The following is a 144,179-nucleotide window of genomic DNA, read 5'->3' on the forward strand; positions in this document are numbered from 1 at the left end:
GGCAACGGCTAAACCGCTAAGTATCAAAGGACGCAGGGTGGGGGGGATGGACTTCCAGCGGGGACACAGGGCGGGGGTGGACTTCCAGCGGGGATTCCGGCCCCAAGGAGATAAGGACCAGGCCACATTTACAGAGAGAAGCGTCTCCCACTGTAAAGGACAGCTCCCAGAGGACTGGCCGACTCTCCACAGCTAGTTACCAAACAAAAAGGGTGGCATCTCAGCGCACTCTGCCTGACCTCACTACGTCCTGCTGCCTGCCAACCCGAAGTGGCAGAAAGAAAACTGCCTTTAACACACCAGAACCTGAGGGCAGACACCGCGGGGAGGTCAGAGTCAAGTCGGGACACCACGGCCGTCCCCGGGGGCGGCCTGCGGGCGCTGTCCTCAGCCAGCGCGCGGGCTCTGCTGCGTCTGGGCGAGAGAGTGCGGGCACAGGGGTGGCAGTCGCCCTGCCTCGGGCTGAGCTGGAATCCTGCTGGTGGTACCCATCCCATCCACCCTTCTACCTAGGCTGGCAAGACTCACGCCAGTTTTTGTTTGTTTAAAGGGGAAAGCAAATTGCAGTGCTCAATGAGCTCATCCTTTAACTTTTGTCCAAACCGTGATCTAAAAAATGGTAAGAACATACTGACTTTACACCTTCGCTGCAGCGTGGCACGTGTTAGACGGCGGCAACAGCAGGCCCGGAGGCTGAGAGCTTCCGTCCTTTCATCTTAAACATTCATTTCCTTTGTACACAACAACGATAGCTTCAGACCACGCCGAGCTTGTCAACCCCTCCTGCCCGCTGGCCGGCCCGGCATGCCTCCCTACCCTGACCCAGGTGGCCCTCGCCTCACCCCCAGTCCTCGCCATGGCCTGGCCTTCCGGTCACTCGCTGGACTGTAAAGGCCTGACTTAGTGATCTGTCCTGAGGGTTTAGTGCGGGTTTCCAAGGCCTTCTGCCTCTGGCTCTGGGGCGGGGTCCGGGCTCACCCCGAGGACTCTTCCTTTTTCGGCAGAACCTCTTCTCCTTGGATTTGCTGCTGCGCTCTTCTGTGAGGTCACCTTTCCTGAGCGTCAAGAGATGAACACAGGCAGGAGGAGTCAACGGTCCCTCTGATGTCAAGAGGGCAGGTGGCATGCTGGCTGCTCAGCGTTCAGTGGAGGGCAGCCCTGGTGCCCAGGAGCACCCCTGGGTCCGACGCTGGCTCTGCCCCTGTCGGTTCCTGTCCAGGGCAGGCACCCCAGCAGGTCCAGTCACCAAGCTGACCATCCAGCAAGGGCGCCTGTCCAGGGAAGGCACCCCAGCAGGTCCAGTCACCAAGCTGACCGTCCAGTGAGAGGTTCCTGTCCAGGGCAGGCTCCCCAGCAGGTCCAGTCACCAAGCTGACCGTCCAGCAAGGGCGCCTGTCCAGGGCAGGAACCCCAGCAGGTCCAGTCACCAAGCTGACCGTCCAGCGAGAGGCGCCTGTCCAGGGCAGGCACCCCAGCAGGTCCAGTCACCAAGCTGACCGTCCAGTGAGAGGTTCCAGTCTAGGGCAGGCACCCCAGCAGGTCCAGTCACTCATTCTCCCGGAGAGGAAAGCACTGGTGGTGACATCTTGGCCAGCGAGGGTCAGATGATGAGAGCAGATGTTGCCAGAGGAGTCAGCGTAGGTCCGTTCTGTTTGCTGGACTGCACACCTCCATCACCTGGAGCCACCCCATCCACCTGCTGCCCAGAGGCTTCTGCAGGGTGTGAGCCTCAGGGCGGGCTGGGTGCACAGAGCCTAGCTCCCCTGAAGCAGCTCACACGTGGGGGCTTCTCACGAAGAACGAGAGGACGCAGGGGCTGGTGGGTGGTCGGCGACTGGAAGTCGTGGGGAAGACGGCCCTGCGCAGAGGAGAAGGCAGAGACCAGGTGACCCGGGTTGGGAGCTGCCCCTGTGGCCGACCCCCGTGAACCAGCATCCCCTTCTCCTCCCCGGCGTTCCCCCCTCTGCAGAATGGGGACGGTCCTGCAGGGACACAGGTGGACACCGTTTCCTGCATAGCGGCACGCCCCGAAGGCCACTACTGCACTCACTCTCCTAGGCACAAATCCGTGAAGAACTTACCTGTTACTGATCGTGGAACAATTCTGGCATCTTTCTATGATGGGGTTTTTATTTCAGAGGTGAACAAAGCACATCACAATTTATGGGTCACTTGCAACCTGCGGTGGCTTCTTTCTTTAACTGGCACACACGTTAAATAGAGCCAAACTTTTTCTGTGAGTTTAAAAACTAAGATGATAACATTGAAGCCGTAGAAACAAATCCCAGCAGCATCTGGGCAGAATTTCAAGATGAGAAGACCAGCTTTGGCTCGGATGGCACTTAGATGGCTCAGAGCTCCGCACAGGGTGACTCGCCCAGGCAGCAAGCAGGTGTCCAATGTCCAGCACCAGGGAGTGCCAGCAGGCCTACCGGTTGACTGATGATCCTTCCGGTTTTGTGGGTTGTTCCACCTGGAAGTTAGGTGCTGGGTCAGTGCTCGTCACACTCACTCTGTAGATTGATGGCTACCAGATATCTGGGGTCGTGGGGGTCGTAGGGGTCTTAGGGTCTGCAGCAACTCTCTGACCTTTCCATTGTAGCACAGACTCTATACAAACAAATAGTACGATTCTACTCCAATAACATTTTATTTGGGGATAATGAACTTGAATTTCATATAGTTTTCCAATGTTAGAGTAGTAAGCTGTCATTGACAGAAAAAAGGCCTGTACGTGTCCATGTGACGCCAGGATTCGCTGAATAAGAAACTCACAGGTCACACCACTTTCCATGGTGGTGACCAGGTCACCTGGTGGTCAAAGCCAGGCAAATGCAAGTCCTTTTATCCCATCCCAATCTTAATTTCTAGTATCTGTAGCACTCAAGTCACACGTCACCCTTCACATGTCACGCTTACCTAGGGGACAGACTAAGGAGGGCTACGTGTGAGCCGAGAGCACAGCACAGAGAGATGCAGGCAGAGGCCAAGAGCCACTCTGGGTGGTCCGAGAGGGGTTTAATGGACAGTTGGGCCAAGCTGTGGGGCAGAGGTCCAGGCGGTCAGTCTTGGCTTCAGTTAGAGTGTCAGCTTGGAGTGGCCTTGAGTCCTGATAGTCAGGTGAACCTGCTGTGCTGAGCCCCCAGGGACAAGAAATTGGAGGTCAGTCATTATGGTGACTTCCTGGGCAACAGCTATGACTTCCTGGTGACGTGGTCAGGGTGCTGCCATCTACAGTCTTGGGGGCTCCTCATTTTAGGGTCTTAGCTCCCGTGTCTGGTGTTCCGACGTGGTTCAGGTGTGCCTGAGTCCAGGTGCTCCTGGGTTTGTTTTGTAACTTGGTGTGCTAAGAGCCACAGCCAAGTATATGATGCATGGCATTTTTGGTTGAAAGGTGACGCCAGCTAGCCATGGAGATGATATGATTATGTTAAGATGTGCATTCATATGGATATTGGACTCCTGCTGTCCACCTCGGCCTGCTAGGGGACTCCTGGAGAGTTCCCATTGGTTGGGGAAGTACAGTAGGTAGGAGGGAATCCCGGAGGAGGAACTTGCTCTTGGGATCCGGGAGAATGCTGCGTGCGTTGATCGGCAATCTTCCCGGGAGCTTACGGGGCATTGGCGGCAGTTTCAAAAAACAAAGTTCGTTCCTGCTTGAGTGGCTCGTGATTTTGGGCCCAGCCAGACTGCGGCATTGGTGCATATAAGTCATTTGTCACTGGTGCCTTCTGGGGGTGTGGGCAGATGGTGTCACGTACTTGCACAAATGAGGGGCAGTGTTGCACTGTCTTAGCATTTGGACTCAAAATGGAGCCAACAGTTGCTCACACACCGGCGTGGCTCAGGGCTGGGCAGGATCTTCTCTTCTATTCAACATGGAGTGACTCAGATCAGCACACCGTGTGCTCTGCACAATCTTTTGGTTTGTTTTTCTACCATTTGAAAATATTAAGAATATCCTTAGCTAATGAGCTATAAGGAGACAACCTGTGGGCCTGAGTGGGTACCAGAGGCCATAGCTGCTAGATTGTAGCTAGAAGAGCCAGCAGTGGAATGTTCAGGGGCCACTTATATGTTACCTTACATTATAGAAATGGAAATAGCACAGTTTCCTTCCTCAAGTCAGTGTTTTTCTTGCTCTCTCTAAACTTAGACGTACGGACTGCCTCCTTTACTTAGTTAGGTGGCGGCTGACCTAATTTAAGTCGGTCTTTCATGTGTGAAGTAGATATGAATTTCAGATCACGAATGTGTGCAAAAGTTTCAGTTTCAGAAAAAGTATATTTTTTATGACTGAATTTTCTTCATATCTTATGTGTCTGGGTGCTCCTTTCTGCAGGACTTGAATGTTCAATCTTGAGCAGAATTTCCCCTTTCCCCTCTCCGAGACTGTGGCTAAATTCTGGAAGATACATAGTGTGGCAGTTACCCTGGCTGTCAGGTGACAGGACTGGAAGACCGTAGGATAGGTCCTAGAAGACGGGCCCATCCAGGTGACTGTGCCTGCCAATGTGCTTCAGAAATCTTTGGAAGTGGTTTGTGGGAGGAAATTGGGAAAGTTTGGATGAGCGGCCTGGAGGAAGCCTACGATGCCATCAGCAGAGCTGAGTGGGCAGGGTGGGCACCCAGAGCCCAGGTGCTGGCAGAGGGTAAGAGAGAAGGCATGCTCCCGAGGCCTCAGTCGGAAGCAAGAACTCAGGGAGCTGTACTCGGGCCCAGGGTGACACTGTGGCAAAGACCTTGTCTACATTTTGTTCATGCCCTGAAACTGGGTGAGGCTGAGTAATCTGGCAGAGGGAATTTCAAGGCAACATGATCTTCAGGCTCTGGCATAAATGTTTCTGGCTGTTTTTAGCCAGATTTACAGTAAGGTTTGGAGCAAGAAGTACAGCATAAAGATCTGAGAAACGTTCACTTTCTCCAGAAGAGGAACATTTGAAGCTGTGGTCAAGGAGGTGTGACTGCTAACAAGATCAGCACCCAAGAAAGAAGCTGAGGTCTTTGCCCTGAAATAAAGGAAATGTGTCTAAGGGCCTCTCAGCCCATTCATCATGGGCTCAAGGGCACAAAGGCTTTGTAGGACACCGCCATTTGGTAAGAGATCCCTGGGGACTCTGGGCTGCCTAGGGAATTGTCCTCATGTCCAGCTTTCAAGGCACTCAGAGCTGACACAGCCTGGGGCCAAGTGAGTCCTGATACAGCTCCAGTGGGCAGCGGACAGCAGAACTTGGGGTGTCCGTGTGATACTGGTTTTGAAGGCATGAAGAATGAAGAGTTATGGGGTCATGAGGGCTTCCACTCAGACTTCAAAGGAAAGCTGAGGGGGACAGGGAGTGTGGGTCGGGTCAGAGTCCCTGTAAACAACCCCGAGACGTGACATCTAGATTGTTAGAGTGAGGCCACAGTCGGGTGTGGTCCTTCCTTGGCACCCAGCAGAACTGGAAGCCCAGGAAGCATCTGGTCAAGGTAAGCGCCTGCTGGATGCTTATGGGTAAACCAACTGCAGGTGAAGACTGCTTCCTCGGCTGGTTGGGAGGTGGGCACACTCGAGCCTTGTCCCCGAGTCCCCAGGGTGACTGCTGAGCTGCCGCAGTCAGCCCCACCTCGGGGTCAGCTCCAGGTAGGCTCACCTTCCCTGGGTGCTGGGCGGAGCTCTCTGGACCTCCCTGATTCGTGAGTCACTTCTGCTCAGATAGGTTCTGCCAAACTAGTTTTCAACACCCGTGTGTTTACCGCTAAAGTGGTCTACCCTGAACTTGAAAGAAGGCCGTGGCGGAAAGTCAAATGCTCCTCAGTTTCCCCAGCTGTAGGCACCAGGCGATGGAAGCGACATTAACTTTAACAAAAGGTCTTTCCCATAACCTGTTGCAGTTCAAGTTTTAAGAAGTTAAGTAGAATTCCTTTGGGGGAAATAGCATGATGTCGTTTTTAATGATAGAAACAGATCTTTTGTTCTGCCGCTCACTTAAGTAAGAGAAAATCAGTCTCAGTGCTTTGATGTCCTGGTTTGTGGATTTGACTTCCACTGCATGTTGAGATCCGAGATACTGGACGAGTGGGACGTCATTCTTCAGTCCAGTGCAGGCCAGCGGGGCTTCTTTTCAACCCTTTGAAGGGAGAGGATCGTCAGTAACAATATCCCTGCACTGCAAAAAATAACAGCGAAATGACGCACTGAGGGAAAGACACACGGATCTCAGGAAATGCTTATTTTAAAAATGCTTCAGTGAGACTCGCCTTTGCCCATGAACACGGGTCCCCTGGGTGGTGGCTCCAGTGTGACCTGTGTGGGACTCTCCCACTGGCTGGGCGTTCCTCAAGGCAGGTGGCCTGGGTGGGGCCAGGGGCCTGCCTTCCACACAGATCTGGGGACTCTCACCCAGAGGCCTGTGGTCTAAGAAGCCGAGACCCAGGCACACACCTTGTTCCAGTTCGGTGGGTCCGGCCTCCATGCTTCCTGTGAAGGACTGTGGTCTATGGGATTGTTTAGGGCATCCCCTGGGCATATGCCACGTGCTACTGACGTCAAGAAAGCTGACCCCCTCCGGACGCCCTCGTCCCTCCTCTCCCTCCCCTTCGCTCCCCCACCGGGCGAGTCGATTGGGCACCTAGTCACTTCTTAGCAGTGGTGTGGGTTCTCCAGCCCTGCTGTAAGCTGTGACAGATGCTGATTTCAGAATTGCCGCAGGGGAAAGGATCTGGATAGACGGAGGTGTCGGGAATAAAACTGTCAAACATGCGTGTGCGGTTAGAGTGACTGATTCACAACAGACAGTGGAACCCTGGGGTCTTTGCTGCTCACTTGAAGAAAGCAGGAAGCACAACAGAGATCAGAAATCAAAAAGAATCGTGAGCAGTGCGCCCAGGCTGGTCGCAGCCTTGCCATCTCCTGACTCCCCGGTGCCCGTCCCCATCTGAGACCTGAGCACCACCCGGGCTTTGGGACCTCAGTTTAAAAGCAAGGACAGGGGCCCAAGTCCATAAATATCGACAAGGTGCTCAGAAGTACATTTTTTAACAGAAAGAACAATTTATACAGGACCCCCATCAAGAGTAATTGCAATTAGACGCCATTATGACAGGTGAGAGAGAAACATTCCCTATGAATATAGCAACGCCCCCAGGCCTGGACTTGGACTATGCTGTCAGAGGTGACCTTCTTCCAGTTGCCTACGGTGCTCCCTACCTGAGGTGCTGCCTACCTGAGGTGCTCCCTACCTGAGGTGCTGCCTACCTGATGTGCTCCCTACCTGAGGTGCTCCCTACCTGTGGTGCTGCCTGCCTGAGGTGCTGTCTACCTGAGGTGCTGTCTACCTGAGATGCTCCCTACCTGAGATGCTCCCTACCTGAGGTGCTGCCTACCTGAGGTGCTCCCTACCTGAGGTGCTGCCTACCTGAGGTGCTGTCTACCTGAGGTGCTCCCTACCTGAGGTGCTGTCTACCTGTGGTGCTGCCTACCTGAGGTGCTCCCTACCTGTGGTGCTGCCTACCTGAGGTGTGCCTACCTGAGGTGCTCCCTACCTGAGGTGCTCCCTACCTGAGCTGCTCTCTACCTGAGGTGCTCCCTACCTGAGGTGCTCCCTACCTGTGGTGCTGCCTACCTGTGGTGCTGCCTGCCTGCGGTGGGTCCGCTGCAGCACCTGCGGACATCGCTTGCCCTGTGGGGGTGCATGTGGGGGTCAGTTCTTAATGCGCTACTGCATCTTCACAATGCTTTCCCAGAAACTTCATTTAGAATGTCTTTTCTAAATTTCAAAATGTGAACCAATTTTACATTCCAGGAACATCCCAGAATCTGTCAGATAGAGAGCTGGAGGAACTGCCCTGCCTTGCAACTCTTCATCCCGGGAGCGTTTCCTGAGCAGCTGTCTATCTTATTTCTGGAGTTCTGGGCTTGCTCTGCTCATCTAGGAGGAACGGACCCCCGTGCTGCAGCTTGCGGATTTTGTCACCAAGAGCCAAGAAGGCCATTCTGTGCGTTCGACATAAGTGGGCGCAGTAGAAGCAGCCTCGTGGGGCCTTTACACGCCTGTTGCCCTTTGGGGTACCCCTGTGTCTGCACGAGCCATACCAGGGACCCAAGGACACCTGGAAAGTGGAGCTCCACTGCGGCCACCAGGAGTTCCCACGGAGGCCACGTCTTATGAGCACAGGATTGCCAGAGTGCGAAAGTGAACTTTGCCTGGTTCATTTAGTGTTTCCTTTTTCTTGGGAATTTTTTTTCATATCTCGCTCTCTTCATCATAAGATTATTGAATTACTTATTTTTACTTTTTTGTTTCTTCTTGATGGATCGAAAGTAGTTTTTGGTTAAAATTCTCCTAGAAAAGTTAAGACAAGATTTCTAATTGAAAAAGCTAACGTCAAACAGAAGTTTCCCATTTTACCTCTGAATAGTATTATCTTAATACTGTTGATTTTGTTCAACATGATATTATACGGTGATTGTTTTTGAAATCACACGTCTGATGTGATCACTCTCAGTCAGCTCAGAGCAGCAAGTACCAGCGGTTTCGGATGTTCGACCTGTCCACAGCCTGAGCTTCAGCCTGCTCCGGTCTCCCCTGGGTGGTTTGAGGATGGGCGGAAGTCTTTGATTTCTTTGGCTCACACGCTGCTTTCTATGCACAGTGTTTTATAAATTTAGATTAATGTGTGGCCAAGACCTTTTATCCACTCTGTGGCTTGAGGATACCCCGTGGGGGTCTGCACCGAATCATTAATTATCGCTGTGATATTGTGGTTTTTCCTGAATTTCCTCAAAGGGAATGTTTACTGAAAGGGAAAAAGGAAGAAAAAATGACCTGAAATTTAGAGAAATCTCAGAAAAGAAGAGAAGAAATAAAAGTCTCAGTGATGGTGCAGCGAGGTGTGCGTTTGTGGATCCACGAGTTCCACACAGCAGCTCTTCCTAGGGCAGGCCGGACCGTGGCTTTCCAGGGCAGCTTTTCTGCTTTAAACCACACTTAGAATCAATCACAGGCGCCCAGGAATGGGAGGCAGATGTGGGGGTCAGCCAGTCTCGCTTGACCTGTGCCCACCTAATCTGCCTCTCCCGTTCCCACAGTCTCCAGGGACGCATATCTCAGAGCTGCTCAGTGAACGTGATGAAGAGCCGCAAGCACGGGCAGTTCCTCCAGCTGTCTATCTTATTTTCCTATGAACATGAAGGTAATAAATGCTCACTGGGCGTTTTGAAAGGTCCGGGAATCAGCAGAGGGGAGCGCCCCGCCTGGGCCCTCCTGGTGACTTCTGTGCAGCTGAGAGGCCGTCCCATCACACCTCGACCTCCTCCCGCACCCAGAAGTGCCCGGCCGTGCTCCCCCGAGTGATCGCCTTTCCCTGCATTTCCTGTCTTCATTTAGTGTTTTATTTTTGTGCCTTTTGCTATCTGACCCTCTGTGTGACTCTCCAAGTTCTTCAGTCTCTAAGTCCAAAGCCCCCTGGATAACATGGCTTTTGGTGTCTCGGTGCTGGTTGGATTCCCTCTGGGGCTTGGAGGGAATTGACTCATTTGAGCATCAGAACATCAATCGGTGCCCGTTGACTAGGCTTCGAGACTTACTGACGTTCTTTGACCACATAATGAAGAGAACAGTGAGCCTAGACCTGTCTCTACTCGGATCCGTAGCTGTCAAAGCGCGGTTGCTGCGTGAGATGAGGACCCCTCAGGGCTGCTCCAGCTGGGCTGGGTGGAGACAGGGAGGTGGACCGTCCGCACTGAGATGTTTTGAAAAAGCAAACGTGCAGAGCCTGCAGAAGCTCGAGGAAAGGCCCACGCTTCCTGTGTGTCAGTTTGCCCCAGAGGAGGCTGGGCGGCCTGACCCTTGCTCACAGCCCAGAGGAGGTGGTGGAGAGCCAGAGAGCTCTCTCCACCAGGCTTCCCGGCCGGGTTCTCAGCCCGGGTTTCCTATTCCAGACAATATGAGCGTTTCGTTTTCCCAGCCCAGAGTACCCCGAGTGTTGGACGGTGTCTCCAGGAAGACGTCGCACCAAATACCAGGCTGATCAGAAGCAGCCGGCCGTTCTTTCTCGATGTTCTGGAGTGGACGCTGGAGGAACTGTGGATTGGGGAATGGACATGGAAATGGCTTGGCTTACCCTCCAACTCCAGGGTGATCTTCCAGCCCCTAATAGGGGAGCGCCTAGCCCAGGGAGGGAGACTCCTAGGGAGAGAGCATGTTCAGGTGAGCACGGCCTGGGCACAGACCCGCCGCGGACCCGGGGAGCGGCGCCCGCCTTGTGGGCTGATCCTAATGAAAACTGTGGGTTCTATTATTTAAATGCTCCACAGGGAAAGGCTGGTCACCTTTTACAAATGTTTGTGCAGAGCAGAGGGCCTCCGTGTCATGACACCGGGACCCGGCAGGAAAAGACCAATGGCTCGGGCATGTTTGCCACATGGGAAGAGGAGAGGCTATAAATCAGGAAGACCGGGGCCTTGAAAGGAAGCATTGTCCTGCCCAGAGTGCTTCTGACAGAAGGGGCCCCTCAGATCCGCCTACCTGCCCCACCTCTGCACCCAAGGCCGGGGAGCAGAGGGGCTGAGCCCCGTAGGGCAAGCGCATTCCGACCCCTCCAAGCCAGATGTGTCTGTGCAGAAACACCAGACCCCGCCCCTTCAGACTCGGAGAGGACAGAAACGGTCCAAACCTGGCCCAAGGCCCACGGACACCGAGAACTCGCGTGTGACAGGAAGCGGCCACTCAAACCCCAGACCCCCACTGAAGGAAGTCCCTCAAGGTGCTTTTATTATTTCAATAAACCAAAAAGTTACAATGATTTACTGACTTGTACAAACAAGCACATCTTCCAGATTCGGCTCATTTTAAGTCCTGAGCTACTGAGGAGTTAAGATGCTTATTCTCAAGTTTAATGGAAGCATTGTTTGTGAATTTAAATAACAGTCGATATAGTATGTTTAATATATGACTGTTTCCTTCTGCATCTGTTTTCCACTTAAATTTTCTACTTAAATGTGTGAAATCTAAATTATTTTTTATCAAAAGTCACTCTTCCTAAATCGTCCTGAATGTTATCAGAATCCTCTTATTTCCTTCACCTCTGAGTATTAGAACATGATTCTGCGTGGCCCTCTTCACATGCAGGGTGTCAGATGGCCTGACAGTAAGGATGCACTGTCCTCCTCATGAAGAGCAGCACCTGGTCTGTCTCCCCTTCTGTTCTGTCCCTTGCTCAGGAGGTTCCTGTCCACACCAGAGCCTGGCTCTGCAGGGCGTCTGTGCTGGCGCGGTCCAGCCGTCTTTAGGTCCCCTCTCAGGACAGGTGGATACCGTGCCAGCCACTCCTGGTTCCGCAGGTTCCTCTGGGGTGATGGCTGGACTCGGTCAGCTCCTTCCGTTGTTCCTGGCAGGTGCTGACAACCTCCAGGAGTGAGCCCCACGAGGGCACGTTGGCCCGGGACGGTCACCTGCCCTGCCTGTGGGTCACGTGGCCCAGCAGCAACACCAAGGTGGACAGCAGCACGGAGGGCGCCCTCCCTGGGCCCCTCAACGTGCTCCCTACCCTGTGGCCCTCAGAGTGGAAGAGCGTCACAGGGAAGGAGGGGACCAGGGTCCCGCACCCCTTCCGCATGCGTCTGTGGGTCTTGGTCCTTGTGGTGCTGCACAAGAGAATCCAGAGACGGGGCCTCTGTGACAGGCAGGACGTCTGGAGGTGGAGAGCCACCCGGCGAGGACCTCCTCAGGGCAGAGGGCGTCACAGTGCAGAGGGGCAGGATGGAGGGGGCGGGGCTGGAGTCCTCCTGTGAGGAGCCCATGCCCTTGACAGTGGACGCCAGGTTGTGAGCCAGCCGTGGCTGTGTGTGAGCTGTGAGCATCTGAGCGCACAGGGGACTGGACTGAGGAGCTGCTCTGGCTGGGCCGGGGACCTAGTGTCCTTTTCACTCCCTCTGCCTTGACCGGACACAGCCCCTGAGACGGGTGTGGCCTTCCCAGATGTCCATCAATCTGCTGACCTCAAGACATCACCAAGCCACCCCTGAAACCCAATCCCTTGCCTTACTTGGGTGGAACTTTCTTGAATGTCTTTCTCCTCAATAAATAGGGTTTCCGGCGTGCGCTCTTTTCCACCAGACCCTTAAGGTCAGAACTGTCCCAGGTCTCTACAAGGAAAAGGAATCTCTGTGTGTTGTGTGCTTCTTTTACCGTTTCCTTCGTTGTTGATGTAGCCAGCTCCTGTGAACCCAGCTCAGGTCGCCAGCCTGGCTAGCTGGCGATGACACGATGACACGCCAGGTCCCGAGGGGCACTCCAGGTCTCCCCTCTGAGTGCCCAGTCGCAGGCGGACTCTGGTGGGGGCTTAGGTGAGACCAGCACGGAGCAGTGTTGATAGGGACCTCCAGATGAAGGCCAAGTGCCAGCTCCTGGAGCGCACTCTGCAGAGGGTGCATGTGCAGGAGGGGGTCAGTGGGTAGTCACAGTGTGGACACCCCGCAGCCCCTCCCTCGTCCCCAGCGGGCCTCAGGGCAGCACCTGCACAGTGAGACTCGCCCTGTGACCACGGTCTCCCTGGTTTTCCTCCTGGTTTGCAGTATGTTTGTTTGCCCAAGGGCGTGGCTTGGTTTCTCTGTTTAGAAACTATGTCAACAGCTCCACCCAGTGCAGAATGGATTTACGTTCTGTTTACTTTCATTGTGAAGGGACCACACTTAAAAGTACCCCTCACACATGGGGCTCCGGGCGGGACACCACGGGAACTTCCCAGGCAGCATGCAGAGCACATGTGCACGTTAGAGAGACGCGTGATCTTAGGTCTGGGAACGCCATCGTGCAGCGGGTACGTGGCCGACCCTAAAACAGCCCTTCACCAGCGCCCAACAAAGAAACCCAAGACACCACCCTACACCCAGGTGCTTCTGCTTGATACCAGTCAACAAGCGTGTTTCTTTCTTGGTATCAGAAATCACGATACTACATACATTATAACATTGTGGATCCAATGCGCTCTATGTGCTCATTACCTACTGGGTGTCTATGGTTTTCTTTTTTTAAAAATCGCCATCATTAATGGTTTAAATGAATGCAGACACATTTTTTCTTTATTTCCTTTGAAGAAATTGCCAGATGTAAAATGGATGGGTTAAAGACAAAGCCACTTTTAAAAGTTTTTAGAAAAATTAACACAATTTGCTCAATAATCATCTATGGAACATCCCTTTTCCCTAAAAGGCCATCAATGTTAATATTAAATATAAATATTTTACACTTACCAATTTTATAAAAATTATCTTCATGTTTCTCTATTAAAAATGAGACCAGCTTTTGTGTGTCATTTGTTGCTTATGCTAAAGGCATTTAGATTGGAGTTTATTCTTATTCGTGGCTTTTCATTGGAGATTAATGCTTTCTCTGAAGAACAAGATGAACCTGTGCTTTCTCTGTTTGTCACTGTCTAGTGTCCACATCTACAGAGTCAAGTCACTCTTCCGTTGTGATCCCTGCTTTTGGAATGTGTCCTCTTAGACAGTGGGGATCCGACGGGCGATGGATGGAGGGGAGCGGTTGGTGGTGACGTCACGGATGGCTCTGTAGTGGGCCTCATGGGGACCCCACGCTCTCTTGGAGCAGGCCGCTCACCCCAGGCTGCTCTGGCCCCGCCTGTCTTGGTCGACAGGATACCATCCTCAGTAGGGGACCTGCTGGCAGCGCACTCTTCCCAGAAGTTTAGAAGAACACAGATTACCCTGGATGGGGACTTCTGTCCCTTTACACAGCCAAAGATCCCAAGACCCAGAAAGACAGGGTAACCAAAAGCAAAGCCCACCATCCACACAATCAGTAAAAACAAGCTCCAATTAGAACAGTCACTGGGGGCCAAGGTGACTGAGCTGCCTTAGGTCTTGAGCATCTCACTTGAATCTCATTGTTGTAGCGAGTTCCCCGTGGGTTTGCCGGGCACCTGTGGGCAAGGCCGGGCCTGTGGGCCTGTGGGCAAGGCCGTGCCAGCAGGCCCTAGATACCTCGTGCAGCCTGTCATCAGTTGAGGGTGAAGAGATGTACCGGGGGGACCCTCTGGAAACTTCTTAAGACCCCAGTGAAGCCTGGGGCCCTGGGCTCCTGTCCACCGGCCTCCTTTGGGACAGCACGCCCCTCCCTGGGCATCCTCTCTCCTGTCCTCTAAGCGGCTTTGCTGCGCCTTTCTGTGCCTTGACTTATAGAAATGCTCCTGCAGGACCCAGGAGCGAGGCCCGGCCACCCCGACTCTGGGTACCAACGCTGGTGACTGACATCTGCCTGTGTCCGTCTCTCATCCCAGGCTGCCACATCACAGCTGTGTGGGGCCTGGCTCTGATATCCTGCCGCTTACGGCCTTCAGATACCAGGGACCGCTCTCTGGCCATCTACTGATGGACCTGGGCACTTCATTCAGTTTCTCCCAGTGGCTCAGCAGCTGTTCAGACACCACTAGCTAGATACCCGTCATTCTCACCGGAGTCTCTTGCTAACTTTGTTTCTGGATTTATCATTTTGTGCATTGACTTATTTACTCCTGAGTCAGGAATATATATCAATGTCTGCTTGGGCATGTTTGTTTAATTTCATTATTTTTCAGTACTTCTTCCCCTATTATTAGTTATTCTTTAAAATAAATTTTAGAGATGCGTATCAAACTTCAAAGCACTACCCCACGGGACCTTAATTGGGTAATGCATTAAATATGCAGATGCAGTTTTGAAAATTTACAACATCGAGTTTTCTGAACTAGGAGTATTATCAGTCTTTTTTTTTTTTTTTTTTTTGAGAGAGAGAGAGAATTTTTTTAATATTTATTTTTTAGTTTTCGGCGGACACAACATCTTTGTTTGTATGTGGTGCTGAGGATCGAACCCGGGCCACACGCATGCCAGGGGAGCGCACTACCGCTTGAGCCCCAGCCCCAGCCCCGCTATCAGTCTTTCTGGTCATTCTGTGCTCTGTGTTCTGTCCACCTGTGTGTGTTTTTCATAAAAATCCTATTATCAAAAAAAAAAAGGGCATCGGTGGGCAATCCTTACAATAGCGTGTGACAAAACAGTATAGACGGAGGCATTAGAAGCCCTTGGCTCCACCCACGGGGGCCACCGCAAGTGCTGGACATCAGGCAGGCAGATGCATGGACTCACTCCAGTGTGTGACGACTAAGATCAGGCCCAGAGACTGGCTCCGGGCACTGTGGCATGGGTGGCTGAGGGACCCCAAGGGTGTGGAAATGTGCCAGCCCACAGGGCCAGGCAGAGACCCACGGGCCTCAGGGCCTGAAGAGGGCCAGCCATGCTGTGCCTGAGCCAGCCTGTGGAGAGCAAGGAAAGCCAGGGAGCCCGAGGCCTTCCCAGGTCCTCAGAGTGGAAGCTCTGAGGACCGGCAGTTCACAGCCCAAAGAAAGCAAGGGCAGTGGGGACACTACAGCAGAGAGTGGTGTGGACAGGTCACTGAGATTCCCGCTACCCCCCAGGGTCAGCAGTGGGGTCTATTTCTGTCCAGGTACAACCAGGGCTCAGTGGGGCAGGAAGCTGTTGCTTCCTCTGCAGTCCGTGAGGACGGGGAGCGTGGAGGGGGAGTGCTGGCCCCCGCCACACTGTGGGAGAATCCTGGGCCCTGTGCTCCGTCCCCAAGTGCAGTGTGAAGACTTGATGGCCAGAGGCACAGCTACGTGAGGTAAGAGAAAGCGAGGAACTGGATCCTTCTCAGCAGTGGAGATGATAACGGCAGGTGCTAACTCCCTGCATTCTTCTATTGTGAGAGAAAAGAATCCCTTATTTTGAATGTCTCGTGGATCTAGTTTCTGGATACTTGCAGCCTAAGAAAACCCCAACTGCAAATGACGTGAAGTGTGAAGCGTGAAGCGTGTGGAATCCTGCTCCACCAACCTCCACGCAGGGTCAACTCGACCCGTCATGACAAACTCAACTCCATGTAAATACAGATCAATTGTCAAAAAGGAAGCTGGGTGGGATGGGCACCTGGCTATCCCAGGTGTCAGGAAAGCTCTTGGCATTTTAAGGCTCACACGGTGTGGCGCTGCCCCAGACACCCCGACGTCTAGAACCCACACTCCAGAGCTAGTCTCAGCTTCACTTGGAATTCAGCACCTTGAGAAAGCCATACATCAAATCAGAGAGAAAAGTTCACTACTGCTAAGCGATGACCATGGTATGGCCAGAGAGAGTTGAAATGGACCAGACTCTACTCCACATGTCAGCATAAACTCAAGATGGATTGGAGACAAATGTGAAAACAGCAAACGATTTTTAAACTCTTAACATGTGGGTGAGCTCTTTGATGAAACTCTCCTACCATGGACTTAAAATTCAGAAGTCAGGAGGTGGATGAGTCTGACAACACAAAAGTGAAAATAACTAGACAAATCAACCAACAACTCGAACTTCACATCAAGTGGCTGAAATCAAGCTGGTGACATAGGCAGATGCAGAAGAAGGTGATGTCACGTAACTGTGGGGCAGAGCGCTGTCTGTGGGCCTTGACTTGGGTGTCGAGGGGGAGGGCGAGTGTGGCCTCACTGCCATGGGCAGCGCTGGCTCCCAGGCTCAGCTTGGTGACCCCGTGCTGTAGGCCTCCTGTCACCTTGACCCCAGGGCCCGGGGTCCTCTCTTTACTGGATTCTTCTGTGTGCCTGGACATGTCGTCCATTTCCAGGTTAAGAATCCAGGTGCTCCCCAGTGGGCCGCTGGCAGGTGGGCTGTTTGAAATGTCCTCCCTGGAGGGTGACAGAAGCTCTCCTCTTGGGCAGGAGGTGGGTGGTCTCACTCTGCGTCTCCCATGGGTACAGCTCTCCAGCCCGGGTCGCCCAGCCCTATGTGCAGTTCTTGAAAAGCTGAGTGGGAGCTTACGGGTGAGGGAGGAAGGCTGCAATGGAAGCCCCCAACCCAGTTTGCCTTTCCCCTGACCTGCGTGGCCTGCGTGTGAGGTGGTCCCAGAGCCAGGGCTGCAGGTGCGGGCCCCGCTTCTGCTAGAGGGATGGGAGGGTGAGTCTGCAGACGCCCAGGCTGGGTGAAGGTCCTGTTCCCACCCTCTCCTCTCTCCTTTCCTCACGTCTGTCACACTGGCCTCCAGGTGGCCCATGGGGTCTGCAGCGTCAGACTTGCAAAGGGAAGCGGCCTTCCCCAGGTGGAGCAAGGGCTCCTGGAGGCGGCAGGAACCCGGTGCTTCTCCTCTCTGCTCACGGCCCGGGCCCAGGCCGCCACTGGGCACAGGAAGCAGGAAGCCGAGCGGCAACTAACCCTCCAGGACCACACTGGGGGGAGTTCCAAAAAGAGTCTTAACGCCTGGGTCTACTCCTGAGCTCTGATTTGCAAATCTGGTCTGATCCTGAGCTCACACTAAAGGCACTGGGAATGAACTAAGGCCTGGGGACCCAGCCCAGGGGCTCACGCACGCCAGACACGGGCCCCAAACTTGTGAACTATAACCCTGTGGCTCGCTGCCCCCTTATTGGAGTGATGATCAATGGACAGCAGCAGCAGGCCTTCACTGTGCGCTGCTGAGGGGCACTGTCGCGACTCCGTGTGCACTGATCCCTTCACACTCCAGACGGGACTGCTGAGTTATTTCTTTCTACAGACAAGGGAACAGAGACACGTGAATGTTCAAGAGCTGGTGCCGAGTCACGGAGCTGAGAGGCACGGGAGCTGGAGGGCCCTCCACAGTCCAGTGCCCTGGGGTTTGCTCTCACGGAATGAAGACAACACCACATACCTGTCTTCGTGGTCTTCCACGGCCTCCTGCTGCACACCTGAGTCCAAAGCTCCAGGGAGCAGGAGGCAAAGTGCACTTTATGTGTCTATCTTTGGAGCCCTGCAGAAGCCCCTGGACGTTTCATGGACACGTGTTCTAAATTGTCCTGTTGCAGAGGAAATTCCTTTGTTTATTTCTAGGTCAGGACTGCCCTCCTGACTCCTGTCCGCCTTCACCCTTCAGGTTGTAATAAAAGGAGAGCTATTCTCAACCGAGCCCAGAGTTCCAGCTTGCAGAGCCGTGTCAGAGACCAGACCCAGACAAATACGGAGCAAAAGGCAGATGTCCACGGGCAGTTTGACTGAGTCCCGTTGGAAACTACTGGAGAAGTTGGCCACCTGATTTGGGCACTAGGGGAAGGGGAGGAGGACCTGAAGTCAACTTCTGTTGCCTCTTTTCCATCTTCCCAGACAGTTTATCACTGCGCTCTCAGGACAACTGGTCACCAGGATGAACACTGAACAGTGACACCCTTGAATGCAGAGGTACTCACTGGGGATATTTCATACTATTTCTTAAGCTATGTTTTCATGGGAAATAATTCGAGAAGAAATTATCATGCATTTTGAAATTCATGGAGTTGGTTTAAGTTATGCAAGTTCTATAACATATATCTTCCAGAAGAAGGGATCGAAGTTCACACTTAGAGCCACACAGCCCCATGTGTGTTCACTGATCCCTGTTGCAATACTCCTATAAATTCTGAGTCGTCACCCTTCTTAAAGACTGGCAGAAAGCAATGTACTTCTCCTCTGCCTTGCAGGAGAGATTCACTGATTTCTGTCCAAGATGATTTTTCACCTTTGGTGGAAACGTAGAACATTACTGAGAACAGGGGAAAGCTAATTCTGGACTTTTAGCTGAATGCTCCAAACACCGAACTCCCCCACTGTGTGTCTACATTCTCCAGAAGAAACATCAAGCGGTTGTACTCTCTGGCTGACCGTTCCCTGCTGACGAATGACCAGAGTCTTTTAAAAAGCAGGTTGGAACACTAAACAGACCTACTGGGAAGGTGTTGAGGGGAATCTTAGACTGTCACCAACGGGAAGTGCTCGGGCACCACCAAACCTTTGATCTTGCAACACAAAACCCTAATTTTAGGCACCTTTACTTTGTAATTGGTGTGGGGGGGAAATCCATTCAGCACAGAAGTGAAATCTGAAAGTCAAATTGGGCCCTTTGAAAAGCGACTTAAATATCCGTCTCGGTGTCTCTGTGGGAGAACTCTGGGCCATGTGTCCTGGGGTCCCTTGGAAGAGAGCAGTCTCTCTGGGTGCAGGTGTGGGGGTAAGATCCAGGGACCCCAGGCACCTGTGGTCACCCACTGGGCTTGACGCCTCTGGGGCACTCACACCCTCGTGCATGAAACCCAGGCTCCACAGGTTGGGCACAGCCAGCGTCCCCCAGGGCGTTTCAGAGGTTGGAGAAATCCCCTCTGTGCTCAGGTCAGGTGACGTTTGCTCCCGGAGCAGCTTCTGTGAAGGAGCAGGATTGCAGCACTGCTCTGGGCTGGCACCTCCGGGGCAGCTGACGTGGGAGCTCGTCCAGCCCAGGTGGGGGCCCCAGGGAGTGGCAGGCGAGAAGAACGAGAGAGCACCGCTCTTGGGAGAGCAGCCCCGGCCCAGGGAGCCGCTGTGCAGAGGTGAAGGAGGTGACCGAGGAGCAGGGAGCCGTGAGGTGCCCAGGTGGGAGCAGGAAGGAACCCCGCCCTGGGGGCAGAGGGAGGCCAGAAAGAGGCCACAGCCACTGGAGGGGAGGGGCGGAGGGACAGGCAGACACAGGGAGGCAGCAAGGCCACCCGACCCCAGAAGAGCTTCCTGTGGAACTGGAAGGACCTGGCCCTTGTTCCAGGCGACAGGAGAGCGGAGGCCACACCGACGTGGGTGGGCAGAGGAAGGCTCGGGCTGCAGGGCAGATCCGAGTTCTAAAGCCGCCTTTCCGGGGAGCTGGTGGGACACTGGAGGTGGCTTCTGCAGCCTTAGCAAAGGCGCCGTCTGAACACAGGTGATCCACGTGCCACGCAGCAGAAGAGGAAAACAAAAGGGGAAAGCTTGCGGGCGAGTCCCGATGCTGCAGGTCCTCGCCTGTGGTCAGAACTGTCGGTCCCTTTCATTTTTCAATACTTTATTCAGGCAAAGTTGGCCCCCTGGGGACAGCAGCTACTCCAGCTGTGCGGCTCCGCGTACCTGCATGTCCACACGGGGGGACCTGTGCAGCACGGCCTCTCCTGCCGCGCGTCCTGCCTGGTCCCTGTGCCGCCATCCCGGCCACACCTTCCTCCCGGGGTCCTGCAGCCACCGCCTGCTCTCTGTCCTGCCTGGGAGTTTGCCGTCCTAGGGTTCTGTAGAGGGGACGGTACCTGAGTGAGGGTGGCCACTGCCCATCTGTACCCCTGCGGGTCAGGATGCGTGGGTGACGACACTTCACAAAGCCAGGGTGAGAGCGAGCAGGGCCACGTCAGGGAGCCGACGTGTGAAGAACTTCCATGTTCTTCCTGTTCTTCCTGACCTACGTGATCTTAGGGCAAGATGGTTGATGTGGTAGGGGGTATTATGGACTTCTAACCAGAGACCTCCTGTGTTCATTCTAGTCTTGCTGTTTTGAGAACTTATAGAATGCAGTATAATAACTGTCTTAGTAATGGATGTTTGCACTTATCAACGTGTGAAGTGAACATTCAAATTCTATGCCTTATATTATATTTAAAACTCTTTAAATACATCATCAAGTTTGCTCCAGAAATTTTAACCAATTAACTGTTCCAGCTGTGAGTGGTAAATTACCTACACGGTCATTAACCCTGACTAGCCTCATTTAAAAAAATATATTTTTAGTTGTAGATGGAACAACACCTTTATTGTATTTATTTATTTTTATGTGGTGCTGAGGATGGAACCCAGTGCTTCACGCATGCTTGGCAAGTGCTCCACCACTGAGCAGCACCCCAGCACCCGAGCCTCAGTTTTGAAAGAGCAAAGCACTTTGTCCATGGGAGAGCACACACTGCGTCTGCAGCACATCATCACATTGTGTCTTTTTTATAAGAGTTTGTTTTGAGAGTCCTACGACTCTTTTTTTTTTATTTTACATTTTAGTTTTAGATGGACACAATATCTTTATTTTACATTTATGTGGTGCTCAGGATTGAACCCAGTGCCTTGTGCATGCTAGGCGAGTGCTCTACCACTGAACCACAATCCCAGCCCCACATTGTGTTTTTAAGTGAAAAACAGGTGATATGCTATAATTCATTTTCAAAAAATATTTGTGTTGGGGGATGGGGGACTAGGTGACAGTAATTCATGTACTTTCTTGGTGGTAGATCTTCACATGTGGGGTTAAATAATACAGAAGCCCACATTCATCACCACCTTTAGCATAGGCCTTTATGCTTATGATTTTTAGCTTGAATATAAGTACAATAAACTTGTATTGTTTTAGTAATTAATTGAATTCGATCTTAAGGTTATTTTAATTAAAAATCCAGCATGAACCTAAGCATATCATTTTAAATCAGAATAAAGAGACTAAGTTTTGTCTGTCCCCTGCCTGTTCCGTGCCGGTGCAGACGGCTGGCTGCTGGTGCTGGTCGGGAGGGTCAGGTATGGGGTAAGAGGTGGCTGTGGAGACGGGGTGCAGAAAGGGGCAGGAAGACTGAATTCAGGAGCAGGACGATAGAGGAGCCACTGAGGCCAGACAGCAGAGACCAGCCCCATCCTCCGCAGCCACCCCTGTCTGCAGGGTACAAATTATTCCATGTAAACCCTCACAAAAAATTGTCTTTTTAAATTTAATCATGTTTTCTGTTTTTAAAATATGTGTTATATCTGATTAAAGAAGAATCGTTTTCTTTATTAACAACTTCAAACATATCACTTTATGCTTCAAAAGTGTCTTAGTGTCTTCTTTAGTTGAAGGCAGTGATGGGAATCTGCCTCAGTAGTGCTTGTCTTTTACTGAAGTGCGAAACAAGACACACCAATGAGCTGTAGACACAGTTCTGATTAGCATGATTCATCTAAAGCAGCTCAGCACTGCTGACTTGGCTGTGTACAGGACTCACAGGTTGCCAGGTTCGTGGCTGGGAAGATCTCCTACGTGGTCAGGAGAGCTGGGTTCTGCCTGCCGCAGGGTCAGGTATGAAACGGAAGCCCTCCTGGTCTCTGGGTGTCCCTGCTGCTTTGGGACGATCGGCATTGTCACTCCTTGACCTATGATCACGTAATGCGCCAGGTAAGACAAAGCCCAACTGCTCCTGGCCAGTTGTGTCAATACCTACCCACAGGAAGATGGAACATTGACACATTGTCCTCGGTCTCAGTGTCCTGAGTACCTTGGGCACAGAAGGAGTCACCCATGTTATCCTGCAAGCTTCATGCGGTTTAATGTTAACAGCCTCCAAATAAAGAAACGAGTGTACAGCCGTCTCAGGTAGTATGTCCACGTCCTCTCCAAGCTGCCCCAGGGCTCCAGTGTCTCTGACTTTGTCAGGTTTTCCTGGGGAAACGAAGTACTGGACCCAGTGTGGAGGTGGGGTGCGTTGGAGGCGGGTGGTGGGGGACACAGGTGCTGTAGCTCCCCACGCATTCCTGGTCCGTTTGCACCTGCCCTGGACCAAGCTCCTGGGCGGCGGTGTCCTGCCCGTCCTGTGGTGGGAGGGGCTTGTTGCCTGCTCTCGTGGTGCCCACACGCACCCTGCCCTAAGCACAGGTGAATGCCCAGCCTTCCGTCTTGCCAGACGCCCTGCCTCCGCCCAGAGCCAGGAGGCCGCAGCCTGTGCCCGACAGTCCTTCCTGCCCCCCCTGCCCCCTTGTGCCACGGGCCCTGCTGCACAGTCCTTTGTCCCAACCTGTGCGGCCAGCAGGCTGTCCGATGCCAACGTCCACACAGAAAGAGGCCCTGGTCCCGGGTCCCCTGTCTGGGGTGTCCTTTGTCTGTTAAAGCGCAACAGACAGGTCTGTCCCCTTCGGCAGCTCTTCCACACCGTCCCTGCTGGGGTGTGTGGTGGCCACACTTGTCCCTGTATAAATCTTTAACCTTCCACTTTAGATGAAATCTTGGCTTTCCTGGGTCTCTGCCCCCAGCCCGGCTGTCACGGTGCTTCAGTCTGAGGAGGCCAGTCCTCTTGGCCCGTCCTTCCTGGCTTCCTTTCGGGTCCCCCAAGCCTGACCCTGCCCGTCTGTGTAGGACTGGGTCTCCCTGAGCCCGAGGGCACCCAGGAGCCCCTCAGCACCCAGCCACAGCAGGGCTGCTGGGTGGCCAGACTCTCCCGCCACAGTGGGTGTCGGCTTGAGTCCTGTCCCCAGACCTGAGCTAGCTCCCTTCGTGGTGGGCGAGCCTGGGACAGCCTTTAATGAATAGACTATGTTCCTGCCGTTGGAAATGCTTTTCTGTGTTATTTTATGAACCAAGTTTTTTCCTAGTTAGTTCTATTTGGGGACCCTATTTTGTTCACTCTTTGGTTCATTCATCTACAAATCAACACTGAATATTTACTCTGGCTTTAAATTATATTTTAATATTTAGTAGCTCGAATTTTCACCTGAAATAAAGATATCAAGGAATTTGGAATTTTCCTAATTCTAAATGTGTGATATTTCATTTAAATTTCAGGGGAAATTTTTGGTTAAGACAATTACAGCTTGTTTCCATAAGTTCTAGCAATATTAAGATGTCTTTATCAAAATCTTATTCTATTTACTTTTCATTTCTGTAGTCTTGGTGCTAACTTGCCCTCGTGTTATCCTAGATGTGTAGATAAACTTTTGGGGTCTGGTCATAAACCAGAAGAATCAATGAGCAATGGCACACTGGTATTTAAATTTCAGCTAAATTTTGCAGGTGAGAACTGATTAGTAGTCACAGTTGGACATCCTTTACTTTTATCTCAAACTTATGCAGGAGATAATTATATAGCTGCTACTAAAATGTGAGCTCCTTTCAGCGATTTCCTCAGCCCCGTAAGTGATGGCTGTCCAGACACCCCAGGGTCCCCAGCACCAAAACCGCCTCTCTGGTGGTGACTCTGCTGTCCTTGGTGGGTACCTGGCCCTGCTCACCCTCTGTGATCAGCGACAGTGTTATAGCTCAAAGCCAGTTCTCCCATCTTTGGTTGACTCTGGAGAGCTGGGAGGTGCAGCTCAGAGGGCTGAGGGCAAGCCCTGCTGTCAGCCATGAGCTGCTTCAGAGGCCACGGGTCTCCCATGGCCCACATTAGACGTCACACAGCGCACTGATTATTTGGTGTGAATTAGGCCCTTTTGTGAGGATTTTTACGTTGTCTCGTTATAATTGTGCTTGGTGTTCATTGACTGATGAGCCGTTTTTCAAAGGCCTTGTCACTGGGTAAAGACCAGCGTGGCAGGAAGTGGTTTTCCTGGTGTTTAATGTGTTGAAAGAAGCAAGGGAGTGAGGCTGTGCACTGCTAATCTGCAGGGTTCTGGCTTTTGGCATCTATAAACAGTCTCCCTGTTTGTTTAAGGTACAATATTATTGGTACAGTTCGGAACTTTTTCCTTAATGATGTCCTCGTAATTATTTCTTTTTTACCCTCATTTGCAAGATAAAAATCTCTTTTCATGGGCCCTGGCAAGCTGAAGTTTGAGAAGGGAAACAGCATTCTTGAATTTCTTTTGCCTTTCTTTTTAGTGGAATGGTCTGTTTGTGGAGCAGCAGGTTTTGAGCCATTTCACATGGTGCTGCGTGGGGCAGAATGCGCCCATTCACGTCTGCGGGTCAGTGGGTAAAGGCCTCGTGCTGGGAGCCTTTCAAGAGCCACGGCGGTCCAGGGTCCAGGCGGCAAGGGCTGCGCAGCACCTTGGCGGACTCCGCCGGCTCAGGCTCCATCTGATTTTGGGCTTTGTGTCCCGCAGGCACTCGGCCTCTCCTGAGGAGTGAAGGGCCCCTGGGACGGTGCATGTGAGTGACCTTAAGCAGGTTGACAGACCAACGCAGGTGGATCTGAACGCTCCTGTGGGCCTCGCTGGCTGGCACTGTCCCTGCCGAGGACGCTCATCTCATTAGCTGCCTGGGTTGGCAGCAGAGTGCCATCTTTTGCTGTGGGCCTCTGCAGGCCCCTGTGCTCTGGAAGAGGGCACCCCTGAAATGGCAGGCCCTCCCTTCCCAGGCTTGTGGCTCTGGGCAGGAGAAGAAGGTTCTGCATTGTGTTCTCCACTGCGTCTGGTCCTCTGGGCCTGGGAGCACACAGGCACCGCGTTGAATGCCATGTTTCCAAGCCGGTCCTGGCCACCCCGCTTTCTGCCCCCCGTCCCGCTGTCTGAATGAGGGCGTGGGGCCTGCACAGCACTGCAGTGACGCCATGTGGCCCGAGTCAAAGGCTGTTTAGTCTGGTCCCACAAAGGGCCACATTCCCCGCACACAAACAGATGCAGCAAAGACCAAAGACGTGGCATCAAAGGGAACTCGTGAATGTCGACACCACTGAAAAACACAACTGTGCTAGCCCAGAAAGAGAGGAGCAGGGTGCTGAATGCCCAATGCCGAGGGTCCCAGGGACGGCGGGGAGGCACAAAGTGGACGGGCTGAATAACAGTGTTTGTCTTTAAACCACACAAGTCACGGTCATTAAATCAGGTCAGGCTGGGTACAGCACCACAGAAAGCCGGCTGCGGCTGATTTCAAAAGGAACAGAAAAGACCCCAGAAGAAAGAGATTGACAGCTCCTACTTCATGTTTTCATCCAACCCAGCCAACCCACCATCAAAACGTGGGACGAGAACTCGGAGGTGGAGGGGAGCCGACGCCTCACACTACGCTCACCGCTGAGCCAGCCGCGTACGGGGAACTGCTATTCGCTCTGGGTGAAAAGCAAAGAGAACCACGTGTGAAGTTCACCGCGGAAGGAAAGGCCTGGGAAAACTCTGCTCCTGAAGAAGTCAATGCCTGTGGCAAAAGCTGCCCTCACGCCACAGGTTGGAACCCCACAGAGAACTTCTGCAAGCCAGGAGGTGCTGCTTCCAATAGTGAAATACAGACTGAGAGAGACTCCCGTGTGAGACCTTTCCTTCAAGTCCCCCTTACTAAGGCCACTTCCCAGGTCTATTAAAACGACTATTTAAAACAGCCTCAAACACTCTCTGTGAATGTAAGCTTGCCAATTTATAAAGGATGTTTGGAACATAAATGGGGGGGGGGGTGGAAGCAAATAACACAGAAATAATTTACTTATAATGCATTCTGTGTCTTAAAAGGAATGTCTAAAATGTTTCCTTTTCTTCCTTTAGAAGAATTAGCACAAGATTGGAGTGATTTCTATTAATTTTAAGTTGCAAAATCACAGTTTGGAATATCTACAGTAACAATGCAAAGAAATAGTAATATGATGCTTAGGAAACTCCCGGCCACACCCCTGATTCCCCTTCTGCTTCCTCCCTAGGGAGGTTCACTTAGGAAGACCTGGGCTTGTTCGGCGAGAGCAGAGGCTGGCGGGGGCAGAAGCAACTGGGCTGCCCGCTCCCGGGCTCCAGGCTCGGTCTCTGAGCCTGGTGTGCAGGTCTGGCCTGGGGTCCCCACGCCTGCTCCTCAGGGCCCATTCGCAGTGAGGTTGCTGGGCCCAGACACAGCCCAGTGTGGGACAATCTTCCGAGGAGGTGAGATTTGGGGACTTCACCAGGTGGACCTTCACTCAGGATGTCCAGTTGCTGGTGGGAGCTTCTGTCCAGAAGCAGAGACATCACTGCTGCCACCATCGGAGAAGCCTGGAGCCCAAGCAGGGTCCAAGGGAGGAAGGGAAGGCTGAGGGAACGCCCTGCTGGGACTCTGCCTCGGCAGCTCTCGCCACCACCGTCAGGCTGCTTTAACGAGCCCAGTGCCTCCAGACACCCAGAGGAAGGGGCAGCCCACGTTGTGCCCACGGTGTGCAGGCCACTCTCAGGAGGGCGGCCTCCGTGGGGTGAGGAGGCTGCCTTCTGCAGTGTCCTCACAGGACCCAGAGACCTCGGCAGGTCCCTGTGTCCGCTGGGCCTGGGCAGAGAGGCGTGCGGGCTGCTAGCCTGGGGAGCAGCTGCTGGTCTCCCGTGGGCCTGCACACGTCCCTCGGGTCTCAGCCACTGGGAGTCTCACTGTGTGCCTGCATGCTCGGGCTTCCTCTGCAGGGGGAGCAACACACCAAGGAGGTACACCGAGGCAGCATGGGTGGGTTGAAGAAGGAATCCGAGAGCAGCTAAGGATCGAGAATGTTCAGGAAGTGGGCGGGACAATGGAGAAGACTTGACCCCTGGCCAAGTCTGCCTTGGAGGTAACAAGGTCCTGTCCTCAGAGTTTGGCACCGAGGCCCAGGAGGGGTGGCCACACTGAAGGGGAACTGCATTTTCCATGACCCCAGCTGCCAGGAAACTACCATGTGCACCCTGGGTCCCTGGTGCTGAAACAGGAGGCTGCCTCCTTGCACAAGTGGAGACATTTTTCTTTCTAAAAGTAACACATTGGAGTAAGTCAATACTTAGAGTTGGTGTGCAAATCCAGACGGGTGGTCCTCTGGGAGGGAGGAGTGTGCGGGGTATTAACTGTGTCGCAGCGAGGACCCTTTCTAGGGGAAACCCAGCGTGAGTCTCAGGCTGCATCAAAGCCCTGTCTCTCCACCTTCAGTGCCAACGACATTGGGTTTCAGCCCTCATGCTGCCTGCTGGCGGGAACTTGGGGCTGATCAGGGTGACAGTCTAGAATGAGGACTGGACACTCGCAGACTGGTGAAGACACCAGCTGTGACCTGGCACTCTCTCCGTCTACAGGGATCAGTTTCCAGGTGCGACCTGCAGAGCACCCTCCACAGATGTTCCCATGGACACACGATTCAGGAGTGACAGTCACACCGTGTGCCCCGCCACGTGACTTCCAACTGTCACTCCTCCTGCCACGTCAAGGGATTCATCTTAGACACCAGGGGCTCCAAGGCAGGGCTCTGTCTGGCTTTTCTCTAACTCTTGAGACCATCCCAGGCCTCGGTTGGGTCAAAGGATGGCTGGACGGAGGAAGGAAAGAGAAGGGCTCTGTGCGGAGCGATTCATTCTCCAGTGGAGCAAGGGCTGCGCCTTCAGAGGACTCTGCCAAGGTCTGGAAGCGTGGAAGGCTTTAGACACAATTCCAAAAAATAAACTTGGCGTGGAACCTTCTAGAAACCTCAAATGAACCTTTCAACACATCAGGACTGTGATCTTCTCTAATCTAAAACACCCGTGGCATTCTCCACAACTGCGCCAACTCCCAGGCCTCTGGGCAGGCGGATCTGCGTGCAGCCGTCAGCGGGCCCCAGCAGGGTGCTTGCTGCGGGTTGCTACAGCTTTCCATCCAGAGATGGCATCAGATATATTTACTACTTGGATCCCTCTCAAAGAGTAGGAAATGTGTGGAAATGTTACGCTGGTCTCCTCCAAATTTTTGTGGTCAAAAACGTGTACTTTGTTTTCTCTACTATTTGAGGTCATTACTATCATGTTGCCCTGACAGTAACTCTGTGCTGTTTGACTCTACAAAACATGGAAGCCAGTGGTTCCCAACTGAGCATCAGATTTTATTCTGCTAAGTGCTATTTTGTATTGATTTCCTGGAAGATGATGCAGATATTTCCAAAAGCACTGTTGTGCTCAGTGCTCAGTCTTTCTGCCTCAGGAGAATCCCGCGGTCACCTGTAATGAGGGCATTTATAATGAGCTATGATCTGACTGTTGGTGTCCCCACAAAATCTGAGCACTGCACCCTGAAGCTCCCAGGTGTTAGCCTTCGCAGGTGGGACGCCAGGAGGTGGTCAGGTGGGGACGGGACCCTTGGTGAGTGGGACAGTGCCCTGCGGGGACGAGACACCCTCGCCCTTCCATGATGATAGTCTGAGAAGCCGAAGGAAGAGCTGCCAGGGTACGGCCCCGTGGCTGCCCACCACCACGCGAGCAGGGGTGAGTTGCAGTGTGACCAGGCCGGGTGGACGCTGGGACCTGGTGACAGATGAAAGTGTGCCTGCTGCTTCCCCTTCAGGGTGCAGACCTCACGCAGACTTGGCGAGGCTCAGGGAAGGGAGTGCTGTCCCCACAGAGGGCAGCTCCTGTGCCACCAGGCTGACTGTGGCCACTGTGGCTCTGCAGGCGGGTCCTGCCCGTGTCCCCACTCTGCTGTAAGAGCCACACCTGAAAACACAGCCTGCAGTCTCCTTCGTCACCGTGCCTTGCGTAAGTCTAGCCTCTTGCATTTACATGCAGTTTTGTCAATTTCAAAACAGACTGCTGGCATGGCATCGGGTGACGTGGGACCTGACTCTCACTGGAAACGGAGTGGACGATTGCTGTACTCTTCCCCTGCCAGGCTAACATAACATCTTCATGCTTTAGAAACTTCAGGGTGAAACTCCGTCGTATATTTCATGAACTGCTGCCGAGAGGGCTGTCTGGCCAGGGAGCTGGGGGTCTCCTCCTACCTCGAATCTAGCTTGGAGCCACAGGTCCCTGTAGAGGGTGAGGGGCAGCAGCCTCTGGGTAAGAAGCAAAGGGTCTTTTCTGGATCTTTTTCCATCCACTGGCTACAAAGAGGAGGGTGTGACCGAGAGTGAAAGGAAACGGGTCCCCAAAGACCAGGCTAGTTTTCTTCTACGGCTGAGTCAGGTGAACTTTCACTCCCACTGTCTCTTGGTTTGTGGGGCTTGGGGTTCATGTCTCCTACATATCAGGCACACGTTGCTGGGCCTCACTTCTGCCCTTTCCCTGGGACTATAGAAGTGACTGAGATTCAGATCAGTCTTGGGTCTAGGCAGCAGAGAATCCCTGAAAAGACGGAGAAGGAGCTATGGACGGCAGCCTTAGGTGGCATCAATACACATCCGTATACGCAGCAGATTTCAGTAAAATGCAGGGAATTGTGGCCAGTCTCCAAGTCGAGGGACAAATTGCCTACTATGTGTTAGGTGCTGTCTCAGGCCCTCTGTGGCTCCATGGCTTGGGGAAGCTGGTTTTACAAGACAGGCTGTCACTAGCAAGGCTCAGAAACGTGTCAACACACCTGTCATCTTCCCGCTGGCAACTCCCAGACGGGGGCCATGCTGACCCAGTCCTTTCGGGATTGCGGTGTTGATCCCAGAGACACCTTCCTCCCGGATTCAGCAGGTGTCTTCAGCTCTTTGGGTCTGTGTAGATTAACCTGGATAGCTCATCAGCGTGTCCACGTGGCCAAACACGACTGCGGGGTTCTGGGGAAAGCTGGCAGTAACAGCGGCCCTGAGCTGGGGCAGGGAGGCTCCGTCCAGGCCCACCTCCAGGGAAGCGCTGGCTTCACCAGCACCTCTCTTCCACTTGCCTTGTGGAGCAAGGCTACAGACCGCCTCCTTCAGGTCTACTTCTTGGCTAACAGCGGACTCTGTCTCCCCAAGTGGTGGCAGGGTGTCCTTGGTGCTCCACTCCCAGGGTGCAGCAGGCCCCTGACACGTGCTGCAGGGTGGGCTTGCTCGCAGCTCCCCTGAGGCTGAGGCGCGCACCACGCTGGGCTCAGCCAGGGCCACTCTGCTGTGCATCCTTGTTGTGGAGCCTCGTCCCTCTGTGTGGGACACTAATGCAATGACAGCCTCTCAGCACCCAGCAGGACTCATCTCACCTGGCGATTCTATTCCCCACGCATGAGCCCTACTAAGACACATTCAAATCAGTAATAGAGACTTAAAGAAGCCACACAGACACCTGGAGCGCACAGCGGATTCTGCTCCTGAAGATGACGAGCAGGTGGAACAAATGAGACTAGATGTAAAAATCTCAAATAATATCAACAGAAAATCTAATGAAAAGAATTGAACTAGTTAACAGGTCGACGAGGTTCCAAAAAAGATTTGTTCCTGCATCCAATCAATCAATATTAGGACAGAAGACTTTAAGATACCATACTAAAAAAGAGACAATTAGTCAGCTATGCCCAACGTTATTCTGTTTTCACCAGTCTTCTAGGTATTTGGAAAAAGCAAATTCTTGATATATCTATAATGTAATATATGTGCATATATAACTAATAAATAATATCAATAGATTTAACTTACTACATATATGTGCCCATGTCTGTATGGTAGTCAGAAATCAAGTCGTGTAAATCTACTTTCTAAATAATCTTGGTTTAAACAGACATTTGCACTGAGTGATAGCACTCACATGGTATGACAACCTGTGGCTTCTTTATTTTGCTGTACTTTGGGGCATGTGGCAGGAACAGAGCGGGGGATCTGGATGGAAGGAGGTCCCTTTGAATATTGCTCTCGGCTGGTTGGACACAGTCCAGCGAACACAGCCGGGAGCAATGCTGGTGTGGATCGTGCGACTCTGCTGTAATGGACACGCGGATCCATGGTTTCCCCACGCAATCTACACCCTCTCGGCAGGGCTGTACATAGCGGAGCCAAAACTCAGAACCCTGGCAAACGTACAATGGGTTCTGGTGGTTTCATGCCACACTTCAGACGCGATAAACATTGAATCCATCTGATGCCTTTTCTAATTGGAGACACATTGGTCGAGGGGCGTTTGAGTTCACAAGCCTCTCGATGACTTCATGCGAACCACACTCCAAGGACTTCAGCTTGTGGACTGGTTTCTTAAACACGTACAGAGTGGAACTTGCAGATCTGGCCACATCAAGCTTCCATTCTTCCCTTTGCTTCTGCCTCTCTTACTATACTTTGCGAAACTCAGATTTTGTATTTTACCCTAATGTCAGTTTAAATGTAATGATCACAAATGCAGAAACAAAACAATCAAACTATTTTGTTGAAGATTGGCAGACTTTCAGTGGTGTTTCCTATTCCAATAGTTCCTTCAACGCTACTCAATTCTGTAAAGTATGCCATGGCAAATCCCAGTGGCAGTGTGAGGACTTGAATGGCCTCGGAGTGACAGGATTCACGCATTCATTCACACCTGCAGAAGGCAACCAGAGGGCCTCCCACTGAGTCACCTAGAGTCACGTTTGGAAGGGACCCAGAAGGGAAGCTGGGCCGGTGACAAACCCAGGCTCTGCCCCAGGGCCTGATGCAGAGGAGCCCGAGGCAGAGCCACAGGGTTTCCAACTAGAAGGTCACACAGTGGAGTCTCACCAGGCCAGCACAGCACCTGGGGAAGTGAACAGGATGGCCACCGAGGGCCGGCGTCATGGCTGTGTGGCCCCGAGCGTGGGGTGGCTCAGCGTAGCTTGGCTTTACCTAACTAAGGCTCCCAGATGTCCTTAAGTGACCAGAATGTGTCCATCATTAGGACTGCATGTGACTTAGCCTGAGTGACCATGCAGAACCTGCACAGAGGGCCTCCTCAGGACATGCCCTTTTAGACAGGTGCCTTTGGGAGGCCCAAGCAGTCCTTCTTCAAGACGAGCTCGCAGGTCCGCCCTCTCCCCTTCCTGTGTTCCGCTTTTGGCTGACATCTACTGACATTCCTTTGGCCATATGGTTTTTAATTGGCATGCTTCCAAATTACTCAGTGTTGAGCCTTTGAACCCAAACTCATTTCCCTGGATAGCTTCGCCTCTGAAAGTGAGACAGAGTGTCAGAAAAATGTGCTAGATTATTAATCAATGAGAATAAAGATAAATAAGTCTCTATATGTAAAAGGAACTCACATTGTCCTGAACTAGGTAGGTTGATGAGCTGTGTATGTGGTGTGTGTAGAAGAGTCTTAGACCCTGAAAACCCCAAAGACAGTGACCTCCTTGATCATTCCTCATAACCCTACTACTCCAGTAATGAATGGTTTATTTTTTCACTGCTGGCAATTTAGTAATTATTAATTTCCCCATAATTAATGAGTAGAAATTGAATCACATATGGGAATTTAATTTTTATTATATGAGGCATTCTGTGTTTTCAAAAATAATTGTCTAGTTTTTGTTTTTTCAAGGATTAACAACAGAGGGAAATTTTCGACACGGCTGGGTTCGTATCTCTGGAGATGATGAGATGTGAATGACTTTATAAACACAGCTCCCTGGGTGGAGTTTCTCACCCTTCGTAACTCCATGAAGTGAAGGCCCAGGAGAGCTGTAAGCTTGGGAACAGCCAGACGGAGCCCGGACTCATCCAGCCTGGCAGCCTCTGGTTGGCCAGGCTGGTGAGATCACCACCCAGGCCTTGGCCACAGGACCAGTCTGAGCCCGACAGGCGCAGACCTGGGCCTTACCATCACAGTCCAGGCTGCACTGAAAAAGGAGAACAGGCGTATCTGTGTCCCTGCCATGGAATCCATTAGCAGTTACCAGAACACAGCAACACCGAGCAGCAACCTGCAGAGTACCCGCTCCATCTTCTGGGGCTGCTTTTTAATCAATAGTAGTATGACCTTAATCTGAGCATCGTCTTCTACATGTCAAGGTCAGCCAGGCACTGCAGAGTGGGCATCGAAGATCGCTGGAGGCAGAGCCTGCCCAGCCCTACTCTTCACAAGTTAGGTCTGATCAGGAGACAGCAGAGCTGCCCCCAGCACGGCACTGAGCAGCCAGCCGATCCTTGCTGGTCCCCGTGTGATCACAGGACTTCACGCTGTGTTTCCATGTCACATAAAGAGCAAATAACCGGAAGAAGACGTGCTTCAAGTGGTTTCAAGGAGTTGTGCTTTTTTTACTGGACGGGGTGCAGCGATTCCAGAGCCATTATTACTCAGCCGATGGAGTCTGCATTTGGCTAGGACACCCTTCAAGCTCTGGGGACGGGGTCCAATTGTTATGCAAATCTAGATCCTGTATTATTACAGTCAGGCAAAGATTTGCAAAAGCAGAGACAGCAGCTGCTTAGACGAAATGAGAGTTTAGCTGGATTTGAACCCCGTTTGTTGAGGCCAGATGAGACTGGGTAGAGGTCCAGTCTCGGTTGCTCTTTCTGTGGTAACGGAACTCCTGCACACACTGAAGTCTTCTTACAGAACCTCAGCTCTGCTGACGCCCAGAAAACAGTTACAAATTGCCTGGGCCAACAACAATTTAAAATAAATGATCAGGATTTCTTAATTGTGATCAAATATAGGGGAAGTGGTCTGAAATGGATTATTAACCACAACAGCAACAAAAGCAAAGACAATTTTAATAAAGACAATACTAAATATCCTACTTATTAGAATATTTCTATTTCTACACTTCTTTCATTTGAGATTTTCAAGTATTTCTACACTCAAATAAAGAGCCAGAATGGTACCCAGGTTCTCTGTTCAAAGCTTTGAAAAGTTCAACAGTAGGTTGTGTGTTGCTTTTCATTCATGTAACAAAGAAAAACACAGAAGACAGGATATAAAAAGGAAAATTTTCAAAACAGCTCCACTCCAGAAGTAAAAGTTCTGCCTGACGCCAACTTTACCTGAGTCCAACAGAACTTTTTAATGTGTGTATGACTTGGGTTCTTACAAAGCCTTAGGAAACCTTTAAAATTGCATTCAGAAAAATGAGAAATTTTAGATTTGGAGATCCCAATTTGATTTAACAAATATTGGCAGAGTCTGCAGAATGTGCCTGGCAATAAACCCCAGGATTATCTTTCCTTCAGAGTATGTTAGAATTTCTAAATAGAGTTATTAGAGGCTGAAATCTGATTTATAAGCACCTGGTTTAGCACACTAGGTGAAGGTACCTGAATTCTGTAGAATTCAATAGCAAACATTTCCATCACCCTTCAGAGGCCCATGGAATTCATAAGGGTCGCCCAGAAGAAAATGTTTAGAAAAGCGGCTTAAGCACATTATGTAGAGAAATGGGGTTCCCTGCGGGGGGCCGTTAGGAAGCCGCTCCTGGCGGTCCGTGGGCAGGCTGGGAAATCGACCCGCTGCTACTGTTTGGGTGCAGAGGCCTCTGTACCTCCTGTCCCTCCAGGGAAGGCCCGTGCTGCGCTGCCCGCCTTGCTGCTGGGCTTCCTGTGACAGGTTCCTCTGCACTCCTGTGTCCCTGGGAGGGGTGGTGACTTGGCTCCAGGCACCCGTTTAGAGCAGCCATGCTCCAGGGCCTTCCCACACTGGGCTGATTCTAAGATCACTTCTCTTTGGAAATCAATATTCTTATCAGGCTGTGATACACACAGTCAGTCTGCAGAAGGCCTAGTTCTGGCCCACAGGGCAGCTCTTCAGATAATTCCTGCTCTTCTGTTTGATCCACAGCCCACAGCCCTCTGCATCCTGGGCTCCATGAGCGTGGACTGAAACAACCGCGGGTAAAGAGCATCTGGGACACAGTTGCATGTGTCCTGAGAGAGTGTGGACATGTTCCTCTTGTCCCTGAGGAACCCAGCTTGAGGACTTGGGCAGAAAGTGCCCTGAAGTAGGTTTAGGAGCGGCCCAAGATGGCCGAAGGTCACTGCCACTCTGCGCGGGTTTCCATAAGGGATGGCAGTGTCTGCAGGTTGCTGTCCTGGAGACCAGTCCCTGCGGACAGCAAGGCAGAACTCCACTGCCATTTCCAGATTCTGTGTCTTGGAAATTGCGCTGTGACCCGTGTGCACTTGGCCGCCTGCCCTCCCACCCCTCCAGCTCCAGAGCCCTGAGTCTGTCTTCCCCTCTAGCCTGCAGATGCTGCAGTAGAATCAACCAACCGTCATTCACCACGGAGCGACTGTGATTTTATTTTTTATGCGGCTTTATTCCCTGAGTTAATCATTTCACCTAATGTCAGCTTAGCTTTCTTTGTGCTTTTTGGTCCAACACTACCACTCACCTTCCAGTTTTCCACAGAGTCCCCACGTCCACAAATGCCACCTTTCAGCCACATGCTTCCCTCCCTGCTGCTGCCCCCTGCACCTGCCCTCCCGCCTGGGCTGCTCTCTGGGCAGGCGAAGCCACTGCCTTGGCGCCCACTCTTCACCCCCAGGCTGGAGCCCTGTGCCTGGGTCCTGTCTTCTCCTCCCTCTCCCTTCTCACCTGCTGCCCCCACAGGTGGTCTGTGTGACGCTGTCCACACAGATGTGCATGTGACCTGCAGTTTCTGAGACTGTGGGTATCTGAAAATAAATGTATTCCCCCTTCACTTTTGAATGTTAATTTGTATTTTCATTCAAAAGTTCTTTTTTTTAACTTACAGAGCTCCTACTGTGTAGCACACACCATTCTAGGAGCTGAGGAAATGAACATGAGTAGGGGAAATCAAAGTGAAGGGGTCCTACCTAAAAAGGGCTCTTACTTTGGGGGCAGAGGAATATAGATAACAACCCAACCGCATGGTCTGTGCATCACACAGCAGCACATGCACAAAGTATATCCATACACACACTTGGCTGCAGGAAGAAAAGGCGGTGTGGGGGCTGGAGGGGGTGGCGTCCTGTGTGCAGGGCTCTCCGGAGGGCTGGAGTGTTTAGCTGATGTCCAGGGGAGCCGAGCCAGGCCGTGTGCCCAGGGGAAACTCCCTTCTGTGCTGAGATTCCCCTCCTGTAAGACCTGGGCCTGCAGCTCTGTCAGGGGAGATCAGGTTCCTGCCTGCTGGACACGAAACTTTAGGCTGGGAATAATCTCCACTGGAAAATTCAAAGCGACTGCTTTGCTGGCTCTGATGTCTACTGAGAAGCTTGGAAGCCAGGGAGGAGGAGGAGGAAGCAAACACAGGTGTTTCTTCACTGTGTTCCCGCGACTGCCCAGGAAAGCACGGCGGCTGGGTCCCACCACTTCACCACAGGCAGATGGGACCCTGAGTTCAGTCCTGCTCAACGCAGGGGGAGCCCCTCCTTGCCACCTCTCAGGCTCAGCGGGGCCTCAGACCTCGGGCTGGGACTGCAGTGCCCAGCTTCTCTGTGGCTCAAACCTTCTTGGAGACCACGTGAACGCTAACTTAAGGCAGTAAAGGTTTCAACTGCAGCTCGGGTGATACTTTGTCATCTTTGAGTTTTAGGCAATTACTGTGATACAAGCAAGCATGTGCTAAAGCCAACACAGACGGGGATGTGACCGGCTGAGACCTGATCTGATCTCAAGCCTCGAGATCTGGGGTCCTCCCCATGCTGTGCCCACGCATTCCTGGAGACCAGGAATAATAATAAATTGCAGTTATTTAGGAAGGAAGAGAAAGCTTGATTTTCTTCTTCCACTGCATAAATTTTTTTTATACACATTTGCAAAATTATCAAAACGAAAATAATGAACAAATCCAGTGCTCCAAAAAGCTTCCTGCCCTTTGGTAGCAGCCCTCCCGAACAGCCCTACCTTTCATGCTCCCGGGTGGTCACTGATGACTGGGGAGCTGAGTGAACCCTTTTAGACGTTTGAAACTCAAAACAAGTTCATAGACATTTGTCAACTTAAACGGAGCATTAGTAACCAGACAAAGTTGCTGGTCAGTGGGCTGAGTGGGAAGGTGTCAGCACCCCTGGAGCTGTGGAGGGAGGGCATGGAGTGCCAGGAGAAGACCGTAGAGCTGGGCTCTGGAGAGCAGGCAGGATTTTGTCGAGGGCAGAGTGGACATGGAGGGGAAGGTGGATCCAGTGCAGACGAGCAACAGGAATGAAGGGCGGCGAGCGTATGACACGGCCAGCCTGGCCAGTAGGAGAGACCCAGGTGGATGGAGAGTGGGACCCTGGGCTGGTGACTCAGCTCCAAAGAATGTGTAGGCTGAGTGTTCAAGTGAAGCAGAATGAGAAATTATGGCTTTGCTTTTCACTTTCTTCATCTTATTTGCTAATTTTCAAAGCAACTTTACCTAAGAAAGTGTATCAAAGAATCGCCTTCTAACTATTGTTCCAAGACGAATCCATTGTTCTGGGGCTTCATTCATTAACAGGATCACTGCTGACCATAGTCCACGAACACTTCCAAACCCACAGTGTGGGCCTTCCTCTTGCTGTTCCCTGGACAGAAAGTCACTGTCCCCACACAATCATATTTGATTTTATTTATTTTGATGTTTTTAAAAGAACTGCCTAGAGTGTGGAATTTAGATTCCTTTTTAAGAATGCTTAACTCCTTAGTGACAGCAAGTTGCCCCCAAAGCTAGTTGGGGAAGATCCTTGGAAGATGACAAACCCTATCTGTCCCCCTCTGTATGCAGGTGCGTGTTTGTGAGCCTGGGAAGTCGGCTGGGAGTGTGAGGCCTGACAGGTGCCTGCTGGTGTCCCAGGGCCACGGGAAGGTGACCCAGCATCATCTCACAGCTGGAGGGCGTGTCCTCCTCCACACCAGGCACTCTCCAGCTCTCAGAGGCTCTGCAGACCCCCTCACACCTCTGCTGCAGTGTTTCCGGGGCCCCTCGGCCTCCTACTGTGGAATCCTGGTCCGTCAGCTTCTTGTGCTTCTTGGCCTCATCTGCACAGGTGGAGCCACAGAATTCAGTTCATGGGCATCCTTCCTCACGCCCGCTCACGCCTGCCGGTTGTTTGGATAAGGTAATGGCACAGATGTGTTTTCCCGACTCTGGAAGCATACTGGCTCTCTCTCAAACCTGGGAGCACCAGGTGACCAAATAGACCTATTAACCTCCCGAACAGTAACAACACATTTCCGAGAAGATGCTGGTGAGCAGAGTCTGAAAGCAGACTCCTTAGGCAGTCATATTCTGTGGCTAGAAACCCAGCTCTTTGTGGAAACACAGAAGAAATTAGCTCATTTGGAAAAGAAGGATCATGAAAAAAAAAACTTGTAAAAATCAATTAGTGGAGTAAATAAGCAAATGGTCTGAGCACCTGGAATCAGTGAAATTGGATTCCACAAGCACTTGGCAGTGAGACTGGTGTGTCAACTGTTTACCCAACAGACCACAGGGTAACGCCTGGCTTCCAAGCATGTTTTGGTTGGTGAAGCCATTTCAATCCAGTGAGCTTCATGCTTTCTAATCAAATAAAAAGAACCAGACTGCCTCTCTCTGGGAAGCAAAGGCTCATAATGGCGCCTGAGCCGCAGCCCAGCGGACAGCCCAGTGGACAGCCCAGTGGACAGCGAGATCCTTGCACTCACACCTTCTGGGATGTGGCAGGCCCTCTCACCTCGTGGTCCTGCCCTGCCTAAGGCTGCTCAAAGGACAGGTAACATTCACAGCAGTATTCACACCTGAACCTCTTCAGCTGGTTCTATTTCCCTTGAAACACTGCTGATATCTCTAGAGTCTTCATAAAAACAATTTAAAGAGCATTCTGTAGTATTCCAGTCAATGACACCCAGCCATACATGTAGAGATCTAACATTGAATAAAATAGGTATTTCATGTGTTTGAATGGACATAATGTCCCAGAAAGTGGAAAACGCATATTTACTCAAAACATTCTCACCCTCATAAAATTTCTTCCATTGTGTTCTGGTTTTTATGTAAATAAGGTGTTTGTGCATAGTAATAAATGTGATATAAAGTCAAAGACTGCATGCACCTTCTATGACAATGTTGACAGAGAAAACATCATATTCAAAGGAGAAATTGTTCATTCTATTTACAGGGAGCCATTTTTATTGGTGATCACATCTTTTCTAGAAAATAAATATCAAAAAATAGTTGAAGTATTTTTTAAGAATTCGGCCTAACTTTGTGGAGAACATTGGGTTTGGAAAATGCATCTTGGGTGTGTCAGCGACACACATGATAATCAAAATGGCCCTCAGGAGCACTTGCTATGGACGTTCTGTTAGAAGCACTTAGGGACAGTTACCTGTTCCCCAGGTAGCCATGGCCTTGCCTCCGCCGTTAGCCCGTGTGTGCGCACAGCTGGGTCCCCAGCGCCCCTCCCGGGGGCTCTTCAAACCGACCAAGAAGACCTGGATCCTGTGGGTGTTTCAATAGCGACATACGGAGCTTTGGTGCTCAGTCACTGATTTATTACTTCAGAAGGTCGTCAAGTCCCGAGTGTCCTCCCCCAGGGTCACCCCATTCCTCCTGAAGTCAGAAGAGCTAACCAAAAATGTCTGCACTGAAATCCTCATGCTCAGCTGTGAGTCAGCACTCCCTGTCCGGGGGCACCGCAGCAGCCCTGCCCGGCCGCTGTGGGCCTCTGCACTGGGCCTCTGCACTGGGCCTCCCCGCCGGTGGGCCAGGCCCTGGAAACAGCTCCTCCGGAGGCCACTTCCTTGGTGGCCCCACAGGGGGGTTTCCCTCCAGGGACACCGTTGCCGCATCCCGACACAACCCGAGCGTCTCAGGAGACGGTGGCCTCGGCGAGCATAACTCCAGGACGTCGTAAGTCCAGGACTCGCAGAGGACTGCAGCTCATCACTTTGCATGCGACGACGCACAGCAGACCCACCCACTGGACTAAGTCCCAGGGGCTTCTCCTTCTAAGTGGGGAGACTGTATACTGACCTCTTAAATCTAAGTGCAGTGGCACGTGGAGGTGCCTGTCGTCGGCCCTGCGACAGTGAACACCGTCCCCACTGCCACCCCAGGTCGCGCTCACCACACTGGCCCCAGGGCCGCAGAGCCCAGTCCGCACTCCTCTCCCGGATGCCGGGGGAGGAGCTTATCCCCAGGTCCACGACGTCACACTCGCCACGTGACGGCATTGGCCAATGAGAAGGAGCGGCCTGAGCTCCGCCCTCGGCGGGCTGCCCCTGGCCCCCTTTCCTTCCGGGTGCCTCTGCAGCAGCGAGGGCGTCAGTGCAGGCTGCCGGTGGGAGGGCCAGAGAAGGGTCAGCATGGCCTTGAGGAGCCGCTCAGTTGCATGAATTCATATCCACACCCTGAGGAAGTCATCTCTTTCTTGGGGACGACTTTCCTCGGGGCCCAGTGACTAAGCCATCCCCAACAGCCCGCGGCTGCGGGAAGGAGCAGCTCAGCCTCCTTGGGGCTTTGCTCTCCAGTGAATGGCAGTTGTGCTGACCCTCCCTCGGCCTAGCGGGCAGCTACTGTCCGCTGCCCTTGTCGCCAGGCCGATCTCAGGGTGGGCTGGGCGGGAAAGGACATTGTCCACGCCAGCTCCCAGCAGTCTCGTCCACGCTGCTCTCAGGCTGCAGCCCCGCAGGACCCACTGTTAAGAGGCCGTGTTCTCTCCCTGGAGATCCTTCCCCTGGCCAGTGTGGCCGCAGGCGCAGCCCTGGCGGACCTTGGCCTGCCACAGCTGGCAGGGCACCCGCTGGACCTTCTGAGACTCAGCTGCGGTCTGCCTGGCCCTGCTCTGCACAGTCAGACCTGCGGCTTCTGGGCAGGGGCCCTGGAATCTCAGGACTGCAGGTTCCAGGTGAAGGGGGGTGTTCGCAGGTTCCTGTGACTGAGCACCTTGCCTCCTCTGTCCGGGATTTCTGTGTAGCTCAGTGGCTTTCTCCATTTTGTTGTGTGGGAACCATCCCTAAGTCTTACGGTGCACATTTCTTCCCCTTGGTGTGGGGTTAAAACCCTGGGATCCTTGAATAGCAGGCTCTGCATGTTGCAATTTGAAATGCCTTTATTTTTATTATTATTTGAACTTGAGAGGATTCTGTTCCTTTTCTAAAGAGACCATATTCTTACAGCTGTCATCTCTGCTGTAAGAAGAGAGCATCAACTGTTAGCTTTAGAAGTCAAAAGCCGAACTTTGTCACCTTTGCTTTTGGTGGCCTCTGTGCTCCTTTGAAGCTAAGGATGCTCCTGCAGTGGGGGAGGTTTCAGGGCAGCCAGAGCTACCAGGAGTCAACCATCACCAGATAGCATTTCAAAACATTGTCCTCCCTCGGGAGAGCTTCAAAAGACGAGAAAACAGAGTCCACCCTCTCCAGGACTAGGCCAGTTTGAAAAATAACAACCGACTACATTTTAAAAAGATGGTGTTTAAGCTACTAGTGTCTTGGGACGAAGTTAGCATATTTTTATGCATATACTATTTCAAATAAAGAACATATTTCTGGCCAGTAACCCACAACATCAATATTCTATTTTCAGAGACTGAAAGCAATTCCAGCCTCCCCACTGGACTGGGCTTTCAGGAGAGTGAAGGCCATCTGTGCTCCCTCCGCCCTACTCTGCGCCAATGTTTGGGTAGCACCTGGACTCAGTAGGTGCTCCTGAAACTTTGTTAAGTATGTGTTGGAGTTTGGCTCTGGAATGACCCCCCAAGGCTCACATGCTGAAGCAGCCATGTCCAGAGGTAGGGTGGGAAGGACTGGGTCTCGAGGGCTCTGACCTCATCAGTGGATTAGTCCATGGATTGACTCATGATCTGATGGTGTTATTGGAGGTGTTGGAAGCTGGGGGGTGGGGGGGCCTAGTTGGAGGCAGCAGGTTGATGGTTATCTTCTCCCCTTCCCACTTTGCATCTGTCAGAAGCTGAGCAGCTTTCTTCTGCCATGTTCTTCCACCGTGATGTCTGCCTCACCCCAGCCCAGAGCAATGGAGCTGGCTGACCAGGAACTGAACCTCTGCAGCCATGAGTCAAAATCAATCTCTCCTTCTCTAAGTTGATATTCTCAGGGATTTTTCATAGTGACAAAAGGCTGACACAATAGTCTAACACTACAATGGTCCAATTTAATTCATCTTTTTTTCAGAAAGATAGTCAGTTTGGAGTCGTTTCTAAGGGTCCAGATGTCTGAATTTACCTAAAGACAAACGGAACGTGATCAAGAATGAGCTTCTTGGTAGCTTCTCCTCCCCCAGAAGATCTGGTTATTCATAGAGCGCATTCCCAGGGAGAGGCCTGAAGGCAGACACAAGAGCTCCTGGCATCATTAGCCCCCAGAGCACAGGAGACCACTCTGTGCCAGACACCATGAACCAATGCCGCTCCCAGCACCCAGAGCACAGGAATGCTTTATCCCGAAACGGCCTTAGGCTTGTTCCCTGGCCTTGTGTCAGAACTTGTTCCCCTCTTTGCAGAATCTCCATGGCTCCACTCTGTGCTGATTTTACCCAGTTGCTTTCCTCATAGCCAGTGCTTTTAATAGGCAGTATTTTTCAGTGTTTTATGTTCAGCTCTAACTATCAACTCACCTGTACCTACATGGACAGCTCTAAATAAATGCTCTCAGCAGACTTGGGGGAGGCTGTTGGACATTTGAGATTGAGCCTGTGACCTGGCACAGCCTTGGCTTGCCACTGCCGAGACCATGGTGGAGCCCCACGGGACTTCCTCCTCCACAATCCCCTGTACCTCCCTCCACCCTGCCTTCCCTCCCTCCTCCTCTCCCTCCTCTCCTCAACAGTTCCCCCAGATTTCTGAGGCAATCGATCATAGAGTGAAAGGGCTGATACTGGAAAAGAGAACTGGATGCCGCTGTGGAAACCCATTCTCACCACAAGCCAGAGCTGGCGGGTCGCCTCGGTTCTGGTGGAATATCAGTCAGGCAGTCGATGCCAAGTGCTGATTTTCTTCCTGCTCTAGATATATTTGTTTAACCCAGGACTTTGCAATTGTGCAAATTAGTAGCTACAGGCAGCCGTATGTGATTTGGGGCTAACGGCTTTTTCCCTGCTTATCTTCAGGTCGTAAAAGAGGAAATGAGGGCAGAAAAAAATATCAAACTTTTTGCTTACACAGGAGGACTAGAATTGAGATGGGGGTGGGAAAAATTCCAGCCAGTTTCTTTTAGATTCTAATGTTAACTATGTGCACTACTCACCTGCAGAACAGAGAGCCCATGGATGACTTTAATCTGCTCTAAAGGCTGGAAGATATCATAAATATATTTAAAAAACTGGAGTTTGCCAACTAGTCAATAAAAGAATACTAGCAGACGTCTAAAAGGCGCCACATAGACAGGAGATGAGAGAGGGCAGACTTGGTGAGAGAGGGCAGTCTGCACTCTGCAGGGCACTGCAGGGGGTCAGCCACCGGGAGCTGTGGGCCCTGCTCCTCAGGGCAGCCTCCTCAGCTGGCCTGCCTGACCCTGCGGCTCAGTGTCTCCTGTCTGCGGCATTCTCTCTGCCACCTGGGCCGGGGGGCCACTCAGGGCCGGCTCTTCCCAAGGCAGTGGCAGAGGCATCAAAGGTTGAGGCCAAGGCTCAGCCCCAGCCCCAGCCTCAGCCTCAGGCAGAAGGGAGGCAGCATTGAGAGCATCCTCTGCCCAGGTAAAGTCACGCTGTGTGTGGCAGGTCAGGTGTAAGGCTCAACACACCGAAGGTAAATCACTCTCATCCAGAGGGATACGTTTAGTTGAACGTATGGTGGATTGTACGTAGAAGAGCAGTTTATTAAGAAATGCCATTACAAAATGAGAGCCACAAGTGTGGTATTTCACATCAAAGGTCGAGGCATTGTGGGTTCCTTCTGGACAAACTGGAACTTGCAAAGGGTAACAGAGCTGCTTCACTGCCTGCTGCTGCTGCCTTCCTCCTGAGAGCCACTGCCGACTGCTGTGGGGGACCCCAACCCCTAGGAGACGGCTGCACAGCACTGGCCGCAGGGCCTTGGCAGGGTGTGCGCCTGCTGCACTCGCACTCAATCCACCTGAGGTTCGCATATTTTCTCCCCGGTGATTTTTGCCTTTTTTCTTATATTAGAGCGTAAAGACTAATTTTTATGACATTTTACTTTTTTGATCACGATCTCCTGCACATTTTTCTCCTTCTCCTTCCCATTACATAACCTTATTTCTTAGAGAAGAAACTGGGGCTTAACCTGGTTTAATCACTTACCTGGACTGATGCACGTGCTGAATGCTCAAAGCGCCTTGGAGACCCTGAGACTTCTCAGGCCTTGCCCTCTGCCCCAGACCTGAGCACTCTTTGACTCTAGAGCTGTTTGATCTTATGTTCAGCAGGTTCGCTGAGGACTGATTGTCTTGACACAAGGCCCTGGGGGCAGCCGGCCAGCAGGGTGCCTTGCTTGCTTCCTGCCCTGTGACCTTGACTGCTGTGGGTTGTGATGTGTGGTGATCCTCCTTTTTATACAGCTGTCTCATGATGCTTTCTTCATGGCTCTTCATTGCTGTTCATCCTGAACACACGGCATGTGTGCAGACACTAGGCTGCGTGCGTCCCTCCGTGGTCAGTTTGCAGTCTGACACGTGTGTTAGACATCTTGCTCATACAATGCAAGATTCATGAAGGCAGGACCCTCTGTTGTTTTGCTGTTGGTCTTCGTGATATTTTTGTGAATACAACATCAAAAGCACAGGCAGCAAGAGCAAAGAGAACAAATGGGACCACATCAGGGTGGGTGGAAGCCCTGGCACACCGTGTATCTGACAAGGGCTCCCGTCCAGACCCATAAAACACAGAAATTCACACACCAAGGGCAAACAAACAGATAAACGACTGAAAGGCGGGCTGGGACCCAAGCATTTTCCCAGAGAGGACGTCAGAACGGCCAAGTGACAATGAAAAGGCCCTTGACTTCAGGAACTGCCTGGGGATGGGACCAAACCCCCGAGGTACCTCCTCACACCTCTGGGGGCCACTGCAGAAGTCTAAGAGTAGTGTGCGGGCCAGCGTGGGGAGCAAGAGGAGAGGCACACCCGCACACCGCTGCTGGGAGCAGATGAGAACAGCCGGTGAGAACAGCACAGAGGTCCCCGAGAGAGTGTCGGGGCACAGCTCACGCCCACCAGCCCACACGCCGGCCCCTGCAGCGCCATTCACAGTACAGACTGCAGACATAGCCCACCTCGTCAGCACCCACGGAGATGAGAAGGTACCTCACGCACAAGGTGAAACCGCTCTATAGAGAAGACCCTGCTGTGACAGATGTGGGGTGACCTGGTCGGACCTGGAGGTCATGAGGCTGGAACAGGCGAGACCAGGCTTTGCACAACTCACCTGCACATAGAATATGAGAGTCCAGCTGATAAAAACAGAGCAGAGGAGTGGTCACCAGGGGTGAGAAGGGGCAAAGGGGGGTTTTGGTCAAAGGAATACGCTTTCATTACAAGATGAGCAAGTTCCAGAACCCTCACCTACAGCATCATGACTCAGTTAGTGATGATGGTTCATGTGCTTGGAAGCAGGTGTTCCCAGGACACACACACACACACACAAACACACATACACACAGCTGTGGGAGGTGATGGACATGCTCACCATCTGACTTGGAAGTCATTCACAGTGTGTGCATGTACTGAATCAGTGCTGTACACCGTACATACAGACCATGTCTATCAGCCAATCAGGCCTCTGTAAAGCTTGTGAAGTAAAGCTCAGGAGCAATTTATTAAGCTTCTGGGGCTCAACGATGAAAATGACTATATCTCAGATGTACTGCACACCACTTCCTGGCTCTGTGCCCCACAGTGGGTAACTGGGAAGCCTGTATGCTGTGAGCCAGGCTCTGCTGCCGGGCTCCCAAGCCGTCCTGCTGAAGGGCACTGCTGAGCCGCCCAGGGCAGCTGCTCCTGCTGAGCTCCGGCTCTCTGCAGAGCCCGGAGAGGGCAGGACTCAGCCAGGGCATGGGACTTCTCTCTCAGCAGCTCTCCTCTTTGTAAGTTCCTGGGTTTTGTCCACACAGGGCATTTTCTACAAAAGTTTTCTAGTGAAAGTGGTATTTTCAAAGTCTACAATTGATGTGAGTCCTAAATTCTACTAGTCTCCCAAAGACAGTAATTCCCCCAAATAATATGGCATTATTTGAAAAGTTTGAAAGCCACTGTTTTGAGGATTAGAGTTCCCAATATGTCATGTCCGCAGGCTTGTTTAGATGCCAGCCAGGAAATGGGTCCCCATAACAGAAAACCCAAGCCACAACTTTCACTTCCAACTCCCGGGTCTTCCATGAGCCGGCTGTGTCACTATAGAGAGCAGCTTCAGTACGCAGAACTCTCAGGCTTGTCCTTCATTGTGTCCTTCAGCCAAGGCATAAGCCATCACCAGCAATTTGAATAGAAGTCATGCCTCCTCCTAAGAACAGTGTCTCAGCACAGCACGGGCTAGCAGCTTCCCCAGCAGCACCTCTCTGGCATCTTAATCAAACATTTATTTAGGTGTCTCTGACACAGTGATAATACCACCTTCTTCTTCTATAATTAAAAATAAATAATGGCAGTACTGAAAAAATATCCAAACTATGACCTTGGTGTGCTCATTTTATCAAAAAGGCTCATAAAATATCAGCGATATTAAGTGCTAAGAGAAATTTCACAGAAAAATTCTTACAGATCAGGATGAGTAAAATGATTTCAAAAGTTCAGAACAAACCAGGAGGCCATTCCTGTAACCCCAGTGACTCAGGAGGCTGAGGAGGGAGGATCACAAGTCCCAGGTCAGCCTCAGCTCTTAGCAAGACCCATCTCAAAATAAAAAGTGAAAAGAGATGGAGATGGGTCTCAGTGGTAAAGCAGCCCTGGGTTCCATCCAGATTGGGGTCAAGTAATTCTTCATATGCTACTAGCTCTGATAAATGATTATTATTCTTTAGATTTGCAAATTACTCATTTTCATAGTTTCCTATCTTATGAAGAAAAAGTATTCAGACTCATATTTTTGCAGAGGTTGAAACCAAGGCAGAGACCCACACATAGAACCAGAATCTCCTTTAAAATCTAAGAAGCAATAAGAAATACTAAGAAGGAAGAAAGACTCTTCATATTTGCAAGTTATAGGCTTATTTTATTTATCTTAGAACTTGACCTAAATTAAGTTTGCCTAAGAGCCAAATAAGTTTTTATCTTCACTTTATCATTAATTTTTAGCTTGGGCTAACAAGAAAGGCTCATCTGTGTGTATCAAAGAGCATGATTTTTGTTGCAATTAGTTCCTGGCATGCTCAAAGCACACAGTTCCACAGAGCTGGGTCTGCTGCCTCCCTGGGCAGGGCCCCAGAGCCCTTTTCGGTCTTGCTCTGCCATGCCCACACCTGAGGGGCACCACGTAGGTGCCCACCACCACCATCTCATTTCTCCTCATTTTTGATTGAAACCCTCTCCTCTTTGTCACAAGTCAGTAACCCTCCTTTGAGGCAGACTATCATGGACTTCAAATAAAGCACAGCAGAGCTCCAGGCAGGCAGGGGAAATGGGGACTCTGCACCACAGAGACCCTGCCCTGCGGTGGGAGGGAGGCAGGAAGCTGAGCAGGGGCACAGGCTCTGAAAGGGCTCCACACAGGAAGGTCCAGGTGTGGCAAGAAAAACAGCCCTGGGGAGTAAGGCCATCGCGGGGCAAAAACCGCCACAGCTCAGCAATGTCGTCCCCAGGAGAAGCTCATGCCTGAACTCTTACAGACCTGAGTGCTGGGAACAAGCAGCGCTTGGCAAGAGACTAAAGTTCTGGGGCCGTTTCCATCAGCCCTGGAGACACCCTTCTTTGGCTATAGTTTCCATGACTGCAGGGGTCTCCCGTGGTCCAGACTCCGTGAGCCAGATGCCCCATGGCCCTCACGCCCAGAGTTCTGCAGCAGGACAAGAGTGCACTAGGCCCAGGACGTTGAAGTCTCCTTCAGCACAGGACGGAGAGTTGTGTGTGTCTCACCTTATGGGACAAGGTCAATGCTACGTGGGTAAGTCAAAATATGGGAAATTTTCAGTTTATTTTTAATGACATTAGTTTAAAATTTTCACCAACTTTCTTATAATTCATCCAAAATAAAGAGCCTTTCAGGAATTCTTATTCTTTTTCTATTTTTTCATTCTCAGTAATAGAGTAAAAATTTCAAAATTCTATTAATCCAAGTAAGTTTTCAATCAAAAGTGAGTTGCAGGCCACAGTTCCACTGCTGTGCCCGGAGGTCTCTTCGCTGGGCACGGCCTCAGCTATCTCCGAGGCTACTCCAACACGACCTCTGTGGTCGCTGCCACTGAGGAACAGAGGTTTCTTGTCACCACCTCCCACCTGCACCACTGCCACCATTGCTGCTGCCTTCAAGTCCACTGCTGCCAGCCTGAGGTCACCTGGAAGTCTTCTTTCCGGGTGCTGCTGCCACAGGAGACACCCCTGATCTGGATGCTCTGAAGGTGACACTGCTGCTGACCCATGGAGATCGCCTGGTGATGCTGCCCCCACAGCTGCAGCTGCTGCTCCTGCTGACCCGCGCCTGCTGCCAACAGCCACCACCACTACTGCTGCTACCACGGCCGAGAGCACTGCTGCGGGGGAGGCTCCAGGTTTGGTTGCACGTGGCTGCACCCATTTTGGGACACCAGCCAGGGCCTGGGCCCAGGTGCCAGCAGGTTCACCACCACAAGAGCCTCTGTCTGGGGACCCCAGATGGAAGTCCAGTGTGGGGTGCCTGTGGGTTTGGAGGAGCCTGGGGTCTTCCTGCTGAGAGTGCTGGTGGCCCTTGTCTTGCTGCTGCATCTCGGGGTAGCCCCTTTGCATGAGTATATCCTGGTGGTCTCTCTGCAAGTAGGAGCAGCACTGAGGTCTTGGGACTGCAGGTGGCCGAGCCTGAGGTATCTGAAGCCCAGATGGGTGGGATAGAGGCTGGGTTTGCAAGGGCTGATCTGGGTTTGGTGATCCCAAGGGATGTCAGAGACAGGGCTGAGAAACTGTTGAACACTGAGACAGTTTGACTTTCCAGCAAGAATGATTTATTTTATTTTTTGATTCACTAATCTCTCTACCATTTTTGGGACAATATGTTTTTATGCATCAGTGTGTGGAGGACAATGATATATGAATGGTGTTTTACATTTTTGTTACATTCTTATGTCTTTAATTTTTTTCTCTTTGTTCGTATTCTTCCTCTCATCTACTGTCTTGGATTTTCTTTCCAACTTTTCTCCAACCCACAGCCAATCTCCGTTGGCTCCTCTTCCACTCTCCTGTGAATTTTTACTTCTGACTTCTCTCTTCCTATCTCATGAACATCGCATACTACACTACTTCTGTCCTCTCATCCACCAATTGAAATTGTAAACTGTTTTAACAAATTTTCTGTTTATACTATAGTTATTGAACTCATCATTGTGGTTTAATGTGAGACAGCAGTAGACGCCTTAGTGGGAGCTATTAGGTTTAAGGCTATACGTTGTGTACACTGGGTGCTGTTGCTATTGGTCTCACCTTTAAAGATGAGGTGCTGGGAACCTTCAGGGACCCCATAGGTCTACAGGGAAGAATTTATGCTGCCTTAGATCCATATTTCTAGATGGGAAGACACATGAACAACATGAAAAAACAAGGGAATAAAGTGCCCCAAACAAACCAAGATGCTTCAACAACAGAAGCCACTGATAACACAGTAGAAGAAATGTCCAAGAAGGAGTTCAGATAGTATATAAATTGATCTGTGAAGTGAAGGATAGTATAAGGAGTGAAATCAAAGAAAAATACAGGAAGTGAAAGATCACTTCAATACAGTTAGATATTATGAAAAAAAAATAGAAATCCTCCAAATCAAGGAATCAGTAAACCAAATTATAAATTCAATAGGAAGCGTCACCAACAGACTAGACCAATTGGAAGACAGAACCTCAGACACTGAAGATAAAATATATAATCTTGAAATTACCATGCAGAGAAGATGGTAAGAAACCATGAACAGAACATCCAAGAATTATGGGATAACTTGAAAAGACCAAACTTAAGAGTATCAGAATAGATGAAGGAGCAGAGATACAAACCAAAAGGAATGCACAATCTTTTCAATAATAACAGAAAATTTCCCAAACCTAAAGAATGGAATGAAAAATCAAATACAAGAGGCTTACAGGACCCCAAAAGTATAAAATTACAGCAGACCCACAACAAGACACATTATAATGAGAATGACTGACACAGAGAATAAAGATAAAATCTTAAAGGCTGTGAGAGAGAAAAATCAAATTACGTCTGGGGGAAACCAATTCAGATCTCAACTGATTTCTCAACCCAGACCCTCAAAGCTAGGAGGTCCTGGAATAATATATTTTAAGCTCTGAAAGAAAACAGATGCCAATCAAGAATTTTATATCCAGCAAAATGAAGTTCAGATTTAAAGATGAAATTAAAACCTTCCGTGATAAACACAAATTAAAAGAATTCACAACTAGAAAGCTACACCACAGAGCATTCCTAACAAATATTCCATGAGGATGAGGTGGAAAAAAGTGAAAACCAGCAAAGGGAGGCTCTACACTAAAGGGACATTCAGCCAAAGGAGAAACTAGGACAAATCAAAACCAGAAATAAGTCAAAATGACAGGGAATACAAATCATATCTCAATAATAACCTTGAATATTAGTGGCATAAACTCATCAATCAAAAGACACAGATTGTCAGATTGGATTAAAAGCAAGGCCCAACAATATGCTGTCTTCAAGAGACTCACCTCACGGGCAAAGACATCACAGGCTGAAGGTGAGAGGAGGGGAAAACTTATCACTCATAGGGATGCGTAAACAAGCAGGCTTTCCATCCTCATCTCAGATAAAGTAGACTTCAAACCAGAGTTAATCAGAAGAGACAAAGGAGGACACTTCATACTTCTTAAGGGAAGTACATATAAGCAGGACATAACAGTTATGATATTTATGCCCTGAACAGTGGAGCCTCTATGTTCATCAAACAAACCCTTCTCAATTTCAAGGGTCAAATAGACCACAATACAGTAACACTGGGTGACTTTACCCACCCCTCTCACTACTGGACAGAAGTAAACAAAATCTAAATAAGGAAACTATAAAACTAAATAATAAAGTCAATAACTTAGACTTAACAGACATATAGAGAATATTCCATCCATCAACAAGCAAATATACTTTCTTCTCAGCAGCACATGGCTCCTTCTCTAAAATAGACCATATTCTATGCCACAAATCAACTCTTAGTAAATACAAAAAAACAAACAAACAAACAAACAAAAAAAACAGAAATAATATCCTGTTAGAATTAACAGACCACAATGGAATGGAATTAGAAATCAATGATAAAATATAAAATACAAGCTGCTGTAACAAATGGAGACTAAATAATACACTATTTAATGATGAATGGGTAGGAGAAGAAATCAAGGATGAAATAAAAAAATTCTTAGAGGTAAATGAGAACACTGATACAACATATCAAAATCTCTGGGACACTATGAAGGCAGTACTAAGAGGATAGTTTATTGCATTCAGTGCATTCATTAAAAGAATAAAAAGTCAACACATAAATGACCTAACACTACATCTCAAATTCCTAGAAAGAGAAGAAGAAATCTAAAACCAAGAGCAGTAGAATATAGGAAATAATTAAAATCAGAGCTGAAATCAATGAAGTAGAACAAAAGAAACATTGACAAAACAAAAAGTTGGTTCTTTGAAAAAATAAATAAAATAGATAAGCCCCTGGCCATGCTAATGAAGAGAAAAAGAAAGAAAACTCAAATTACTAAAATACAAAATGAAGTAGGAGATATTACAATAGATACATCTGAAATACAGAAAGATAATTAGAAGCTATTTTGAAAATTTATACTCTAATAGAAAATATCAAAGACATCAACAAATTTCTAGAGATATATGACCTACCCAAACTGAATGAGGAGGTCATACACGATTTAAACAGATCAATTTCAAGTAATGAAATAGAACATACCATCAAAATCCTGCCAACCAAGAAAAGCCCAGGACCAGATGGATTCTCAGCAGAGTTCTACAAGACTTTCAAAGAAGAATATACCCCAATACTCCTCAAAGTATTCCATGAAATAGAAAAGGAGGGAACCCTTCCAAACTCATTCTACAAGGATAATATCACTCTGATACCAAAACCAGACAAAGACACATCAGGGAAATAAAACCTCAGACCAATATCCCTGATGTACATAGATGCAAAAATTCTCAATAAAATTCTGGCAAATCACATACAAAAACATATTTAAAAGATAGTGCACCATAATCAAGTGGGGTTCATCCCAGGGATGCAGGGTTGCATCAACATACGGAAATCAATAAACATAATTCATCATGTTAATAAACTTAAGAACAAGAATCATATGATCATCTTAATAGATGCTTAAAAAGCATTTGACAAAATACAGCACAGCTTCATATTCAAAACACTAGAAAACTAGGGATAGTAGGAACATACCTCAATGTTGTAAAAGCTCTATATGTTAAACCCAAGGTCAGCATCATTCTAAATGTAGAAAAATTGAAAACATTTACTCTAAAAACTGGGAAAAGACATGGATATTCTCTTTGACCACTTCTATTCAACATCATCCTTGAAACTCTAACCAGAGCAACTAGACGAAAGAAAGAAATTAAGGGATACAAATAGGTAAAGAAGAACTCAAACTATCACTATTTGCTGATGACATGATTCTATATCTGGAAGATCCAAAAAATTCCACCAGTAAACTTCTAGAACTAAAATATGAAAGTAGCAAAGCAGGATATAAAATCAACACCCATAAACCAAATGAATTCCTATACATTAGCAATGAATCCACTAAAAGAGAAATTAGGAAAACTACCCCATTCACAATAGCTTAAAAAGAACCCTGGGAATCGATCTAACAAAGGAGGTGAATGACCTCTACAATGAAAACTACAGAACACTAAAGAAAGAAATTGAAGAAAACCTCAGAGATGGAAAGATCTGACATGCTCCTGGATAGGCAGAATTAATATTGTCAAAATGGCCATATTACCAAAAGCATCATACAGATTTAATGCAATTCCTATTAAAATCCCAATGACATTCTTCATAGAAATAGAAAAGGCAATCATAAAATTTATTTGCAAGTATAAGAGACCCAGAATAGCTAAGGTAATTCTTAGCAAGAAAAGCGAAGCATGAGGTATCATGATTCTAGAACGTAAACTACACTGCAGAGTTATAGTAACAAAAATGGCATGGTACTGGCACCAGATAGACTTGTAGACCCATGGTACAGAATAGAGGACACAGAAACAAACCCACATAAATACGGTTATGTCATTCTAGACAAAAGAGCCAAAAACATTCATGGGAGAAAAGATAGCCTATTCAACAAATGGCAAAACTGGAAATCCATATGTAGCAAAATAAAATTAAACCTGGGGTTGGGGCTGTGGCTCAGTGGTAGAGTGCTTGCCTGGTATGTGCAGGGCACTTGGTTTGATCCTCAACACCACATAAAAATGAATAAATAAAATAAAGGTATTGTGTCTAACTACAACTAAAAAAAATATTTAAAAAAATTAAACCTCTATTTCTCACCCTGCACAAAAATAATCTCAAAGTGGATCAAAGACTTGGGCACTAGAACAGAGACCCTGCGCCTAATAGAAGAAAAATCAGGCCCAAATCTTCACCACATCAGCCTAGGATCTGACTTCCTTAACAAGACTCCCAAAGCACAAGAAGTAATAATCCATCCCAATAAATGATTCAAATTAAAAATTTCTTCTCAGCAAAGGAAACAATCAATAACGTGAGGAGAGAGCCTACAGATTGGGAGAAAATCTTTACCACATACACCTCTGATAAAGAATCAAACTCTAGGATATTTATAAAGAACTCAAAAAACTTAACACCAAAAAGCCCAATAATCCAATCAAAAAATGGGCTAAGGAACTGAACAGACACTTCACAGAAGAAGAAATACAATCAATCAACAAATATATGAAAAAGTATTCATCATCTCTAGAAATTAGAGAAATGCAAATTAAAACTACTCTAAGATTTCATCTCACTCTTGTCAGAATGGCAATCATCAAAAATACAGGCAACAATAAATGTTGGCGAGGATGTGGGGACAAGGGTACACTTTTATATTGCTAGTGGGACTGCAAATTGGTGCAACCACTATGGAAAGCAGTGTGGAGATTCCTCAGAAAACTTGCAATAGAACCACCATGTGACCCAGCTATCCCTCTCCTTGGTCTATACCCAAAGGACTACAGCATACTGCAGGGACACAGCCATGTCAGTGTTTATAGCAGCTCCATTCACAATAGCTAGATTATGGAACCAACCTAGGTATTCTTCAAGAGATGAATGGATAAAGAAAATGTGGTGTATATACTCAATAGGATACTACTCATCTTAAAAGAAGAATGAAATTATGGCATTTGCCGTAAATGGATGGACTTGGAGAATATAATGCTAAGCAAAAGAAGCCAATCCCAAAAAACTAAAGTCTGATTGTTTTCTCCACTATGCAGATGCTAATTCACAGTAAGGCAGGGGGCACCAGAGAAGAATAGCTTTACCTTAGATTAGGTAGAGGGAGTGAAGGGAGGGGAAGGCAGGGGATGTGGGGATAGGAAAGGTAGTAGAATGAAACAGACATTATTACTTTATGTATATATGTGACTCCATGACCAGTATGATCCTACAACAAAATGAGGAATTTTATTCCGTCTATATCAAGGTGCATAAATGTACTCTACCATCATGAGTAACTAATCAAAACAAATTTTAAAAAGTGTGGTACAGGCTGAAACCACCATACCACCATGGTTCCCAGGAAAATGGAGAGGGTTTGTGAATACAGAATAGTTGTGTGTGTGTATATATATATGAATGATGGAGATCTCTTGTTCCTCTTCCACCTGCTCATCCTTTTCCTAGCATGTGCAAGGCCTTGGGTTCAATTCTCAGCTCCACCTAAAAATAAATAAAATAAAGGTATTAGGTGTAAAAAAAAAAAAAAAGCAGTAATTCAAGTAAAAGGTGAGGGCCCCCAACCAGGAGAGGAACCCCCCGAGGACTCTTGGAAACAGGACCACCGACGTGATGTGCAGCTTCTGATGCTTACTGTGGAAAGCTGCAAGTCCCCTGCAAGGACCTCCCATAGATGGTACAGAGACACCACGGTGTCATACACTGTGGTCATTAGATACCTGCCCCTGCCACAGGCACATACATGTTCACCTGGAAAGACTTCCCAACAGCTGAGCATTTCAAGTTCTTCTTTTTGAACTCATATTTCCATTTTTATGTCTCCTTTTTATTTGTGAATGTCCTTTGTTGATTACCTCATATTTCCTTGTCTCAGAATACATGTTACTTCCAACTTTGAATTTTTAAGACATTTCTTTTGGTCACAAGATCTCAAGTGCTGACACTTTTCTTGACTGAATCATCAGATTTAGTATTAACAAACACTAGATCAGAACAACACACATTCATGACAAGTTCTCCTACTTTTGGAATATTAGAAATGCTTGTCTTTTTTTCTTTGCTTCTTTCTTGGGGACGTTTTCCATCTGCGGAGGAGTTGGAACAAGGGCACTTCCACGTCTTCCCACGGGCACTGAGCCTCACTGTGACCGTCCTGGCTCATTTGCTTGAAGAGGGTGAAGTAAATGAGAGAACGGTCACAGAGCTCATCTAGCCCATGGCAGCCTACGTTTAAAGTGAAATTCTGCGATGATTGCAGCTCAGCCCTGCTCTTGCTGGTCCGTAGTCTGCCCACGGTCTCCCACCCCATCATACACTCCTGAGAGGCATGGTGGCCCCACTGCACAGAGCCCTGTGATGGCCCCTGACCCCTTTGCCTTTGCTCACCTCAGTGCAGGAAGGACAGAGCAATCCTGTGCTTCCCTGAGCAGACTGCGCCCAGCAGCCGCCTGTGGGCCCCAGGCTTTCCCCGGCAGAGTTCAGCCACCACCCTGGAGGTGGCCGCGCTTCCTGCCAGGCTGGTCCTGATGTCTCCTCTAATGACACAGCTCTTTCATGCTGTGGGAATCAGAGGTATCAGAACAGGGCTGTTTGCCCCAGTGCTTTTAAAATTCATTTCAAAATGAAATGGCTCTTCCTATTGAGAAACTGATGTGACTCCATTTTTGAAAACAGCTTCTCCCTCAAGGTCTGTCCAGAGGGAAGGGGGCATGGCCCTTGTCCTTAAAAAACCCATGGAGCACTCCTAGGCACATAGCCCCGCTGCTGAGTTGTTTGTCTGTAAATAACAGGAGACGTCTGCGGTGCCAGGTGTCCCTGACTCAGTCAGGCTAGGTGGGGACCCATAGCAACCCCCTAGCAACCTCCAATCAGCATGAGACAGGGAAATACCTGGGATGCCAGATGACCCCCCAGTAGTTTATGGTGGTTGATAACGTGTTGGGAAACCATGTAGTTCAGCACGTACACCCCTCGTGGCCTAAACCAATCAGTTCAAACAAATCCCCCTCTTGTACTAGCCAATCACCCCTACCCAACTTGTTCCCGCCAGTGACTGTGCTAATCAATGTTAAGAGTTGTTGTTTGACTTTCCCGCAGTGTGAAATGATTTGCTGTGTGATGCTGTGACACATAGAGTATCCCCCAAAACCTATAAAATCTCACTGGACAACGGACCGGGACTCACTCCCTGGGGCTGCTGCATGGGAAACGGTTGAGTCCAGGCTCAAAGCTTGCAATAAAGACTCTTGTGTGATTGCATCGGATTCAGCTCCTGGAGGTCTATTGGGGTCCCACGAATCTGGCCTTACACTATTTGGCCTACAGTGTGCACCACCACCTGCCGCAGTCTGGCTGGGCACAAATGCCGCAGTCTGGCTGGGCACAAAATGACGAGCCACCACACAGCTTGTAGATTCAAACAGCAACTCTTTATTCCCGAACTCACACCAGCCATCTACAATCACATTCTGGGGAAATCCACGTTCTCTGCCCAAATCCACCTCCACTGGGCTTCTATCTCCAAAATATACTGTCTAAATCCCGTGAGAACTCAAGGGGAACTCAGGCAGCAGGATATGCCCTATTCCCAGCAGGAATAATCTTAAACCTTAAACCTGGAACCTAAACCGGGAACGCCCTAATCCGCCTTGGTCCTTGAGCAAGGACACCTACATCAATGTCACTGCAACATGGGGTACGCTGGCAAGGAAATTGTCATACCTACTTGGCTAATGGCTCCCAGCATCTCCCCCCTTCTGATTAATTAAACAACAAGCAATGTGGCTTAAGGACCGTGCCTGGTAGGTTGTCCAATTCAACATATGGTTCTTACCCGTCATCGGAAAACTGACCTTTAGGCGTCAGCCTCCTGTCTTAGGTTGATACCACTGCAATTGAATCATACCCGTCACTGACTACCGGTCCAGCATACAGCCATACTTGTGGATAGGTCTATGCACCAGTGGGGGGGTGAGGTTCTTTGCCTCACCTCTGTTGGCCCCCAAATTTGGCCTTGGTGCCAGTGGGGGAGTGAGGTTAATGTGGCTTAAGGACCGTGCCTGGTAGGTTGTCCAATTCAACATATGGTTCTTACCCATCATCGGAAAACTGACCTTTAGGCGTCAGCCTCCTGTCTTAGGTTGATACCACTGCAATTGGATCATAGCCGTCACTGACTACCGGTCCAGCATAAGCCATGGGCCCCCAAATTTTAGACCATCACTAGCAGAAGGGAGGAGGATACAGAAATGCCACGACACCAAGCCAACTGACGGCTCCTTGGGAAAAATTGCATCACTGGTGACACCATCAGCAAAGATATGTCAGCACTACCACAATTAACATGGGGTGTGCTGGCAAGGAAATAAAAATTGCATCACTAGTGACACCATCAGCAAAGATATGCCAGCATTACCACAATTCGCTGCACCAAACGATAGTTACATAGTCCAGGCAAGTTCTGCAAGCAGTTTAAAGTGGAGGAATCTATCAATATGTCCATTTCCTCCCAAAATCCGTTTCCTCCCAAAGTAAGTTGACTCCTTGATTGAGCATTACTTGTTGAGTTAAATTCATTGATGCATCAGTTTATACAGTTTACTGTGATAGCTATCATAGAAGCTGTAGTCTGGTTTTATCTTTGTCTTCACCGGCACTGGGATGAAGATAGGAATTCTGGCAATGATGCTAAAAAGACATTATCCTGAAAAGAATTATTAAATATAATGAAAAGGAAAGGTGAAAGTAAACAAACAGATCTGTTAACCTACTTTAAAAACAATCCTTAACAGCTGTTTACCTAATTTAAATTAAACCATTTAAATCACGTGAATAAAAAAAATAATAATTCGGATCCATTTTTTCATGAGCGCTCCTCATATAAGAAATATGGACATACGCACATACAGATATACAACACAAAACACAAGAGTGTACACAAATGTACAACACATAAGAAAATAGTAAAGGCCTTGTAGCATTACCGAGGTGAAATCTCCATTGCAATGTTTAAAAACTCCACAGTCAAAAAATAAAACTGATCAGAAAAACATTAACCTAGGTTTGTATGAGCTCAAAAAATAAAAATAGAACCTTATGATGTAGAAAAATGCAATAATAAAATAGCTATTGAAAAAAGCATCCTGGTTAATCACTGTCGCAGATGTAAGAATGGCCAAGCTGGAGTTCTGGATATCAGCTGTTATGGATTTGAGTCAAATCATCTTCTTTTCGATCTGTAGAAATTGTTTTAGTTAATCTCTCTGGAATCCAAATCGGCTGCTGTTCTCCCTGTGGAAAAACACAAACAGACCCCCGACTCCAGACAATCACTGGGTCAGGACCTTTCCATTGTCCTGTTAGAATATCTTTCCAAAGTACTTTAGGCTTATGTACATTTTTTGGATACATATGCCTTTCCGCAGCACTAAGTCCTGATGAATCCAAATTTAAAAAGTTTAGAGTAAAAAGCGTTATTTTAAGTTTATCTTTGGGGGATATATACCCCCTTCCAATTCCCTCTTTTTGCTTTAATAAGTATGTTTTAATAGTTTGATGAGCTCTTTCAACTATGCCTTGACCCTGTGGATTGTATGGGATTCCTGTTATATGAGTAATACCAAATGATGAGCAAAATTGTTTAAAAGAGGTAGAGGTATAGCCAGGACCATTATCGGTTTTTAACTGTTTAGGAACGCCCACAGTGGCAAAATTTTGTAAGCAATGAGCTATAACATCTTTAGTTTTTTCTCCGGCATGAAGGGAGCCCATCAAAAATCCAGAAGAAGTATCAACTGTAACGTGTAAATATTTTAATTTTCCAAATTCTGGCAAGTGTGTGACATCCATCTGCCAAATATGGTTAGGTATCAGTCCTCTAGGATTGACTCCAAGATTAACTTGTGGTAAAAATGTCACACAATTTTGACACTGTTTTATTATATGTCTGGCTTGTTCCTTAGTTATTTTAAAATGCTTTTGTAAAGTATTAGCATTAACATGAAACCTTTTATGAAAATTTGTAGCTTCTTCAAATGTAGAGAAAATATGTATGTCATGTGTAGTTTTATCTGCTAAATCATTGCCTAAACTAAGGGCTCCAGGCAATCCTGTATGTGCCCTGATATGTCCTATGAAGAATGGATCTTTTCTGTCCCAGATTAGACTTTGTATAGTGGAAAACAAAGAGAAAACAGTAGAAGAAGGGGAAATCCTACCAGCATCTTCAAGAGATACTATAGCATTAACTACATACGGACTATCAGAAAATAAATTAAATACAGAATCTTTAAACATCACAAAAGCTTGTAAAACTGCATTAAGCTCTACCTTTTGAGCTGATTGTTTGGGTACTAAAAATGTAAAAGTTTGATCAGGGGTAACTACTGCTGCTGTACCATTATTAGACCCATCAGTGAATACATTTGGAGCATTCATGATAGGTGTTTTTCTTGTCATTTTAGGAAAAACTACAGGATGCTTAGACCAAAAAGACAACAAAGGATTAGATGGTAAATGATTATCAAATGTAACATTAGATTTACACATGATTATTGCCCAAGTATTTAACTCATTAGCTAACTCATCAATTTGATCCATAGTATATGGAGTAATAATTTTATTGGGAGAAATCCCAAACACTCCCTTTGCTGCTTTTATTCCTTTGAGTATTAATTGTCCTACAGCCTCAGGATACCTAGTAAGAATAGTGTTAGGAGAATAAGATAAATGTATCCACAATAATGGACCTTCTTGCCAAAATACTCCTGTAGGAATATTTTTTGTTGGTAGTACAATAAATAATAAAGGCAAACTTATATCAATTCTATCCAAATGCATATTTTCCATATATGTTTCAATAATTTTTAATGCCTTTCTTGCTTCAGGTGTTAACATGCGGGGTGAATTTGGATCTGATGGACCTTTTAGGATATCAAATAAAGGTCCCAACTCTCCTGTTGGTATGCCTAGATAAGGCCTTATCCAATTTATGTCTCCTAATAACTTTTGAAAGTCGTTAAGTGATTTGAGTTGATCTACTCATATTTGAATTTTTGGTGGACGGACCATGGTTGAGGATAATAGAACTCCTAAATAATTAATTGGAAAATTTAATTGTACTTTATCTATTGCTATCTCTAGATTATAATTTTTTAATAAATTTGTAAGTGTGGCATAACATTCTAGCAACGTGTTTTTATCTTTGTGTGCTAACAATACATTATCCGTATAGTGAAATATTTGTAGTTCAGGATTTTGATTTCTAAGTGGCTGGATTGCTTTGTTAACATAAATTTGACACATAGTTGGGCTGTTAGCCATCCCTTGAGGGAGTACTTTCCATTCATATCTCTGATCAGGACCTTCATGATTCAGTGCAGGGATAGTAAATGCAAAACGTGGACTATCCTCAGGATGAATTGGAATTGAAAAAAAACAATCTTTAATATCTATAACTAAAACGTACCAGGTTTTTGGCAAAGCAGACAATTGAGGAATCCCTGATTGAGCAGGTCCCATAATAACCATCTGATTATTAATGGCTCTTAAATCTTGCAATAATCTCCATTTACCAGATTTCTTTTTAATGACAAAAATGGGAGTATTGTAAGGAGATACGGAAGGTTGTATATGTCCCTCCGCTAATTGTTGTTTGACCAGGTCATGGGCTGCTTGTATCTTTTCTTTAGTCAGGGGCCACTGAGGAACCCACACTGGTCTATCTGATTTCCAAGTAATTTTTATTGTCTCAGTGGCCCTTTCTGAAAATCCAACCCATGTCTGTCTGTTCCTTGATCTATTTGTATTGGTGCTCCTATACCTTGTTCTTGTTTTTCTAATCTTTTTCCTTTCCTAAAACCTTGTCTAGTCATAATAGTGGGTGCATTTTGGTTGATGTTATTTGTTAATGTCAAACCTAATTGATCTAGGACATCTCGTCCCCATAAATTTATAGGAAGATGATCCAATACATATGGCTGTATAGTTCCTTCACATCCTTCAGGATCCTTCCAATCTAATACCATTGCACTTCTATGGGGATTAGTTGCCACTCCTAGGCCTCGAAGCGTTTGAGTGGCTTGTTGTAATGGCCAATGTTTTGGCCATTCTTGACGAGAGATGATGCTAAGATCTGCACCTGTATCCAGTAGTCCATTAAATTCATGTCCTTGAATATTTAGTTTTAGCATTGGGCGAGAATCTAAATTGCAAGACAGCATAGCCCAAGCTACACCTGTGGAGCCTAATCCCCTGGAACCTCTTTCTATAGTACTACTGGAAAATTTATCATGTAGGCTGGGTATTATTAATAACTGTGCTATTCTATCTCCTGGTGAAATTACTGATATACCCTTTGGAGAACTAGCTATAATTGTTATTTCACCTTCATGATCGGGATCAATTACCCCGGGACTTATCATAAGTCCTTTTAGCGTAGAAGAACTGCGTCCTAACAATAAGCCTACTGTTCCTTGGGGAAGAAGTCCTTTTACTCCTGTGGGAATGATTTGAACTCCCATCTCTGGAGTTAGTACTGCTCTGGCGGAGGCGCAGATGTCCAGCCCTGCACTCCCTCTGGTTCGTCTGATGAGAGATCTGATGGATAATGTGTCCTGGGCACTACCCTGATGGTGTTGCTGGGTTCCTCCATGGTGCTTCTGGGTTCCTCCAGTGCCCCGTACATTTGTGGTCGTGGGCCCCGGAGCATTGGGCCCCCCTGTCCGTTTTTTGGCAATGGAGCTCGATGCCTTTTTCCACGATATCGTGGGTAAACACCTGGTCCTTGTCCACTTTTTGGTAATGGAGTACCCTCTATGGTGGTTTGAGAATGGCATTCATTAGCCCAATGTCTCCCTCTACAGCATCGTGGGCAAATACCCGGTATTCTATTCCTTTGATACCGAGCTTTGTTAAACCCTCCTCCTATGGGGCAACTCCTTTTAAAATGTCCTGTTTGTTCACAATTGTAGCATGTTTTTGGCCTGGCATCTAAAGCCTGTTGTACTGCTGCCAAGACTTGTCCTTGTTCATTAATGTCTCTACATAATTTAATATATGTGTTTAAATCTTCATGTCTCCATGGTCTAATGACCTCTCTGCAGCAACGATTTGCTTGGTCATAAGCCAGGTGTTTTATAAATGGCATTGCTTGTTCTGTATCCCCAAAACTTCTGGAAGCTGATTGAATAAGCCTATCTACAAATTCAGCGTAAGGTTCATTAGTTCCTTGTATTACCTTAGATAATTGACCTTGTAAATCTCCATGCCCCTGTAAAGTTTTCCATGTCCTAACCGCATCTACAGCAATTTGTGCGTATACGCCAAGATCATATGAATATTTGTTGCCGTTGACCCTCATAAGGTCCTTTTGCTAACAACATTTCTAGATTTCTTTGAGGGTAACCGGCTGCTGCATTTTGCCTAGCTGTCTCCCTGCAAAATTCCTCATTGGCAACCTTCCATAACAAATATTGTCCTCCATTTAGCACAGATTTACACATACTAGCCCAATCTGCTGGCGTCATGTCCAAGTTGGTAATGGATTCGACCATGCTTACAGTGAACGGTGCTTGAGGACCATAGGTTGTTACAGCCTCCTTTAACTGCTTCACTGTTTTGAAATCTAAAGCATGGTAATTCGCTGTCCTCCTGCCTGATCAAGTACAGGGCATGCTAATCTTTGAGGTCCTGTCTCAGGATCCCATCTATCAACTACAGGGGTTGAGGGCCACTCAGCTATCTCCATAGGTGGAGCTGTTGGTTGAATTACGCCCTCTGGTGATAGAACGCTGTTAGTAGCAGCCTCCTGTTGTAGCTTTTTCCCTAATAGCTGTTTCTCCTGTAAGCTTTCTTCCTTTAAATTTTCTTCCTCTGTCTGACTAGCTTGAGAGACCTTCTCTTTTGCTTGATCTAAAATGTCTTTCTCCATGGTCTGAACCTCTAACAATTTACTTAACACTCTTTCAGTTTGTTTTTTACTAATTTCTAATCTGTTATAAAGATAACGCAACCCAATAAGATAACACAAAACAAAACCAAAACAGAATGAAACAAAAACGGAACAAAAAGTCGTTGTATCAATTTTCCTATTTTCTTGACATGTGCATTTGTGGTCTATTTCTATCTCTTCCTCAGGGGCGAACAACTTCAAACCTTGAGCCAACCATTTTTCCCAATCTGCCTGAGAAAATTCTAGGGATAGGCAGTTTGAAACAAACACAAAACAAATCAAAACAAGAACACATTGTTTTTTAAAATGGTCACCCATTCTCTCGCCTTCCCTTAGGGGCAAGCAATTTCACTTACCCCGAAGCTTCAGACGTTCCCTGTACGGGCCACCAATTGCCGCAGTCTGGCTGGGCACAAATCATGAGCCACTGAAGCAAGAACAAACTTTATTTTTGAACTGCAGGAAAACACTTCACACAGCTCCCAGGGAATCCTCCCGAATGCCACGCTGCTCGTCCAGGAACCCCCAGCCGGAAATATCTCTCCCGGAAATCCCTCCTCCTGCACTTCCCCAACCAATGGGAACTCTCGGGGAATTCCCAGAAGTCCCCACAAGAACTCCAAAATAGTGCGAGAACTCAAAAGTAGCGGCAGAGGCGGATAGTAATGCCTCGCCTGTCAATCAATACTGTTGGCAAAATGCCAGGGGCCATACAGACTCGGCCGTGGCTCTCAGCACCACCCTGAGCACCCACGGCAGCTGCGGCCTTCCATTCACCCCTCTTCAGCTTTAGGATCCACCAAGTCTGATGCTGTTTGACTTCTCCTTAGAACAATCGCCCTGAATTACTCAGAATCACTCCTGAGTGGCTCCAGAATCACTCGGATCGCTGTAGCTGCAGGGCTCCTACAACCCCCCATGGAGGAGCTGAGGACACTGAGTGACCGTCTGGCTCTGTTTGCAAGTGTGTCGAAGGTTTAGTTCCCACTGAGAGATGTAGGAATTCATTTCTGTGCCATGTTTTCCCATGTGGCATGGCTGGAGCTCTCCAGTGAGGATCAACCCAAGCCGAGGTTCTCTGGTTGGTCTGGAAGGGCCAGTGGGTGCTCATGAGGCAGGAGGAAGACAACTGCCATCCAGTGTGTGTGCAGAGGCAACCTGTGCTCCTTGAGCCATTTCATCACCAGTTTTCTCATTTACATTTAAAAGTGAAAAAAGAATCTGAATGTTAAAGGAAAAATGCTTCGCAAGGCAATCTCAGGAAAGGAGCTGGGCTAACCATTCAGAAAGCATTTTTTTTTTATGTTTTGAACAACCAATAATTTAAAAAAAGCATTTTTTTTAAACAAAAGTGGCGGGTCAGGAATGGGCAGAACATCGCTCTGGACAAGCCTCGAGTCCTTCCTAGAGCCCAGCGTGTAATTGGTGGCTTGCTCCATGCCTGCCAGGTGTTGGTGACTCGCTGCAGTCCTGCGGGACTCTCAGGCACACGTGACCCTCCCATGTCCAGTTGTCACAGTTACTGGAGGGCAGAGGCTGTTGGCCAGGGCCGGAAATGACCGTGAAAAGACTCAAGCTTGAGGCACCCCTGCAATCTACTGCAGGCAGCTGAAATGGAAGCATGGGATGTTTCCTCATTGCGGTTCTTATATTTAAATCAGGTAGAAGACTGGAAGGAGTCAAATATCATCATCCTTATTTCAGAAAGGACTGACAGCCTGTCAAAGTCATTCCCTAGGAGAGGTGGCCCCAGGAGGCTGGAACCACAGCTGATGTCCCCACTGACTTCAGGGGAGCCCGCCACGTCACTCCTGGGAGGTGCCCGCAGGCGGAGCTGGTGAAGGCATTTTCAGCTTCTCTGCTTAACTCACCGCAGTGTGCGATGACCCGAGGTCTTCATCATGGGCCTATCAAAAATAAGAATGTTTTTATGATGTCAGTTTTGAAACTTACAATGAAGTTTTATATATTTAGTTCCACATGTGACTGATTACAGAAAAGAGTGTTTAAAATCATAGTGTCTTTTATAATGCTGTAATTAATCCAGGACCATTCTCCAAAAGCAACTCAATAAAATTATAAATAGCTTTTAAATATTTTTCCTCCCAGAATGCTCATGATTCTGCGGCTAACTTGTGCATGCTTTTGGAAAGACTCTGTGGGAAAACACCGGAGTTGACGGTGAGCCCAGCCAAGACGTCAAAAGTTGACCTGTGCCCTGTTGTACACAGGCAGGCCCAGGGAGCAGGCCTGGCCAGAGCACAGTCACCGCACAGCACACCAACGCCTGGGTTGCTCATGCTGGGTGGGTATTCCAGAGTCCGTATGTGAGCGACAGCTTTCAGAATCCCTTTCTGTCCTTTGGAAGGACCACACTTGGATCTGCATTGTTTGCCAACTCTTGTGGATCAGGGGACTAAGTGTCAATCTGGAGGGAGCTCAGGCTGGCAGCATGGAGGCCCATGGACCCGGCTGATGGCCCTGCATGTCTGGCCTGTGGTGTCCAGTGGAGCTGCTAGGGCCTGTGGGATTTGCAGGGACACTGGGTGGGTGACCTCCACTCACCTGGGTGTGGATGACCTCTCCGTCCCTTTGATCAGGGAAGAAACTCTTTGGTGTTGTTGGTTTCTGTAGTCAGCCCCATGCCCTCCTTCCTGTCTGCAAACCATCCTGACTGGCTGCCCTGGTTCCATGGAGGCAGGGTCCCAGAGGCAAGTGCCCTGAAGGGTGGCCGGTCAGGAGATGGACCACTTTAGGGCCTGGGAGTCCTCCCAGCCAGAGCTTTCTCCTGGCGCAAGCCACAGCTCAGAGGAGAATTCCTGGTTAGAGTTTGAAGCAGCCTGACCCAGAGTTTCCATGGCACCTCTTGAAAGTCACTTAAAACAGCAGCTTGGTTGCTGCATAGAAAAAGGGACCTCGTGCCACCACACTGGTGTCTGACTCTGTGGGACGAAAGGCAGCCTCCAGGAGACACTCCTCATCCACTCCTGCCCTGAGGACAGAGCAACAGTCTCAGTGTGGCAGACTCCTGTTTCACCCAGGCCTTCCCCGGGGACAGGGACCTGTCACCTCCACCACTGACCCCGGGGACTCAGTTGGCTCAATGTGGAAGTTCCTGGAAGTTAAGAAGGGTGCTCACGCAGGTTTGTTTTCTGCCTTCTTAAGGCCAGGGAAAGCCCCCCCGGGCGGGCTCTGAGACAGGTTGCCCTCCCTAGGCCTGTTTCCTGCTGGCACTGAGCATGGAGGATTGGGAACCTGAGATAAGGTCCCTGTCCTAACATGCCCTGCTGTTTTCCAAAGAAAACCTAAAACCCAAGCACGGGTGACATTAAACTGGAGCAAACCCACGGCAGCCCCCACCCTGGTGCCTAAAGCCACAGTGGTTCAGCGGTTGGCTGCTGAACACACACACAAACAAACACAAGATGCGAATCTTCCCACCAACAGTTTCCGAGGAAACTTGAGGCATGCATGTTAGAGTGGAAGGAATTCTTGTCTCCACTTCTGTCATGTTCTCATCTCCTTCTTTCCCAGTGAGCGGCTCTGCCATTGCCGCCATCCCTGGAGCATTTGGGACACACTCATGTGCTGGTTTTTCACTCTTCTCCAACTGGGTGAACTAAATGGCTCCTGTGCCCTCTGCCCAAATGCAGACCTGGGTGGTACACTGAGAAGCAGTGGACGGGACATCACACGTGATCAAATCACACTTGAAAATACACCAATGGCACCACATGTCAAGACAGCGCCCCGCGGTGGATAGGCCACCGAACCATGTGTTGAGAGCCACAGCCGAAGGGGCCCCAGCAAACTTCCAGCTGCCAGCAAACTTCCAGCTGCCGGCTGATGATTGGCTCACAGCGGCCCCAGCAACATCTAGCTGATTGGCTCCTCTGCGGTGATGCTCATTGGGCTGTTTCCCTGCCCTTTCAGACCACGGAGCTGCTCATTGGGGGACTTTTTTGGCTCCGCCCACGTGACCCAGCCAATCGGCCTCAAGAGCAGGAGGATTGTGGGAGGTGGGGAGAAGCTTGGGTGGGAGAGAGAGGCTGGTGGAAAGCCGGTGGTGGCAGTTGAGGCTCTGAGGGTTTTTCTTGAGAGGCTGTTTTGTTTGGCGTGTGTGGTTCTAAAAATAAAGTTAGTTTCTTTTGACAAGTGGCTCCTGATTGTGCTCAGCCAGACTGCGGCATTTGGTGGCTCGCACGGGGAGCGACTGAGGGTAAGTGAAACTGCTCGCCCCTGAGGGCAGGGCGAGAGGATGGGTAGCCATTTTAAGATTCCTCTTTTATTTTGCTTCACTTTTGTTTTAAGTTGCCTGTCCCTGGAGATGAGTGAGATGGAAGAAAAACCGCTCACATCTGAGGAAAAACTATTTACGTCTGAGGAACAGATAGGGAGAAAGGACGGATGCACATGTCAGGAGGATAGAAAGGCTATAATGACTTTTCGTTGTTCCCTTTTTATTTCATTCTGTCTCGGTTTTGTTTGGCGTCATCTTGTTGGGTTGTATTATAGTAGAAATACGGGATCAGAAATTAGTAAAAAACAAACTGAAAGAGTGTTAAGTAAATTGTTAGAGGAAGGAGGCATCTCAGTAAAATCAAGAACAGTCAGGGCATACGTTGATACAATACAAAAATGTAGCCCATGGCTTTTTAAGGAGGAGTTGTTAAATATATCACAATGGAACCATCATGGTGAAGATTTAAAAAGAATAGAAAAGAACAGCCCAGGGACTCTGCCAGTTGGCACATTGCCATTGTGGACGTTCGTATCTTGTTTGCTTAGTCCAAAGCCTTCAGTTCAGACAAAGGTAGAGGAAGGAGAAGACATAATGATTCAAGTAAAAGAGAAGGTCTCTCAAGTTAGTCAGACAGAGGAAAAGATTCAAGTAAAAGAGAAGGCCTCTCAAGCTAGTCAGACAGAGAAAGAAAGTGTAAAACAGAAAAAGCCATCAGGGGGAAAGTTACAACAGGAGACTGCTACTAACACCTTTCTATCACCAGAGGGTGTAAGTGTCCAACCAACAGCACCACCTCTACAGGAGACTGCTACTAACACCTTTCTATCACCAGAGGACGTAAGTGTCCAACTAACAAGCGCCACCTCCATATGCTGGGAGGTCCCCAACCCCCGCAGTTGATAGTTGGGATCCTGAGACAAGATCTCAAATATTAACATGCCCTGTATTTGAGGCAGGAGGGCAGCGATTTTACCAAGTTTTAAATTTCAAAACAGTGAAGCAGCTAAAAGAGGCTGTAACAACCTATGGTCCTCAAGCACCCTTCACTGTAAGCATGGTCGAATCCATTAACAACTTGAACATGACGCCAGCAGATTGGGCTAATATGTGTAAAGCTGTGCTAAATGGAGGACAATACCTGTTATGGAAGGTTGCCAATGAGGAATTTTGCAAGGAGACGGCTAGGCGAAATGCAGCAGCTGGTTATCCTCAGAGAAATCCAGATATGTTGTTAGGAAAGGGACCTTATGAGGATCAGCAGCAACAAATTGCATATGATCCTGGTGTATATGCACAAATAGCTGTAGATGCAATTAAGGCATGGAAGACTTTACAAGGACATGGAGGTTTACAAGGTCAATTATCTAAGGTAATACAAGGAGCTAATGAATCTTATGCTGAATTTGTAGATAGGCTTATTCAAACAGCTACCAGAGTTTTTGGGAATACAGAACAAGCAATGCCATTACTAAAACACCTGGCTTATGAGCAAGCGAATCGTTGGTGCAGAGATATCATTAGACCATGGAAACATGAAGATTTAAACACATATATTAAATTATGTAGAGACATTAATGAACAAGAGCAAGTCATGGCAGCTACAGTAAAACAGGCTTTAGATGCCAGAGACATTAATGAACAAGGGCAAATTGTGGCAGCTGCAGTAAAACAGGCTTTAGATGCCAGGCCAAGAACATGCTACAATTGTGAACAAACAGGACATTTTAAAAGGAATTGCCCCATTGGAGGAGGGTTTAACAAAACTAGGTATCAAAGGAGTAGAATACCAGGTATTTGCCCACGATGCCGTAGAGGGAGACATTGGGCTAATGAATGCCGTTCTCAAACCACCATAGAGGGTACTCCATTATCAAAAAACGAACAAGGACCAGGTGTTTATCCACGATATCGTGGAGAAAGGTATCGGGCTCCATTGCCAAAAAATGGACAGGGGGGCCCAATGCTCCGGGGCCCAAAACCACAAATATACGGAGCACTGGAGGAACCCAGCAACCCCATCAGGGTAGTGCCCAGGACACATTGTCCATCAGATCCCTCATCAGACAAACCAGAGGGAGTGCAGGGTTGGACATCTGCGCCTCCGCCAGAGCAGTACTAACTCCAGAGATGGGAGTTCAAATCATTCCCACAAGGGTGAAAGGACCTCTTCCCCAAGGAACAGTAGGCTTATTATTGGGATGCAGCTCTTCTACTCTAAAAGGACTTATGATAAGTCCTGGGGTAATTGATCCCGATTATGAAGGTGAAATAAAAATTATAGCCAGTTCTCCAAAGGGTATATCAGTAATTTCACCAGGAGATAGAATAGCACAGTTACTAATAATACCCAGCCTACATGATAAATTTTCCAGTCGTACTGTAGAAAGAGGTTCCAAGGGATTAGGCTCCACAGGTGTAGATTGGGCTATGCTTTCTTTAAATTTAGATTCTCTCCCAATGCTAAAACTAAATATTCAAGGACATGAATTTAATGGACTACTGGATACAGGTGCAGACCTTACCATCATCTCTCGTCAAGAATGGCCAAAACATTGGCCATTACAACAAGCCACTCAAACACTTCGAGGCCTAGGAGTGGCAACTAATCCCCATAGAAGTGCAATGGTATTAGATTGGAAGGATCCTGAAGGATGTGAAGGAACTATACAGCCATATGTATTGGATCATCTTCCCGTAAATTTATGGGGACGAGATGTCCTAGATCAATTAGGTTTGACATTAACAAATAACATCAACCAAAATGCACCCACTATTATGACTAGACAAGGTTTTTAGGAAAGGAAAAAGATTAGAAAAACAAGAACAAGGTATAGGAGCACCAATACAAATAGATCAAGGAACAGACAGACATGGGTTGGATTTTCAGAAAGGGCCACTGAGACAATAAAAATTACTTGGAAATCAGAAAGACCAGTATGGGTTCCTCAGTGGCCCCTGACTAAAGAAAAGATACAAGCAGCCCATGACCAGGTCAAACAACAATTAGTGGAAGGACATATACAACCTTCTGTATCTCCCCATAATACTCCCATTTTTGTCATCAAAAAGAAATCTGGTAAATGGAGATTATTGCAAGATTTAAAGGCCATTAATAATGAGATGGTTATTATGGGACCTGCTCAATCAGGGATTCCTCAGTTGTCTGCTTTGCCAAAAACCTGGTATGTTTTAGTTATAGATATTAAAGATTGTTTTTTTTCAATTCCAATTCATCCTGAGGATAGTCCACGTTTTGCATTTACTATCCCTGCACTGAATCATAAAGGTCCTGATCAGAGATATGAATGGAAAGTACTCCCTCAAGGGATGGCTAACAGCCCAACTATGTGTCAAATTTATGTTAACAAAGCAATCCAGCCACTTAGAAATCAAAATCCTGAACTACAAATATTTCACTATATGGATGATGTATTGTTAGCACACAAAAATAAAAACATATTGCTAGAATGTTATGCCACACTTACAAACTTATTAAAAAATTATAATCTAGAGATAGCAATAGATAAAGTACAATTAAATTTTCCAATTAATTATTTAGGAGTTCTATTATCCTCAACCATGGTCCGTCCACCAAAAATTTAAATACGAGTAGATCAGCTCAAATCACTTAATGACTTTCAAAAGTTATTAGGAGACATAAATTGGATAAGGCCTTATTTAGGTATACCAACAGGAGAGTTGGGACCTTTATTTGATATCCTAAAAGGTCCATCAGATCCAAATTCACCCCGAATGTTAATGCCTGAAGCAAGAAAGGCATTAAAAATCATTGAAACATATATGGAAAATATGCATTTGGATAGAATTGATATAAGTTTGCCTTTATTATTTATTGTTCTACCAACAAAAAATATTCCTACAGGAATATTTTGGCAAGAAGGTCCATTATTATGGATACATTTGTCTTATTCTCCTAACACTATTCTTACTAGGTATCCTGAGGCTGTAGGACAATTAATACTCAAAGGAATAAAAGCAGCAAAGGGAGTGTTTGGAATTTCTCCCAATAAAATTATTACTCCATATACTATGAATCAAATTGATGAGTTAGCTAATGAGTTAAATACTTGGGCAATAATCATGTGCAAATCTAATGTTTCATTTGATAACCACTTACCATCTAATCCTTTATTGTCTTTTTGGTCATTGCATCCTGTAATTTTTCCAAAAATGACAAGAAAAACACCTATCATGAATGCTCCAAATATATTCACTGATGGGTCAAATAATGGTACAGCAGCAGTAGTTACCCCTGATCAAACTTTTACATTTTTAGTACCCAAACAATCAGCTCAAAAGGTAGAGCTTAATGCAGTTTTACAAGCTTTTGTGATGTTTAAAGATTCGGTATTTAATTTATTTTCTGATAGTCAGTATGTAGTTAATGCTATAGTATCTCTTGAAGATGCTGGTAGGATTTCCCCTTCTTCTACTGTTTTCTCTTTGCTTTCCACTATACAAAGTCTAATCTGGGACAGAAAAGATCCATTCTTTATAGGACATATCAGGGCACATTCAGGATTGCCTGGAGCCCTTAGTTTAGGCAATGATTTAGCAGATAAAACTACACATGACATACATATTTTCTCTACACTAGAAGAAGCTACAAATTTCCATTAAAAGTTCCATGTCAATGCTAATACTTTACAAAAGCGCTTTAAAATAACTAAGGAACAAGCTAGACAAATAATAAAACAATGTCAAAATTGTGTGACCTTTTTACCACAAGTTAATCTTGGAGTCAATCCTAGAGGATTGATACCTAACCATATTTGGCAGATGGACATCACACACTTGCCAGAATTTGGAAAATTAAAATATTTGCATGTTACAGTTGATACTTCTTCTGGATTTTTGATGGGCTCCCTTCATGCCGGAGAAAAAACTAAAGATGTTATAGCTCATTGCTTACAAAATTTTGCCACTGTGGGTGTTCCAAAACAGTTAAAAACAGATAATGGTCCTGGTTATACTTCTACCTCTTTTAAACAATTTTGCTCAACATTTGGCATTACTCATATAACAGGAATCCCATACAATCCACAGGGACAAGGCATAGTTGAAAGAGCTCATCAAACTATTAAAATGTACTTATTAAAGCAAAAAGAAGGAATTGGGAAGGGGTATATATTCCCCAAAGATAAACTTAAAATAACCCTTTTTACTCTAAACTTTTAAAATTTGGATTCATCAGGACTTAGTGCTGCGGAACGGCATATGTGTCCAAAAAATGTACATAAGCCCAAGGTACTTTGGAAGGATATTCTAACAGGACAATGGAAAGGTCCTGACCCAGTAATTGTCTGGAGTCGGGGTTCTGTTTGTGTGTTTCCACAGGGAGAACAGCAGCCGATTTGGATTCCAGAAAGATTAACTAAAGTGATTTCTACATTCCAAAAAGAAGATGATTTGGCTCAAATCTATAACAACTGATATCCAAAACTCCAGTTTGGCTATTCTTACATCTGCAACAGAACCAGGATGCTTTTTTTCAGTATCTATTTTATTATTGCCCTTTGCCATATCATGAAGTTCTATTTCGTTTTTTGAGCTCACACAGACCTAGGTTAATGTTTTGCTGATCAGTTCTATTTTTTGACTATAGAGTTTTTAAACATTGCAATGGAGATTTCACCTGTAAAAAGTTATAAGGCCTTTACTATAATGTTATGTGTGGTATGTATTATATTATGTGTGCACACTTGTGTTTTGTGTTATATGTTTGAATGTACGTATGTCCATATATCATATATGATGAGCGCTCATGATAAAATGGATCCAAATATTTTTTTTCACGTGATTTATATGGTTTAATTTAAATTGGGTAAACAACTGTTGAGGATTGTTTTAATATGTAAACAAAAAAGAAGGTTAACAGATCTGTTTGTTTATTTTCACCTTTCCTTTTCATTATATTTAATAATTATCTTAAAGACAATGTAAATTGTTAAGAAAATTGTTTTCTTTTAGTGCCTTCTGTAATGTTACATAATGTTTTCTTTAGCCATTATTGCCAAAATTCCTATCTTCATCCCAGTGCCAGTGAAGACAATGTAAATTGTTCAGAAAATTGTTTTCTTTTAGTGCCTTCTGTAATGTTACATAATTTTTTCTTTAGCCATTATTGCCAGAGTTCCTATCTTCATCCCAGTGCTGGTGAAGTCAAAGATAAAACCAATCTACAGCTTCTACAATAGCCATCACTGAACTGCTTGCAGAACTTGCCTGGACACATTGTGAGCTCACCTGTATGCATTGTGAACTATCTGTTGGTGCAGCGACTTGTGGTAGTGTTGGGGTATTTTTGCTGATGATGTCATTGGTGGTACAATTTTTCCAAAAGGATCCGTCAATTGGCTTGGTGTATCTTCCTCCCTTCTGCTTGTCATGATCGTCTAGCTAAAATTTGGGGGCCAACAGAGGTGAGGCAAAGAACCTCACCCCCCCGCTGGTACAAAGACCTCTCCACAGGTGTGGCTGTATACTGGACCGGTAGTCAGTGACGGGTAAGATCCAATTGCAATGGTACCAACCTAAGGACCATATGTACTATTGGACAACCTAAGGCAGGCACGGTCCCTAAGCCACATGCTTGTTGTTTAAACTGAGGGGGAGATGTTGAGAGCCACAGCCGAAGGTGCCCCAGCAAACTTCCAGCTGCCAGCAAACTTCCAGCTGCTGGCTGATGATTGGCTCACAGCGGCCCCAGCAACATCTAGCTGATTGGCTCCTCAGCCCCAGCAACATCTAGCTGATTGGCTCCTCTGCGGTGATGCTCATTGGGCTGTTTCCCTGCCCTTTCAGACCACGGAGCTGCTCATTGGGGGACTTTTTTGGCTCCGCCCACGTGACCCAGCCAATCGGCCTCAAGAGTAGGAGGATTGTGGGAGGTGGAGAGAAGCTTGTGTGGGAGAGAGAGGCTGGTGGAAAGCCGGTGGTGGCAGTTGGGCTCTGAGGGTTTTTCCTGAGAGGCTGTTTTGTTTGGCATGTGTGGTTCTAAAAATAAAGTTAGTTTCTTTTGACAAGTGGCTCCTGATTGTGCCCAGCCAGACTGCGGCAACCATGAGTGCCCTTCCAGCGGAGCAGAGACCAGGTGTCCTGCCACAGTGGAAGACCCTCCTGGGGGTCCTGTGGAGAGGTCTTTGAAGACCCAACGACACAGGCACAGCTCTGATGACAAACTGACAGAGCAGTTGACACATGGCCCTCTTCCACTTCTGGCTGCACGCTTGCTCTTGCAGCGTCCGTCTGTGCATCTGGAACATGAATTGACTCTTGTTTAAAACCGTCAGCTGCAGCCATGGTCAGCTGCAGGCATGGTCAGCTGCAGGCATGGTATGCCTGGCTTTTGCATTTCGCCCACAGGGGTGAAATAGATGGCTAAATCACCGTGAAGGGAACAGGAGCAAACTTGGAGAACCCCGCGCTCCGCTGGTATCGTACATTCCTACCACTTCTGTGTCTGATGGCTTTTGAAGTTGCATATGGTAGCATAAAAGCAAATCCAGAGTTTTCACTTAAAACACTGAAAATATTGGAAACCTCACAAGAACCACAGGTGAGGCCTCAATTCCACTGTCACCTCAAGGTATTTTCACAGCACACAACAATGACGATTTATTTACATGCATCTTTGTCCTGGGAGAACAGGTGTGGCTTTTAGAGTTTTCACATGCTTTATGCAACATAAACATGTCTAGCCACTGGGATTACATATGGCACACACCTGTAATCCCAGCGGCTCAGGAGGCTGAGACAGGAGGACCAGGATTTAAAAGCCAGCCTCAGCAGAAGTGAGACACTAAGCAACTCAGTAAGACCCTGTCTCTAAATAAAATACAAAGTAGGGCTGGGGATGTGGCTCAGCGGTCAAGGGTCCCTGAGTTCAATCCCCAGTGCCAAACACACACACACACACACACACATAAAAATAAAAAAAAACATGTCTAGTATAGTAGTAAATTAAAACTCATGATCCTGGTTAATTACTAGTGTTGAAACCAATTTGCTTCATTTGTGAGTAGGAAAGATTTCTCTCATAACATATGCATTACTTTACAGAATGATTCCACAGAAACCCCAGACCAAGGAAGGATTCCTGTGGCCGATGATCTCAGCGGCAGGCGACTTGAAGTGCACGTAATCCTGCCCTCCCCTCAGGGCTGACCTCGCCTCTAGACTGCATTGGTTGCTCCTTTTGAGAGCAGCACACAGCTTGAACTGAAGGTCAGAGCTGGCAGGAAAGAGAATCAAAGGGCAAAAGTGTGAATCTCACTACTGTGCTGGGATCGGGCACCAGCCTCGCCTCCACCGTGGGCTTGCTCGGTAAACGGGCACGCTCCAGCCCCCAGCAGGAGGAACCAGCGAGGGCCGTCCTCAGGGTCAGCTGCAGCAAGGCCAAGGACCAGAGGCCACTGGCCCCCAGCTCTGAACCACAGGATAAATCGTTCAAGGTCCCATAACCAACCTGATAGGAGGAGCGAGAGAAGTGGAGAATTTCCTGTGATGACACGGAACTTAATTTAAAAGAAAAGAGTTCTGTTGACTTGGTAGGTGGATGGCTTTAATTTAGCAAAGAATCCATCCACCAAGAGTTTATTTATTCTCTTTATTTTCTCAAAGTCCTTCCAAAAAAAAGCTCTCTTCTTGAAAGAATTACAGGGACTTTGTGTATGCTCTGGTCGTCTCGATTAAGAGTCTTCAGCTGTTCTTCCCATTGTGAAGGGAAAAAATCAAGAATCATGTGTTCTGTTCTGGTAAATGTCTGTTGGGCAAAGCCAGGCTTTTGTGTATTCACACAGAAAAATGGGAGTTTTGTTTGAAATGGCTGTATTCTTGCCTGAGGAAATGTGCAGACTGTTTTGGATTACGGTGTTTATAAGAAAGTCTTTCTGACACTTCAGTGAATGAAGAAGTATCTGGCCTGTGGCTGCTGCCACAGAAGGGCCAGTGCTGGGTGCCCCAGGCAGGGCACGAAGGGGCCAGTACTGGGTGCCCCAGGCAGGGCACGAAGGGGCCAGTGCTGTGTGCCCAAAGGTGGGACACACCTAGCAGCCGGTTGGGCTTCCACGCTGCTCACAGGCTCCATGACAGATGGGAGACGGTGCAGCCTCTGTCCTTCCAGGAGCAATCTTTGCCTTTTGAGCAACTTACGCTTGATGGAAGGTAAAGGGTCCAAGAGGTCTCACTCGGGCTGGGGCTCAGTGCTAGAGCGCTGGTCTCCATGTGTGAGGCACTGGGTTCGATCCTCAGCACCACATATATAAACAAGGTATTGTGCCCGTCTTCAATGTAAAAAAAAGGAAAAAAAAAGTCTTTTTTAAAAAATGAGGTCTCCCTAGCCCAGCCAGGGTGCTCCCCGGTCTCACAGCTCAGGAAGCCCCTGTTCACAGCCAGCTCTGAACCCCGAGGAGGGTCCCTGTGAATGGAAGGCTGTGCTCCCCGCTGCCCAGTGGAGGAGACTGAGCCGCAGGGAGGTGACCGGCCCTACTGCGGGTGCAGCCTCGGCCTCTCGGAGCCCGCGGCCACCACCGGCTTCCCTGTGCTGGCCGGCGCTCTGGGGAGCCAGGTGCCGCAGGGCCGCAGGGCAGTCAGGGTTCTTTCCCTTACAAAGAAACCAGAAATGAGCTCAAAGCGTAAAAGGGGGCCCTGGGGCTCAGCGGTAGAGCGCGCGTCTGGCATGGGTGAGGCCCTGGGTTCGGTCCTCAGCACCACACACATGTATGTGTCCACCTACAACTAAAATCACACACACACACACACACACACACACACGAAATAAGCCAACCAGGAGGACATCACTGCAAACCCAGGTACGTCTCCGAAGGGTGCCGGGCTCCAAAAGGCTGAGCTCCTGCTGGGGGCCAGGACCAGCCGGTCTGCGGAAGGACTGGGCAGCGCAGGCCGACCACCTACCAGGATCGCCGACCTGCGGCGCCGGGCCGCGCAGTCCACCCGCTGCAACCGCAGCCGCATTCCCCCAGATCCGGGCGTTGACCGCACCTTGCCGCTCCGTGGGTGTGAGCAACGTGAAGCATTTGCTAGATATTAGAATTTCACACAAGACACTGCAGAGCTGATGAGGGCAGATGACTTTACATTTTCTACTTGGTAAAGTGATTTGAGTTTCTGAATTATAAATGAATATTTTTAAAGACTTTAGAAACATTTTTATGAGGCTGTTCTCCATGGGGAAGAAAATGAGGCCATATTCTCTAATGCTGGTCACCAGAGTCCCTGACAGGGATGCTGCAGCAGGAAAATGAGGGGACATTAGGACGGTTTCTCTCGCCAGGAAAGTCGTCAACACGTCCATATAGATGGAAACCTCTCGTAGGTTACTTTGGTTTTCATTATCTCCAGGCGATAGTGATGCTTTTATTTTTCACTTGGTTGAGTTAAGGGGGAACAAGAATCTATGTGGTGATTCCTACTGATGAGGCCCTCGGTGTCCCTGCAGCAGGCAGGCAGGTCAGGAAGCTGCCCTGCGCCTGTGTTAGCATCACTTGGCCCCCGACCGTCCTTACTGGTGCAGCAGGACAGCCGTGCGAAGGGTTGTGTCGATGGCCCTCAGTTCCGAGGGACACAGAGCAGGTGTGACTGTGATTAGGGCTGGCCCACGAGCCCGGTCTGTCCTGGAGTCCCACTCCTGCACAAAGACTCGCCCAGGGAAGAGCCGTCTGCATGGAGAGGGCCTCCAGTGTCTCTCCCTCCTTTGTTGTTCCTGTGGGACAGTTTGGGGGGACCTGCACTGTTAAAGCAGTGGCTCTTGCTTGGTCACGCAGCTGTGGCCCCGCGGGTTCCTTTCCTGTGGGGCCTTTCAGCACCGCTCCCTTAGGAGGGGAAGGCAGGCCTGAGCCTAGAGCCTGAGAGGAGGCATGAAGGCCCTGCCCCCCTCCCGGCTCTGAGGCTTTCAGGGCACTGAGGAGCTCCGGCCCCCAACTGTGTTGTCCTGCCTCAGGAAATAACCCGACCGTCCTCGCGCTCATGGTGCGTGCATGACTCCATGTCCAGTAGGTTTCCCGTCAATCACCCACGCCTCATTCAGATGCCAGCAACTCACTCCATGGTGGACTGAGATGGAAGACTGTGCCTCAAACAAGGATTTTATGAAGTTTGACTTAATATTCGTATGGAATCTTTGCAAAAGAAAACCCAGGTACCAATAAAAATAAAAGATGGAAATATCGTGAATGACTGCCCATTTAGAGAGGTGCATGCTATAAAACAAGGGAAAGAAAGTGAACATAGACATTCTTTTCAGGTCTTCGTGTGTGTGTGGATGGTGGGCCTCAGTGGACTAGAAGCCAGCGGAGCCTCAGAGCACAGCCAGGTGGACAAGGCAGCTCACGGGAACCTGCAGAACACAGGGAACGGCAGCCGTGCTGCCACAGCTGGTGGGGCACCGCAGCTCTTCCTGGGTGTCACATGCTGCAGGGAAACAGCACTGACCTGGACACTGTGACACAGCAAGGCACGGCGAGCCGAGCAAGACAGGGTGGGAACGAGGCGAGCCGCCTCAGTCTCCCATCTGGCTGCCCACCAGCCTCCCGCAGAGGGTGATAGGAGATGATATGGTGGTCACCTGATCCACTGTGCACCACTGGGCTGTTGTCTGGAGGAGTCCAGAGACTGAGCTGTATTTGTAACCACAGTTTGGAGAAAACAAAAAGCGCTTTTGGGCTGCATTGAGGGCGATAGGATTGAGGTAACTGGGAAGGTCTGGAAAGCAGGGGTAGGCCCCGCACAGCGGCTCAGGCCAGTCCAGAGTGGCTCTGCGCCTTCCTACATTCTGTTTACACTGTTCACAAATGACACAGACGATCTGAGAGAGTCAGAGAGTTCAGCAAGGTTTATTTAAAGAAAAAAAAGAGAGAGAGAGAGAGATACCTCCTGTCCATCGTGGTCCCCAAACTTACTCCTTGAGGTTAGCAATTTTCAACTTTTAGACATTTGATTGTTTATTCATTTAGCACTCAACTCTATTTCTGAGTGACCTCTTCTGGTTTCTCAATGCCTTCCTATCTCCCTGGCAGCCGACCCACCCTCTCACCCACACACTCACCGCCACTTACAGGCATGGTCCCCCCAGGCCAGCCTACCAGGCACCACGGTCCACCTCTACAGAACTGCGAGAAGCCCCATTCTGATCACAGCGGGTGCAGGAAGCAGTTCCAACCCAAATATCGCCAAGTCCTACCTCCTTTCCCTGCCTTTACACCTGGTGCCTACAAAACGTTAAAATAGACAACTATGGATTATTTTTATAATACTAACAGCCAACTAGAATTAACTAGGAAGAAGGCCGGCGCCTCTCTGTTTGACGGCAGACTGCCGGTCATCGTGAGTGCTCACACTGGGTGCCCAGCCAGTCAGTGCTCAGAGAGGGGACCTGGTGGGAGCAAGAGGGAGTGGAGCTGTGCCAGCTCCTCGTCCAGCCAGGAGGGCGCACCTCCCCTCAGGGACCCCTGCTTGGGCCTGGGGGACCGCTTTGCTTTGCTGGGGAAGGAGCTGCTAGGACGGAGTACCTGCTGTCCCTGGCTGCCCAGCCCGCGCTTCCTTTCCCCTCACCAGAGCTCGCTCCTCACTGTGGCCGGGATCCACAGATCTCACTGTGCCTGCCATTCTCTGTGACGAGACCTCAACACGTGAGAGTACACATAAAACAAAATGAGGGCGCAGCTGCCCACGGCAGGACCTGCGTTTGCAAATGAGGGATCGTCACCGCATCAGATGTTTTTCCAAGGTCAGGAGGCACAAGATGCTTAATGAAATTTGCTATAGCCTGAGTCAGTAAGAAGAATGAGCAGAACTTGGCTTGTCATCCTGTAGTACCATATCACGCCTTAAGGGATGGTACATATCTTTGTCCAGATAATCATACGTCTGGCTCTACAAATAACTTGTGTCTGCTCTTCTAGCGGAGCAAATTGCAAGATGGCTTTTGGGGCTGGGTATGGTTTGGATACGGATGTAACTGGCAGCGGTCTCATTCTTTGCTGGTTTTGATTATATACAATTTAGTTTCATAGCAGAGTAGCACAGATTTCAAATTTAACCTTGGTGTGGCTCTCACCACTACACAATAGAGAGAAGTCACGACCAGGGGTCCTGACGGACAAGGTCCTGGCAGGATGGATAGCTGGGCGACTGCAGTTTGTGCTACAGGCTGCAGAAGGTGGAGGAGGCGGCGGCCAAGGTCTGCAGCTAGAAGGCCACGGAGGCAGGGTGCGCATGCGCAGCAGTTGTTTTGCCGGCAACAGAAGCGGGCGAACCGTCTACTCTCTTATAACCAGCTTAAGCTCCCAGTCCTTCATGTCCCCTGTTGGAGATTGTTGAAGAGCTCGAGGACAGACTGGCCACCACTGATCACCGTGTCTTAGGCACCCACCGGTGTACGAGCGCTGTGGACACCCGTGGGTCTCTTTGTCTCTGTGTCCACACTGGAATGGAATGGGATTTTTTTTTGCAGTGCTAGGACCCAACCCAGGGCCTCCAACACTGAGCTCCACCCCAGCCCTTTTTATTTTTTATTCGGAGACCGAGACAGAGTCTGAGTCACCCAGGTGCCCCCCGCACTGGGGCTGCAGGCGGGACTCCCTCACCTGCCGCCTGAGTGAGCCGCAGGGCCAGAGGCCGTTGTGCCACCGCTTGACCCAGCTGCCCAAAACAGTGCCTCGTGCTTACTTGTTCAGTAGGTCGATTGGTAACATTTTGGGGATATAAATTTCCAAGTTGGTATTCTAAAACATTATTTTTAATGACTTTGAAATCATGCTCTGATTCACTTAACCACTCTTCATTTGATGGCCACTAAGTACTTTTCTTTTAATTATATGAAGATGACATTTTTATATCTTAATAGTGCTACTTCTTTTGCTCATCTAATTTTATTTAATAAAACAGAACTTATAGATGATAATAATTATTACAGAATAATTGCAGTAAAAATTCTTAAATCCTGAACTAAATAAAATGTATCTGAAGTTATATATTTAAATTCAATGTTGGCTTTTGGCTTTACATAGGTAATTTTATTCTGAAGAGATATATATACCCATTTACCAAGAGGTTTTTTAACTAAAGACGTGACACAAAATTTAGTCAAAACTCTTTGTGACATGTGACATCGATTATCAAGTATTCCTGATATGCAGCAATTTTCAGCACATAGAGGATACTTATTTATGTGTAATGTGTCTATTTTGTGTACTGTTGGTTTAAGCAAGCTGGTGTTTTGATTGGAGTTTTTATGTTTATTTATAAAAAATTTGTCTATCATTCTCTTTAACAACATAATCTTTGTGAGTTTCTGATTACAGAAGATTGGCTAGGTTCACTGAGAACGTTTATTTAAACCCTTCCTATGCCTGGAATAGTTTATTTACATGCATTTAAAAATGTTCCTTCAAGTTTTAAAGAAACCAGCAATAAACCTCTTGGGAACTGTGGATTTGAATAGCTGAGCACTGAAAGGATCCCGGCGAGGTGGTTGTCCTGAGCCAAGCACGACCCCAGGGCCCTCAGCTCACCGCCTGTGGAGCTGCGCGGCTGTCCCTTCCTGACCTGAGCCTCTGCTCTGCTGACCAGAGGCCAGTCTCCACCTCACCATGGCACACAGGGCATCTCCACCCTGGGTACTCTGTCACTGCACCCACCACCACAGGGACCCCGACGGTGCCGCCCAGGGGGACAAGAGCAGAAGGAAAGTGCCATCTCCTGGGCTGCCTGCCATAGTGAGTCCTCTCCTGTGAGCCGAGATTGAGGGGCATAAATCAGACGCAGCCCTCCTCCACCCGCAGGCCTGGCCTCCCCTCTCATCTGCGGAGACCTCAGGCCCGAGCTGACTCCAGGGTGCTGGGCACCTCTCTTCCTTCTGCCTGGCCTCTTCTGCGGTGGCTCTCAGCCTCATGGAGATGTTGTGGTGTCATAAAGAAGGGACCGTTGAGGGGCAGTGGCTCTCCCACCCTCGGTGGACGACCTGGCCTGAGATACACAGGCCCATGTGGGCACCTGTGGCTGCCAGGGAGCTGGGAGTGCACCACAAGGTTTTGACATTTACCCCAGGACAGGCAGCTTCCTCAGCAGAGTGGACAGAGAAGGACGGTGCTGTTCCCTGGGCAGCTGATGGCCTGCGTCCAGAGCTGCGAGGGGTGGGTCGCTGTGGGAAGCTGGGTCTCCGGACGCCTGGTCCATCTGCACTCCCCAGTGGGGTGGATGCCTCCTCTGCTGGGCGCGGTGTCTGTGGTGCGGGGCGGCGTCGAGTGGCAGCAACCTGCCCTGGCGTCCACCTGGCTGCTCTCAGGAGGGCTCCCTGGGCACCCACACACCCAGCCAGCTCCAGGCTGCTGAGGACGGCTGCTGTGCTTGGGTTTCCTAGAGAAAGGAAAAGCAGGGGAAGGGTGCGGGATGTGGCTGCTCAACAGCTCGTTCCAGTCCCCTGCTACCCGACACCCTGAGATGCTTTCAAAGTACAAAGAGGTCCCTGGTGACAGCCAGGACCTCAGCTGCTCCGAAACCAATGACAGCCAAGACAGTAGCAGGTTTCCCTTGTTGGATGGGGTAGTCTCCCTCTAGAAATCTCTGCTGATTGGAAATTGATAAAAGAACCCCCAGTGCCAGGAGGTGACTCAATGCCATCTGTTTGTGCCCCTTGCAGTGGGTGGCTGCAGTGACCCAGGGCTTGGAGGGAACACCCAGAGGGGCGGGGAAAGCCAAGGTCCTGGCATCCAGGATCAGGGCACACGAGAGTGCCAGACCACACATGCACATGTACACACACATAGACACATGCACACGTGTTCACTCACAAACACATCTATACACAAACTTATGCATACATACACACATGTACACTCTCAGATATGCTCACATGTAAACACACAATACACACATTCACACACATACTCACATACTCCCACACACATGCACACATACGTATGTGACACCAACACACATAAACCCACACAAGCCCACCCACAGACATACACAACATACATATAGCACACCCCCACACAGCACACATACATTCTTACACATACACATGTACACACACACACACATACACTCTCACACACGCATGCTGAGTGTTTCGTACACGGACACGTTTTCCCCGACAGCAGTGGAATCAGGAGGGTGGTGACCCCCTGGCTGAGCCATGCAGAGACTTCTGGTCTAAGTGAGGATTTTAACTTTCATGGTGAGATATTTGGGGAAAGAGAGATAAATTCAGAAAATTAATTATGGATTTTTAAAAGTCTTCATATGTCATAATTAAACAAGGCACCCTTGAGGGCTGAGGCACCGGCCACATTGGGGTAGAGGAGCCCAGTGTCCACCTGCCCAGGCCCACCTGGGTGGCTTCAGCTCCACAGGGCCAGTGGCCCCTGAGGGCCCGGCTGCTTTCTCCTGCAGATGGGCAGAGCCATTAGAGCACCTGCGGACTCTGTCCAGACCTGGCTCTGGATGATCCTGCCTCTCTGCTGTCATCCCAGGGTGCACCTGGTCTATCCAGCCAGATGGACTCACTCTTGACCTGACCATAAACACACCCCTCTTTCTGACCCAGATCGAGAGAGCCGACTGCTCTTGCTGCAGCGCAGCCCCGTGCACCTGTCCGTGAGCCCCCTGCGGGTGTGCCCTGTGCACCTGTCCGTGAGCCCCCTGCGGGTGTGCCCTGTGCATTCAGCTCTGTCCCCTGCTCCTCTTCTCGGCAACCCTGAACTGCAGAGAGCGGCGTCTTGTCACTGGGGCTGGTGAGCCACGCTCCAGACCTGCCAACAGCCTGCTCTACCAAGGTCCCAAGGCTGAAGTCTTGGAAGCACTGTGTGTGCCGCCTGGGCACTGGATGGACACTGAGGAGGCCAGGCGGAAGGTCAGGTGTGCAGGACCTCGGGAGGTTTTAATGGCTGTCACTTTCGGGCTTGGCTTAGGCCATGTCACTTTCTGTCCTCTCTCTGAGTAAAATCACGCTCCACACACCTCCGTGACCTCATTCTTCAGTGACTTCACCCAGGGCTGACGCTCAGGGTCTGTGAGTGTGGGCACGGGTGACAACACCATGTGTCCCCTGAGATGTGCCCACGTTACCCTGTTTCCACCTGAAGCACGACTCTCATTGGTGTGTGTGTGTGTGCGTGTGTGTGTTTATGTGGAAATAACTGTGAAGCAGCGCCCAGGGCACTGGAATCCCAAGCTTGCCTCAGGTCAGCCTGGAACGCGAGGCTGATGGCCCTGAGCACCTGGGCCAGAGCAGCCCTGGAAGGGAGAAGGGCGCTCCCCACCAGAGGGGCAGGGAGAGTCCGGGAGGCACAGCGGGCCGGGGTCCGCCCCACCCACCTGCTGACTGCACACGGATCCTTCAAGCAACTGCTCAACTCCCTGGGCAGCTCTTCATGGTGACTTTTCAGCCTGTGGCTAGAGCTGAACAGAGCACCGGCTCTCAGGTCCTTCCTCTAAATGGAACATCAGAAGGTTCCCGCTACCTGTCGCCTGCGGCAGACCAATGTTCCAGACCACCGCGTGACAGGCCCAGCGAACACCCGCGCTCCAGGGGCAGCACTTACCCAGCCCCCGATTCCTTTGTGATTTTATGATGAACTATTTTTTAACATCAGAAAGAGTTTGTTTTGCATTTCAGTAGAGGAATATTGCATACCGCAGCGTTGGTGTTAATACTTTGCACTTCATAAGCGATTTTTACGTTTTACACTTTTTCAGTAAAACATATGGCAGTTTTATGTAAATGTTTTCTTTCTTTGAGATGAAAAGTGGAAACTGCCCTCTTTCCAGTGCTTGCCATGTGCTGCCTGGCACCAGGATCACCCTGACAGATAGGTTAGCAGGTCAGAACCACTTCAGACACACCCACGGGAGAGGGCTCTAAAGAAGGCGTGCTCTGCTGTGTGTCTGGAAGGAGCCCGAGGCCCTCTTTGCTGGCTGCACATGCAGAACAGGGTGGGGCAAGGTCTAACTCAGGCAGGAGCAGATCTCAGGCTCCTCTGTCACCTCAGTGGAAGATGGTCCAGCGCACAGATCTACCAGGCACCTTGGAGGGGCACGTCACTAAATGCAGGGGCCATCACTGCTGCGGCAGGGAGCCCACCCTGCACTTCCACACCTGCCTCCCAGGTCACCTGGACGAGAACAGGGGGTTGCACTTAGTGGCCGCTGTCCTTGACACGCATGCTGTTATATCTCTTACGGAACATCCCCACGCCCCAGGCTTTGGCCCACCTTGGCTGGGGAGAAGGTGCGCAGCCACAGCACTGGGCTCCGTTTCCTGCTGGTGTCCTTTCTTTCCCCCGAGCCTGTGAGTCGCACACTGTGCACCGCGGGTCACCACAACCTCTGTACCTGGGCGTTGTTTGGGTCACGCTTGCTTTAACAATTGGCCCAAGTTACACCTTAGCTTTCCTTTCTGGTTGTGTGGGTTGTTGCAGTTTTAACCCAAGAAGACGCCTTTACATGGCCGGAGTCCCCCGTTATTTCCAAGCTAGTTGATTGAAGGGGTGGCTGTTTGGAGGTGACCTGTGAGGGCAGACCCCACCAGAGGACACTGCACGTGGGAGCTCTCGGCTCTGGGCACCCAGAGAAAAGATGCTTAAAATAAACAAACAAACGCGCTTCCTTTCCATTCTGATATCTCAACGAGCATCTATAATCCCCCCACATCTGCAAACACAGCCAAGTGGCGCATACACAATCAAGTGGCCTGCGCGGTGACACCAACTCCTCTGACAGCCAGTGTGGGCGATGTTTAGCGCTTCCCACTCATTTTCTCTAATTGGAGAGAAATTTACATATAATCACAGTTGCAGCATGGAACAGGAGAGAGCTATTTTAGCCATTTAATATTCCACTTTAAAAGCTATGGATCACAGCTTTAAAACATGGATAGCTCTTTAATTCAAAATTCCCATGATTGTACCCAGATATGCAGAATATGGTGGAATCAAGTTGTGGGAGATCTTCAAAATGTCTGTCGCCTGTTGCAATTCCATGTCATTTGACCTCTGTCTTTTCTTGCTGAACCAACATTCTTCTCTCAAGGTGGACTTGGAATTTATTATTAAACTTTGAGGTGGATGTTGTAAACTTTTAGAGTGTCTGTTTAATTAAGATTGTTAAAATGAGGTAATGTGCCTATTAAATAGCTCTTCCCCAGGATCTTGGCCTTCGGCATAGGTGGGCCGACCCAGCACAGTGGTACTGGAGCCCGCGGCTGCTCTGGAAGACTGACCTGAGGCGCAGCTTGGGCTCTGTGACCCGTCTGCTTTCTGAATGGCTCTGAGATCCTGGGGTTCCCTGCAGCCCAGAGGCCAGGCTCATCATCAGGATTCTGGTCCTGGCATCTCCCTGGCGTTTGGGGGACAGCTATCTCCTGGAGGGAGGCCGTGGCATGCTCGAGGGCAGGTGGCAGGTCTGGCGTGACCCTGCCCTGGGGCTGCGCGTGCCCGTGTTTGGTGAGTGTCCCCATCTGTGGGAACCAACGTGGATTCCTTGGAAACTCGACTTCCTCCTCCTGTCGTATTCGATGGGGCCCTGGGGATTCGGGTCTCAGTCTCTTCCAGGTGCTTGTGGTAGGGGCAGCAGAGGCCTTGGAGACCCTGCCTGTGCCGCACCAGGCACCTCTCCCGGGGCCGACTGCAGAGGACTGCAACACAGCGGGAGCCAAGGGCTTCTCCACACGATCAACCAAAGAGCTGCAGGGACCCAAGATCAGGGATACAATCTGCCTTCATGTGAGCAGCCTGGAGTTAGAGACGCACCCCACATGGACGGCAGTGCTGCTGGGCAGAGACCCCAGGGCCGGTGCCGGCGCTGGAGCCGCACACTGTCCCGAGAGCTCTGCCCACCGAGAGGCCATCACGACCTGCTCCAAACACCATGACCCTTCCAGGCTGTGGAGGCATCAGATCTAAAGGACATGGACAGTGTCCCCACAGCAGCTCTGTGTGGGCTTACGACCACCGGGCAAAGCTTTGTGAGAATTAGAAGAACTACAGATTTAGATTTGTGCATGTATGAGGAATGGGATGGATATTTCAAATCATAAATGGTGACCAGTTCCACTTTTGGCAGGGAAAGTGTGCCTATCTTTTTAAACTGTAGATTGTGGGAGCAGATTTTTGAGTGTGCGCATTAGGCCACATCATTTCCCCTGCACATCCATGCTCTCCGCCTCACTTCCCCTGAGTTCCTTGGTTCTTCATGAACAATGTGTTTTCCTTCAAAGAGAGAAAGCCCTCGGCCCCTGACGGGAATCTGCTGGAGGCACTGGTAACCCCCGCCTGCCCCCAGCACAGCCTGGCCACCTCCTGCACGCTGGGAGGAGTCCAGAGCCGTCCCTAGTGCAGCCCCAACACTGGGTTCAGAAGTCCTGTGGTCACCTATGGCCACGTGTCTGCCCGCTCTTCCACAAGCACATGAAGAGCTCAGGTGGGACGTGGACAGTGTGGACTGGTCGTGTGGCCCCTCATTCACCTGACCAACCCACTTTGTTAGTGGCATGAATACCGTCAGTGGCAAGTTGTAAAGAGCCTTACAAGCACAAGCTGCCTAAGGCCAATTTCCCCTTCCCCTGAGATCTCCGACCCGGTTAGGGCGAGAAGCAGCTGGGTTGGGAGAGACGCTTCCTGCAGGAGACCCCCGTACCGCTGGGGGGGTTGGTCTGTGACCCCCCAGTGCGGGTGGGGTGCAGCATGCCCTCGGCGGAGTCTGCTGGGCTCAGGGTCACCATCAGGCTTCGCCCTGACAGAGCTCATGAAGCCACAGCCGGAGCTCCCAGAGGAGAGCTCGACTTGCCCCCCTTGGAGCCCAGGCAGGGCACCTCTAGGTGCTGAGCTCTGCAGAAGGTGGCTTAGCTGCTTGCAGGACACAATTCGCTTCTCACACACATGCAAACTAAGCCACCAAATAAACCACGCACACCTGGTGTAGGGTCTTGATTTAACATCTGAGCAGCATCTTGAACGTTAACCACCATCTTATAAGTTTCGGTTTCCTGTACTTCCTCTTACCCCCATTAGTGACCTACCCATGGTACCAAAACCCTAAGCCAATCCCAGAAGGACACAACCCCTTGGCTCTGGAAAGACCTATAAGCCAATCCCACGCTCTTCCCACCTGCCCAGCTCTGTCCCATAGCCCCACAGCTACAGCTGCAAACCCAACCCCACCAAAGCTGAGCATGCGAACACCTGGGGCCTCCTTCCTCTCTAGAGAGAGATGGCCTTTATGTGTCAGCTCTGACCAGCTCTCGTGTGGATCTCTGCCTGGTCTCCGTCCTTCATTTCCCACTCGCCTGTCTCCTTTCCTTCACCTGCTGTGGAGGTGGTAAAGGAAATCGCCTCCCAGGCCCCTTCTAACCATGTGTTCTTTATTGTCATCCTAGATCACACGACCATCATGACACAGTGAAAAAGGAGACCAACGTTCCTCCCACAGGCGTGACTGTCGGTGCCTGTGGGGTCCCGCCAGAGCCTGCCGCGTGGTCCCCACGTGCACCCCTGGGATGCTCAAGGTCAAGGCCTTTGACTCCAGCTCTGGCGTGTGTCACTCTGAAGCTGCCCAGACAAGAACAGAAGCGACTTGTTGGAAAGCTGAATTTGTCATGGAAGCAGCTCAGTCTGATTCCAAATCCCGAGGTGAGTTTTTACTTTGTACAGATTGTGTATCTGTGAATTTATAAATCTCTAAATTCAAGTACTTTAACATGGACATCAACGGCCACACTGGCTGGGGGACAGGCAGTCCTGGGAGAGATGGCCCAAGCCCACCCTCAGGGCCTGTTGCCCACCAGCAGCTGTTACCAGCGGAGGACTTTGAGAGCACTCTGCAGAAAGGAGCCACTGTGGTGCCCTCTCTGCCTCATGGGGAGCTTCAGGTCTGGGGTGTTCCAGGGGAAGAAGGGAGAGAGGCAGGATCAAGAGGATCAGAGCATGAAATGTGCCTGGAATAGTGGTCAGGCCGTGGCTTCCCTGGGGCGGGGCTGCTCAGTATCCTCCCACGGGCTTTGCCCCTCGTGGCTTCCGGATGCACCTTGGCTCTTCGTGTGAAGAAGTGAAGTGCACAGACTGTTTCCATCGAGAATGGCTTGTGTTCTCAGTGCTCCGCCTTTCTTCTGGGGATGCTAGGGACGCAGGCCCCTGCAGCCACACATCCTTGAGATGGATGCAGGGTTCGGGGAGAAGTGCCATGCCTGTGCTCATCTGTTTATTCTAGAAAGCATGGCACGTCCGCAGGAGGCCGGGCAACCCCGTTCGCCATCACCCCCAGGCTCTGCCTTCCCCACGTTCTCTGCGGCCGGCTCCTTTTTGGTCAGGCGTTCTGGCACTACTTCCTGAGAGGTCAGACGTTTTCTAGGCCTTCGAAGTTCATGTTTCCTCTACGTGTGGCCTAGTGTAAGCCCATTCCACTTGGAAATTCCAAGCAAATTGTCCGTCGTGGCCAGAGATATAACTGGAAACTCATCTTCAAATGACTTCAAAGGAGAATGAAAACCGGTGTACGGACGTGGGAAAGACGCAGTACTTCTTACATTCAGAGATCACCTTTTGAAATGAAGAAGTAGACATTTACTCAGGAGCAGCTTCATACCACTGTGGCTGTGGAGTCTCGGGTCAGCTGCCCCTTCCCCTCAGTCCTGTAACTTGGTTATCACAGACACGATGGTAGGTTTTGTTGACAGTGTAGCCCCGGGAGGTCACCGGTGCTCTTCACAAGGCCCTTGCTCATCTGAAGTCACACAAGGTTCCTGACCAAACACGGATTGCCAGGTGCTGGCCGAGCTTCTGCACAAGGGGAGAGATTTTGGAAAGGGAGGCCGATCGCTGTGTGAAACTCGTAACCCTGCATGTGTTTTGGAAGATGGACTGTTGCTTTTCCCTGAACAAGACATAGAGAGGCAAAGATAGTCGTTATTAACAGCCTCTGAACGTTAACTGACACCGTCTGACTACAGTAACAGGTTGAGATTAGAATCCACCTTTGGTACCAATCCCCTTCTCTTGCAGTTTACCCCGGGGCCTTACAGCTCAGGAAAGGGAGAAGGGGCCAGGCTAGGTCAGCAGGTTTGAGGAGGACGAGGTGCACCATGACCCAGCCTCAGTTGCTGAGGGCCTGGGTGGTGGGCTTCAGGCCCCAGGGATGGTCCTCCCTGTGCCTCCTGGCCTCTGCACGTCTGGAGCGGAGTAGCTTTCTGATGTGCACTGTCAGCGCCTGAGCAGGGAGCGGCTGAGTAGAGGGGAGGTTTGTTGGCTGAAAAGTGTCATAAAACAGCAGAACCTTCCAGGGCAAAGCCGAGCAGCTCTGGGGCAGCAACTGTGAAAATCAGGGCCTCCTAGGCCTGGGGCACCGCAGCTGTGACAGCCCACTCTGTGCCTGTATGTGCTTGGACACTCCTGTCTGCCCTGAGGCCAGCGGGCAGAGGAACTGGGTGACTGTGAAGCTCCTGTTCCTGATGACAGAGTGACAAAGTCCTTTGTCTCTGACCCAGGGGACTGGTGTTTCTGAGGTTCAAAACAGAGATGTGACCTTCAAATCAGATCCACGTCGTCGTGGGACCTGGCTGTAAGTCTTGCTGCCTGTGTGACCCAGGTGAAGCTCTCTGACCTCGGTGATGCCGTACCTTTCTGGTGATAAGGATTTGGGGACTATCCAGGTGAAGAACTTGGCCTGGCCTCTGGCACAGGGTGTGTTCAGCAACCACCTGCAATTGATGTGTTTTCATTTGAAATTTCTGATCTTTGTACATGATACAAACTCAAGGTGCCAAGCGTCTGAGTCACGTTACACGGCTGTGACAAATGCCTCGAAGGCCACCTCAGGGCAGGAAGGTTTACCTTGGCTGACTTGTCCTGGTCCCCAGCACTCCTGAGGAACGTCCGTGTCCCTGGGGCAAGGGCAAGCTTCATGGCCGTTGAAGACAGGCTACGAAGAAGTCCTCACTTTAAAAAATAGAACGTGTTTCCCCTTGCAAAGACGGCGACAGCGGTGTTTAAATACCCTGGCAGAGTCCCCGCTGCGGGTTTTGGAAAGGAGATGTGTAACGCGATGGCGAAGGAAGCATCTCAGAACACGATTGTGTCACTGACCCGTGGGCTCCAGGGATTCGCCTATAGTGGCTCTAGATCTTTAGAGATGTGTGATTTCAAGGTGTAGCCAGAGTATTTCTGGTTTTGAGTCTTTCTCCTTGAGTTTCTCTGCAGCGGTGCGCTCCGCCCTTCTGTCTGGGCGGGCCTTTGTCAGCCTGGGGACGTTTTCTTCTGTTCCGCGTTGGACTTTCTCCCCGTCACCAGGCTCCAGGGGTGAGAGGAGGAGTTGGCCTCAGAGTTTCCCTGTAAGAGCTGCTGACATTTAGTTTTCATTTATTTTTTAGACTTTTTGGTTGTAGATGGACACAACCCCTTTATTTTAAGTATTTCTTTTTATGCAGTGCTGAGGATCAGACCCGGTGCCGCCTGCGCGCAAGGCAAGCGCTCCACCCCTGGGCCACACCCTGAGCCGCCTAGGGCTCACAGGTAAAGCTCATGGTGCCTCCTGTGGAGTCTCCCAGGCAGGTGTTGTACTTACTCACTTTTCAGATTAGAGAGTGGAGGCCCAGGGAGGTCGAGCCAGTGTCCAGCCCACTGTGTTTGGACAGGGCGGCTGCCTGATCTACGCTTTGGGGGAGCTCAGTGTCCCCAGGGCTCAGGATGGTGGTGCGGGCTGAGGTCTTCCTTCCTCAGGGCATGGGAGTCCTCTGCCCCTTGGGGTTCAGGAGCGTATGGACTTGCCACCCACGCCGTTGTTGATTCGGCTTTTCAGAGAGCAGCTTGGTGGCTGAGGACTCAGGTATGGCTCTGAAGTCAAGCCACCTTGGTTCAGACGGAAGATTTTTCTGTCTCAACAGCCTCCCCCTTAATCCCTCCCCTTTTCTTCCAGTCTCACCGAGATCTAGGGAGTTGTGCAGCTACAGCGAGCACCGGGCCGCCCACAGAGGTACCTGCCAGGAAAGCTAGGGCCTAAGTGTCGGAAAGTGATGTGGCCTTAAGACAGGAAGCCAGTCACAGCAAAGGCACAGCCAGGCACACTCACGCCCTGGGGCAGGGCACACCTCCGGGAGCAATGGCCAACCCAGCTCTCTCCTGTTTCCCAAGTTCCAGAGTCTACTGCCACAGCCGCGCCCAGGAGATGCGGATCCCCATGCCTGGAGGTGCTCTTCTGACTGTCCCCTTATGGTTCCACCAGCATTTCTGGGAAAAGCATGATCCACCTGTTTTACAATACTACAGCTAATTGTGCACAGGCTACTTAATCAAAACCAGCATTTTAACGAGACCAGAATAGGCAGGCAGGGAGATGCAGTTATGGAACAATGTGGGAGCTGTTTCTGGAAGCAGCATTGAAAACGATTATTCATTTGTATAGCTCTGGAGCCAAGTAGTAATTATGGTGGCAGTGTTCCCATGCCCATGTTGTCCAAAGCTGAACCCGAAGTCAGGGAAAATGAATTATCTCTCATTAGCCTGTTTGATTTGGCCCTTTAAATGGTCAACATTGCTAAATTGCCCTTTGGGTGGGAAGAAATTAGATTCCATCACAATCTCCTAAGATCTCTTTTCCTGGTTGGATGTATCTGAAATCGTGAGGCTCAGAATACCAAGCTAAAGGAAGATAATTACGAACGTAATTGTTAGGCATTTAGACCGTCAGCAGAACACACAAATGGATCACTCCCACAGGAACTTGTGGGCCCGCAGAGCACTGGACATTCCAGGAGCTACGGGAGGCGGCTCGGGCGTTGAGAGCCGAGTTCTTACTCCTGACTCCAATTAAGGATGCTGCCATCCCAGCCATCGTGGGAGACCCTCAGAGGCGGGGCAGGCCACTGGGGTGACAGCCTGCATGGAGCAGGTGTGATGTGGAGAACATGGAGTCAGCCAGGCTGGGAGCTTGGTGAAGGGGACAAGCCAGTCCTCCCTGTACCGACCTCTACTCTGACGGGAGTCACCCACCTGGCCCAGGGAGCAGCTGCTGCCGTCCTGTGTGCAGGTCTCCGGCTCTCTGCCACGGGTGATGCCTCCCCTTGGTTTTGGAGTTCCAGTGGGGCTCCCACGGGACGCATCCTGTGTCCCCACTCCGCCAGTCCTGCTGCGGCACCACCATGGACATCACCAGGCTGAGCACAAGGCCCCACCTGGGAGCGACCCTGACCAAAAAAACTAAAATAAAATAAAATAACCAGGGACCCAGACAGGCAATGGGGCATGGGCTGGTGGGCAGCTCAGTGAGCAGGCAGCAGGGAACTAGAGAGGCCCTCGGGTCCCAGAGACGAGGGGGCCACTCCTGGCTTCAGCAGATTCCTCTGTTATGTAAGTTGTTCAAACTGTGCTAATGTCACAATTAGCTGAATAAGTCACTAATTACCAAAGCAAGGTCAGTGTTGAATTCACGTTCTCTGGAACTGAAGATGGAAGGTTTATTTTGCGCCTGATGATCTTTTGTATGTGGCTGAGTGATCACAGGACTTGTATAACCTTCTGTCACCACAGAGGTGTCCTGCAGAGAAATGCCACCGACAGCAAGAGCCACAGCCAGGGGGACAGCCGTGCCTGCTGGCTGTCAGAGCCGCGTGCATGTGAACAGCTGTGCTGTGCAGCGTGTGAGTGAGAGGCTCCTTCAGGCCAGGACACAGCCCGCCCTGCAGCGTACACGACACTGGTTTCAGCAGAGACCGAGGCCACAGCACTCGTGAGCACTGGGTTTCCACGTCTGTCACACCGTTTTGTCCCCACAGCAACCCTACGAGGTCGTCATGACTGTCCTCATTTTGAGGACGAGTAGTCTTAGCTGGTGGTTCCTACACCACTGCCCGTGGCACCAGTGACTACTGACCTCCGGGCTGCTCCGCTTGCAGCTGATGGAGTTATAGACGTGGTGCAGCTAATGCGAAAGATAAAGGAGATTTCACTGCAAAACTGTGCCATACACATATATGAACTAATCCAACCTCTGGATAGAATGGGAAGAACCCAAGAATCTTCTTAAAGGGAAAAGTATTGATTCTAGGCACACAAAAGTTTTCAGGTGATCAAAGTTATCATGTACAAATATAAATGTATTCAAAATAATTTAGGACAAAATGTTAATATGATTAATTTACAAAGAACTCATGCAAACCTGTGAAAATGTAAATGATTCAATAGAAAAATTACTTGAAAAAATAAATAGTTCAAAAAGAAGGATACTAAACATCTATAAAATGAATTTACTAAGATGCATATGAGATTAATGAGAACCCAGTGTTTTCCCAAAATGGAGAGCACTTCAAATGACCGCCCTCCGCACTGATCCCGAGGAGGGGAGGGAGCTGGCACCACTCTGTGCTGTGGTGGCAACGTGACCTAATAGCGGATGCCACGGGAGAGGCTCCTACCTTGTGAGAAGCAGCATGATGTGGAACTGTAACGAGGGAGGGGTCCTTCTGAAGGCCCTCAGGGCCGTGCTGTGTAGCCCTCGACAACACCGGAGCAGAGAGACGGGGAGGTCAGCTGGGAGACAGGTCAGCTCACAGTCAACAAGACCCTCCTCTTGTAGGCTCTTCTGTGCGCCAAGGGATGTGGAGGACAGTATTAGCCAAAGGGTGGGACTGACCAGCACTGGATGAGCAGACCCCCGCCAGGCCAGGTGACCAAGGACCTTCCAGTCCCCACTCCCAGAGTTCGCCCTGACTTCAGCCCTCCAGCTGTCACAGACACGGGGCCTTCTGGTTTTCTGGTTTGGATTTGCTTGTTTTCCTTGTTGTCAACCCCTAGGGTCTGGTCACCCCAGAGAGAGAGTTTCTGTGGCTTTAGAGTGGACATCTTGCTATTAAGGTCTGAAGTGTGTGTCTGGGAACCTAACCAGGGCCACAGCAGGTGACTGACTGGAGACAGGGCTCCTAGGGAGGTGACTGAGTTAAAGCCAGGCCAAGAGGGTGGCCTAGATTCAATCCAAGGGGTGTCCCTCCCTGAGGAAGACATTTGGACACAGAGGCGCCAGGGAGGCCCCAGAAAGCAGCCGACCTGGGGAGGGGAGGGAGTCCCCTGGACTGGAGGGAGCGGCCTGGCTGGCAAGCCCCAGCCGCAGCCCTGGCCAGCAGGCGGTGGACTCCTACAGGCCCATCTGCTTCCCGGTGCTGGCCCCTGACCAGGGATAGTGGGCACTTTCTTCTACTCTTCATTACGGGCATATTTACCTATAATTAAAATACATGCTTGTTACAGTCTATATAAAAAGTTACTTTAAAACAAAAATAGTCCCCAAGTTTCAAAAGGTTAATTTCAGCTGAAATTTTCTAAGTCAAAAAATGGCTTTATCAAACCAGACTATAATTCAGATCTCTACCTATCTATCTCATAAAATAAGAACAAAAAAAGGAAATTAGAGCGTCTGTATTCTTGGTTTAATTGACAATATTGTGCACGTTTAGCGGTATCTGTATGTTTGACTCTTTATAAAAAACAAAAATAGCTGTGGTTTGGGCATACAGTCTGTGGCCTCGGCGTGGCTCATGTCTCGGGTGGCCCCTCTTTTAAATCTGGTGACAAGGCCAATGTGCTCTGCACCTTTCCGCAGACAGGCCTTGCACACTGTGTGTAAGTTGGGAACCAGAGGTCGGGAGACTGGTGAGGAGGGTGAGCGGAGTCTCGAATGAGATGGGTTCAAGTGTGGAGGAGCGTGGAGGAACTGGGGTCATCAGAGAAGCCACATGCGGGGCGGAGAGGAGGTGCAGGCTGGGATGTGGCAGGAGCTCCCCACCTGGAGCCAGCAAATCAAGGTGGAGCGTCCCAGCACAGGAAGGGACGGTCAACAAGGCCACAGCCCCAACTGCCTCCCCTCTCCCGAGCCAGTCCCCTCCCCTGGATTGTCACTGGAGTGACACCCCAGTTTCCTTGGGTCACTCCCGCTCCAGGACGCCTTCCTGACACCATGCTAGCAGGCCTGCATCCCACGAGCAGTCTCCTCTCCTGGACACTCGTCCCCACAGCTTCTCATTTCACACGTGTGACGTGGCTATGTCTCCCACGCCCCCACCATGGGCACCGGCACTCGCCCCGAATAGCCCTCACAGCTCAGCAGATGCTCATCCACACGTGGAGAATCACCACGTGAGTCTCATTTCACCCAGGCAAGAGGCAGCCGAAAAGCCACCCTTTGTTTTACTTATTTTGAATCTTACTGAAATTCATAAAGCAGAATATCTTCCCATGACCATTGGGCTGATCCGTAGCAGAGGTGGAATTCAGGCCAGGCCACTGCTGATCCGGACCCTCTTACCCAGTCTAGTGTGCTGCTCCAGGAGGTGTGAGGCTCCACTCCTGCGGGGTCCTCCTAAGCGCAGAAGAATCACCCTGGAGAGGAAGGTGACTCCAAGGGCAGGATGGGACTCGTCAGTTACCTTTCAGATTCAGTTTCATTAATTCTTAATTTGTAAAAAATGTCAGTGCATCATAGTCACCGTAACAGCGTACCAGTGGCTTAGTTTTGACAGGTTCATAAATGCTTGTGACATAGTTTCCTCTGTTTCAATCCCAGTGAGGCAAACATAAACCAAGCGCAAGGGGAGAAAATGACTTCTGTGTGATTTTAGTCAGGTACAGTTTAAAGGCCTACACTGAGTTCAGAGACCGAATTATTAACCCATTCTTTTTCCTTGCTTATGTACAAGACAGTTTCTATTTTCAAACATTTTATTTAGGCTAGAAAGAAATGAAAAGATAATGCTAACAAATCCCACATCATCAATATGTTCATCCATATCTGTATCATCTTTCTATAAATAAAACAGGAATTTTCAGGAAGAAGAATTAGAAGAGAGTAAAAACCTTTCGATAATGAGCTCCAGAGGAAAGCAATCTTTCTCAGAGCTAGAAAATTGAAGTTGTTCAAATTCCAAGAACTGAAAAAGAATGTAGATTATTTGCAGATTGGTGTATTGCTTCCAGAAGGAGAGAGGTGTGACGCTGAAGACGGCCGGACTGCCCACGAGGGTCCCGCGGCCCCTCCCCAGGCAGAGAGCGAGCCTGCACCGGCTCTGCTCCCCGGCGTCTGCCATCTCTCTCCACCTCACCCACAACCGGATTATTTTACCTACGTCGAGTTCAGCTCAAATTTATGTTGAAAGGCTTGCCATGGATACATGGCACACGTGTGGCATTGGAAAGTTCCGGGTTCATTTGGTTTTCCCAGGGAAACATTCAAATTTGAAAAGGAACTTAAGAGACATTTATCCCAAACCACTGCACATTATCACAGGCCCGTCCTGCCCCTTTCTCCTCTGCAATTGCAACGCTCAGGGTGACTTCTTACATTATATAAAAGCAGTCGTCCTAAAGCATATGGGAGGATAACTTATTAACAAATTTGAGTAAAGGGAGATGATTTCTGGATGTTTTTACCAAACCCACTGTAGATTATCCTGCTCTTTACATTGCCTGATATCCTCACAGAGCTACAATTAATAAAGCCACATGGTATGCATAACAAGAGCAAAAGTGTAGTGTTGGCTTGCTGCATCCCAGGCACAATTTTAAGCACTTTACATGAATTCCAGCAAAATAAGTCTTTCTTATTCCTGTTCTACTGATGAGCAAGATGAGGCAAAGTTGGGAATGGGACGTGATGCTGAGAGTCTGACCCCTGCTCTCTGGCTCCAAGGCCGAGCCCCACGCCACCCATGTACTACTAGGTTGTCAAATACGCTGATTTTGCATTATCATCTTCTAAAGGCAAATTCTTGTTGTCCAAGATGAGGGATAAAGAGACATCACTCTCACATCAAACTGCACTACATAAATTCTCCCATCATGTTAACTTATTTTTTTATGCAGCCAATACTTTTAATAAATATTCATTCTAAAGGAATTGTATATCATTCTGATTTTTAAAATTTTTTTGCCAAACTACATTAATTAGAAAATTTTCAAGAAAATTCCGGAGCAACATGGGAAATACCTTTGACTTTTGAGTTGTGCTTTCCAGGGGAGGGTGTGGAGTTGCTGGAGCGTGTTCCTTTAGGAAACAGCCCTCTTCTGAGGCTGCGTCCTCTGCATCCTTAGCGTAGATGTGACTTCATACCTGCTTATCCCTGGGTGCTGTATTCTGGTTCTAGAGCACGTCTTACTCCCAACTTTGCTCTCCAACCTTCCTGGGCTGCTAGAAGAGTCGCCAGCAGGGTCTGGAGGAATTGCGCACAGGGAGGAGTGGAGGCTCTCTGTGGGGTCACCTGCCCACAGGTAGTGCTGCCTTTGGGCAGGAGGCCTGGGGGATGGCTGTGGCCCCCTGGCCCTTGACTTTATGGCCGAAGGAAGGAGACACCGACTTCTAGGAATGCTGGCCTAAGCTCCCCAGCCTCTCCCTGGGGCTGCTGACATGGGGACTCCACCAGTCCCTGTCCTGGGCCATCTTCCATTTGCCATCCCTCTATTTTCCTCCACCACAGTCCCCTATTACCAAGGCCAACCCACATCTTCTCTCTCTGGCCTTCATCTTGGGAATCACGTCTTCAGTTTCCAAATGCCACATTTCTGGATGAGACTTCAAATCCAGGAACCTTTAAATCATGTTTTCTCCCTGAGGCCACAGCACGGCTGTGCCCCGTGGGGTGGACAGACAATCCAGTCGGGGTTCAGAGGCTCGGGTTTGCCACGGCTGATCATTGTGTGAACTTCCCGGCACACTGGATGTTTGTACTCCCCGGGGCTCTCCTCCGCCCAGAGGCGAGTGGGCAGGGACAGGCCCTCCCCAGCCTGCAGCTCTGGCCGGGCCTCAGGTCAGCAGCTCCGCTCCGACCACCAGCGCTGTGACGCCCGCAGGTGCTGCCCTGACCTGGCTGCCCGTCCGTGGAGCCTGGGAGACTGGAGAACGTGCGTTCCTGAGTCCTGTCTAGGAGGAGAAGTGCCCAGAGCCTTCTACTCCTGCATCTGCAAGCCTCTGCGCTGGGGGAACTGTCAGCACTGAAACGTTCACCGATGTTCCCCACCAGGTCACGCGTGTCCCCGAGAGGACACACCTTCAGGCCCCAGGCTGCTTTCACCCGTCTTCTTGAAGCTGCAAGGGGAAGTCTTCCCATCCCTCCCTGTTCTGTGCCCACGGCCCTCAGCTGAGCTGCTGGAGACCCTGCACCGCAGTCTGGGGAAGGCGCCCGGTCAGGGGCACCGGGCGGCACAAGGTGCGCACAGCCAGGGGCCCCACCGGGCCTGGAGGAGGCTCGGCTCCCGCGGGGCGATTCCTGGGCCTTGCTTTGCAGCTGAGGGGTCTCCAAGTTCTCCTCGCGACTGTCCCTTCCAGTGGCCTTCCCCTCCAGCTCTCTCAAGCACAGTGGCCTTTCCTCGCAGAGCCCTGTCCTGCCTGCGGTGTGGCGCTAGCTGGGACCTAGGTTCTGAGAGAGAGGGTGGGCGTGAGTGTCAGGGAGCCCGAGGCCGAAGGGACCCAGATGGGCGGTCCACCAGCCCCTCTGCACGGGCTTCATGGAACTGAGAAAGCAGAGCCGCGCCCTTTGCCCACGCACCTCCTGTCCTCAGGTAGGGGACCCGGGAGGACGCTCCTCTGGCGACACCCCTGACTGGAGAAATGGCCACTGGACTCGGATTTCTTGGGACAATGACCTTGGTGGCTGAGGGTCGCTAGGGGTCTCTGTCTCCGTGGGAAAGCGTGTGGCTGGTGGCGGTAGCAGGGACCAGCCTGCCAAGGACCTTCAGTGACCCATGAACCTCAGTCTGCGTGGGCTCGGCTGGGCCCTGGCCGCGCAGGGTCACGGTCAGCCAGGGTCATGCCCCTGCCCACCCAGCGGCTCTCTGCAGGAGGCGCAGGGCGTCCCTCCCCCGTCAGCACACGTTGTTTTCCTGGAGGAACGAGGTGGACACACATTTTGAGAAAAAGCACAGCGTCTGCTCTTGGCTTTGCGGGGGCTCGACCTCCCCTGACTGAGGCCCAGAGGTCCTTGGACCCCGGGGGCAAGGAGCTGGGAGCAAAGAGAAGTCAGACCAGCCTCAGCTAGGAGGCCCCTGGTGGGCTGCGGTGGTGCATGTGGGAGGGCCGAGGGGTGGGGTTACGGGGGTTGTGTGTCCATGGGGGATTGTGTGGAGGTTGTGTGTATGTGGGGGATTGTGTGTCCATGGGTGTGTGTGTGTGGGCTTTGTGTGTATGTGGGGGTGTGTCCGTGGGGGTGTTAGGTAGGGGTTGTGTGTACATGGGGGGTGTATCTGTGGTGGCTGTGTATGTGGGGGTTATGTGTACTTGGGGAGTTGGGTGGGGAATTGTGTGTACATGGGGTTGTGTGTCTGTGGGGGTTGTGTGTATGTGGGGGTGTGTCTGTGGGGGCTAGGTGGAGGTTGTGTGTACTTGGGGGTTGGGTGGGGAATCGTGTGTACATGGGGTTGTGTGTCTGAGGGGGTTGTGTGTATGTGGGGGTGTGTCCGTGGGGGCTAGGTGGAGGTTGTGTGTACTTGGGGGTTGGGTGGGGAATCGTGTGTACATGGGGTTGTGTGTCTGAGGGGGTTGTGTGTATGTGGGGGTGTGTCCGTGGGGGCTAGGTGGAGGTTGTGTGTACTTGGGGAGTTGGGTGGGGAATTGTGTGTACATGGGGTTGTGTGTCTGTGGGGGTTGTGTGTATGTGGGGGTGTGTCTGTGGGGGCTAGGTGGAGGTTGTGTGTACTTGGGGGTTGGGTGGGGAATCGTGTGTACATGGGGTTGTGTGTCTGAGGGGAATTGTGTGTACACCGGGGGAGTGTGTACATGGGGTTTGTGTGTATGTGGAGGGGCTGTGTGTACATGGGGGTTGGGAGTTTAATCCAAGCACTCCCTTTGCCCTTGGCCCGGGTGTCCTGCGAGGTCAGACCACAGTTGGGGCATCTCTGCCCCTCACTCCTGAGCTCAGATGGGGAGGAGGCAGACAGAGGGGTGGGGCAGCCGTCCCCAGGGGCAGCATCTGGGACGCAGAGCTGGGACTGCACCTGACTGCTCTCCCAGTGTCCCCGCGTGGAAACAGGAACCTTCCTGCCACACAGCAGCTGCTCTAAGGGGCTGTCCCTCTTTCCACACATGGGTTTGCTCTGTACTATTATGTCAAACATATCGCCTTCAGTGTCATCTTTTCAACTTAAAAGTGTCATTTCTTGATTTTGATCTAGTAGCTCCATGTCAGAAACTTCACAGGCACACCTCATGTCACCCGCCAACCCTGACAACAAGCCGCTGTCATCACGCGTTTACCACAAAGAAAGAGGCACAGGGAGCTGCAGCCGCTGCCAGACACCCTCAGAGGCCACTCAGCACGGAACTCGCCTCCTGTTCCTGGATCCACTCTTCCCTCTCTCAGGTACTATGTCCCTAGATCCACTCCTCCCTCTCTCAGCTACTATGTCCCATGATCCACTCCTCCCTCTCTCAGGTACTATGTCCCTAGATCCACTCCTCCCTCTCTCAGCTACTATGTCCCTGGATCCACTCCTCCCTCTCTCAGGTACTATGTCCCTGGATCCACTCCTCCCTCTCCTCAGCTACTATGTCCCTGGATCCACTCCTCCCTCTCCTCAGACACTATGTCCCATGATCCACTCCTCCCTCTCTCAGGTACTATGTCCCATGATCCCACTCCTCCCTCTCCTCAGACACTATGTCCCTGGATCCACTCCTCCCTCTCCTCAGCTACTATGTCCCTGGATCCACTCCTCCCTCTCCTCAGATACTATGTTCCTGGATCCACTCCTCCCTCTCCTCAGATACTATGTCCCTGGATCCACTCCTCCCTCTCCTCAGACACTATGTCCCATGATCCACTCCTCCCTCTCCTCAGCTACTATGTCCCTGGATCCACTCCTCCCTCTCCTCAGCTACTATGTCCCTGGATCCACTCCTCCCTCTCCTCAGATACTATGTCCCTGGATCCACTCCTCCCTCTCCTCAGACACTATGTCCCATGATCCACTCCTCCCTCTCCTCAGACACTATGTCCCATGATCCACTCCTCCCTCTCCTCAGCTACTATGTCCCTGGATCCACTCCTCCCTCTCCTCAGCTACTATGTCCCATGATCCACTCCTCCCTCTCTCAGCTACTATGTCCCTGGATCCCACTCCTCCCTCTCCTCAGACACTATGTCCCATGATCCACTCCTCCCTCTCCTCAGCTACTATGTCCCTGGATCCACTCCTCCCTCTCCTCAGATACTATGTCCCTGGATCCACTCCTCCCTCTCTCAGCTACTATGTCCCTGGATCCACTCCTCCCTCTCCTCAGACACTATGTCCCATGATCCACTCCTCCCTCTCCTCAGCTAATATGTCCCTGGATCCACTCCTCCCTCTCCTCAGCTACTATGTCCCTGGATCCACTCCTCCCTCTCTCAGCTACTATGTCCCTGGATCCACTCCTCCATCTCCTCAGCTACTATGTCCCATGATCCACTCCTCCCTCTCTCAGCTACTATGTCCCTGGATCCCACTCCTCCCTCTCCTCAGACACTATGTCCCATGATCCACTCTTCCCTCTCTCAGGTACTATGTCCCTGGATCCACTCCTCCCTCTCCTCAGACACTATGTCCCATGATCCACTCCTCCCTCTCCTCAGCTACTATGTCCCTGGATCCACTCCTCCCTCTCCTCAGCTACTATGTCCCTGGATCCACTCCTCCCTCTCCTCAGATACTATGTCCCTGGATCCACTCCTCCCTCTCCTCAGATACTATGTCCCATGATCCACTCCTCCCTCTCTCAGCGACTATGTCCCTGGATCCACTCCTCCCTCTCCTCAGCTACTATGTCCCTGGATCCACTCCTCCCTCTCCTCAGCTACTATGTCCCTGGATCCACTCCTCCCTCTCTCAGCTACTATGTCCCTGGATCCACTCCTCCCTCTCCTCAGCTACTATGTCCCTGGATCCACTTCTCCCTCTCCTCAGCTACTATGTCCCTGGATCCACTCCTCCCTCTCTCAGGTACTATGTCCCTGGATCCACTCCTCCCTCTCCTCAGCTACTATGTCCCTGGATCCACTCCTCCCTCTCTCAGGTACTATGTCCCTGGATCCACTCCTCCCTCTCTCAGCTACTATGTCCCTGGATCTACTCCTCCCTCTCTCAGGTAGTATGTCCCTGGATCCCACCCCTCCCTCTCCTCTGCTCCTTATGTTGTGTTTCCTGTTCATTCTTTTGGGCTTTGCTGATGTTTGTTGGTTTCCACCGAGTCTTTTAAAGGTGCCTTAGTGTGAATATAAGGGAAGGGGCCATGGCTGACCTGTCGCCGTCCGGTGCTGCAGATGAGAGCCCCCAGATGGGCCCGCTGTCCTGGTCCCCCAGGTAGCACTGTGGGACCCTGCAGCAGGCCACTCAGGACTGGGACGGTGGCATGGTGTTCTCAAGTCTAAGTGACAGAAGACCACTCATCACTAACATGCAGAAGTAAACATTTGTCACAGTGGGTTTCTGCGTTTTCAAACAGTTTGAATTACGGATGGTGATTCATTTAGTCTCTCTCTTTTGCTTTGGTACCGGGGCACTTACCCCACCATCAGCCCTTTTTATTTTTTATTTAGAGACAGGCTCACCAAGTTGCTCAGGGCTTGCTAAGTGGCTGAGGCTGGCTTTGAACTCACGCTCCTCCTGCCTCCGCCTCCCGGCTGCGGGGACTACAGGTGTGCTCAGCTGATTTAGTCTCTTGCTAGCACGTGGATTTGTGTTTCCCTTCCTCAGAGCAGCAGGTGACCCCTGAGGACCTGCAGCCCACTGCTGCCCAGCACAAGACGACCCTCCCTCTGCTCCAAGTGGCCTGTGGCCGAGGAGCAAGGCCTGAAGGCCAAGAAGCCAGGGCCACAGCCAAGCTGCCATTCCCTCCTTGGCTGCTGGGCTCCCAGGGCTGTGGCCCACCCTGCTGGTCACTGTTGGTCAGAGTTTATCTTGAAGTGACAGATATTGCTGAGTGTGAAGTTGTGTGTGTCTCCTGAGCAAGTCACTGAGCTTGTCCACTCACGATGTGCAGATGGCTCCCGGAGCGCACTTGGGCATCCACTCGGGTCTTTCCCTGGAGCTGGCGTAGTTAAAGGACCTCCGGTCGAGGCAGAAGTGTGTGGACACAGGTTTCTACACACTTTCCATCAGTAGAATATCTTAATATTCGTAGGCTGGCTTTACACCGAGCCATGTCTAGACATAGTAAATCTGCCTTTGTGACGTAAGTACAGGGAGCTGCCACAGCAGGACAGTAAGCGAGGGGCTGCGGTGACAGTGCACACCTCACACAGCCCCTGGACCCGAGGCACGCCATGTGCAGGCCTGCCCCAGCGATGGAGACTTCACCCCCCAGTCCGGAGCCCCTGTGGGGGGACCTCCAAGTGCAGGCAACATGGCCGAGGACCATCCATGCGTCCTAAGGCCACTGAACAGAGCAGATGAAACTCTCAGACCAAGGGTTGTTGATTTTCTTCTAAAACATTCCAGGACAGAGACCCCACAGTTTTTGATCATCCAATGTATAAAAACAGGTTCTGAAATTTAAACATTTTCTTTTTTTTAATCATTTTTCCACCACAGGATTTTGTTCTTTAAGAGTCTGCCGTCTGGCTATAGTAGCCATACAGGACAAGTGGCTATCCAGTTAGTGACCTTGGAATAAGGTAGTGACTACTTTCTAGCTCCACACGTGCTTAGCTGGACACACAGCTGTAGAACCAGAACCGGGCGCAGGAACAGAGCCAAATGCTGATGGCCCGAACCCCAGGACCCAAGACAGGGGAGTGTTAGCGGGTGCAGGTAAGGAGCTGGAAATGGCGTGAGGCGGGGCCAGAGGGAAGAAGGGCAGCCGCGAGTCAGAGACAGGGGAGGAGGCTGGTGGCTGCACGGGGGGCTGTCGAGGCCCGTGTGCTTTTCAGTGACACAGACAACATCCAGGAGGGACTCTCTGTGCAGCATGGAAGGAGGCCAGACCCACTTGGGTGCAGACGAGACGTGCCTTGCTCTCTACACAGTGAGAGGTCAGCATCGTCCTGGGAGGAAGCGGGACACACACAATCACAGGCCACGAGGAAGGACCCCGATTGCTGGGAGGCGAGTGCCTCCCAAGCTGTGGCCCGTGGGTCCAGTGGAAGAGACCCCTCAGCCCCGTCGGCCCAGGCTCAGTGCACTGTGGCTGATCACTGTTAGCAGCTTGGTGACTTCAAGCCACCCAGGGATCTAGATGGGACACTTTTCAATTCAAACTGAAGTACCGTGAGGTTTTGATCTCCTAGTTAGAATGAGGCCTGAACATCCTCGCTTTCTGTAGTAAGCAATGAATTGGCTGAGCCAGGACAGGGCGCAGGTAGAGGACACGTGCCCATTGGTACCCATCATGCCGGGCCACCGCGTCACATCCATCCATATTAACAATGCAGCCAGAACGCAGGACCCTAAACTTAAACCATTAGGATTCTCTCAAAACATGGCAGCATTTTTTTTTCTTGTTTAAAGGAAATGCATCTGAAAAGGAAAGATGTTCACGTGAGTGGAGGCATTGAGAAACTGATGGGGTGCCTGGGCACGTCCACTGCGTGCTCCCACGCCACCCTACAGTGCTGCTCTTCCTCTATTGCAACGTCCTCGTCCTTAGAGAGGGGACCCGGCCCCACCAGGGAGCAACCAGGAAGTCAGCCAGAGCCTCCGAGCAGCCAAGACCCCAAGCGCAGTTGTGAACCAGGCCTGCCCCAGGACTGCTGGCGGGCAGCGAGGGGCAGCGAGGCGGAGAACAGGTCTGGGTGTTCTGTCCCACAGGAGCAGCACACCCCAGAGCGATTTGCAGAGTGATTCTGTCACCTCTGCTTCCAGGGACACAGAAGACCAGATGAGTCTGCAGCCTGTACTACTGAGCACGAAGCCATTCCCCATCGGGAGGGTGACGTCATGACTGCTTGTTCATTTTGGTGGCAAAAGGGCAAATGTGGCATTGATTTAAAACATATCCCCACTAGACACTGATTCTGAAAGACGGTAGATTTACACGGAATGAAATGCATGCCGACTCCTAACACAGAACATACAGAGCCCCCCTCTCATTTCTTTTCTACATTCAGCCATCCGACTCAGATGTCAGGATCTGGAATAAAAACAAAGATTATTAGCTTAAAATGCTAGTGAGCAGTGTATTCCCTTATACTGGAGGCTCTGCCAACTCAGGAGAACCATGCGATTAAGCCCAGAATCTTTGACTGCTGGTTGTTTTCCCAGCCCGTACCCTACACTCAGGTGTCCTGGACTCCTAGGCCAAGTCGTGTGCCAGTAATGTGGAGGGCTAAAGAGTTTCAAAACAACTAATCCGTGTTTCATGGAGGAAATTTCAGTGTGAAGGAAGAATTGTTCGGGAGGAGGGAAGGGGAAGGTCTTATCACTAGTCGGCACTGGTGAAGCAGCAGCTTAAACAGGGTGCAGATCCCTCTGCCCCTTTTCAAAGCTCCTCCCCAGGGTCAGCAGCACCCCACAGGGGGCTGCCCGCCTTCCTCAACGGCCTGCTTCCTCTTCAGGCATGGAGTGGCCGTCAAAGTCATGGTCCTCCTCCTGCCGCCAGCAGCCCAGCAGTGGGCACTCTGGAGAGCAAGCCTCTGAGGCACGGTGCAAGCCAGACCTGCCAGGGCGCTTGGGGCCACGGGAGAGCCCACGGGAGAGCCAGGGCTGCTAACCTGGAAGAGCAGGAAGCAGCATCCTTTCCCTCCAGAGGAGTCCCTCCAGAGGGGAAGCGTGCCACGGGATCTTCTAGTCCCTGTCACCTCTCGATCTTCACGAACTTAGCAACAAAATACCCATTTCTCTGCAGATTTCCCATAAGCTACAGTTAGGTCTGAAAGCTGGATTCGGCTTACTAAATGTTCCTAAAATCCTCTGAGAGTCATGTGCATGTGTCACAAGGAAGTCCTCTGCTCTAACTACAATGCACCAATAAAAAGTCAAAAATTATGTAAAGATTATTTTTATAATCACATTTTTCTGGATCTGTTTAAAATCGTCTTAGTCATTTTATCTCTTCATTTATGAGAGGAAGGAGTGAAATGAACCATACCTAAGCTGCTTTTCACCCTAAAGTTCTGTGATTCTGTGAAGAATCTATCATTGATAGTTTTGCTTATCACATTCTTACCTTCTGATCTTCCACTATATATTTTGACACTACAAATTTGATCAGCTTTCCACAATCAATATTAGTACTGCCGACTGTACTAAAAAAAAGTTGAAAAAGTCCATCGAAATGAAAGATGTTTTTCAAAACCAGTGTGCGTGGTCAGTGCCTTTGAGGACCCACAGTTGCTATGAAAAGGGAGGAAGGGAAGGGGCAGAGGGAAGGCTTTCACGGCTTCTCCTGGTCTGAAAACTCACTGTGCGCTGCAGGGAGCAGTGCATATTTTGCAGGACTAGAGAATGCCATCAGGTGTCACCGCTGGGTCCACACACGACCTGACCCACAGGGCTGCGGCCACATCCAGGGCAGACTGTTCCTGGAGCAGCTGTGGAGTGAGCTATTTGGCAAGCTGCCGCCTTTGCCAGCCACACATGGCTTTTATATTAGAGATTTTTGCTTAAAGCGTTTTGGGAAAACTCACAATATTCATCCTACAACAATGAAAAGGTGGAAATAAGTAGGAGAGGTAGCATAAGTATTTTTCTGAGTTTTAGATAATTTCTGAGAGTTTATAAAAGCCAGTCATAAAATCACATAGTGTCCATGTTTTAAATAAATAACCTCAATGTCACAGGCTTAGGAAGCCATTTTGTTACTCAGACTGGAACGAGCCTCGTTCTGTTAGTGCTGCACAGGCAACCTGCAGCCTCGCTAGGTGCAGGGGGGCAGTGGCCCAGGGCGGGTGTGGTGAGGACACCAGGGGGCAAGGCTGTGCAGAGAGGAGGCCCAGGGGGGTGTGGCGAGGAGTGGGGGGGCAAGGCTGTGCAGGGAGGAGGCCCAGGCTCCTCTCAAAGGTGAGCCTGCAAGGGCTGAGCTCCACCCTCAGCAACTCGAGTTGGTGAAGGCAGAACAGACACATGGGAAAGTGAGAGGCCCCTGTGAAGGCTCCTCAGGAACCGCCCCCGGGGAGCCACCCCATCAGGCACTTCAAGCCAGCGCATGCTGCATGCAGGCCAAGGACTGGCACACCCAGACTCACGAACACTCACCGTTAATAGGTGCTAATGAAAACACTAACTGATGTGAAAACAAGCCTGACGATACCGCCCGTTAGCCAGGAAGCAGGGGCGAGGGTCTGACCTGTGGGCTGCCCGACCCCTCGTCTTCCAGGCGCAGCTGTGGGGGGCCTTGGAGGCCAATGGGGCAAGCTTCGTTCCCTCGCGGCTTATTTAAGCCAGGCCTGGCGCTGCGTGGTAGTTCTGTCTGGACCAAGTACTGGCCCCCGTCCTCCTCTGGTTTTATTGATGGAATAAATTCCTGGTAAGGGGGACTTGATATGTTTTACTAGATCAGGAGATGACATTTAAGAGCCTCTGCCACACCTGGAAATCGTTGAGACTTTCAGTAAATCTAAGTTGGTACAACGTGGAGCAGGCTTTTGAGACACAGCAAGCTCTGCAGAATTCCTGGCTGCCATGAAAGAGACTGCTGGAGCCTGTTCCCAGTGACCCCTGTGTCCTCACGCTCACCTGAGCACAAGGCATTCCTAGGTGTGGGAGGAGGCGCCCTGACTGCACCTACTGGGTCTGCAGCTCATTGGGCAGTAATCGGCCTGCTTAGATCCTCATCAAACCCAGTCTCTCTCTCTCTCTCTCTCTCTCTCTCTCTCTCTCTCTCTCTCTCTCTCTTTTGCAGCTAATGGCATCTGTTAACAATTAGTTTCATACAATGATTTGCTTGGCTGAAACGTGGATCTTTTTGTTGATTTATTCTAAATGGAGAGCCTGGATTTGCAATCTCCAATCCACCTCTCTCAGAGCCATGAGAAGACAGCAGCATGTATATGCAGCACCATTTTCCTGCTGGTTACCGGGATCGGTCTTGTACTGTCCTGGACCTTAGTACTGACCTAAGAAGGCCACCTTCAAACCCTCAGCCAGGATGTCAGATTTCAGTCAACGGCTGAGGACTGGACAAGCCCAAAGCCTTGTCTTTGCTTTTCTTTAGTAATCTGCTGACCATTAAAAAAATCTTGACAATTACACCAAGCCCTTGGAGGGAGGTGGTTTTTGAATAATCTCAGCCCATTTTGGAAGTTTTTCTCTCATTGTTCCTATTATGTAAATATAGAGAAAAATTATCAATACAACTATTCATGCATTGAAGAAATATCCGTCCTAAGGTGTCAAGCATCAGTATTGTAACACAGCCTAGTAGGATTTTCTAAAATCAGCAGAAGGTATGCAATTATGGAAATAAAGACTTGAGCCGGCTTTCTCATGACCAGCTGGGTCTAGGAGGGCTCCCGCCATACTGTGAGGTGTTCCTGTCAAGGGACTGTGCAGGACTAGGTGTCCACCTGAGCAGCGCATGGGGGACTGACTGCGCCGCGGTGGAGTGGGAGTGCCAGGTGTTCTTGCCTGTTTGCCCCTGTCACTGTGGCACCTCATCCCAGTTTCCTAAATGTGGCTGGTGGCGTCTTGCCGTGCCAGGGTGCCGCCTTCGACTCCCGCAGGGTGCTAACATGGAGACTCTTCCATTTGTTGGAGCTGCCCTGGATGAAGGGTGCCCGGGCACTGCATGAAAGAGACCACTGACGTCTTCACATGGGCGTCCCCTGCTGTCCCTCCCGGAACATCATGGGGACAACACGCCAGGTGGCTGCAAGGACTTCCTGCCAGCAGGGTGCTTTCCTCTGCTATGGGTCCTGCTCCCAAAGGAGGACTGCAGTCCGCCCACCCAGCACAACCCCCACGGGGGCAGGAGGGGGGACTCAGAGTCAACACTGAGTGACCTGATTAGGGACTGATTTCCCATGGGGAGCCACATCCCTGCTCAGGAGGAAGGGCCACAGCAGGCAGCACCAGGGATGGGAGTCCTGGAGTCCTGGCCAAAAGGTCTTTCGGCTGATTTTGTTTTCTCAGTAAATGAAGATTTCATCTGTAAATCATGACTGTTCTCCAATCTTATGCATTACAAAGAAATCGTCTTTCTCCTGATTTGATCATGATTTCAACTTTACATGCTCATAGAAACACCTAATGATGAAAATGTACCCTTCCTTTCTGGTTAGGAGTTTTCATTAATAAATGAGTCAATAGATCAATTTTCTTTATTTTAAAAGTTTTTTAAAAACTTCATATCTGAAAATTTCAGAAAAGAAGTTTTAAAATGTCAGATGTCTCGCTTATTCAGGGATGTTTCTGAGTCAGGCTCTGCGTGCTACCCAGAGCTCAGCCCAGGTCTCCTCTAAAGGCAGGCACCTGTGCCTGGGATCAGGCGCCCCGGGCTCTGTCCACGCCTGAAGGATAACGACTGGCTTCCAGGGAGACAAAAGCGCTGCCTGTGGCTCGGAATCTTAAGCCATTGATTATTAATGTCACACACAGATGGAGCTTAAGTATCTGCACGTCCACATTGTTTGGGGTTAGGATGATTCGGAATTATAAATAGAAGCACTTAACTATACCGCGGGCTGTTCCTTCTCCACAGGGGCCAGACTCCAGGTGCTGGGGAGCCGCGGGGAGGGGAGCTTGGGTGCAGGGGGCTCTGCCCTCCGGCTTCCTTTGCCACCTGCAGGAGCAGCCCCAGAGGGCGAGCAAGCTCCGCCCCACCGACAAGCTCCGCCCCACCGACAAGCTCCGCCCAGCCGACAAGCTCCGCCCCCACCCCACAACCTCCCCCACCCCACGCACTGCCCCTCTGGGGAGGAGGAACCAGGCGCAGTTCCAGGGCTGTGCCCTTTTCCCCTTCAGTATGCCCTCCCCAAGACGAAGGCCGCGCTGCCCCCGAGGCCCCCTGTTGTGGGCCCGCAGGGTGGGAGCTCCAGTAGCCCCTCTGGGCCTCACCAGCCTCTGGCCATCGCACAACACTTCCACCTTCTTCTAGAAAAAATGTCCTAACCTAATTCTGTGCCTCAGCCTTGATTTCCGCCGCCTCAAATTTGTAGAAATGAGTCCTTCTAAAAAAAGAGATGAAATCCAAACATTTTCTTTACCCTGTTTTCCTCTCAAAATCGTAGACTCTGAGATAAGGCTGCGGTCTAGAGTGCAGTGGATGGGTGGGAAGTGGGAAGGCCGAGCCATTAGCTGGGAGCCTGAGAATGAGACCATGCAGAAGTGTCCACCCTGTGCCCACCCCAGTGCCATGGTGAGCCCAGAACCCCGGCCATCTCACACGGCCACCAGAGCGCACCTCCTCCGTTTGCAGACTAACCAGTCTCATCCCGGTCTCATCCCGAGGGTGAGATTAGTCAGCTCCAAAGCAAAATCACAAGCAGCTCATGAAAACGTAGGTAGGACAGCAAAACAAATTGTTTACTGACTTCAGCCAACTTTGGCAAGTATGCAGCCAAGTGCTGGGACCAGGCGTGCCAGCTTCTGAAATGCTCAACTGTGAAGGGAGCCATGGGGTCAGTATGGGAGGACACAAGCCCAGCTGACCACCCTGCTGTCCTTTCTAGAACACGAGCCTTCGCCCTCCAAGCAGGCACAGAGGGTCCCAGGTCCTGCCCAGCCACATTGCTGTTATGTTGTGGCTTAACCAATGCTAAAATTCAAACTTCCCCCCATTTTCTCTTCAATATTTTGGAGTTGACATTAGAAATTATTAATTTTTTTAATGGCGAGAAGAAAAATTTAAAAGGATATATTTACATATATCCTTTTTATCCTTTGGAAAAATGGACATATGTAAATATATGTGTAAAAATTTACATGTAAATATATGCAAAAATATACTGAATGCACACCTGCTTGTCCTGGACGGGGAAGAAGTAGGATATAAGAAGAGTCAATTCAAATCATAAGGAATACCAAAAAAGCATGATTATTTGCCAGTCAAGTGACTAAAAGTTATGCCAAGCATTCAGAAAAGGAAACCGTCACTGAGGGCTGCTGGTTAAAAGGATTCATGTAGAGGAGGCAGCTGGCCTGAGCCTCGAAGAAACAGACCTGGATGGACGGGGAGCAGGCTCCACCGGCCAGCAGGCAGAGTTCATGGACGGCCACGTGAGCCCTGGCGACTTCAGGGAGCAGCACAAGTCAGCACACCTCTTGCTCACAGGATAGCACAAATCTGGGCTCTTGGTGGCCTCCCTCTGGGGTTATTTGGAGACCAGGGGCCGTTCCTTCAGGCCTCTGCAAACCTTGGAGATGCACTGTTGTTTGAAGTAGGCAGGAGGAGGGGAAAGGGCGCACTGTGCACAGGGTCCTCAGCACCTTGGCTGGCACGACGCACCACGTCTGCTCACATTCTGGGGGAAGCCTGTCTTCCAGCCCTGCCACTGGAGTCCCCACTGTCCCCTCCCCAGGGGCGGAAAAGAAAGGGTGTGTGTGCATGCAGCTCTGTGACCCTGCCACCCCGCACCTCCGCAGCTCCGTGATGATGTCCCACTGTCCCTGTTTGGCTCACCTGAATGCTCGTCCTTGAAATTTTTCGTCTGCAGGATTCCTTCATCTCCCAGGAGGCTCCTGGGTCCTCTCTGGAGCTGAGAGTTCTCAGAAGGTCCAGACCTATGAACCCATCACCTGCACCCGTCTTTGCCCTGGGGTGCCTTTCAGACTCCAGGCACAGCCTGGGCTGGTGGGCCCTCCCAGGGTGCTCTCTGCTAACAGGCTGAAGCAGGGACCCCAGCCCTGCTGATGGCTCTGGCCAGCAACCTGAAGGCCAGGGCACACCTCCCGTCCTGCGCCCCTTCCTTCTCCCCGTGGACTCCTGCAAGGGCACCTTGACTGGCCTTTCTGGGGTCCCTTTAGGTCATCTTTCAACTCACCCATCGTGTCTTCTCAGAGGTGTGTGGAGATGTGCTGGGGTCCCCTTGGTCTCTTGTTGGCTCCATGGGGTGCCACCCAGCACTGAGCACCAGGAAGAGCTCCGCTTGCCTGTCCCCTCCCACCCATCACGCCCAGTGCCTTGGCCTTGCTGGGTCATCTGAACTGCTGTTCCCACTTGCCCTTAATTTTGGATGACAGCATTCCTTCCTCCTCCTTATCCCTGTCCCGTGTTCTCCGTTCCGGTCTAGCCCAAGAACCGCTCCTGGGAGACGTGGCCCTGCCGCCCCTCAGCCTGGCTAGTGTGCTCACCCTGGCACCCACCAGCGTCCCGTGGTCACCCTGCTGCTGCTGGCTGTCTGTCTTGAGATTCTGAGCCGATCCAGACCCCCTGGGACGCCGTAGGGATACCAGTGAGCAGACCTTATCCCACACCAGAGAAGCCACGATCTGCAGAGGGGATGTTCAGAGAGGTCTGTAGGGATTCTCATGTGCAGTGCTATGGTTTAGGTCTGAGGCGTCCCCAGAGCTCATGTGTGGGATGCTGCAAGGAAGTGCAGATGTGAAGTGACTGGCTTGTGCCAGACTCAACCCAATCAGTGAATTGTCCCCAAGAGGATGAACTGGGTGGTGACTGCAGGCCAGTAGGCTGTGGCTGGAGGAGGTGGGGCCTGGGGGTGCGCTTTGGGGCATGTATCCTGTGCTTACTAAGTGGAGCTTGCACGGCTGCACGCAGGTGCTTGTGCTCCCTCCCTCCCTCTCTCTTTCTCCTCTCTCTCCTCTCTCTCTCTCCTCTCCCTGCTTCCTGGCTCCATGTCCTGCTTTCCTCTGCCACGCTCTTCTGCCGTGATGTCCTGCATCACCTTAGGCCCTGAGGATTGAGACCTCTGAAAACACAAGCCCCCAAGTAAACTTTTTTCCTCTAATAGCTTCTGTCAGTCTTTCGGTCACAGTACTGAACGCTGACCACACAGCAGCCAAGGCGAGAAACTGCTGCAGGGCATCAAGTGCTGGGCACTGATCCAGGCATGAGTTATCCAAGGGACGAAGAGGGCGAGAGGAATGGGGGGAAGTGTTACCCACTCAGGGAGGAACTCAGTAGACTTCATAGGTTTCGCATTGTGTGGTTTGTCATGGAAGGCACTGGTTAAAATAGATGATTCATCAATCAATACAAGTAACTGGTTAATCAACAATTGATAAGTTAAATGGACATTTTCAGAGAACTAGGTAGTGTACCCCAGCAGGGGGCAAGGCTTGAGTACTGCGGGGAGGTGACCCCTGTGGCCTTAGCAGTGCTCAGAGGTGGAGCTCCATGGACCAGGGTGTGATGGAGGGGAGAGCAGGCAGCTCAGGAGTGCTGCCCACGAATCAGCGCCCATAGCTTGGCTTTTATTAATAAACGACTCTACTCTTCCCCAGTGTGCGCGTCACCAAAATCTGGCACACACCAGCCTCGGTGAGGCTCTGCCCCGCCCCGCCCCAGGGCCTGTGTGGCTGGAGCCCTGTTCCCCTTTGTCACTGAGCCCCTGGGTGGCAATGCAGGTCAGCAGACAGAGTGGAACTGTTGTCACCCTGGGGACATTTGAGTTCTGGGGATGGGGCAGGTTGAAATGGTAAATATCAAGAAAGAAAACATTGAGGGACAATAAAAAGGTAAAAATAAAAAAGAAATTTGAAGAGTGATTCTAATTTCAATAAGTTTTATGGTATTTAAATATTTTTAAATTCCAGAAAGATGATTAGCATTTAATATTTGTTGAGTTGATATTTCAAGTCTTCTCTAATGTTTTAGGTTGATTAATTTAAAGGTCAAAAAAGATCAGCGTGGATCTATTCAAACAGAAGCCTTGCACCCAACAAATTCTCAAAGTCTGAGCGAGGAAAAGAAAGGTGAGGCTGGTATCAGGGCAGTGGCGCTGTGCCCTGGCCAGGCTTGCTGTGCGTTTCACAGGATGCTCTCTGCCGATGTTAGTGAGGAACACCTGGTGTCACGAGTCACCATCAATGAGCTGTGCTGCTGCGGAACCTCTCTGTCACAGACAGTGCTGGGCTCTCCTGCGGCTTCACGCACACCAGCTGCATCTTTTGACGTGTGCTTAGCTGCGCTTTGTATGTTCCGCATCTCGCAAGGTCCTTGTCCAACCTCTGGATGGTGCAGATGCTCTTGGTGATTTCACCTACCCAGACCACCTTGCACACCCCAGGGGAGGGCTAGACTTTCCCCATGTATAAAAGGTAGCCAAGACACAGCCTCTTACTAAGAAGAAAATCCATCTGGCAGTTGTCTTGTGCTGACTTCTCCCCGCCATTTTCCAAAAAAAGATAGAGAGGTACTTGCTTTCACCATGCTTGATTCGATCGATGAAATACATGACGTCTCTGTAACAGACAGACCACAAACCAGAAGAGAAAGTGGCACTTTGCCGCAGTCTGGCTGGGCACAATCAGGAGCCACTTGTCAAAAGAAACTAACTTTATTTTTAGAACCACACACGCCAAACAAAACAGCCTCTCAGGAAAAACCCTCAGAGCCTCAACTGCCACCACTGGCTTTCCACAAGCCTATCTCTTCCACACAAGCTTCTCTCCACCTCCCACAATCCTCCTGCTCTTGAGGCCGATTGGCTGGGTCACGTGGGTGGAGCCAAAAAAGTCCCCCAATGAGCAGCTCCGTGGTCTGAAAGGGCAGGGAAACAGCCCAATGAGCATCACTGCAGAGGAGCCAATCAGCTAGATGTTGCTGGGGGGGCCGCTGTGAGCCAATCATCAGCCGGCAGCTGGAAGTTTGCTGGCAGCTGGAAGTTTGCTGGGGCACCTTCGGCTGTGGCTCTCAACATCTCCCCCTCTCTGTTTAAACAACAAGCATGTGGCTTAGGGACCGTGCCTGCCTTAGGTTGTCCAATAGTACATATGGTCCTTAGGTTGGTACCATTGCAATTGGATCTTACCCGTCACTGACTACCGGTCCAGTATACAGCCACACCTATGGAGAGGTCTTTGTACCAGCGGGGGGGGGGTGAGGTTCTTTGCCTCACCTCTGTTGGCCCCCAAATTTTAGCTGGACGATCATGACAAGCAGAAGGGAGGAAGATACACAAAGCCAATTGACGGCTCCTTTTGGAAAAATTGTACCACCAATGACATCATCAGCAAAAATACCCCAACACTACCACAAGTCGCTGCACCAACAGATAGTTCACAATGCATACAGGTGAGCTCACAATGTGTCCAGGCAAGTTCTGCAAGCAGTTCAGTGATGGCTATTGTAGAAGCTGTAGATTGGTTTTATCTTTGACTTCACCAGCACTGGGATGAAGACAGGAATTCTGGCAATAATGGCTAAAGAAAAAATTATGTAACATTACAGAAGGCACTAAAAGAAAACAATTTTCTGAACAATTTACATTGTCTTCACTGGCACTGGGATGAAGATAGGAATTTTGGCAATAATGGCTAAAGAAAACATTATGTAACATTACAGAAGGCACTAAAAGAAAACAATTTTCTAAACAACTTACATTGTCTTTAAGAGAATTATTAAATATAATGAAAAGGAAAGGTGAAAGTAAACAAACAGATCTGTTAACCTTCTTTTTTGTTTACATATTAAAACAATCCTCAACAGTTGTTTACCCAATTTAAATTAAACCATATAAATCACGTGAAAAAAAATATTTGGATCCATTTTATCATGAGCGCTCATCATATATGATATATGGACATACATACATTCAAACATATAACACAAAACACAAGTGTGCACACATAATATAATACATACAACACATAACATTATAGTAAAGGCCTTATAACTTTTTACAGGTGAAATCTCCATTGCAATGTTTAAAAACTCTATAGTCAAAAAATAGAACTGATCAGCAAAATTTTAACCAAGGTCTGTATGAGCTCAAAAAACAAAATAGAACTTCATGATATGGCAAAGGGCAATAATAAAATAGATATTGAAAAAAGCATCCTGGTTCTGTTGCAGATGTAAGAATAGCCAAACTGGAGTTTTGGATATCAGTTGTTATGGATTTGAGCCAAATCATCTTCTTTTTGGTCTGTAGAAATCGCTTTAGTTAATCTTTCTGGAATCCAAATCGGCTGCTGTTCTCCCTGTGGAAACACAAAAAAAGACCCCCGACTCCAGACAATCACCGGGTCAGGACCTTGGTTAATCTCTCTGGAATCCAAATCGGCTGCTGTTCTCCCTGTGGAAACACACAAATAGACCCCCGACTCCAGACAATTACTGGGTCAGGACCTTTCCATTGTCCTGTTAGAATATCCTTCCAAAGTACCTTGGGCTTATATACATTTTTAGGACACATATGCCTTTCTGCAGCACTAAGTCCTGATGAATCCAAATTTAAAAAGTTTAGAGTAAAAAGGGTTAGTTTAAGTTTATCTTTGGGGAATATATACCCCTTCCCAATTCCTTCTTTTTGCTTTAATAAGTACATTTTAATAGTTTGATGAGCTCTTTCAACTATGCCTTGTCCCTGTGGATTGTATGGGATTCCTGTTATATGAGTAATGCCAAATGTTGAGCAAAATTGTTTAAAAGAGGTAGAAGAATAACCAGGGGCATTATCTGTTTTTAACTGTTTTGGAACGCCCACAGTGGCAAAATTTTGTAAGCAATGAGCTATAACATCTTTAGTTTTTTCTCCGGCATGAAGGGAGCCCATCAAAAATCCAGAAGAAGTATCAACTGTAACATGCAAATATTTTAATTTTCCAAATTCTGGCAAGTGTGTGATGTCCATCTGCCAAATATGGTTAGGTATCAATCCTCTAGGATTGACTCCAAGATTAACTTGTGGTAAAAAGGTCACACAATTTTGACATTGTTTTATTATTTGTCTAGCTTGTTCCTTAGTTATTTTAAAGTGCTTTTGTAAAGTATTAGCATAGACATGGAACTTTTTATGGAAATTTATAGCTTCTTCTAGTGTAGAGAAAATATGTATGTCATGTGTAGTTTTATCTGCTAAATCATTGCCCAAACTGAGGGCTCCAGGCAATCCTGTATGTGCCCTGATATGTCCTATAAAGAATGGATCTTTTCTGTCCCAGATTAGACTTTGTATAGTGGAAAGCAAAGAGAAAACAGCAGAAGAAGGGGAAATCCTACCAGCATCTTCAAGAGATACTATAGCATTAACTACATACTGACTATCAGAAAATAAATTAAATACAGAATCTTTAAACATCACAAAAGCTTGTAATACTGCATTAAGCTCTACCTTTTGAGCTGATTGTTTGGGTACTAAAAATGTAAAAGTTTGATCAGGGGTAACTACTGCTGCTGTACCATTATTTGACCCATCAGTGAATATATTTGGAGCATTCATGATAGGTGTTTTTCTTGTCATTTTTGGAAAAATTACAGGATGCAATGACCAAAAAGACAATAAAAGATTAGATGGTAAGTGGTTATCAAATGAAACATTAGATTTGCACATGATTATTGCCCCCAAGTATTTAACTCATTAGCTAACTCATCAATTTGATTCATAGTATATGGAGTAATAATTTTATTGGGAGAAATTCCAAACACTCCCTTCACTGCTTTTATTCCTTTGAGTATTAATTGTCCTACAGCCTCAGGATACCTAGTAAGAATAGTGTTAGGAGAATAAGATAAATGTATCCATAATAATGGACCTTCTTGCCAAAATACTCCTGTAGGAATATTTTTTGTTGGTAGTACAATAAATAATAAAGGCAAACTAATATCAATTCTATCCAAATGCATATTTTCCATATATGTTTCAATGATTTTTAATGCCTTTCTTGCTTCAGGTGTTAAATTTGGGGTGAATTTGGATCTGATGGTCCTTTTAGGATATCAAATAAAGGTCCCAACTCTCCTGTTGGTATACCTAAATAAGGCCTTATCCAATTTATGTCTCCTAATAACTTTTGAAAGTCATTAAGTGATTTGAGTTGATCTACTCGTATTTGAATTTTTGGTGGACGGACCATGGTTGAGGATAATAGAACTCCTAAATAATTAATTGGAAAATTTAATTGTACTTTATCTATTGCTGCTGGGAGCCATTAGCCAAGTAAGTAGGTATGACAATTTCCTTGCCAGCGTACCCCATGTTGCAGTGACATTGAATGTAGGTGACCTTGCTCAAGGACCAGGGCGGATTAGGGTGTTCCGGGTTTAAGATAATCGTGTTTAGGGCGTTCCCAGTTTAGGTTCCAGGTTTAAGGTTTAAGATTATTCCTGCTGCGAATAGGGCATATCCTACTGCCTGAGTTCCCCTTGAGTTCTCACGGGATTCAGACAGTATATTTCAGAGATAGAAGCCCAGTGGAGTGAATTTGGGCAGAGAACGTGAATTTGGGCAGAGAACGTGGATTTGGGCAGAGAACGTGGATTTCCCCAGAACGTGATTGTAGACGGCTGGTGTGAGTTCAGGAAATAGAAATAGGCCACAAATGCACATGTCAAGAAAATAGGAAAATAGGAAAATTGATACAACGACTTTTTGTTCCGTTTTTGTTTCATTCTGTTTTGGTTTTGTTTTGTGTTATCTTATTGGGTTGCGTTATCTTTATAACAGATTAGAAATTAGTAAAAAACAAACTGAAAGAGTGTTAAGTAAATTGTTAGAGGTTCAGACCATGGAGAAAGACATTTTAGATCAAGCAAAAGAGAAGGTCTCTCAAGCTAGTCAGACAGAGGAAGAAAATTTAAAGGAAGAAAGCTTACAGGAGAAACAGCTATTAGGGAAAAAGCTACAACAGGAGGCTGCTACTAACACCGTTCTATCACCAGAGGGCGTAATTCAACCAACAGCTCCACCTATGGAGACAGCTGAGTGGCCCTCAATCCCCGTAGTTGATAGATGGGATCCTGAGACAGGACCTCAAAGATTAGCATGCCCTGTACTTGATCAGGCAGGAGGACAGCGAATTACCATGCTTTAGATTTCAAAACAGTGAAGCAGTTAAAGGAGGCTGTAACAACCTATGGTCCTCAAGCACCGTTCACTGTAAGCATGGTCGAATCCATTACCAACTTGGACATGACGCCAGCAGACTGGGCTAGTATGTGTAAATCTGTGCTAAATGGAGGACAATATTTGTTATGGAAGGTTGCCAATGAGGAATTTTGCAGGGAGACAGCTAGGCAAAATGCAGCAGCCAGTTACCCTCAAAGAAATCTAGAAATGTTGTTAGGAAAAGGACCTTATGAGGGTCAACGGCAACAAATATTCATATGATCTTGGCGTATATGCACAAATTGCTGTAGATGCGGTTAGGGCATGGAAAACTTTACAGGGGCATGGAGATTTACAAGGTCAATTATCTAAGGTAATACAAGGAACTAATGAACCTTACACTGAATTTGTAGATAGGCTTATTCAATCAGCTTCCAGAAGTTTTGGGGATACAGAACAAGCAATGCCATTTATAAAACAACTGGCCTATGACCAAGCAAATTGTTGCTGCAGAGAGGTTATTAGACCATGGAGACATGAAGATTTAAACACATATATTAAATTATGTAGAGACATTAATGAACAAGGACAAGTCTTGGCAGCAGTACAACAGGCTTTAGATGCCAGACCAAAAACATGCTACAATTGTGAACAAACAGGACATTTTAAAGGAGTTGCCCCATAGGAGGAGGGTTTAACAAAGCTCAGTATCAAAGGAATAGAATACCGGGTATTTGCCCATGATGCTGTAGAGGGAGACATTGGGCTAATGAATGCCATTCTCAAACCACCATAGAGGGTACTCCATTATCAAAAAATGGACAAGGACCAGGTGTTTACCCATGATATCGTGGAAAAAGGCATCGTGCTCCATTGCCAAAAAACGGACAGGGGGGCCCAATGCTCCGGGGCCCACGACCACAAATGTACGGGGCACTGGAGGAACCCAGAAACACCATGGAGGAACCCAGCAACACCATCAGGGTAGTGCCCAGGACACATTATCCATCAGATCTCTCCTCAGACGAACCAGAGGGAGTGCAGGGTTGGACATCTACGCCTCCGCCAGAGCAGTACTAACTCCAGAGATGGGAGTTCAAATCATTCCCACAGGAGTAAAAGGACCTCTTCCCCAAGGAACAGTAGGCTTATTGTTAGGACGCAGTTCTTCTACGCTAAAAGGACTTATGATAAGTCCCGGGGTAATTGATCCCGATCATGAAGGTAAAATAAAAATTATAGCTAGTTCTCCAAAGGGTATATCAGTAATTTCACCAGGAGATAGAATAGCACAGTTATTAATAATACCCAGCCTACATGACAAATTTTCCAGTAGTAGTATAGAAAGAATTTCCAGGGGATTAGGCTCCACAGGTGTAGCTTGGGCTATGCTGTCTTTGAATTTAGATTCTTGCCCAATGCTAAAACTAAATATTCAAGGACATGAATTTAATGGACTACTGGATACAGGTGCAGACCTTAGCATCATCTCTCGTCAAGAATGGCCAAAACATTGGCCGTTACAACAAGCCACTCAAACGCTTCGAGGCCTAGGAGTGGCAACTAATCCCCATAGAAGTGCAATGGTATTAGATTGGAAGGATCCTGAAGGATGTGAAGGAACTATACAGCCATATGTATTGGATCATCTTCCTATAAATTTATGGGGACGAGATGTCCTACATCAATTAGGTTTGACATTAACAAATAACATCAATCCAAATGCGCCCACTATTAGGGCTAGACAAGGTTTCAGGAAAGAAAAAAGATTGGGAGAACAAGGTATAGCAGCACCAATTCAAATAGATCAAGGAATAAATAGACATGGACTGGGTTTTCAGAAGGGGTCACTGAGGCATCAGACAGACCAGTGTGGGTTCCTCAGTGGCCCCTGACTAAAGAAAAGATACAAGCAGCCCATGACCTGGTCAAACAACAATTAGCAGAGGAACATATACAACCTTCCGTATCTCCTTACAATACTCCCATTTTTGTCATTAAAAAGAAATCTGGTAAATGGAGATTATTGCAAGATTTAAGAGCCATTAATAATGAGATGATTTTTATGGGACCTGCTCAATCAGGGATTCCTCAATTGTCTGCTTTGCCAAAAACCTGGTACGTTTTAGCTATAGATATTAAAGATTGTTTTTTTTCAATTCCAATTCATCCTGAGGATAGTCCATATTTTGCATTTAATATCCCTGCACTGAATCATGAAGGTCCTGATCAGAGATATGAATAGAAAGTACTCCCTCAAGGGATGGCTAACAGCCCAACTATGTGTCAAATTTATGTTAACAAAGCAATCCAGCCACTTAGAAATCAAAATCCTGAACTACAAACATTTCACTATATGGATGATGTATTGTTAGCACACAAAGATAAAAACACATTGCTAGAATGTTATGCCACACTTACAAATTTATTAAAAAATTATAATCTAGAGATAGCAATAGATAAAGTACAATTAAATTTTCCAATTAATTATTTAGGAGTTCTATTATCCTCAACCATGGTCCGTCCACCAAAAATTCAAATAGGAGTAGATCAACTCAAATCACTTAACGATTTTCAAAAGTTATTAGGAGACATAAATTGGATAAGGCCTTATCTAGGCATACCAGCAGGAGAGTTGGGACCTTTATTTGATATCCTAAAAGGTCCATCAGATCCAAATTCACCCCGCATGTAACGCCTGAAGCAAGAAAGGCATGAAAAATTACTGAAACATATATGGAAAACATGCATTTGGATAGAATTGATATAACTTTGCCTTATTATTTATTGTACTACCAACAAAAAATATTCCTACAGGAGTATTTTGGCAAGAAGGTCCATTATTGTGGACACATTTATCTTATTCTCCTAACACTATTCTTACTAGGTATCCTGAGGCTGTAGGACAATTAATACTCAAAGGAATAAAAGCAGCAAAGGGAGTGTTTGGGATTTCTCCCAATAAAATTATTACTCCATATACTATGGATCAAATTGATGAGTTAGCTAATCATTTAAATACTTAGGCAATAATCATGTGTAAATCTAATGTTTCATTTGATAACCACTTACCATCTAATCCTTTGTTGTCTTTTTGGTCTTCGCATCCTGTAGATTTTCCAAAAATGACAAGAAAAATACCTATCATGAATGCTCCAAATGTATTCACTGATGGGTCAAATAATTGTACAGCAGCAGTAGTTACCCCTGATCAAACTTTTACATTTTTAGTACCCAAATAATCAGCTCAAAAGGTAGAGCTTAATGCAATTTTACAAGCTTTTGTGATGTTTAAAGATTCTGTATTTAATTCATTTTCTGATAGTCATTATATAGTTAATGCTATAGTATCCCTTGAAGATGCTGGTAGGATTTCCCCTTCCTCTACTGTTTTCTCTTTGTTTTCTGCTATACAAAGTCTAATCTGGGACAGAAAAGATCCATTCTTTATAGGACATATCAGAGCACATACAGGATTGCCTGGAGCCCTTAGTTTGGGCAACGATTTAGCAGATAAAACTACACATGACATACATATTTTCTCTACACTAGAAGAAGCTACACATTTTCATAAAAGATTCCATGTCAATGCTAATACTTTACAAAACCATTTTAAAATAACTAAAGAACAAGCCCGACATATAATAAAACAATGTCAAAATTGTGTGATATTTTTACCACAAGTTAATCTTGGAGTCAATCCTAGAGGACTGATACCTAACCATATTTGGCAGATGGACGTCACACACTTGCCAGAATTTGGAAAATTAAAATATTTGCATGTTACAGTTGATACTTCTTCCAGATTTTTGATGGGCTCCCTTCATTGTGGAGAAAAAACTAAAGATGTTATAGCTCATTGCTTACAAAATTTTGCCACTGTGGGCGTTCCAAAACAGTTAAAAACAGATAATGGTCCTGGTTATACTTCTACCTCTTTTAAACAATTTTGCTCATCATTTGGCATTACTCACATAACAGGAATCACATACAATCCTCAGGGACAAGGCATAGTTGAAAGAGCTCATCAAACTATTAAAATGTACTTATTAAAGCAAAAAGAGGGAATTGGAAAGGGGTATATATTACCCAAAGATAAACTTAAAATAACCCTTTTTACTCTAAAATTTTTAAATTTGGATTCATCGGGGCATAGTGCTGCGGAAAGGCATATGTGTACAGAAAAATGTACATAAGCCTAAGGTATTTTGGAAGGATATTCTAACAGGACAATGGGAAGGTCCTGACCCAGTGATTGTCTGGAGTCCGGGGTGTGTTTGTGTGTTTCCACAGGGAGAACAACAGCCGATTTGGATTCCAGAGAAACTAACCAAAGAGAATTCTACGGACCAAAAAAAAAAAAAAAAGGTTATTTGACTCAAGTGAATAACAGCTGATATCCAGAGCTCCAGTTTGGCTATTCTTACATCTGTGACAGTGATTAACCAGGATGCTTTTTTCAATATTTATTTTATTATTTGCCTTTTCCCACATCATAAAGTTCTATTTTATTTTTGAGCTCATACAGACCTAGATTAATGTTTTTCTGATCAGTTTTATTTTTTGACTGTGGAGTTTTTAAACATTGCAATGGAAATTTCACCTAGGTAAAGCTACAAGGCCTTTACTATTGTCTTATCTGTTGTATGTTATGTGTGCACACTTCTGTTTTGTGTTGTATGTCTGTATGTGCGTATGTCCATATTTCTTATATGAGGAGCGCTCATGAAAAAATGGATCCGAATTATTATTTTTTTTATTCACGTGATTTAAATGGTTTAATTTAAATTAGGTAAACAGCTGTTAAGGATTGTTTTTAAAGTAGGTTAACAGATCTGTTTGTTTACTTTCACCTTTCCTTTTCATTATATTTAATAATTCTTTTCAGGATAATGTCTTTTTAGCATCATTGCCAGAATTCCTATCTTCATCCCAGTGCCGGTGAAGACAAAGATAAAACCAGACTACAGCTTCTATGATAGCTATCACAGTAAACTGTATAAACTGATGCATCAATGAATTTAACTCAACAAGTAATGCTCAATCAAGGAGTCAACTTACTTTGGGAGGAAACGGATTTGGGGAGGAAATGGACATATTGATAGATTCCTCCGCTTTGAACTGCTTGCAGAACTTGCCTGAACTATGTAACTATCGTTTGGTGCAGCGAATTGTGGTAATGCTGGCATATGTTTGCTGATGGTGTCACTAGTGATGCAATTTTTATTTCCTTGCCAGCGCACCCCATGTTAATTGTGGTAGTGCTGACATATCTTTGCTGATGGTGTCACCAGTGATGCAATTTTTCCCAAGGAGCCGTCAGTTGGCTTGGTGTCGTGGCATTTCTGTATCCTCCTCCCTTCTGCTAGTGATGGTCTAAAATTTGGGGGCCAATGGCTATATGCTGGACCTAAGCCACATTAACCTCACTCCCCCACTGGCACCAAGGCCAAATTTGGGGGCCAACAGAGGTGAGGCAAAGAACCTCACCCCCCCACTGGTGCATAGACCTATCCACAAGTATGGCTGTATGCTGGACCGGTAGTCAGTGACGGGTATGATTCAATTGCAGTGGTATCAACCTAAGACAGGAGGCTGACGCCTAAAGGTCAGTTTTCCGATGACGGGTAAGAACCATATGTTGAATTGGACAACCTACCAGGCACGGTCCTTAAGCCACATTGCTTGTTGTTTAATTAATCAGAAGGGGGGAGATGCTGGGAGCCATTAGCCAAGTAAGTAGGTATGACAATTTCCTTGCCAGCGTACCCCATGTTGCAGTGAAATTGAATGTAGGTGACCTTGCTCAAGGACCAGGGCCGATTAGGGTGTTCCGGGTTTAAGATAATCGTGTTTAGGGCGTTCCCAGTTTAGGTTCCAGGTTTAAGGTTTAAGATTATTCCTGCTGCGAATAGGGCGTATCCTGCTGCCTGAGTTCCCCTTGAGTTCTCACGGGATTCAGACAGTATATTTCGGAGATAGAAGCCCAGTGGAGTGAATTTGGGCAGAGAACGTGAATTTGGGCAGAGAACGTGGATTTGGGCAGAGAACGTGGATTTCCCCAGAACGTGATTGTAGACGGCTGGTGTGAGTTCGGGAATAAAGAGTTGCTGTTTGAATCTACAAGCTGTGTGGTGGCTCCTGATTGTGTGCCCAGCCAGACTTCGGCATTTGTGCCGAGCCAGACTGCGGCATTTGGCGGCTCGTACGGGGAACTTCTGAAGCTTGGAGGTAAGTGAAATTGCTCGCCCCTGAGGAAGAGCGAAAGAATGGGAAACCAATTCAAAAAACAATGTGTTATTGTTTTGATTTATCTTGTTTTTGTTTCAAGCTGCCTATCCTTAGAAATTTCTCAGGCAAACTGGAAAAAATGGTTGACTAAAGGTTTGAAGTTTGTTGGCCCTGAGGAAGAGAAAATTGATACAATGATTTTTTATTCCGTTTTTGTTTCATTCAGTTTCGGTTTTGTTTTGTGTTATCTTATTGGGTTGCGTTATCTTTATAGTAGATTAGAAATTAGTAAAAAAACAAACCGAAAAGATGTTAAGTAAATTGTTAGAGGTCCAGACCATGGAGAAAGACATTTTAGATCAAACAAAAGAGAAGGTCTCTTGAGCTAGTCAGACAGAGGAAGAAAATTTAGAGGAAAAGGGGTTGTTAGGAAAAAGGCCACAACAGGAGGCTGTTACTAACTCCGTTTTATCACAAGAGGGCGTAATTCAACCAACAGCCCCACCGATGGAGACAGCTGAGTGGCCCTCAAACCCCGTAGTTGATAAATGGGATCCTGAGACAGGACCTCAAAGATTAGCATGCCCTGTACTTGAACAGGCAGGAGGGCAGCGAATTCACCGTGCTTTAGATTTTAAAACAGTGAAGCAGTTAAAGGAGGCTGTAACAACCTATGGTCCCCAAGCTCCCTTCACAGTAAGCATGGTCGAGTCCATTGCTAACTTGGACATGACGCCAGCAGATTGGGCTAGCATGTGTAAATCTGTACTAAATGGAGGACAATATTTGTTATGGAAGGTTGCCAATGAGGAATTTTGCGCGGAGACAGCTAGGCGAAATGCAGCAGCCGGTTACCCTCAAAGAAATCTAGATATGTTGTTAGGAAAAGGACCTTATGAGGGTCAACGGCAACAAATTGAATATGATCCTGCTATATATGCACAAATTGCTGCAGATGCAGTTAGGGCATGGAAGACTTTACAAGGACATGGAGATTTACAAGGTCAGCTATCTAAGGTAATACAGAGAGCTAATGAACCTTACGCTGACTTTGTAGATAGGCTAATTCAAACGGCTGCCAAAATTTTGGGGGATACAGAACAAGCAATGCCATTAATAAAACAACTGGCTTATGACCAAGCAAATCGTTGCTGCAGAGAGGTTATTAGACCATGGAGACATGAAGATTTAAACACATATATTAAATTATGTAGAGATATTAATGAACAAGGGCAAGTCTTGGCAGCTGCAGTACAACAGGCTTTAGATGCCAGGCCAAAAACATGCTATGATTGTGAACAAACAGGACATTTTAAAAGGAATTGCCCCATAGGAGGAGGGTTTAACAAAGCTCGGTATCAAAGGAATAGAATACCGGGTATTTGCCCACGATGCCGTAGAGGGAGACACTGGGCTAATGAATGCCGTTCTCAAACCACCATAGAAGGTACTCCCTTATCAAAAAACGGACAAAGACCAGGTATTTATCCAAGGTATCGTGGAGAAAGGCATCAGGCTCCATTGTCAAAAAACGGACAGGGGGGCCCAATGCCCCGGGGCCCACAACCCAAATCTACGGGGCAGTGGAGGAACCCAGCAACACCATCAGGCTAGTGCCCAGGACACATTGTCCATTAAATCCCTCATCAGACACACCCGAGGGAGCGCAGGGTTGGACATCTGCGCCTCTGCCAGAGCAGTATTAACTCCAGAGATGGGAGTTCAAATCATTCCCACAGGAGTAAAAGGACCTCTTCCCCAAGGAACAGTAGGCTTATTATTGGGACGTAGTTCATCTACATTAAAAGGACTTATGATAAGTCCTGGGGTAATTGATCCCGATTATGTAGGTGAAATAAAAATTATAGCTAGTTCTCCAAGAGGTATATCAGTAATTTCACCTGGAGATAGAATAGCACAGTTGTTAATAATACCCAGGCTACATAATAAATTTCCTAGTCATAGTGTAGAAAGAGGTTCCAGGGGATTAGGCTCCACAGGTGTAGATTGGGCTATGTTGTCTTTAAATTTAGATTCTCTCCCAATGCTAAAACTAAATATTCAAGGTCATGAGTTTAATGGGCTACTGGACACAGGAGCTGACCTTAGCATCATATCTCGTCAAGAATGGCCAAAACATTGGCCATTACAACAAGCCACTCAAACGCTTCGAGGCCTAGGAGTGGCGACTAATCCCCATAGAAGTTCTATGATATTAGATTGGAAGGATCCTGAAGGATGTGAAGGAACTATACAGCCATATGTATTGGATCATCTTCCTATAAATTTATGGGGACGAGATGTCCTAGATCAATTAGGTTTGACGTTAACAAATAACATCAATCCTAATGCGCCCACTACTAGGGCTAGACAAGGCTTTAGGAAAGAAAAAAGATTAGGAAAACAAGGGCAAGGTATAGCAGCACCAATACAAATAGATCAAGGAACAGACTGACATGGGTTGGATTTTCAGAAAGGGCCACTGAGACAATCAAAATTACTTGGAAATCAGAAAGACCAGTGTGGGTTCCTCAGTGGCCCCTGACTAAAGAAAAGATACAAGTAGCCCATGATCTGGTCAAACAACAATTAGCGGAAGGACATATACAACCTTCCCTAACTCCCCATAATACTCCCATTTTTGTCATCAAAAAGAAATCTGGTAAATGGAGATTATTGCAAGATTTAAGAACCATTAATAATGAGATGGTTATTATGGGACCTGCTCAATCAGGGATTCCTCAATTGTCTGCTTTGCCAAAAACCTGGCATGTTTTAGCTATAGATATTAAAGATTGTTTTTTTTCAATTCCAATTCATCCCGAGGATAGTCCATATTTTGCATTTACTATCCCTGCATTAAATCATGAAGGTCCTGATCAGAGATATGAATGGAAAGTACTCCCTCAAGGGATGGCTAACAGTCCAACTATGTGTCAAATATATGTTAACAAAGCAATCCAGCCACTTAGAAATCAAAATCCTGAACTACAAATATTTCACTGTATGGATGATGTATTATTGGCACATAAAGATAAAAACATATTGCTGGAATGTTATGCCACACTTACAAACTTATTAAAAAATTATAATCTAGAGATACCAATAGATAAAGTACAATTAAATTTTCCAATTAATTATTTAGGAGTTCTATTATCCTCAACCATGGTCCGTCCACCAAAAATTTAAATACGAGTAGATCAACTCAAATCACTTAACGACTTTCAAAAGTTATTGGGAGACATAAATTGGATAAGGCCTTATCTAGGTATACCAACAGGAGAGTTGGGACCTTTATTTGATATTCTAAAAGGTCCATCAGATCCAAATTCACCCCGCATGTTAACTCCTAAAGCAAGAAAGGCATTAAAAATTATTGAAACATATATGGAAAACATACATTTAGATAGAATTGATATAAGTTTGCCTTTATTATTTATTGTACTACCAACAAAAAATATTCCTACAGGAGTATTTTGGCAAGAAGGTCCATTATTGTGGATATGTTTATCTTATTCTCCTAACACTATTCTTACTAGGTATCCTGAGGCTGTAGGACAATTAATACTCAAAGGAATAAAAGCAGTGAAGGGAGTGTTTGGAATTTCTCCCAATAAAATTATTACTCCATATACTATGGATCAAATTGATGAGTTAGCTAATGAGTTAAATACTTGGGCAATAATCCTGTGTAAATCTAATGTTACATTTGATAATCATTTACCATCTAATCCTTTGTTGTCTTTTTGGTCTAAGCATCCTGAAGTTTTTCCTAAAATGACAAGAAAAACACCTATCATGAATGCTCCAAATATATTCACTGATGGGTCTAATAATAGTACAGCAGCAGTAGTTACCCCAGATCGAACTTTTACATTTTTAGTACCGAAACAATCAGCTCAAAAGGTAGAGCTTAATGCAGTTTTACAAGCTTTTCTGATGTTTAAAGATTCTGTATTTAATTTATTTTCTGATAGTCAGTATGTAGTTAATGCTATAGTATCTCTTGAAGATGCTGGTAGGATTTCCCCTTCTTCTACTGTTTTCTCTTTGTTTTCCACTATACAAAGTCTAATCTGGGACAGAAAAGATCCATTCTTCATAGGACATATTAGGGCACATACAGGATTGCCTGGAGCCCTTAGTTTAGGCAATGATTTAGGAGATAAAACTACACATGACATACATATTTTCTCTACATTTGAAGAAGCTACAAATTTTCATAAAAGGTTTCATGTTAATGCTAATACTTTACAAAAGCGTTTTAAAATAACTAAGGAACAAGCCAGACATATAATAAAACAATGTCAAAATTGTGTGACATTTTTACCACAAGTTAATCTTGGAGTCAATCCTAGAGGACTGATACCTAACCATATTTGGCAGATGGACGTCACACACTTGCCAGAATTTGGAAAATTAAAATATTTGCATGTTACAGTTGATACTTCTTCCAGATTTTTGATGGGCTCCCTTCATTCTGGAGAAAAAACTAAAGATGTTATAGCTCATTGATTACAAAATTTTGCCACTGTGGGCGTTCCTAAACAGTTAAAAACCGATAATGGTCCTGGCTATACCTCTACCTCTTTTAAACAATTTTGCTCATCATTTGGTATTACTCATATAACAGGAATCCCATACAATCCACAGGGACAAGGCATAGTTGAAAGAGCTCATCAAACTATTAAAACATACTTATTAAAGCAAAAAGAGGGAATTGGAAGGGGGTATATATCCCCCAAAGATAAACTTAAAATTACGCTTTTTACTCTAAACTTTTTAAATTTGGATTCTTCAGGACTTAGTGCTGCGGAAAGGCATATGTATCCAAAAAATGTACATAAGCCTAAAGTACTTTGGAAAGATATTCTAACAGGACAATGGAAAGGTCCTGACCCAGTGATTGTCTGGAGTCGGGGGTCTGTTTGTGTTTTTCCACAGGGAGAACAGCAGCCGATTTGGATTCCAGAGAGATTAACTAAAACAATTTCTACAGATCGAAAAGAAGATGATTTGACTCAAATCCATAACAGCTGATATCCAGAACTCCAGCTTGGCCATTCTTACATCTGCGACAGTGATTAACCAGGATGCTTTTTTCAATAGCTATTTTATTATTGCATTTTTCTACATCATAAGGTTCTATTTTTATTTTTTGAGCTCATACAAACCTACGTTAATGTTTTTCTGATCAGTTTTATTTTTTGACTGTGGAGTTTTTAAACATTGCAATGGAGATTTCACCTCGGTAAAGCTACAAGGCCTTTACTATTTTCTTATGTGTTGTACGTTTGTGTACACTCTTGTGTTTTGTGTTGTATATCTGTATGTGCGTATGTCCATATTTCTTATATGAGGAGCGCTCATGAAAAAATGGATCCGAATTATTATTTTTTTTTATTCACGTGATTTAAATGGTTTAATTTAAATTAGGTAAACAGCTGTTAAGGATTGTTTTTAAAGTAGGTTAACAGATCTGTTTGTTTACTTTCACCTTTCCTTTTCATTATATTTAATAATTCTTTTCAGGATAATGTCTTTTTAGCATCATTGCCAGAATTCCTATCTTCATCCCAGTGCCGGTGAAGACAAAGATAAAACCAGACTACAGCTTCTATGATAGCTATCACAGTAAACTGTATAAACTGATGCATCAATGAATTTAACTCAACAAGTAATGCTCAATCAAGGAGTCAACTTACTTTGGGAGGAAACGGATTTTGGGAGGAAATGGATATATTGATAGATTCCTCCGCTTTGAACTGCTTGCAGAACTTGCCTGAACTATGTTTGGTGCAGCGAATTGTGGTAATGCTGGCATATCTTTGCTGATGGTGTCACTAGTGATGCAATTTTTATTTCCTTGCCAGCGCACCCCATGTTAATTGTGGTAGTGCTGACATATCTTTGCTGATGGTGTCACCAGTGATGCAATTTTTCCCAAGGAGCCGTCAGTTGGCTTGGTGTCGTGGCATTTCTGTATCCTCCTCCCTTCTGCTAGTGATGGTCTAAAATTTGGGGGCCAATGGCTATATGCTGGACTGGTAGTCAGTGACGGGTATGATCCAATTGCAGTGGTATCAACCTAAGACAGGAGGCTGACGCCTAAAGGTCAGTTTTCCGATGACGGGTAAGAACCATATGTTGAATTGGACAACCTACCAGGCACGGTCCTTAAGCCACATTAACCTCACTCCCCCACTGGCACCAAGGCCAAATTTGGGGGCCAACAGAGGTGAGGCAAAGAACCTCACCCCCCCACTGGTGCATAGACCTATCCACAAGTATGGCTGTATGCTGGACCGGTAGTCAGTGACGGGTATGATTCAATTGCAGTGGTATCAACCTAAGACAGGAGGCTGACACCTAAAGGTCAGTTTTCCGATGACGGGTAAGAACCATATGTTGAATTGGACAACCTACTAGGCACGGTCCTTAAGCCACATTGCTTGTTGTTTAATTAATCAGAAGGGGGGAGATGCTGGGAGCCATTAGCCAAGTAAGTAGGTATGACAATTTCCTTGCCAGCGTACCCCATGTTGCAGTGACATTGAATGTAGGTGACCTTGCTCAAGGACCAGGGCCGATTAGGGTGTTCCGGGTTTAAGATAATCGTGTTTAGGGCGTTCCCAGTTTAGGTTCCAGGTTTAAGGTTTAAGATTATTCCTGCTGCGAATAGGGCATATCCTGCTGCCTGAGTTCCCCTTGAGTTCTCACGGGATTCAGACAGTATATTTCGGAGATAGAAGCCCAGTGGAGTGAATTTGGGCAGAGAACGTGAATTTGGGCAGAGAACGTGGATTTGGGCAGAGAACGTGGATTTCCCCAGAACGTGATTGTAGACGGCTGGTGTGAGTTCGGGAATAAAGAGTTGCTGTTTGAATCTACAAGCTGTGTGGTGGCTCGTGATTGTGTGCCCAGCCAGACTGCGGCATTTGTGCCCAGCCAGACTGTGGCATATTGCTATCTCTAGATTATAATTTTTTAATAAGTTTGTAAGTGTGGCATAACATTCTAGCAATGTGTTTTTATCTTTGTGTGCTAATAATACATTATCCGTATAGTGAAATATTTGTAGTTCAGGATTTTCATTTCTAAGTGGCTGGATTACTTTGTTAACATAAATTTGACACATAGTTGGGCTGTTAGCCATCCCTTGAGGGAGTACTTTCCATTCATATCTCTGATCAGGACCTTCATCATTCAGTGCAGGGATAGTAAATGCAAAACGTGGACTATCCTCAGGATGAATTGGAATTGAAAAAAAACAATCTTTAATATCTCTAACTAAAACATACCAGGTTTTTGGCAAAGCAGACAACTGAGGAATCCCTGATTGAGCAGGTCCCATAATAACCATCTCATTATTAATGGCTCTTAAATCTTGCAATAGTCTCCATTTACCAGATTTCTTTTTGATGACAAAAATGGGAGTATTATGGGGAGATACAGAAGGTTTTATATGTCCTTCCGCTAATTGTTGTTTGACCTGGTCATGGGCTGCTTGTATCTTTTCTTTAGTCAGGGGCCACTGAGGAACCCATACTGGTCTTTCTGATTTCCAAGTAATTTTTATTGTCTCAGTGGCCCTTTCTGAAAATCCAACCCATGTCTGTCTGTTCCTTGATCTATTTGTATTGGTGCTCCTATACCTTGTTCTTGTTTTTCTAATCTTTTTCCTTTCCTAAAACCTTGTCTAGTCATAATAGTGGGTGCATTTTGGTTGATGTTATTTGTTAATGTCAAACCTAATTGATCTAGGACATCTCGTCCCCATAAATTTACGGGAAGATGATCCAATACATATGGCTGTATAGTTCCTTCACATCCTTCAGGATCCTTCCAATCTAATACCATTGCACTTCTATGGGGATTAGTTGCCACTCCTAGGCCTCAAAGCGTTTGAGTGGCTTGTTGTAATGGCCAATGTTTTGGCCATTCTTGACGAGAGATGATGCTAAGGTCTGCACCTGTGTCCAGTAGTCCATTAAATTCATGTCCTTGAATATTTAGTTTTAGCATGGGGCGAGAATCTAAATTTAAAGAAAGCATAGCCCAATCTACACCTGTGGAGCCTAATCCCTTGGAACCTCTTTCTACAGTACGACTGGAAAATTTATCATGTAGGCTGGGTATTATTAGTAACTGTGCTATTCTATCTCCTCGTTAAATTACTGATATACCCTTTGGAGTACTGGCTATAATTTTTATTTCACCTTCATAATCGGGATCAATTACCCCAGGACTTATCATAAGTCCTTTTAGAGTAGAAGAGCTGCATCCCAATAATAAGCCTACTGTTCCTTTGGGAAGAGGTCCTTTCACCCCTGTGGGAATGATTTGAACTCCCATCTCTGGAGTTAGTACTACTCTGGCAGAGGTGCCGATGTCCAACCCTGCGCTCCCTCTGGTTTGTCTGATGAGGGATCTGATGGACAATGTGTCCTGGGCACTACCCTGATGGGGTTGCTGGGTTCCTCCAGTGCCCCGTAGATTTGTGGTTTTGGGCCCCGGAGCATTGGGCCCCCCTGTCCATTTTTTGGCAATGGAGCCCGATGCCTTTCTCCACGATATCGTGGATAAACACCTGGTCCTTGTTCGTTTTTTGATAATGGAGTACCCTCTATGGTGGTTTGAGAACGGCATTCATTAGCCCAATGTCTCCCTCTATGGCATCGTGGGCAAATACCTGGTATTCTACTCCTTTGATACCTAGTTTTGTTAAACCCTCCTCCAATGGGGCAATTCCTTTTAAAATGTCCTGTTTGTTCACAATTGTAGCATGTTCTTGGCCTGGCATCTAAAGCCTGTTTTACTGCAGCTGCCACAACTTGCTCTTGTTCATTAATGTCTCTACATAATTTAATATATGTGTTTAAATCTTCATGTTTCCATGGTCTAATGATATCTTTGCCCCAACGATTCGCTTGCTCATAAGCCAGGTGTTTTAGTAATGGCATTGCTTGTTCTGTATTCCCAAAAACTCTGGTAGCTGTTTGAATAAGCCTATCTACAAATTTAGCATAAGGTTCATTAGCTCCTTGCATTACCTTAGATAATTGACCCTGTAAACCTCCATGTCCTTGTAAAGTCTTCCATGCCTTAATTGCATCTACAGCTATTTGTGCATATACACCAGGATCATATGCAATTTGTTGCTGCTGATCCTCATAAGGTCCCTTTCCTAACAACATATCTGGATTTCTCTGAGGATAACCAGCTGCTGCATTTCGCCTAGCCGTCTCCTTGCAAAATTCCTCATTGGCAACCTTCCATAACAGGTATTGTCCTCCATTTAGCACAGCTTTACACATATTAGCCCAATCTGCTGGTGTCATGTTCAAGTTGTTAATGGATTCGACCATGCTTACAGTGAAGGGTGCTTGAGGACCATAGGTTGTTACAGCCTCTTTTAGCTGCTTCACTGTTTTGAAATTTAAAACTTGGTAAAATCGCTGCCCTCCTGCCTCAAATACAGGGCATGTTAATATTTGAGATCTTGTCTCAGGATCCCAACTATCAACTGCGGGGGTTGGGGACCTCCCAGCATATGGAGGTGGCCTTGTTAGTTGGACACTTACGTCCTCTGGTGATAGAAAGGTGTTAGTAGCAGTCTCCTGTTGTAACTTTCCCCCTGATGACTTTTTCTGTTTTGCACTTTCTTTCTCTGTCTGACTAACTTGAGAGGCCTTCTCTTTTACTTGAATCTTTTCCTCTGTCTGACTAAATTGAGAGACCTTCTCTTTTACTTGAATCATTGTGTCTTCTTCTTCCTCTACCTTTGTCTGAACTGAAGGCTTTGGACTAAGCAAACAAGATACGAATGTCCACAATGGCAATGTGCCAACTGGCAGAGTCCCTGGGCTTTTCTTTTCTATTCTTTTTAAATCTTCACCATGATGGTTCCATTGTGATATATTTAACAACTCCTCCTTAAAAAGCCATGGGCTACATTTTTGTATTGTATCAACGTATGCCCTGACTGCTCTTGATTTTACTGGGATGCCTCCTTCCTCTAACAATTTACTTAACACTCTTTCAGTTTGTTTTTTACTAATTTCTGATCCCATATTTCTACTATAATACAACCCAACAAGATGACGCCAAACAAAACCGAGACAGAATGAAATAAAAAGGGAACAACAAAAAGTCATTATAGCCTTTCTATCCTCCTGACATGTGCATCCATCCTTTCTCCCCATCTGTTCCTCAGACGTAAATAGTTTTTCCTCAGATGTGAGCGGTTTTTCTTCCGTCTCACTCATCTCCAGGGACAGGCAACTTAAAACAAAAGTGAAGCAAAATAAAAGAGGAATCTTAAAATGGCTACCCATCCTCTCGCCCTGCCCTCAGGGGCGAGCAGTTTCACTTACCCTCAGTTGCTCCCTGTGCGAGCCACCAAATGCCGCAGTCTGGCTGGGCACAATCAGGAGCCACTTGTCAAAAGAAACTAACTTTATTTTTAGAACCACACACGCCAAACAAAACAGCCTCTCAGGAAAAACCCTCAGAGCCTCAACTGCCACCACCGGCTTTCCACAAGCCTCTCTCTCCCACACAAGCTTCTCTCCACCTCCCACAATCCTCCTGCTCTTGAGGCCGATTGGCTGGGTCACGTGGGCGGAGCCTAAAAAAGTCCCCCAATGAGCAGCTCCGTGGTCTGAAAGGGCAGGGAAACAGCCCAATGAGCATCACCGCAGAGGAGCCAATCAGCTAGAATTTGCTGGGGCCGAGGAGCCAATCAGCTAGATGTTGCTGGGGCCGCTGTGAGCCAATCATCAGCCAGCAGCTGGAAGTTTGCTGGCAGCTGGAAGTTTGCTGGGGCCCCTTTGGCTGTGGCTCTCAACACTCCCTTTCTTCACCATCACCAGTGGTCTCCAGTGACAGTGTCCAGGGAGGTCTCCCTTTCTTCACCATCACCCTGTGGTCTTCCGTGACATTGTCCTGGGAGGCTGGCAGGAGCTTCCTTTATCCCCCTCAGAGCGCATTCCCTGCCACTTTTCCTTGTTCCCCTTCCCCTCTCCTCCGTGTGCTGGAGAGGGCAGAGCCTGGAGATGCAGACCTTCAGGAGTTCAAGTTGGAATCAGATCTGTTTCTGAAAGGAGGTGAGCACAGACACTTCAGGCCGCGAGTTAAAGTTGTGAAGCTCAAGTTTGGCACTGATCTCATTGTAAGTGGAGTAAAGAGGTCAAACCCCGACTACTGGGAAGCCATTTCCACTATCTCCCAGTTAGAATTTGTGGGGCACTGAATATTGTCACTGCTCCCTGCAGGAGGTTCACCGCTTCCTGTGTTAGGAGGAGGCACACCCAGGACACGGGGTGCAACTGTAGCACTGTCGACTTCAGAGCAGCCAACCAGCCAGCTGCCACTGGGGAGCCGCAGCCACCATCGCGTGGGAGACAGTGCAGCAGCCAGGAGCCCGCAAGCATGTGGTTGACCTGCAGTAAGTCCCCATGCAGGCTTGCAGCTACAGCCCCTGCCCTGGAGGGGCCCCCCTGACTCCCCAGTAGGTACAAAACTTCTGGGGGTCCTGGGGCCTGCACACACCAGCTGGACCCTGTTCGTGCACATCTATGACAAAGCTCCACCAGCTGCGATTACAGTTCTCTTTGGGCACCTGTGTATTTAAGGTGGGTTTCTGTAGCCTCCATACTGGAAGGACAGTTAGTCTGGATACAAACTCCCGGGCTGATTATTTCACTAATTCAGTGTGTTTTAAACACGTGGCACTGTAGACTGGTCTGTATTCTGCTGTTGAGAATCTTAGGCTTGTGTGCTTTGTTCTTATTTATAAGTGATTTAGACTTTCTGTCTAGGGTTCCTAGCGATTTTCTTTCTCTCTCTGTCTTTTTCTGGCACTGGGGATTGAACTCAGGGGCACTCGACCACTGAGCTGCATCCCCAGCCCTGTTTTGTACTTTATTTAGAGACAGGGTCTCACTGAGTTGCTTAGTGCCTTGCTGTTGCTGAGGCTGGGTTTGAACTCGCGATCCTCCTGCCTTAGCTTCCCGAGCCACTGGGATTATAGGCCTGTGCCATGGTGCCCAGCTGATTTTCTCTCTTTTAAAGTGTCTGGTTGACAGGTTTGAGTCAATTTTCCTAAGTCGATCAAGTAATTAATTAGTGCAGGTTCACACGTATCTCTGGAAACTCCTCTCATTGTTCTAGGTACTAGTTAAGCCTTATTTCTACCACTTCCTTCTGAGGGAATGGGCTCCCAGGGCAGGACCTCTCTGCCCCCTCTGTGCTGGCTGCACCCTGCTGGCAGCTCTCCCTTCCTTCTGGCCATTGCCGTCACCCCGTTGTCCTCCAGCCTGACCTTACACACTGCTGGGTCTTCACCCTTCCCCCCACATGTTCCAGGACCCCTTCCTTTTCTACTACTCCTTCTCCCGGGTTCCACCAGCGCTCTATGGCCACTCCCCGTCCTCCGCCTGGCCTTTGCTGATTCCGTAGGTCTGGTTTGAGCCTTCCTCCCTGTTTAATGCTTCTTCTTGGGGTACTTCCATCCAGCTTGGGCGCCATGTTTTCTTGTGTGTCTGGTTGACCGTGGGCCAGTTTTCTCGGTGGGCTGCTGAGATGCTTAGCTCTGGGCTCTCTTGTGGGGACCCTGTCTGAGTGTCCTTCGACACTGTCCATTTTGTAAGGCCTTATTCCTGCATCAGCACGGGGCTCGTGCAGTGGTGCAGGTTCGTCTGACTCCCTCTGCCTCAGACCTGCCCTGGTAATCCAGTGGACTGTCGATTGCCTTTGACATGTCGCACTTTCTTTTAATATTTTATATCCATTTGTAGTCTTCTGTACCTGTCATTTCCTGCTTTTTATTAGGGCACCATAGTTTTACATGATGCTGGGCTCACCTTGACCAAACCACACCTGCAGGGGATTCGACTTCCTCCCCTGCGTCCTGTCCCACCTTTCCCTGCCTCCTCCTTCCCCTCTCCTTCCTCTGCTCTACCGACCTTCCACCACTCCTTTACTCATTTTTGATGGATGCTTTATGGATATGCGTAAAGGTGGAATTCCCTGTGCTGTATGTGTACAGCACGTAGTGTGACGTGGTCAGATCTGTCCCACGTTTCCCACCCTTCCTGGATCTCTCCCTCCCTCCCAGTCCTTCTTCCACTCCGTGGGTCTTCCGACGTCTTTATGACATCTAACCCCAGTTCCTCCCCTCATTTTGCTCTAGCTCCCACCTGAACTAACAACAGAACCACTATATGACCCAGCTGTCCAACTCCTTGGTGTTAATCCAGAAGATCTAAAATTGGGATACTACACGATACAGCCACATCAATGTGTAGACCGCACAGTTCACAATGGCCAAATCGTGGCACCACCCAGGTGCCCGTCAACAGATGCCTGGATAAAGAAAATGTGTTGTGCATACACATGGAGTTCTCCTGAGCCGTGGAGAACGGTCACAGCACGTGCTGGTACGTGGGTGGACCTGGAGAAGGTGACGCTAGAGCGTCAAGGGTGGACGTCTTGTCTCACGAGCACCTTTTGTAGGGTAGCTGTGCCCTGATGGGTGCTCTGTGTCTGTTTTGTGGCTTGCTTTTGTTTCTTTGGGATCATGATTTCACATTTGGTCCTGGCTTCCTTGGTCACAGAATCTGAGGGAGGGCTTTTCCTTGTCTTTCTTCCCAGAACGCTGCCTCTGGTCTCATCCTCTCTCCCCCTTGGAACAAGGGTCCTTAGTGCTCTTCTTTACAGGCTCCGCTGTGTTCTTAGAAGCCCCTCCAGGTCATCCTCTGTGTGGGGCTCTGGGGTGGTCCTCCGCCCCGCTTGGTGGTGGCTCTGGGTGGTCCTCTCCTTCCTCCGTGGCTGGGTCTGTGAATCCTGGCTCTCCTGCGTGGCTCTGGGTTCCCTGGACCCCCCCTTTCCTCTTAGTTTTTCCATACTACCTTTCCTGATTCTTTGGTCAATGGCTTCTTTGGTCAAAAGTGGCTTCTTGAAGTTGCATTTCCATCTACTTATATATAATGTAAAGTTTTAAATAGAGTTTTCCACCATTCTGTGTGCAGGTCGAAACACACTGACGGAATTCCAGGCTCCCTTTGATGATTTCTTGGATTTGAGGTACACCTGGAAAGATTCAAGTAAAAATGGTTCCTGAGATCACAAAGAATCCTAAACTCCCTCTCATCTGCCTGATGAACACATCTTCTGAGCATAAATTGTTAGGATTGTATATCGACATGCCCTGTCTGTATTTGTTTATTTAACAATGTTCTAAAATATTTTTGTGTTTCCTTTTACTAGACACACCTCCTCTGCACCCAAATTTAACTACACCTTCTAAAAAATCACTTAAATCAGGGCTTGGGCTGTGACTCAGTGGTATGGCACTTGCCTAGCATGCATGGGCACTGGGTTCAACCCCTGGAACCAGGTAAAAATAAAATAAAGGTATTATGAAAAATAAAAAATAAATAAAAATCATTAAAATGGCCGTGGCTGAATGCCTGACCACACGGTCACATTTTAGTTTGTGATCATAAATGAAAAACACAAGCAAAAGCTGGAAGGAGAAACCCTGTAGGCTGACCTCAGTGCCCCTGAGGCTCAACCTGGGCTTGGCACCACCCAGGTGCCCGTCAACAGACCCATGGATAAAGAAAATGTGTCATGCACACACATGGAGTATGCATAACACATACTGGGGTAAGTCATTCACACGCGTACGTAGTCCTGAACCGACCTGTGGTTCCTTCTCCCTCCCTCCCCCCCCACTTCCTGCCTTCTTTCATTAGTGCCTCAAGTCATACAGAATATCAGGGGCCCCTCCTTGCTGTGCCCACTCTTCAGCTGTGTGATCTGCAGGTCGCCCCCCTGCGGAGGTGGCCACCAATACCACATCTGAAAGTCTGAGGAATTGTTCATGATTCCCAATGATTTTGCAGTGAACTCATCTGGTTTTAGGTGGAAACCTATACCTTCCTCCCATCAAGTGTATTTATCACTCATTTTTAGACAGATAAACATAATTAAAAAATAAAAAAAAACATTGTATTTGCTGCAACCGAGCCACGGGGGAGCAGTGCCAGGAATGGGAGGAGACAGTCTGCCCCTCAGGTACCAGGCCGCGTTCTTAACTTGGGGTTCTAAGGTGGGCTCTGTGATAAAGCAATGCTAACACCATCGTTGAACTGGCAACGCTCCATGATTTGGTGGAACAAAGTGCTTCAACTGAACTTAGCCTTCGACCTGCTCACAAAACATCTTAGAAAAAAGTGTCCCGCAGAAGTGACCGCAGCCTGGTCCACCAGCTGCCAGCCTGACGAGGGCTCCTTACCTAGAGCCCACTTGGGGACGTCTCCATCCTGCAGAGGTGTGGTGGCCTCTCCTGTGTTTGCTGTCAGTCTAGTTGGGCGGTGCCGTGTCGGGGGTCCGGGGAGATGTGTGCCTGGGGACTGCGTGCTTGCTTGGGCTCTGGACACAGGGACTTATTAGTGCGCCTTCTGTTACTTACATGACTTTTGACCACACAAACAGCCGCCTCTGTTCTCTCACTTTGTTTTTCCTCACTGGCCAGGATTCGTTGCTATTTGGGGAGCTTTTAAATGAGAACTGAAACATTAGGGTCTAGTGGGTGTTGAAATGCTATGCGGTTGCTGGAGGCTTTAGTATCTATCTTTTACTTGTCTGGCCAAGTCATCAGGAAGGACAATGGTAACTGACCCGTATTGGTACCAAGTCTTACGTTTCTTGATCAACGCACTCTTTCAACACAGGAAAGGCACAGTTGTCAGCCTGCTGTCTACATGAGGACACAGGTCCAGACCACGTGCACCCAAGGACAGCATCAAGTCCACAACCTCTGGCTCCAGAGCCTGCGGGCTTAAGCTCCACCTTCTGCTACCTCTGCCCAGAAACTGGGTAAGTCATTCACGCATACATAGTCCTGAACCCACCTGCGGTTCGCTGTCTCTCCTCCCTCCCTCCCTCCCGCCTTCCTTCCCCTAGTGCCTCAAGTCGTAGGAACTGTCAGGCTTCACTTGGGCATAACCATATCACTTGCAATATAATCTGCTCCGACTCAGTCCCCAGGGCTTCCTCCCCTCCGCCTCCTCCCTGCTCCTGTTCTTCCTCCTGTCTGACAGGCGACTTGAACCACTGTTTATGAGATCCAGAGGTGTGCAAGTGTCAGTCAATCTGGCAACACAATGTCAGTCGAGCAGAAGGGAAAATGCACACTAGATGCTTCTCACTGGAAGTCACAGGCACCGCTGAGCTCGCCTGATAACCTTGGTCCACAGTGTGGTGTCGGTGTGGCAGCGGGAGGCGGGGTGGGAGGCTGCCCACAGCTCCACCCGTCTCTGCGCGTGCTGTGTGGTCTCGTGGCCTCTTGCACCCCGAGCCTGCTGCAGCCTTGGTCTCTGTGCCATTTGCCTCCCGGGGCCTCAGTGCTGAGGGTGCAGGACGTGGACCTGAATATCCAGGGCCTCTGCGATGGCACCCCTCAGCTGGGGTCATGTGACCAGAACTACATGATTTATCACCCACACTAGGGCACATGTGTAGGGGAAAGGGCATGAAGAATTTATAAATTTTGAAACATTTTTTGAGGGGGTACCAGGGATTGAACCCTGGGGCACTCGATCACTGAGCCGCATCCCCAGCCCTATTTTGTATTTTATTTAGAGACAGTGCCTCACTGTTGCTGAGTTGGTTTTGACTTTCAATCCTCCTGCCTCAGCCTCCTGAGCTGCTGGGATTATAGGCATGGGCCACTGTGCCCAGCTAAATTTCGAAACTTTTTTACCAAAAGCTCATTTTACTCTACTAGTGGGCTTAGAAAGTCGATGTATTCAGAAACAACTTTCAAAAAATCTTTGCCTAGCTGAATGAATCAAGAAAATGTGGTACAATACACAGTTCAGCCACAAAGAACAAACCATGCAGCCTGCAGGAAAGTGGGTGGAACTGGACCAGAGCGTCATGTCCAGCGACATAAGCCCGACTCGGGCCATCAGGGCTGTATGTTCTCCTGTGTGGCAACCAGAAAGATGCACAGACCCGGGCTCATGAAAACAGGAGGCCCAGCAGAGCTGGGAACGGGGATGGGGAGGCAGGAGGGATGGGAGGAGGCGCTGGAGTAAGGCGACCACATTCTGTGCACGCATGAGCACGTCACGCCGAGGCCACTGTTCCGCATAGTCATGGCGCACCAATAAAAATGCTGCTATAAAAAACCTGTTCCTGTAGTTTAAAAGCAGCATCTAAACATCCGCAGCACACGCTGCAAAACATTTCATATGTCTTCTTATATTCCAGCATTTCCAAGTGAGACTGGGTCAGCACTTTGCTGAAAAGCAGATTTTTCCATAGCTTTATCTCATAAAGTCCTTCCATGTTCTTCCAAGTGGT

The sequence above is a fragment of the Marmota monax genome, unplaced genomic scaffold (genome assembly GCF_021218885.2).
Source record: "Marmota monax isolate L192 unplaced genomic scaffold, Marmota_monax_Labrador192_F-V1.1 WCK01_AAM20220418_F8-fsc00425, whole genome shotgun sequence".
NCBI classification, from domain to species: domain Eukaryota; kingdom Metazoa; phylum Chordata; class Mammalia; order Rodentia; family Sciuridae; genus Marmota; species Marmota monax.